Genomic DNA, 131,921 nt, shown 5'->3' with positions numbered 1-131,921 from the left:
TTGTCAATACGGTAGCTTTGCTAATGAATTTGAACACCATCCGTTTTAATCCACTGGATTTTAAAAATCAAAATGCTTTATAAAGTCTTAGTTAAGTAAATATATATTATTAAGAATCTTTAGCAGGTTATATACCTGTTGTCAGTTTATATAACCCAAGCAGCTAGTTGTCGGTTATATAAGCAAACTGACATCTAACCTGTCAAAAATTCTTTATATTTACATATTAATAAAACAGCATCTTTCTTTTTAACTGAAGATTGAAATCAAAATTACTTTGTAAATTTAAGCCCCTGTAAAACAGACAATATAAACAGCATGATGGTATTTGACATCAAAAAAGTGTGACTCGGGTCTGATAAAAAATGCTAGCTGTTTAGGCATGGAGACATAACATTGTTAGTGTACTTACAGAGAAAAAAAAAAGCATTATATAAGGACCATTGTTGAATATAATAAATATTTGTTAATATGATAATTATTTTTTATGTTTGTACATTTGAATGAGACAATCATTATTGTCACCTAAAGCTCAACAATTAATGAATGTCTAACATTCAACAATTAATGATTAAAAAAATAACTATATATAGAATCATTGGTAAAAAAGTAAAAACATAAAATAAAACATAAAAAAAAAAAAAAAAAAAAAAATTAAAAACTTAAAATAAAATATAAAGGGAGAGCACTATTCTAACCTATTTACTTATACTATTTTTGTCATTCACTTCTTTATTTAATTTATAGTGAATTTCTAGCTGGACTAATTTTCTATTAAACAAAAGCAAATCTAGCAGTTCTATTCATCCTCTAGCGCACTCCCTCTATACAAACCTTCACATTATCTCCTCCCTTTCATGCTAAAAATGTATTCCAAGTAAAATCATTAAATAAAACAAAAAAACACACTTTTAAATGTCCTTCAAATATATCTAACCTCGAACTGCACTTAATTTCTTAATTGTGAACTAATTTACCGAAATCTGACCTATTCCAAGAAAAAAAGTTAAAAATACACTCAAGTGTATATGATAATTAAAGTGGTATAATAAAACAAAGAAACTGTCCTAGTTTGTTGATTATTATACTATTAACATGTAACCAGATATGGTATATCTTTTTTTGCACTTTTATTGACAATAAAAAGTAAGTCATATGACTGCATATCATAGAGTAATGTTACATTGACACAAACAATTTTGGAAAAATAAACAAATTTAGTCAATTTGGAGCAACCATGGCCTCATAACTTCTATACTGTCTTGAGCATCATATGAGCCGCGTCACGACAAAACCAACATAATGCGTTTGCGACCAGCATGGATCCAGACCAGCCTGCGCGTCCGCGCAGTCTGATCAGGATCCATACTGTTCGCTATCAGTTTCTCTATTTGTATTAGAGTTTGTAAGCGAACAGCATGGTTCCTGATCAAACTGAGCGGATGCGCAGGCTGGTCTGGATCCATGCTGGACACAAACGCATTATGTTAGTTTTGTCATGATGTGGCTCATTATGGTTAACTGTTAAGTTGCTGAATTTGTGAAATGGACAAACTTATTTTAGGAGGCAATCCTGATGGGTTTTGAACAAACATTAAGTTTGATAACTGATAAAAACCAAAAACCATGTCAGTCACAATGTGGTTTGACTTTAACCTGTATAAATCTTCTTAATTTGCTCAGTAATTAAACCGCATCAGAATAAAATGATAAAGATAAAAAACACCATGAAAGAAACATGGAAATAACCTTTTTAAAATAATGTGTCAATAAAATTTTGATTACATCAGCAAAATGAACCATACACAAAATGCTTACAATAAGATAAAGAAACTATATAACTATTTGGATATAGCACTACTATGTAATATAAAGTTGGGACTAATTGGTGTGACACATATTTACACAGACATTACTAATTAAATAGATTCATATCAATATTCAGTTCAACTGTTCACAAAAAGCTAGGGTATAATTGTTGACAGGTTGTTTGTTTGTTTCATTTTACGCCTTTTTCCAACAGTATTTCAGTCATATAGGCGAGTAGTTTCCTAACCATCATTCCTGGAGAGATACACCAGTACTAGACTACCTTCCTCCGCGCTAAACTACCAAAGTATCTCCCGGGGATTGAACCCACGCCAGAGAGGTAACTGGATTAGAAGTCATCGACTCTAACCCCTCGACCACGGAGGCCGTACTTGTTGACAGGTAGTTGCTTAAAAAAAAAACAAAACAAAAAAAACTTCCCAACCCTAAATATCCAAACCTCAAAATTATCTTAATATTCCCTTAATTTTTAGTACAGGAACTTATATCATTGTGTAGGTATAATTTAAATTATTTGTTAAATTTCTCCTAATTTCCTCAGTGTAACCTGAATCCTATAAGTCAGTCATGTAACTGTTTCTTAAACTTCATGGATAATATTGTTTTATACTTATTGCTCCCACCCTCACTGAACAAATTATCAAACAATTTTCTAGAGCAAGAGCACTGCATGCAGTGTTAAGGGGGCAACCAATTTTGACAAAAATTCTAAATTAAAAACGGGCATAACTCCAAAAATATAGCTTTCAGAATTATGCCTCTTTTTCATATTCCAAGTTTCATGTTGATAACTTTAAAAAATGATTGAAAAATGGGCAATATTAAAGTTTTTTTTCACAATGATTTCAATGCAGTGAACATACATAAGCGCTTGACCTTTTTTTTGAAACAGACAAGGTAAAAAATGTATATAAAACTGTTTACATGTAATAGTAACTCTCCTGAAATCAGTGAGTATCTTATCAAAAGTAGTTGCAACGCCCTACCTAACCCCCTCCCCCTCGCCATCTGTATACTTAATGTAGTCCTTTATACTACTTAATATGGAAAATGTCAAAAACATATGATGTAAAATACCTATTCCAATTTTAGGGTAACTGTTCAATATTATATTAATATTTCTTAACAATTTGTAGAATTTCTGAATTCCACACATTCAAAAATCAAATATCTTATAAAAGAGTCAGTGCTTCCTGTAAGAGAACTGGAAAAAAAACATCTTCTAACAGAAAAAATTATTCCAATCTCTAAAATGTTTTCCTTTAATGCAGCTAAAATTTGAAAAAAAAGTTAAACAAAAGACTGAAAAAAAATACAACTGAGACACATAAAATAAAAGTAAAGATTTTTTTTTTAGTTTCAATCAACCATTACAGAGCAAACAAACATATATTTTCCATAGACCCCAAACTACCAAGTGACTAAATACATACTTTCTCTTCCTATAAATAAACATAATGAAATTGATAATTAAATAATACTTTTTTAAAATACCATAAATTAAAATCATTAATCAATTAAATAACAAAAAAAATCTAAAATTTTATTATGTTTCTTAAGAGAGAATACAATTTTCTGGGCTGATTTACTCTTTTAAAATGATGAATACAGGAAGAAATTTGGATGTGTTTTTTTTTCAAATTTAAATCAAAATTTTATTTAAAGTTTGAAATTTCATCCCTATGTTCCTGATGAATAAAATCAAAATACAGAAAAAAAGGGAAATTATTCTATATGTATGTTAAACATGAATCAGATATCATTAAATGAACTTCACTTTCTTAGTCTGGTGTAAGTCATTAAATTTTGGAAAATAAAACAATAAGTTCATGTAAATCTTAATATCATATCTATTATTCTATATAATGTCAAAAATATTGAAAATATATTAGATTAGTCCAAAAGAAAACAAATAAAGTTCCTTTTGAAAGCTTAATACTTACTTTGGTTTCACTTCTTTAGGTTTCTTTTCCCTCTTAGGCTTTTTCAATTTCATTAATATAAAGGCTGGATCTAAAGTTTTGCCCATGAATGGTGGGTTTGTAACATCATGCACCATTATAACATATTCACCTGAATTTTATATATATAATTTTATAACACACATATACATTATTTTAAACTGTGTCATGGTACTGAATTGTCTAATAGCTAGGAGATATTGTGTAAATGGCTGGGTAGTTCAGTCAGCACTGGTGCTGTACAGTGTTCAGAGGGTCCTCAAATATTTCAGTCCCAGTTAAGCTGCATTATATTTTTTCACTCTAGGACATTTTCTATGACCTTTGTGGCCAAGGGGAAGCATGATAACATATAGCTCCAAGTTGATTTATCATTGCTAGGAACTGCTTCACTGGAATATCACATCATTATAATATCACACACTGTCACACTTTACTGACACATCTGACTGACAAGTCCAAATACTAAAACTAAACCCATAATTCCAGGTGTAAACTTAGAAGCCTGCTTATTTCAATTTGTTTAATATTCATTGATATAACCTTGAGGAAATATGTATTACTTAAACAGGAATGTTTTTAAAGGACTATGACAATGTTATAAGGAGTAACTGTAACAAGTGTTCAGCTAATACTCACCGATCCTCGCGTACCTCTCATCATGTGATACACGGTTCAACCTCTTTGCCTCCACTGAAAACATCAATTAAAAAAGTATTGTCAAAATCTGAAACAGGAAGTTTAATATTTCAAGGAAAATCAGTATTCTCAATTGTGTCATCAAAGATATAATCTCTTCTAAATAGACTTTCTGACACCTAGGACACATTTTAAGATAATGCTCTTTTCAATTTTTACAGCAAAATTAGGTATCTTATAATTGTACCTTTAAAATGAAAATTTCAAAAATGCTTTATATAATAAAACTTTTAACATTTAATAACAATTGGTGCTAATTACTATATGGTGCTGTTACTCAATGACACCGAGTTATTAACAAAAGTTGTATAAAAATATTTCCCGTCTCCAAGACCACCAACATTTTTCTACAATCACCATGGAGATCTACCTTCAAATTAGTGACCTTAACCTTTAATAGATATACATTAAGGGCGTTTTTCGGAGTTTTCATGTAGACATATATGCATATATGTGATAAGTCAAAAACGAGAATAGTGACCCCAAATATTTTTTTTCACTTAAAATGGTTCTGTTATCATATTTCTAACAACATGCCAAGTTTAAAGAAATTCTATAGAACAGTTTTAATTTTGCCTAATATGTCTATGAACACTCCCAAAAACGTCCTTAATGTATTTCCAATTCTTTGAATACTTAAGAACAATAATACATTATATAAATAGTAAAGAATCACTTGAAATGTAAGTTATCAAGGTTGTGGCTGAATACCATAATTTTGACACATTAAAGGAAACATAAAATGTGCTGAAATAACAAAAGATTGTTCATCTGGGAAGCAAAATTCTTTGCCTATAAGTGCAAAGCGCTTATTGTATGCATTAATAAATAGGCAAATAAAATTTCTTTGAAATAATGTGACACAAGTTTTCAAATGAAAAAAAAAATAAGATATGAAATGAAAATATTAATGTTCTAAAACTCATATAACACATATGATATTATATTGGACAAGGTGTTATAAATTTCACATTTCCCGCTAATAACAAACCTTTTAAAAATATATAAAAATGTGTGCACTGAACAAAGTTACATTTTCACCCGTGTTAATGCAAATTGTACTTTTTTGTGCATTTACCAGTAAAATATATAATGAAAATTATTAAACAATAAAGTATTAAAATCATGACAATGATATACGAAACATAAGTTAGACATTTATTTTACTATAATTTACCCTCATAACTTTCAGTAGTTTCTGTTTCACTTTCTGAAAATTTAATATTAATAATATATCTCTATTCTTTGTAATTACGCATAAAGCTGTACAGATATCAGAATTGTTGATGTATGCATAACAACTGTTGTCTCTCTCTCTCTCTCTCTCTCTCTCTCTCTCTCTCTCTATATATATATATATATATATATATAATGTAAGATTTAAGTGAATACCTACAAATTAATAAACCATAACCTTATAACCCACCCGACATACATGTTTGGGTTGAATTTATTATTAACCCAAAAAAACAAACATTTAATTCTAATGGCCTGTGTCATGCGAATTACAAAACTAAACAAATATGTATTTTTAGAATATTGATCTACGAAACTTCACAATCATCGTATTCTCCAAGGTGTTTCCCCCCGGCATTGAAGTTTATCCACAAAAATTATTTTCAATATAAGTACAACAGATGAAAAATATTTAAGTCTGATGCAATTTAAAGCACCTTTATTTAAATAGAGGTTAAGTCAAGTTGACCTGAATTAACTTTATCTTTCAAAGGATTGACTGTTTTTATGGTGATTTAAAAAATATTTAGGATAGAAAATAAATCTGCTTAAAATAAAATAAAAAAAACTGCCCCACTCTTTTTTATAAATTGAACGTTACAGGTAAATTCTGATGGACATTTATAGAAATTTCCTTTGGCTATGTGATTTATTTATTGTTCATGCGATTCAAAGAAATTATGGCAAAATGTAAACTTATTTTGACTTTCACCTGTTTACTTACAATTATACCTTCGGATGGTCATTATGTCATTTTAAAAATATTCAGCAAAAATGCATTATAACTAACACTTTAACATCAAAATCACCTGCCTGTCGTGCAATTTTAAAATTCACTATGTTTAAAATTTATATGTATGTGATTTTAAATTCTTCCCAAGTGCAATTGACTCAAACACTTCAAAATTGTAAAACAAATTACATTGCCAAGTAAAAATCCCCAAAAACACTTCAATCATGTATGTCCAAAATTTGTGCAGTAAAACCTACTAGAACCTATCACTGAAAACCTGGATCTTCTTAAAGTATCTGAATAGTTAAATATATGTATTTACAATATATGACATAAAGTAACATTGCCAAATTAAATCTGAATTACTTCTACTTTTTTTTTCTATAAATTTAAACAGAAGGTAATATAATAATGGAATGTAACAGTGCAGGCTTGATTTGACTGGAGAGGATTTTACTAGACAATGATTAAATAAGGCATGTGACTTGTTTAGTAAAATCCTCGAGTTTCAGCCACTAAAATACCATTACAATGACAGTTACTGTTTTAATATAAACTGCCAACGAAATATAACTTCATATTGTACTGTAACGTCTTCATATTGTACTGTAACATTATTTCACATCAGCAAATTGTTCTTTTGAGGTCAGTAAGAAATTGTTTGGTTTCATTAATTACGACGATAAAAAGTTATATGCCGTTGATTGAACAATACCTGTATGATAATTAATGAGTAATTGCTCACCAGAGCTCGACTACTGAAGTGTTTATACACAATAGACACAGATATAAAATACTTTCATTGTTATCATCAGAAAATTCATTATTTATCATAATGTAACACATCAAACCTGCAATATCTAAAATAATTCAAGAAATTAAATAATGTGCCGTCAGTAAGGACAATGATTATTATACATGTAGGGAATGGACAAATTTTTGGTTGTGTAAATAATATGGGACAATGTTAAATTAATAACACGAAAAAATTATTTTGAAGGAATTCAGTTCCACATACATAATCCAACGACTGATTTACATAATGCATCTGTAAACAAGAGTGTTTAACAAAATCAATTATTGAGATAAAAAGGAAAATGTTAGAAAATTTTGAAAAGAAAAGTCAGTTGAATGTGACAAAATATGTAAATTACGTGAATAGTTATTCACTCGACGGTCAAGTAAAAAACTCCACAAATATTTGACATACTTATTCCAGCGATAGAGTAACGACTTTTCATGCGCATAGCATCTGAAAGAATGGTTTAACAAATTGATAACATATTAACTAAAAAAGACCCTGAACTTTTTATTCCGCGACTGAACATAAATTAGTTATAACATCTTCACTAATGAGCATGTGATAAAAAAACAAAACACATATTATTCCAAGAGGGCTTTCATTAAAATTTCACATCCACTTCTTTGTTTCACATAACTAAAAGAAGTTTAATTACCAAAAACTGGCAACAAAATACCCCTTAAAGCCAAACAACAGTTTTTAAATAATCTTTAAGCTATCTAAACTCCAATCTAATCATTTGGCTTTGGTGGTCAAGCACAACAATTTATTTTTCTTCCTAAACAAATTTAGAACATGAAAGTTAGAAAAAGCCCCCTCAGGCTAATGATATGTTTTAAATCAATGCTTCATAAATATAATTCTATAAAGTAAATGGCATGTTACTGTTAGTAAAATGAAATAAGGGAGAACTTATATGTATATACATGAATGACAGTTATAATTAAGTTATTCCTGATATATACATACATATATAACAGTATGTGGCATGCTATTAGTGTAGGATTTCTCAAAGTTTTTGTTGAACAAATTATTATTATTTTTTACTATTTTCTCCTACCGGAACTTTTCTTGCAATATCAGACGCTAAATTTTATTAACGTCAGATTCCCTATATGATCGTAAAGATGAACTATGAACTTGTCCCATTTTGTATTTAGAACTGTTTGCTTTGAATGTAATAGCTTAAAAGTTCCATTTTTGCTTTGAAACAAATTTACAGATTATGTTTAATAAATAAGAAAATAAGACAAAAAATTCAATTCAAAGTTTAAATATAAAATATTTTTGTATATGATGTCTTAGTCTAGTTTAAAAGATTTTTAACACAAACAACCTAGTTAACACAAAAAACACTATAGATAAAGAAAATCCAGAGTTGTATTACTTCCTTTATTGTTAAAGGGAGATAACATTTGTCTGCATGCTATAACAATAACATTTTAGTATTAACTCCCCTACCCATAAAATTCTGTTTAATTGGTCAGATACATTTAAAGTATTATATATACAATGAAAAGTCTCAGATAACGATGTAGGAAAATTCATAGAAGACATAAAAGTGTTCATTTAGTGATATAATTTCAAAATCTATGGATCAGATGATACTGATTTCAAATCTATGGATCAACTTTTCATTGTATCAATAAAAATATATCTGACCATTTTGTGGGACAGGATAAACTGATAAAAAAAGGAAATCTGATTCCTTAAATAAATCAACATACACATGCCAGCAACACTTTTTTTCCTGTAACCTATTGTTACATCTGAAATAATGTATACAAATATACATACAATATACAAATATATGAGCCGCGTCATGACAAAACCAACATAGTGGGTTTGCGACCAGCATGGATCCAGACCAGCCTGCGCATCCGCGCAGTCTGATCAGGATCCATGCTGTTCGCTTACAAACCCTATTACAAGTAGGGAAACTGATAGCGAACAGCATGGATCTTGATCAGACTGCGCGGATGCGCAGGCTGGTCTGGATCCATGCTGGTCGCAAACGCATTATGTTGGTTTTGTCAAGGCACGGCTCATATAATGACAAGTGGAAAATGATCTGAGAAATTATTAGGACAAAGTAAGCAAATATACAGACAATCAAGCATAAATAAGAATTTTGTGGTCATTTTTATATTAGTATATGACTGAAATGTTGTAGTATAAAAGTAATTTTAATGATAGATTATTGATCTTAATTAAAAATCTAGTTGATAAGGAAAGTTTGCACTTACAAGGTTTAATTTAGTTAAAACACTTACTGCAAAATCATTATTATTCGTGGGGCACTAATTTTTGTGGTTTTCGTGGGTTGGTCAATCCACGAATTTAAGATCCAACAAACTTTAATACTAACAAATAGGTCTTACAATGTTTTATTTCTAATCTCGTGTCTATATATAACAAACTTGCAGCCGATTATCGTGTTGCAAAGGTATATAGATAATCAGGTAAGATGCAGGTTTCATAAATAAGTAGTTTAGGGTTATAATATTTAACATAATATAATATTTAAGAAACTTGACAGAAACATTGATGAAATGTCTTCAAAATGCTTTCTAAAACTTCGGGGAAAAAATGTTGCTTCTGCATAAACACATAACGGGGACTATAAGAAAATAAAAATCAACGAATTTAAGAACCCACGAAAATGTCCTTTTTGACAAAAACCACGAAATTTCATGCCCTCGAATTTATGTGAATTCACAGTACCTTGCTTAATACCTTAAATGGACTTTGTCCATCTCTTAATCACAACAAAACTTTTCTTCAATTTTAGGGGACATTTCAAAACAAACACAGACTGAATAGTGAAACAGTGCACTGACCATGATCAGGCAACAAGGATGTGCCAGCTGGGTTGACACCGGTTGCATGGGCAGATTCAGTAGCTGGCAGCAAGTTAAAGATTAAACACATTAACTTGATTTTTAGCTTACAACTTATTTAAACCACCTCTCTCAATTCTGGTTCCTGGAACTAATCAGTGCTTAAGTGTCAGATCAGGACCATGTTTGTCTGTTTTGGTTTCAATCTGATTTTTTACACATTTTTTGGCATATCTCAGTGGTCAGAACTCCAAAAAGGCTTTCCTGGATATCTAACCATTAATAATTTAATACAAATTTCTTTGCAAGACCAACTACTGATTTCATATGATTTCTTGACCAGCCATAAGAGACAACGGCCATTAGACACAATGTCTGGGATCACTTGCCATAGAGAAATTTTCCTTGTCAGATCATGGACCCCTGAAGTACAAATTTGATGCTCTCCCTATTCATTTAAGCAGGTTATATTCAGGAACAAGGTAACAAGACCATGGCCTCAAATTATGATGAATGTATTACTTGAACAAAGTAACTAGCATTGATTCAAAATTGAAAATAAAGAACAAAATGTATTAATGTGAAAATAAAAACTCCCTGTAGATTAACTTAACATTATGATATGAAGCTTAAATAACCATCATACTACATTATGATGTGATGTTATTTGATTGTAACCTCACAATAAGCTTTTGTAAGTTATTATTAGCAGAGAAGAGCAGTATTAAGCTTATATTTAAAGCCCCTAATTTACTAAGTGGTGGTAAGTGATATCTTTTCAATAAGTGATGTGATATACCTGAAGTTTAGTTTAAGTTTACAGTAAAAAGTTTATTGTATTATGTTTCACTAAAGACAAATACTGATAGTCTGAGAATTATAAAGATATTTTAAATCTTATTAATATAGTTATTATGTGTTTATTTTAAGTAAGCATAATAACATCTAAAATAAATTAAAAATTGCATATTACTGGCATGCGAGCAGTTCCCGTACAAAAATCATAGTTACTTAAACATTATTTTTTATTACGATCACTCACCAAAATTTAAATGTTACACATCAATATTCGGCTCGTAACACAAATCATGGAAATTCCATCATGTTCTAAACATAGAATAACCCTTACTTATGAGGCCTCAAATGGGGTACCGAAATTATCCATTATTTTGTATGAAGAGAAGTAGTTCCCGTACATAAAATCTAACCCATTGTAATTATATAATTTTATTATATCGGACCTATTTTTCATTTACAATTGTTGAACAGACCATTATCTAAGAGATAAATGGATGTAATTCAGGAAATAGAGCGTAGACTAAACGCGGGTATCTATTATACCGGTACCATTACCCCAACGCATTCACATGCAATAGCATGCTTGTATGCATGATATTTTACGCATCAAAGCCATAAAATTATTTTATATAGTAATATTGGTCAAAATTCTGATAATTAAACAAGTTTTCATCACATTGCCTACTTATCTGTAAACAGGTGGTATTAGTGGAAAACCCTTTAACAAGCCTCACGTGTAAGTATTTTTGCGCATGCGCGCAAGGACGGAATCCCCCAGAGAAAACAAGGTCACGTTTTGACGACGCACAGGTGAAAGTGATTTAAAATGAGACTTTTTATACGTACTACCGAACTGACACTTAGATTTTGTCTTGTTTATGTATCTGCTTAATTTGAAATGAATTTTTGAAGAATGCAAGTAAAAATCAAGCGTTTAAATGAAAAATACGGGTACTGCTTCTGTACGGGAACTGCTCGCATGCCAGTACACATAAGTTGTGTGCAGAAATACATAAAATAAATATACTGAAAGTGCCTGTCTCACATGTAGTAGCAATTTTAAGAAGAAAAAAAATAGTACTCAAAACTATATTAATGAAGGGAAATAACTGTGATTTAATAAATTATTCTAATATAACAAACACCCCACTGCCAAAGGCATGCTTACAAATGTTAACAATTCTGTGAGAAAGACACTTTTTTAAACTAAATAAAAAAAAACACTACCTTGATCTGAAGTGAAATGTATAACGAAAACAAATGTTGAATTATTAATAAAAAAATAAATAAAATCAATGTTAAGTTTAAAAAAGGAAAATATGATATATGTTTGCTATAAATAACATCTGTCTTTTAAGTTTATTCATTAAGAAAATATAATTATAATTCACTGATTAGAGTAACAAGCCAACACTCAAGAATTTAGTGCTGGTGTGTATACAAGAAATGTTTATGTAATTTGGTATCAGTACTAACTGATTTCTTACAGACTTCTGCTGATTTGAACTAATTGAAGTCATGATTTGCCTTAGTTTTGCACAGGCAACCTTACCAAGGTTTGAGTTTTCAACATATCCCTGAGATTTAAAATCATGACCTTCCTTTGAATTTTTTAACTGTCAAAGGTTTGAAATTGTTGTCTGTCCAGGTTTAAACATGCAACCTACCCTGGTTTTAAATACTGATCTTTTCTGAGTTTCAACTCACAACATACCCAGACTTTAAACTGGTGACTATCTTATGGGTATAACTTTGGGACCTGCTAAAAGTTTGGACTTAAGTCCTGCAAATGGTTTGAAATCCGGACCTGTCCATGGTTTGAATGCATGCCTTGTCCAGTGTTTGAACTTTTGAAATGTCCTGAACTATTACTTTATCATTACCTCTTGAGTCTCAACTGTTGGCTTTAAGTATTTAAATAAATACTAGAAATGCAATTTCATTATTTTTTCTTTTAAAAATGAATGCGTTATTTAAAATGAACACATGTGCTTTACTAATGTAGAAAAAACAAAACAAATAATACAAATATAAAATTGGAAAGTAATGAAAACAGAAAAATTTACTTCAATGAAAACTTAACTGATAGTTAAACAATTAAATATGCAAGTAATGAACTGTGATCCCACCTTGTTTATTTTGACGAGCCCTAAGTTTCCTTTCCTCTTCATCAAGAGCAACAAAAGGCGGGAACCTGGGAGGGGCTTGAGCAAGCTGAATGTTTTTCCACTCACATTCACCCTTTTCTGAGCGTTTATTGGACACAGGTGGTGGTAATGGGCGTGAATCTTTCTCTAATAATGAGCTTTCAAGCATTGAAGCTGGAGTAACTGAAAAGAAAATTTGAAAAGTTTATCAAAAGAAAATATAAAATTCTATGTTAAGCATTCCTCTAAAAAGGTTAAAAATCTTAAATCTATATCTGACAATGATTTACAGCACATTACCCTTGAAAAAAGTTCCCTACATTACAAATGACATAGTTAAAGGCACATTATCCTTCAGAAATGAATAATGTTTTACTTCTTTAAAAAGAGCAAATATGAATTTTATAACAATTAAATAATGGTTTTAGAGCATGTAAGATACGTGTTACCTGAAGAAAGTAGCAATGAATGTAAAATAATGTGTCATAAAAGTAGCAAAATGTAAACAAAGAAGTATTTTGACTTCCACACAAAATAATAAATCACTATAATCTTATGCATTACCAAACAGCAAGAAAAGAAAAAGATTGTTCAGGTAATTGGTCTATGAGTAACTTTTTGAAAATGTCAAGATGCTTAAATTCAGCAGTCAACAGTATAAAGACTGGATCTATTTGATGGGAAAGACTCTAACAGATAACATAGGCAAGTCCTTATTCTTCTCTAATGAGTTTATACTGTTACAATGAGCACAGGCCTGATGTTAGACCAGACATGGGTGTTACAATAAGCACTGACCTGATGTAAGACTAGACATGGGTGTTACAATAAGCACTGACCTGATGTAAGACCAGAAATGGGTGAAACAATAAGCACTGACCTGATGTTAGACCAGACATAGGTGTTACAATGAGCACAGGCCTGATGTAAGACCAGACATGGGTGTTACAATAAGCACTGACCTGATGTAAGACCAGACATGGGTGTTACAATAAGCACTGACCTGATGTAAGACCAGACATGGGTGTTACAATAAGCACTGACCTGATGTAAGACCAGAAATGAGTGAAACAATAAGCACTGACCTGATGTTAGACCAGACACTGGTGAAACAATAAGTACTGACCTGATGTAAGACCAAACATGGGTGTTACAATAAGCACTGACCTGATGTAAGACCAGACATGAGTGTTACAAAAAGCACTGACCTGATGTAAGACCAGACATGGGTGTTTCTGGTATACTTGTTTGTCTCTCTAAGGCACTTTCTAATCTTTGTTCTGTCTGTGCGGTCTCTGACATGACACTTTCTTTACCAGTTTCTTCCTTGCCCTCCTCCAACTGTTCTGTTATAGCATTCTCACCATTTTCTTCAGCTTTAATCATGTAAATAATAAAAATCAATGAAATTTCTAATGAGTTTTTCCTCACAATATATTCTCCATACATATCTATTTTAACTTTTCATAAAAGATGCTTAATGAATCAATTAAGGGGCACCCTACAATGAATGTTTAATCAATCAGTTACAGACATGATTACTGACTTCATTGCATTAGTAAATTTTCTACATGTACATATATCTATTGATTTCCTTACCCAGTATATCAACATAATATACTGACTTAAAATCAATTACTTATAAATCAAGTCTATGAGTATAGTTCAAGAAAAAAAATTGATAATTCAAAAATGACACCTTGATAAAAATTGAGTTATTATGCAGTTTATTACAATCAGGAAACTGAACATATGATTATCAAAACTTGATATATTTTGAGCTATGACATAATTAATTGTAACAAAGGCAAAAGATTAATTGGGACTTCCTAAAATGTGATACTAATAAGCAGCTTTCAAATTATGCTTGTATGGAAGATATAAGGTCTCCAAATATCATGCAAAAGTGAGATCCAAAGTAAAATCAACAACATACCTTAATGAGGTACATGTATGTGGTTTGATTTTTTTTTACATCAAATCAAACAATAACAAGGATGTGAATTAAATTAAGGGGAAAATGTATGTGGTTTGATTTTTTTTTACATCAAATCAAACAATAACAAGGATGTGAATTAAATTAAGGGGATGGGAAAGTTAGATGGTGAAGGCTGGTAGTAAGAAATTATAAACATTCTGCTGTGAAAGGGAGTTATAAAATAACAGTGGTAACATAAATTGTATGTGATTGTTTGATTCACAACGGAACATACTTGCACTTATCAAGCTTAATGAACTATTCATACTGACAAGGGTTGGTCTACGAGAAATATTAAATTCTGAAAATAAATGTATAGCAGTATGCCACAGAGGTAATTAAATTATGTGTTATATCATATATACATTGTAATAAGCTTGGTATTATAACTCAAAGGATTCTCCTTATATTCCTCAATTAGATTTTATATCTACACTAAGAGGAGCAGGAAATAAAAAAAAAATATAAATAAATAATTGAAAATAAAATAAAAACTTATAATTTGCCATACTTATAAAAAAAGCTTAAAAGATCATATCAGTCTACACATATATGATAAAATACTAAAAAAAATCCTTTTCCAGTACAAAACAAGAGCTGTCCGTAAGACAGCGCGCTCGACTTTTTTATTGCTTGCCAATAAAAAAAGTTTTTGCAGTAAAAGGCAATACAAGAATCTCTGTATTTTTAAAGTGAACAATGGCCATGAGCATTAAGATATTTAGTGAAGAATTATTTTACTGAATTGTGTAACTTGTCCACCAATCAAATAGGCGAGATAAAATGTGAAATATGCATATACTACTGATTTTAATTTCAAGTACAAAAAGAGAAAAATAACTAGTTGTTTGATACCCTTGAATATTACAGCAATGTTTATATGACATAATTTATGGTAAAGTGAACAAGTGGATAGGAATGAATTTTTTTAGATTTTTTAAGTTTTTTAGTGCTTGCCTATAATACAAAACATTGACAGTTAAGGGCCATAATTCAAATAAAATCTTTGACAGAATTACCTTCTCCTGGACATGTTTGGGAATCATGATTGTAAACAAGTATTCCAACTTTCAAATTAATATCTCAAACAGTTCAGTCAAAAAGTGGACTGGTACTAAAAACTTAACCAAGATTCTAAGTCGATAAAAGGCCTTAATTTTTAAAACAAATCCTTGACAGAGTTACCTTCTCTTGCGTACAGATGGGGGTAATGATGTGAAATAGCATTAAAAGTTTCAAAGCAATATCTCAAAGGGTTAAGGCAATAAGTGGATTTTACCCATATTCAATGTATTTTCTAAGTCAAAAAGGGCATAATTCTGTCAAAAACCTTGACAGAGTTATGTCCTCTTGTCTGTTGATGAAGGTCGTGATGGTAAACAAGTATGGTCAGTTTCAAAGCAATACCTCCAATGGTTTTGAAATAAAGTGAGGTGGTACAAAAAACTTAACCAAGCTCAATACACTTTCTAAGTCAAAAAAGGGCCATAATTCTGTCAAAAACCTTGACAGAGTTATGTACTCTTGTCTGTAGATGGAGGTTATGATGGTGAACAAGTATGGTAAGTTTCAAAGCCATACTTGTAATACTTCTGAAATAAAGTGGGGTGGTACGAAAAACTTAACCAAGGTGTGACGCCAACGCTAACGCCGACGCCGACGCCGGGGCGAGTAGGATAGCTCCCCTTTTCATAGAAAAGTCGAGCTAAAAAGGAATAATAACCAAATAACCAGGATTTTCAAAATTGAATGTTTTCCAGTAATTGTTGAGGGACAACATGTTTGTCAAAGTAATAAAAAGAATATATACTGCCACCTACTTGTACGGAAAATAAAAAACATTGATGCAGTACATAACATTGTATATTTCATTTCTAGGATCAGAAAAACGAATCTTGGTTACACAAATAATTTTCTCACCTAATTTATTTACATCATCAATGACATCTTCATTCTCTTCCCTGAGTTCCTCGGGCTCATCTTCATCAGGTTCATCCTCCTCTATAATAAAATCTGTCAGTGGGTATTGTAGCACTTCGTAACTGAAATATAAAATATACATACATGAGATTTATATTCAAATCTGTTCCATTTATTATATGCATAAAATAAACAAATATTCTTAATTTATTAAGCATTCCTGAAGTTATCAAAACCACTTGCAGCCAGTAACACCTGCTTAAGAACTTTTGAAATATCTACAAAATTAATAAACAAGCCATACAAACACGAAAATTTACTACAACATTGTACAAAGAAATTGAACAAATGATCTAAAAGAACCAGATTTTTTTTTTAAATGAGACGGATCACAATTCCTACATGAAAAATTCTGTCATAAAACACTTATTCATTGTAAGTACATTTTAAAACCTGGTAGTATAAACTGGTAGTAAAATCTGATAGTAAAACCTGGTAGTATAACTTGGTAGTATAACCTGGTAGTAAAATCTGATAGTAAAACCGGGTAGTAAAACCTGGTAGTAAAACCTGTTGGTATGAACTGGTAGTAAAACCTGGTAGTAAAACCTGTTGGTATGAACTGGTAGTATAACCTGGTAGTATAACTTGGTGGTATGAGCTGTAGTACAAACTGGTAGTATAACTTGGTGGTATAACCTCATAGCAAAATCTGGTAACGTTACCTGGTAGTAAAACATGGTAGTTAAACCTGGCTGTATAACCTGATAGTAAAACTTACTATGGTGTAGTCATTGGCTTCTCCTCATATTCCTCTATTAGATCAAACAATGCTGTGCCTTTCTTTGCTTTGATATGTTTAAATCCTGCAGTGATGCGTAACTCTCTCCGACTGTCAACTATAATATATGTAAACTAAAATATATGGAACACCTCCTGATGATGCATTAATATCAAAGACACATGATGAAACACATTCCCTAGAAACTGACTTAAATATCAACTTTGTTTAGAAAAAACAGCACACATACCATAAAATTGATTATTTGAGATTGTGAATGTTCAAAATATTGGAAACGATACAAAAGTTTATTTTCAATATGATAAAGTGGGATTACTCTACATAATACTGATCATTCAGTCATTCCCCTCGTCCTACAAATGTACCTTGTCCCCAAAAACAAGTATACCAAGAATGACAGTTTTCAAAATTTTCTATCAGTTGTCAATTTTTACAAATATTCCCATTGAAAAAAAGGCATAATTCTTAAAATATTGTATTTTACAATTAGCAGATTGTCTTACAATGCACATAGTTTTATTCAGCATTACAAATTCTGTGTGAAAACCTTTGATAGTTTTCATATCGTTGTGCTAAATAATAAATTTTGACAAATATTTAATTTTTCAGAAGGGTACCACATGTCTAACAATTGTGTCTTGTTATAATAAGCAAGAAATCAAAGTTTCATGTTGATACTGTTAATAGTTTTGAAATCCCTCTCCTTAATGAAATTCAATAATTTTTGCCAAAAATTTTAAGTAAAGAAGGGGCATTACTGGAAAAATATAACTTTTAGAATAATGCCTACTGTCTTACAATTGAGCCTTATCATGATAAGAAAGTTATGCAAGAACAATGCTGATACCTTTAAGTGTTTGAGAAATAGTCTACATGAAAGTTTTTGCATGACAAAAATGGTGACTCAACAATTATAAAAGGTGACTTTTTCTTCAGAGCAGACAAGCTTATAATCTATTATCAACCAGAATCATAAATAAATATGCCCATACCTTTATATTAAGGGTGTATAAAATTGACAATCAGATTCTCAAAAATCAAATAATCAGATTGATCCTTGATATATTTTCAAACTTAAAAACATTTGCATTGAATTCTGAAGAACCAAATATTCAAAGATATCTCAAAGGGGCATACACAAAAAGTAATGACATATCATAAAATCTTTTCCTTTTTGTTTTTGTTACCTTCAACAACTTCTCCACTCTCTGTTACACATTTCACATGGATATCAAATGGTTGTCCGAGTATGATTTCTACCGGTTCTTTCCCAGTAGAATTTACAATGACTAGTTTTGTTGGTAAAACAGTTGGACTTCCATTGACCCAGCAGCCATTGTACACGAGGCCAGAGCAATGCCTCATAGTACCTTCACCATTAAAATTGTCATCTTCAAACTCGCCCTGTATAAAAACATATCTATACAAATAGTTATCTCTTCAATGGAAATACTTACTGTTCATTGTATAGTTTTATTATGCTATCATTTATGCATACATTATCACGTGCATATGAATTTCATGATACAACATCTGTAATTTCCAAATACTTTATGAGAACTTATCTGGAATACTTGTTTGTAAATTCAATAAATAACCTTATTTGCAATGTTAAGCATTGGCTTTATACTACAGAGGAAGCAGTTACAAGTCCATCAGATTATAAACATTTTCTTTTATAATTGCCTTATCTTTTTTTAAACACTTTATGTATTATTTCAGGCACAAGTGGGCATCTATATAGAACTACCTGCCTTAAGAAACCTAGCCAGCCTACATAGCTCAATTGGTAAGAGCGCGAGATTTTTAATCATGACATAGTGGGTTTGATTCCTTTTCTAATCAGTCTTTGGGATGAGACTTTAAATGGAGGTCCTGTGTATGAGTGCTTAAAACACATGACATGCTAAAGAACCAGAAGCTTCTGGTATTGGGACATCTTTCTGTATATTGCACTGTCCTCCAAAATATAAAATGACTAAAACTCTTCTTGAGGACTCGCCCATATGGGCAACCGATGGCAAGTATATATAAATTCAAATAGACACAAAAGAAGCCTAGCTGGATAAATATAAATTTAATGGTTTTAAAATTTCTAGATTTAACACTTAACCTGCTGGAACCAAAAGTGATCAGTGATTAGCAGCAGGACGAACCTGTACATCATGCAGTCTGACCAATCTCTATACTGTTGGCTGACCATACAACTTCAAATTTTCATTTTGTTATATATATCATTTCCAAAACGTGAATTTGGACAAGTCCATTTAACCCATTGCTTCATGAGCATTTTGTGAAAAATGGCTGTTTTCATTGAAAAGTCTCCCGTTACAAGTTCAAATTGCTATAATACTATAAAAACTGCTTCAACACTAATCAAACTTGGCACAAATGTTGACTGGACAATTGCCCTTGCAACAACATGCTCAGGCTTAAATTTTCTGTTACCATGGCAACGAGGGGACATCTCAAAATTGCCAAAAATCACTATTTTGCGTTGATTTTTTCCATCAAAATTGATTTCAAAGTGCTGCAACTTCTCAATGGATTGACATAGAGTCAAATGCTTTTCAGCGTTGGTTACACGTTACCTTATGATCAATCTGGGGTCATTTACAGCCTGTCACAAGTCCAAAATTTTCTTGGCGATGAGGGGGACTCCGCCCCCCTTCAAACCCCCCAAACAGAAGGGGGTACATCCCCCTTCTGGCAACCCCCTGATGTATCTTTTGGTTGGGGGGCCGCGCCGAAAAAGAGGTCACTTTTTTTAACAACATTTCTCAAACAAAAACAAGTGTTTGGGGCCTAAATAAGGCATTTTTTCATCATTTGAGACAACAAAAAAGGGGGGGGTGAAAAAGGCGTTAAAAGGCGTGTATATGAAGTAATGGGTTAACAGAAAATGATGAAAATACTTGAAATTACCCTAAATCGCGTTTTTTCATGTTTACACATGGCCTGTCATATAAATTTGAAGAAAAATTGATGTTTTGTAGATTTTTTTATTTTTTTCATTAACCCATTGCTTCATGAGCATTTTGTGAAAAATGGCTGTTTTCATTGAAAAGTCTCCCGTTACAAGTTCAAATTGCTATAATACTATAAAAACTGCTTCAACACTAATCAAACTTGGCACAAATGTTGACTGGACCATTGCCCTTGCAACAACATGCTCAGGCTTAAATTTTCTGTTACCATGGCAACGAGGGGACATCTCAAAATTGCCAAAAATCACTATTTTGCGTTGATTTTTTCCATCAAAATTGATTTCAAAGTGCTGCAACTTCTCAATGGATTGAGATAGAGTCAAACGCTTTTCAGCGTTGCTTACACGTTACCTTATGATCAATCTGGGGTCATTTACAGCCTCTCACAAGCCCAAAATTTTCTTGGCGATGAGGGGGACTCCGCCCCCCTTCAAACCCCCCAAACAGAAGGGGGCACATCCCCCTTCTGGCAACCCCCTGATGTATCTTTTGGTTGGGGGGCCGCGCCGAAAAAGAGGTCACTTTTTTTAACAACATTTCTCAAACAAAACCAAGTGTTTGGGGCCTAAATAAGGCATTTTTTCATCATTTGAGACAACAAAAAGGGGGGGGGTGAAAAAGGCGTTAAAAGGCGTGTATATGAAGTAATGGGTTAACAGAAAATGATGAAAATACTTGAAATTACCCTAAATCGCGTTTTTTCATGTTTAAACATGGCCTGTCATATAAATTTGATGAAAAATTGTTGTTTTGTAGATTTTTTTATTTTTTTCATTAACCCATTGCTTCATGAGCATTTTGTGAAAAATGGCTGTTTTCATTGAAAAGTCTCCCGTTACAAGTTCAAATTGCTATAATACTATAAAAACTGCTTCAACACTAATCAAACTTGGCACAAATGTTGACTGGACCATTGCCCTTGCAACAACATGCTCAGGCTTAAATTTCTGTTACCATGGCAACGAGGGGACATCTCAAAATTGCCAAAAATCACTATTTTGCGTTGATTTTTTCCATCAAAATTGATTTCAAAGTGCTGCAACTTCTCAATGGATTGAGATAGAGTCAAATGCTTTTCAGCGTTGCTTACACGTTACCTTATGATCAATCTGGGGTCATTTACAGCCTCTCACAAGCCCAAAATTTTCTTGGCGATGAGGGGGACTCCGCCCCCCTTCAAACCCCCCAAACAGAAGGGGGCACATCCCCCTTCTGGCAACCCCCTGATGTATCTTTTGGTTGGGGGGCCGCGCCGAAAAAGAGGTCACTTTTTTTAACAACATTTCTCAAACAAAACCAAGTGTTTGGGGCCTAAATAAGGCATTTTTTCATCATTTGAGACAACAAAAAAGGGGGGGGGGGGTGAAAAAGGCGTTAAAAGGCGTGTATATGAAGTAATGGGTTAAGGAATCCAGCAGATTAAATGGTTGAAGGACCTAATGTTTTATATAATATACCTCATAAACAGTTCCATCCACATATCTCATATCACCAACACCATGTCTCATGTCACTCTCCCAGTCACCTTCATACTTATCTCCCTTACTGAAAAAATATTAAAAAAACATATAGTCATTTATTAGTGAACAAATATTATTCACTGGGAAGAATGAATGTTATTTACCAACATATGAAACAAAAAGTAAAATAACTCTTAGTGTTAGCAAGCAGTGATTGTGTTACCTTGACCTATGTTTGGGCATTATATAAAATTCTTAAAACTCAACTGGACAGTTCTGACATCACAGAAATGATGAGAATTCATTACATAAATTCAGGATGGCCATAAAGTAAATAACTAATGAATAGATTAAATGTCAATATAACACCATTTTTCATTTTTGCCACATACAAATACAAGATTGAAATGTCTCTCTATTTTTGCTGAAAGATAATACCATTGTGTATAAAGCTCTTTAAAGAAGAATATTAAACTATCTTGCTTACCTTGTTGAAAAAATTTCATACTTATATTGTATAACTATATTTACTGAATGTCAAAACTTGATATCTATTTCTTTTCATTAAGAACACATCAGTTTTTTTCTCATTTCAAAGCATTACATTATCTCCTTTGTAGAGGAATATAATATCATATTTACCTCATGTAATAGAGAGCATATCACAAATAGTTAATAATAAGTGTCTTCATTATATATAAAAGGTAGACTGTATTGAAGAAATACTTATTAATTACTTCATTAAACTGACAAATGCCTCCTGTCACATGTTTATATTACCTATACACATGTCAAAATCCATAATGGATCACCACTAAGTCGCTCAATTATATTTTAATCATATTGCAAAAACTCTCATTTCAATAGCTCTAAGTGGGTATCAGAATTTTTTGTTGTTTCTAAAGGAAAACAAAATATTCAAAAGGACCTCACACCAAACAAAAAAAGAATTGCAGCAATCAAAGTCAATCTAAGTGCCAATAAATATCAAAAATAAACAAATGCCATTTTTCCACACTGAAATATGACATCAATTTACACTATTACACCTTCCCAGTGTTCCTGAATTCTTAGTATAAACAAGAAACTTAGTGCCAACTTTTTCACATGAATGATGCGTATAAGCTAAAAATTGTCTGTAAAATAAACATGTATATATGAGAGAACAATGCATACATAATAAGCAGAAAGAGATGTGACAAAGCAAAAGAATTTGGAAATATATCTTATATTAGAAAGTCTTAGATTGAAATATATTTTTTTCTTTCAATCAAACTATTTATATAGGTCTCTCATCAATATCACGTTAACTTTGTACACAGAATGTGAATAAAATAAAAACACTGTTCAAAGAATAGATTTTATTAAATATACTCAATTTATTTTATCACAAAAACTAATGAAAAAAAAATGGAAATGATACCAATTTTATTACCAGATTTTATTTGTTTTAGAAACATGAATTGTTATTTTTTCACTAGCTATTTGGAAAAGGGTACATGTATTATAAATATAATACAGCAGACACACAGTCTACTTACTTTATATAAAATTTATGAAAAGAGAGAATTTTTGCGAAAAACAATTACTTTATAAAGAAGTTTTTTTTTTAATTTAAGTCAATCTCTTTAAAGTCTTCAAGAAATGCATGAAAATAACAAAAACTGTGTCAGCCATTGGTTATAAAACTTTAGACTGAAAACCAGGGCTGCGTTTCATGGAGAGTCCTAAGTCTTAAGTTTGTCTTAAGTTAAAAAATTGTGACAATTTTGCGTTTCAAAGAAAGTCTTAAAAAAGGTCCTAACTTATGACTCCTAAAGTTATGACCAAAAACAGTCCTAAGTCTAGGAGTGTTTTAAAGGTATCTTAAGATTGTCCTAAGTCAAAACCACTCCAAAATCAAACAACTTTTTGTTGAATTTTGTTTTGAAAACTATCTAGAATGATAGATAATGGTCTAACTAAGAAAATAAATCCGAACACCAATATCTTTAATTCAGTTATTAACGCTGTACAAACGTTTAAAAGAGTTGTTTAAATGACGTCACAATGTAGCGCCAAATATCGCGTGCAAAACAAGACGCATCTATAAATTTTATATTCTAACACTCACGTGATTTTGTCACTATAGACAAAAGAAGGAAAAAAACTGGTGTTAAACTGACAATAAACACCGGTTAGGGACTACTTGTATATGCGCTGTTATGTTTTCACCCTCGATTGTATAGTTTACAAAGCATTTTAAAGCAACAATAAAAAGCATTTTTATTTATATTTTCAGTTCTTATAATGTTTTCTTTTCATACAATATCGAAATAATATCTCACATACACTAACGCCACATATTAGATCCTTATCAGTTAATAAATACTTTGACAGAACGGCGCCAATCCTTAAGCAGCGTAAATGACGTCATCCTAAGTAAACAACTCATTCATAAACAAGCTGACGTTATTTCATACATACAAGAATGATAAATGGGACACTGATGTATACACGATACGACGTAAGTTTTTATTGTTGAAAACTTGATAAAATAACGTGTTTTTTTTTTCTTATTATTTCTTTTGTTTGATAATTTCTATATCTTCGCAACAGTAGGGTGCGAAAATCGAATAGCGTAATACGAAAATCGGCACCGGAAGTTATTTCCGCTTGTAAAATAAGTTTAGTGATTTTCCTTATTTTATCGTGTTAGAATCGAAATAACATCAGCCGGAGAGGTGTATATCGGCTATTTAACACCGGTTTTGTCGTTTTGATGCGACAAAATTAACCACTCAGGCCTACGGCCTTCGTGGTCAATTCCTACGCATCAAAACTACAAACCGGTGTTAAATAGCCGATATACACCTCTCAGGCCGATGTTATTTCTTAAATAATATTACTGCGCGCTGTACAATTGCAGTTGCGTAGCAAGCAAGGGGGTTCGCTACCATTTTTTTACAATGAAATTAAATAAAACGGTTATATGGTATATATTTTCACTCAACATGATAAGAGGGCAATACATTACTTTTTATACTTGCTATAATCAATTACATAGTAAATCCAATCCGGGATTATGCGCGTGCCATTGTATTTTGTAACTTTTTTCAGGAGAGCGAATTGGTCATAAGTCTTAAGTTTAAGACAAAAGATAGGACAGTTACTTGAAACGGTCCTAAGTGCAAAAACTTTTTCTCCTAAAGTTGGTCATAAGTCCTAGGATTTAGGATTAACTTAGGACTCTCCATGAAACGCAGGCCAGTCTTATAATCAAACATCTGATTGGTTTATTCAGACAAATATGACATAAAATTGTCCAATAGCAGGACAGTATTTACAGACTTGTTCTCTGTGTTTTATTATAAGTCTCATAGCTCATACAAATATTACATAAGTACATTTTTGAAGACAAAAGCAGAAAATTTTTGCTAGAATGCCAAACTTTGCTACAACTTTAAAGGGGCATGCCTTCAAATTAAAGTGAAGTTTTAATGCTTATAAAACATTGAGCAACATTTTTATAATAATGAAATTTTAATACTATTGAGTGTCAAAGATAAAAGTATAAAAAATATATTCAAATATAAAAAACAACAAGATCTGGATTTTTATAATGTCAATCTTTTATGATTCGACTAGAGCTTTTGGGTTTATTTTTTGGTCAAAAGTTTTACTGAGATTTTGAGCATTTCTCATGTCTATTTTGAACACATCAAAATATTTCATTTTCACTCTTTTTATTTTCAAATATAACTTTTTTCCACATATTGTTCATTGGACATAAATCAGAAGGTGTGCCCCTTTAAAACAGTCACATCATGTAACAATACTAAAGTGCTACTATTTTCTACTGTTTATAGATCTATAACACAACACTGTTACCTTCGTAACGTCTTAAGGCTGCTTAAGCTACATGAAAAATATAAAGCATTTTTTCTACAAAATTAATTGGAGATTGAAATTGTGCCTTTATTACCTTCTTTATCTGCACTTGAATATTTAAGTGAAGAATTTAGACTTTTTTTATCATATGTGTATACATCACAATGTTTATTGTTTAATGCTTTTTAAATCAGTTGAACATCAATGACTTTAAAAGGCATTAGTTAGAGCAATATTTTGTTCAATGCTTGAAGTGCATGAAAGAGAAAACCTGCAAAACTATGAAAAGTTTGTTATATTTATTGTTGCAATTAATAAATTCAATTTCAGAAAATTAAATTTACTGACACATATACAGTATGATACTAGGACACATTTATCTAAGGTATAGAGTGGTCCAATCAATGCTCAGTGTATACAAATGCTTAGAGTATAGACATAATATATAGAAGAATATCTTACTATATAAAAGTATAGCACTTAAAAAAACAATTTACTTTTAGTTTATTATTTTTTCATCTAAAGTTTTATGGTTTGTTAAACTTAAGAAATAGTCATATGACATATATCATGTTCCTGGCAAGAATTTGCATACTCCCTATGTAGCTGTTGTACATTTTGATGTGTTATAATAGCAGAAAAGGTGACACAATGCTACAAAAAGATTTACTTTCATAAGGTATTAATCAATTATTGTTTTTTCATCACGTTTGTTAAGATTTTGTAAACTAGCATTGGTCTAACCACTCTATATCAGACTGTACCAGTATATAAATATATGAGCTGTGTCACAACAAAACCAACATAATGGGTTTGCCACCAGCATGGATCCAGGCCAGCCTGCGCATCCGCGCAGTCTGATCAGGATCCATGCTGTTTGCTTACTAACCCTATTACAAGTAGAGAAACTGATAGCGAACAGCATGGATTCTGATCAGACTGCGCGGATGCGCAGGCTGGCTGGATCCATGCTGGTCGCAAACGCACTATGTTGGATTTGTCGTGACACGGCTCACATATGACCACATACTGTAAATGAATACAAACCTTCTACAAGTATTCTATGGATATTATAATTATCTATGTTTATATAGCTATGTTATATGTACATCTAAAAGCCACATGGAATGAGTTCTACAATATAACAAGACTACACACGCCCAGCATTAGAGCCTGGTCAAAATCCTATAAGCCAGGGCTGCATCAAGGTGAACATAGCTTTAAAGCCTTATCTTTGAGGACTAAGCCAAATCTGAATGCAGAAAGCCATATGTTGATGGACTAAGCCAAATCTTGAAGGACTAAGCCAAACCTGAATGTATTTAGCAATATCTAGATGGATGGACAAAGCCAAATCTGCAAGTAATAAGCCTATTTTGGTGGACTAAGTCAAACCTGGATGTTTAAGCAATTATATTCTAGAAGGTCTAAGCCAAATAAAGGTGTATTAAGACATATCTAGATGGACTCAGACAAATGTATTTAGCAATAACTAAATGGATGGACTTAGCCAAATCTACATGTATTGAGACATATCTAGATGGAATAACATATCCTGATGGAATAATCAACATCTATATATTTTAAGCCATAACTATGATGGGCTAATCCTAACGATGTAATTTTATCTATATTTAGATGAACTGAGCCAAATATTGATGTATGAAACCAGATCTAGATGGACTATACCATATACACAAAGGTTGGCATGGCTGGATTAAGCCAGGCTATCATTTAAAGTACTAGCATGCAGGGAATGATATAAACATGATATCTTTGAATATTAAGAATTAATATAAATATATATAACAAAAAGAACCTACGGATATATCATCATTCCACGACCTTGTCTCTTGTTGTTACGATATGTTCCCTTGTATATACAGTTCTCTTTTGCTGACTTCATCATTCCAAATCCTTCAATGACAAAAATACCTCACAATATAAATGTAATCAGTAAATTGGAAAATATATGATACCAGCATAAAGTCATGAAATTGTATAAAGATATTTAGATAAAATGAAAACAAAAACAGATTACTTTCATACAAACCAGATCTGGTATATTTTTTTTCATCTCATTAAACATTATATCTCATCTTATAAAAATCATACAGATTTTCCCTATTTTAAAATTCATCCCATACTTACAAGAAACATGTTCCATTGTTGGCCCTTTTCACAAATTTATATGACACCCATTCAAACATATAAATAGTTTCATAACACCAAGGTATTTCCAGTTTAAATTTTTGTTAGTGAATCACAAGTCCTAATTGCTATGGATAATTTAAACACACTGGTTATGCACATTGAATAACATTTTACGAATGTGAAAATTTTTTCTTGAAGAGATCGAGAGTGAAACATTTCAGTTTTAAATTCTTTCTGAATAAGAGAAGAAGCATACAAGTTATCAGTTTCACTTACCGGTAATTAAATTCTCAAAAACAAATTATCAGATGCCACTAACCTTGCTGTTGATTTTTTTCCCATTGTCCCTCGTAAATGGAGCCATCGGGCCAAACCATACGACCTTTGCCATGAAGTTCTCCTTTTTTAAACTGGCCCTGGTACTTGCAACCTGTTGCTGCAAAGTATCGTGTGCCAAACCCTTCAATCTCACCATTTTGAAAAGTTCCCTCATAATAACTTCCATCTAAAAATACTAATTTTCCTGAACCTGAAAATAGAAATTTTACTACTTTATCTTCCTATCTCCTATGATATAAAGCCTTTCAAGCAGCACTATTGAGGTAACAGTATGTCAATATAACCTCTGTTGCCAACATACCAGTGTCCGAGGTTATGAAGACATATACTGTTAGCTCAAACTCAGATCTCAGTTATTTGATTGGTCAGAAACTGCCACAGAATTTCCACTGACCAATGAAAATCATGAGATTTTAGACAGAACTCCGAAAATAGTTTTATATCCTTGGGGCTTACTTTAAAATTGAGTGACAACGACACAATAATCAGCATTTGTTGAAATATACTGGACTTTCCTTTACAGGTTTCACCTTTACAAATTAAGCACAGAGTAATTTGCTTAAATATATTGAAGGACGCTTTATGAATGTATCTAAAACAGCATTAACACTCACTCACTGTAGCTCAATGAAAGCTTTTATAGTTACAGCTTGTATTATATGGTGTTTAACTTTTAATAACTACAGGTAAATGTAAACCTACCACTTTAAGATCATTCTACCAGAATGGTTGAATTTCCTATTCCACATTTACTTTTATCACATACCTATGCTGATTTTACAATTCTGTAAAAAACAGTATTACAGTATGGCCTTCCTTATATTGTAAAAAACCTACAAAGGTTTAAACCACCAACCCACACCCTCGCCCACCCTACACATTATATCAGATCTGAACAAGAGGGCCATGATGGCCCTGAGATCGCTCACCTGTATATAGGCCCCCCCCACAACCCCCCCCCCCAACATTGCAGGGCCAATTTAACCCAAGGGCTTTTATTTGCACAAACTTGGTAGACACCCATAAGAAGATGTTTCATGCTAAACATCTAAGCTCTAGCTCATTGGGCTTTTTAAAAGAAGATTTTTTTAAAGTTTTTACTATACACATATAGTTAAAAACAATGACACCCCTTTGGCCAGGCCAGTTTTGACCCCAGGGCTTTTATTTGAACAAACTTTGTAGACACTTACTAGAAGATGTTTCATGCTTAATATCTAAACTCTAGCTATTTGGGTTTTTTCAAAGAAGATTTTAAGTTTTTGCTATACACATATAAGGAAAATCAATGACCCCTGGGGCGGTGCCAATTTTGACCCCAGGGCTTTTATTTGAACAAACTTGGTAGACACCCATTAGAACATGTTTGATGCTAAATATCTTAGCCATAGCTCTTTGAGTTCTTTAAAAGAAGATTTTTTAAGTTTTTACTATATGCATATAGGGAAAATCAATGACCCCCGGGGCGGGGCCAATTTTGACCCCAGGGCTTTTATTTGAACAAACTTGGTAGACACTTATTAGAACATGTTTCATGCTAAATATCTTAGCTCTAACTCTTTTGGTTCTTTAAAAGAAGATTTTTTAAGTTTTTACTATATGCATATAGGGAAAATCAATGATCCCCCGGGGCGGGGCCAATTTTGACCCCAGGGCTTTTATTTGAACAAACTTGGTAGACACCCATTTGAACATGTTTCATGCTAAATATATTAGCTCTAGCTTTTTGGGTTCTTTAAAAGAAGATTTTTTAAGTTTTTACTATATGCATATAGGGAAAATCAATGACCCTCCGGGGCGGGGCCAATTTTGACCCCAGGGCTTTTATTTGAACAAACTTGGTAGACACCCATTAGAACATGTTTCATGCTAAATATCTTAGCTCTAGCTCTTTGGGTTCTTTAAAAGAAGATTTTTTAAGTTTTTACTATATGCATATAGGGAAAATCAATGACCCCCCGGGGCGGGGCCAATTTTGACCCCAGGGCTTTTATTTGAACAAACTTGGTAGACACTCACTAGAAGATGTTTCATGCCAAATATCTAAGCTCTAGCTCTTATGGTTTTTTAAAAGAAGATATTTAAAGTTTTTTCTTTCGGTTGCCATGGCAACCAGAGTTCTGCATGGAATTAAATTCTTTGAACAATTTTTAAAGGTGACCACCAAAGGAACATTCCTGTGAAGTTTGGATGAAATTGGCTTAGTGGTTTATGAGGAGATGTCATTTAAAGTAAAAGTTTACGGACGACGGACGGACGGACGCCGGACGGACGGACGGACGCCGGACGAAAAGCGATCACAAAAGCTCACCCTGTCACTTTGTGACAGGTGAGCTAATAATGATAAAGCCAGTGGCCTTCTTAGGAGAGCCATTGATACATGATAGGGTGTTACTGTTCCAGGTGAGTGGGACAGCTCTCCACATACTTCGTGAAGTCAAGCTAAATACAGCACTTTCAATTTAACTGTTTAACTAACCACACTTTCATAATAACTTTTTTGAAAGTCTTTTTCAAGTCAAAGAGCATTTTCTAATTATAAAGACAAACATTTATTATACTGTTGTAAAAACTGACAAAAAAGGAAAGAAAAGCAGAAAAAAAACAACAACAAGGGGAATTCAAAGCTTGAAGAACACACAAAATAATGAGCAAAAGAACAAGACATTACATTAGGTGTGTAAATTTGTACCTTATGTCATTATAATCTATGTTATGCAATATGCTTCTGGCTACTTATTTCTAAGAAATATCAGTTCAAAGTGGAAAACAAACATATAATCCATTAATTCATTTAAAGGTCAAATTCTTTAATCCATACATATTGACCGATATTAATAAAAAATTAACATTTAATCCCACAGATTAACTGATTTGGTTACATAAAATTTAAAAAATAGAATTAAATTGTCTAAGACCATTGTACTTTTACAACTTGTACTTTAACAATTTGTAATTTAACAACAAATAATGTCAGTTCATTAAACAAATCTTTTTAAAAAAAAAAATTCAGAGTAAAACAAGATTTTTTTTTACAATTTTTCAAATGATCAATGCAATAGGCAAATTTTAAGTGACTTTTCTTTCTTAAATTTAAGTTAAAATTTACCATGTTTTTTGCCATTTTTCCATTGTCCTTCATACTTGAAAAATCTGTTGTCATATTCATATGATCCTTCGCCTGAAATGATATTCATCATATATGTTATTGTAACACACTTCACACTATTACCCTATTAAACATTTGCACAACATAATTATGTACAACATAACAAGGAATGCTTACACATAATATACATACACATCAGACATGACACCAATACACCATTTGATGTCATAGAATTACATCTCTGCTCAATACATTTCAACATATTATTGACAGTTCTCTGTTAGAACAAGTTTGCTTCTTTAAAAAGAAGCATGCAAGAGGTCTTTTTGCAGCTGTTGAAGATTTGATAATTTCGAAAATATTTGGAGATATAAAAGACACCAGAGATTTTCCAAAACGGGCATAAAATATATTAATCAAACAATTTTAAGTCCCAGATTTACATTTATAATGTATATATCATTTGATTGGAATAAACAATATATACTGCTGCATGCCTCCAACTACAATATGGCAAGAAAATCAAACTTGAGAAATTTCAGTTCAAAAGTGAAAGTAGCAGCAAATTTTCGGTACACCGTTCACTCGGTCATATGAAAGTGCCATAATGTTCACTGTTCCTTATTTTCGGAGCATGAAATAGTAAAACGCTATTCATAAAACAAGTATCAATTTATACAGTTTAAAGGATTAAAAATGGTATGAACCAGTGCTCGTAGTGTTAAGTAACGTAAATGATATTTTCCGATTTTTCCTTTTACCGATTTGTTCACTTCGATGTTTATTTTTCGTTTAAGTTAAGTCGTATTTTGAGGCGGAGCATGCGCATAACATTTTTTGTAGACTGATTCTAATGTTGTAAGGCTTAAAATACGATGCATTAGCTTCAATTTGATACGCAAAAATGGATGCCACCAGCAATCAATTTCAACACTGTGGAGATGTCTGATGACCTCTCAAATAAAAATAAATAAATATTTTGTGTGTTGTTGTATAATTTTGCAAGCTTTAATTATCATTCAAATGCTTTGTTATTAATCACATTTGAACTAGAAAAATGCATTATTCTCATATTGTTATCTATTTTCTTATCAATGAACATTAATAAAATCTAAGTAGATCTACAGATCATGTTAAGAAAAAGCTGAATAAAAAAATAAATCTATAAAAGGACAATGATTTTTTGAACTTCAAAAATAAAATCTTATGTTAAACAAGAGGGCCATGATGGCCCTGAAGTCGCTCACCTGTATATAGGCCCACAGAGCAAGGCCAGTTTAAACCCAAGGGCTTTTATTTGAACAAAATTGGTAGACACCCATTAGAAGATGTTTCATGCTAAACATCTTAGGTCTAGCTCATTGAGTTTTAAAAAAAAGATTTTTTAAGTTTTTACTATACACATATAGTTAAAAGCAATGACATCCCTAGGGCGGGGCCAGTTTTGACCCCAGGGCTTTTATTTGAACAAACTTTGAAGACACTCACTAGAAGGTGTTTCATGCTTAATATCTAAACTCTAGCTATTTGTTTTTATTCAATGAAGATTTTTAAGTTTTTGCTATACACATATATAAGGAAAATTAATGTCCCCCGGGGCAGGGCCAATTTTGACCCTAGGGCTTTTATTTGAACAAACTTTGAAGACACTAACTGGAAGATGTTTCATGCTTAATATCTAAACTCTAGCTATTTGGTTTTTTCAAAGAAGATTTTTTTAAAAAGCTTTTGCAATACACATATAAGGAAAATCAATGACCCCCGGGACAGGGCCAATTTTAACCCCAGGGCTCTTATTTGAACAAATTTGGTAGACACCCATTAGAACATCTTTCATGCTAAGTATCTTAGCTCTAGCTCTTTGGGTTCTCTAAAAGAAGTTTTTTAAGTTTTTACTTTATGCATATAGGGAAAATCAATGACCCCCTGGGGCGGGGCCAATTTTGACCCCAGGGCTTTTATTTGAACAAACTTAATAGACACTCTGTGACAGGTGAGCTAAAAAACTAAAAAAAAACTTAATAAATAAAAATAATAAATACACCTTATCCACAACAAATTTCCCTTTCAATTAATTGTTGTAAGTCCTTTTTTATCCATGTTATTAAACAAGAGCTGTCACAGGAGACAGCGAAGCTCGACTAATAAAATACTGGACGCAGTAAGGAGGACAAAATACGAAAGAAAAATCAATTATGTATAATAATTATGTATTAAGTTATAGTAAAAAAATAACATTTGTTAACATAAATTCCAAGATCAAGGGGAATAATTCTTGAAATAGTCATGCTAGAGTTATGGACCTTGTTACACAACATTTGTGTAATGATAAGAAATATATATTTGAAGTTTGAAGTAGACACCTTAAAAAGTAAAGAAGTTATTATATTTCTTAAAGAAAATCCTAAGTTCAAAGAGAGAAAAATCTGTAAATATTGCTTCAAGAGTTATGAACATTGTCACATAAAATGTAATTGATGATAAGGAATAAGTATTTGAAGTTTGAGGTAGATACCTTTAAAAATAAAAAAGTTATAATAAAAAATAACATTTTTCTAGTAAAAAAATCTAAGTTTATGGGGAGATAATTCTTGCAATATTGGTGCTAGAGTTATGAACCTTGTAACATAAGATGTGGATGATGATAACGTAAATATATTTGAAGTATGAAGTTGATCCCTTTAGAAATAAATAAGTAACAGTAAAAAATAATATTTTTTATGGAAAATTCTAAGTTAAAAGGGAGATAAATCTGAAAATATTGGTGCTAGAGTTATGAACCTTGTCACATAGGATGGGGATGATGATAACGTAAATATATTTGAAGTATGAGGTTGATCCCTTAAGAAATAAAGAAGAAACAGTAAGAAATAGCATTTTTTGAGGAAAATTCTAAGTTCAAGGGGAGATAAATCTGAAAATATTGGTGCTAGAGTTATGAACCTTGTCACATAAGATGGGGATGATGATAAGGTACATATATTTGAAGTATGAGGTTGATCCCTTAAGAAATAAAGAAGTAACAGTAAAAAATAGTATTTTTTAAGGAAAATTCTAAGTTCAAGGGGAGATAAATCTAAAAATATTGGTGCTAGAGTTATGAACCTTGTCACATAAGATGTGGTTGATGATAAGGAACATATATTTGAAGTTTGAAGTTGATACCTTAAGAAATGACAAAGTTATAGTGAAAAATATTTTACTGCACCAAAACTTTAATCTAAAATCTGGACGCGGACGCGGACGCGGACGCGGACGCCGGGGCGAGTAGGACAGCTCTCCATATACTTCGTATAGTCGAGCTAAAAACAATACCTGTGTTATGCTATATATTAAACTACATTTCTCTTTAACAGAAAAGCAAAGAATGAAGAGTATTTGGGCACTAACAACAATACAGGCACACCTATATGCTACCTGAGGCAGTACAGATTATGTCATGCCTTCATGCACACTTTTCACCTTTTTAACCTGACCAGTCATATATTCAGGACACTCACTGAAATTTAATTATATCACCTGAATTCCTTGAAAATAACAATGCATTGTCCCAAATTCAAAACAGAATAAGACATTATACAACATCTGACATTATTTGATTTTGTTGTATACATTTACTACAGTCTGTAAGATAAGAAAAATATTTGTTCCACATCTGACATTATTTGATTTTGTTGTATACATTTACTACAGTCTGTAAGATAAGAAAAATATTTGTTCCATATAGTTCCAAGATTTAGTTACAAAATGTTGGTTTTTTTTTCTCATATATTACAGCATTTGTACTCAAACATTTTCAAAGATTTGTACAATTAAGTGAGTTTCTAAAGTTAGGAATACCATAAACAGATTCTGCAAATAACCTTCTTAACAAAAAAGTCAACAACAAAGCAAACTCCAATCCGAAATCAAGGGTGATCAGGTGTCCCCTCATGATAGCCAATTGCAAGTTAAAGCTTCTATGTAGCAGAAGACAAAAATATCATTAACAGGGCAAAACACGTTTTTTATTCGGCCATAACTCAGCTAAAAATCCTTCAACTCGACAACTCATGTAATGTGCACAAGTACTTGAGCAACCTATCAATCTTGAAATGTTTCATTGAAATTGCATAAGTAGTATAAGAGGAGTAGACAAAATTAAAATCATTAAAGAGCCATAATTCTGATAAAAATCATTGCACCAAAATAAGCTGATGATAGGCACAACAAGACTTAGAACTGATCATTCCTGTATAGTTTGGATAATTGATTGCACAAGTAGTTTCTGAGAAGTAGTCTGGACAAGATTCTGTGTATCTTGCAACACACAAGAACCATTGAACCGGAAAATGCCAATGATATGCACAAGTAGACTTGATACTGATCATTCTTGTAAAGTTTAGATGAAATTGCACTAGTAGTCCAGACAAGTTTTCTGACGGACAGCCAAACAGAGGACAGAGAAGTGATTCCTATATAAATGTCCCAACTGCTCTGTGGAGGCAACACAAAAAAATGACTTATCAAAAGAAAAAAAATTACATTGGTTTAAATTCATGTGTCAGATTCTTTGTAAGAGATGTATCTGTTACTATGTATACATAATCTTTCTCTGGGTGGTAATGAAAAAGCTCAAACCTCTCACCTTCATTAACAACACCAGCATTCTTTTTCATATCTTTCATACTCAATTCAGTATTTTCCCTTTTTGAAATATTACTTTTCTTCTCCCCTTTACTCCTGTCTGTTTTTAAACTTCCAATATCTGTTCCTTCTTTAACTTGTTTTACTTCATTTCCCTTTTTACTATTAACACTTTCAGATTCATTTCTCTCCACAATAGTGTCATGCTTTAACTTTTTCAGAAGTTTTTCCTCATTAATATTAGCAATAGTATTCCTTTTAACAATTCCAACTTTTGCTCTATTGGCTTCATTTCGTTCTGTTAAAATTCCTGCTTTTGAAATGGGATAATAATGAGGTTTAATTATTGGCTTGTCCAAGTCAATCTGTGACATTGTCTTTGATTTCTTTAACACTTTTCCCATCATTTTGCTTGTCTTTTCTATATTAAGCTATCTTCACAAAATCATGAAACTATTTTTATGTAATCCTTTAGAAAATAGGCAATGAAAACTGAAAATTAATTCAAATTTTCATTTTCTCTTAATTCACTATTAACAAAGCGGTAAAAGTCTAAACACAATAGTAAATTTTCAGGTGATCACTTTAGATGTAATTTAAATGGTGCATTGCATTTATCTACACAATGGTTTGTTGACAACGCTAATACACCCTCTTGAAATATAAGTCTTTGATTTAAAAGGCTATTGGAACAATTAAACTATTAATAAGGTCAGACTGATTGAACATAGAATACTCTATTCAAAACTCTATTGATTTTTCCAGTCCTTAAACGAAATACAATACATGCTTATAACAATCCACCTTGCTTTATTAGTTATGCCCTTGTTTGAACCAATCAAACTGTGTGATACATTATCAAACCAGTGTGACAACTAACTATTTACTGGGCCAGCTGTTCAAACTGTTGCACTTTATATTTAAAGGGACAATACTTAAGATGAATATAAAAAAGTTAAATATCATAAACAAGTAGGAAATTAACAAAAACATGTTTGTTAAACACAAATACCTCCAGCTCAGATTCTTGTCAGTAACAATTTTTCAAAAAATGTTTACCCATTCACTCAGTTATGACAGAAAAATTGCCAAATGATTGTAAACACAGTTATATAACTTAACAGAGTCATGGCATTTTGTAATTGTGAAAAATATCAGTTGGAAAGTCACTGCTATGACTTGTGATGAAGTTGAAAAATATTCAACTTTATTTGATATTTATAACCCAGTGACCCCAAAGTCCATCCAAACTTAAAGGGCCACCTTAGGTATGATCCTTGTAAATATGAGACATTGGTAAAAAATAATACTAAGCCTGTATAAACAAGAGCTGTCACAGGAGACAGCCAAGCTCGACTAATAAAATACTGGACGCAGTAAGGAGGACAAAACTATGAAAGAAAAATCAATAATGTATAACTATGTATTAAGTTATAGTAAAAAAATAACATTTGTTAAAATAAATTCCAAGATCAAGGGAAATAATTCTAGAAATTGTCATGCTAAAGTTATGAACCTTGTCACACAACATGTATGTAATGATAACAAGTATATATTTGAAGTTTGAAGTAGATACCTTAATAAATTAAAAAGTAACAAAGTTATAATATTTCTTAAAGAAAATCCTAAGTTCAAAGAGAAATAAATCTGTAAAAATTACTTCAAGAGTTATGAACATTGTCACATAAAAATATAATTGATTATAAGGAATAAAGTATTTGAAGTTTGAGGTAGATACCTTTAAAACTAAAAAAAGTTATAGTAAAAAATAACATTTTTCTAGTAAAAAAATCTAAGTTTGATGAGGAGATAATTCTTGCAATATTGGTGCTAGAGTTATGAACCATGTCACATAAGATGTGAATGATGATAAGGTACATTTATTTGAAGTATGAAGTTGATCCGTTTAGAAATAAATAAGTTACAGTAAAAAATAGTATTTTTTAAAGAAAATTCTAAGTTCAAGGGAGATAAATCTGAAAATATTGGTGCTAAAGTTATGAACCTTGTCACATAAGATGGGGATGATGATAAGGTACATATATTTGAAGTATGAGGTTGATCCCTTAAGAAATAAAGAAGTAACAGTAAAAATAGTATTTTTTAAGGAAAATTCTAAGTTCAAGGGGAGATAAAATCTAAAAAATATGTGTGCTAGAGTTATGAACTTGTCACATCAGATGGGGATGATGATAAGGCACATATATTTGAAGTATGAGGTTGATCCCTTAAGAAATAAAAAGTAACAGTAAAAAATAGTATTTTTTAAGGAAAATTCTAAGTTCAAGGGGAGATAAATCTGAAAATATTTGTGCTAGAGTTATGAACCTTGTCACATAAGATGTGGTTGATGATAAGGAACATATATTTGAAGTTTGAAGTTGATACCTTAAGAAATGACAAAGTTATAGTGAAAAATATTTTACTGCACCAAAACTTTAATCTAAAATCTGGACGCGGACGCGGACGCCGACGCCGGGGCGAGTAGGACAGCTCTCCATATACTTCGTATAGTCGAGCTAAAAAGTGCAAATAATCTATTGTTAGCACAAGTGACATTGACCTTGTGACTCCTAGCACTAGACCATCAAAAATATGTTCCTTCAAAATATGAAAAACATCTGTCTATAGATAAAGGCTGTATAAGCCAATGTGTAAAAATCTATTTTGGCACCCTTGACCTTGACCCCCTGACCCCTTACTCAAACCAAAGAAAGAAGGCCAAGCAAAATATATTCCCACAAATAGGAAACACATCTGTTTATAAATAAAAACTTATTAAACTTATCAAATATTGACAAAAGAGTAAAAATCAATTTTTAGCACAGGTGACCTTAATCAAATTGACCCCTAACTCAATCAAGAGGATGCAAGTTATCATTCAACCAAATATGAAAAACATCAGTCAAAAAAAATATGTAGAAATCTATTACTGGCACCCTTGACCTTGACCCACTAACCCCTAACTCCATCTAAGGGAAGAAGACCATGCAAGTTATAACTTATAATCCTACCAAATATATAAAACAAACATTAGTCCAAAAAATAAAAGCTGTATAAGCAAATGTGTGAAATCTATTTTTAGCATTGGTGACCTTGACACAATCGACATCTAACACCATCCAATTAAGGATGAATACCATGCAAATTATATTCCTACCAATTATAAAAAACATAAGTTCAAAAAATAACGGCTGTATAAGCAAATATATGAAATCTATTTTAGCACAAGTGACCTTGACATAACTGACCCCAAACTCCATCGAAAGGATGAATACCATGTAAGTTATATTCCTACCAAATATGAAATACATCTATCAATAAATAAAGGCTGTATGGGCAAAGCGTTAAAATCTTATTTTAGCACTGGTGACCTTGACAAACTGACACATACCAAAATCAAAAGGAAGAATACCATGCAAGCTATCTTCCAACCAAATATGAAATACATCTGTCAATAAATAAAGGCTGTATGGGCAAAAGCGTAAAATATATTTTAGCACTGGTGACCTTGACCCAACTGACCCCTAACTCTATCAAAAAGAAAAGACCTCAACTTCATGTTTCTACCAAATATAAAAGACATCTATCAATAGAATAAGGTTAATACACCTGTAAAAGTGTAAAAATCTATTTTGACATCGGTGACCTTGGCCTTGACTCAAATGACAACTGACCCCTACTTGAAGACCAAGGAAGAGGACCTCCCTTGACATGTTTGTATTAAACATGAAATACATCCTTGACATGTTTGTATTAAACATGAAATACATCAGATTAAAATAAAGGCTGTATGAGCACAAATGCTTAATTTTATTTTACACCAGTGATCTTGACCTTGACCCTAGAGACTTCTAACTCCACACAAAATTTGAGAACCATTTAAGGTATCCACTTACTACATAATTATGCAAGATATCATTAAATAAATGATGTCATTAGGAGATATTTAATTTTAGGTTAACTCTTTGTGGCGACAGAAGTGTATTTCTCTTGGGGTCTTTAATATGAAGGGGCATAATTGTAGAATCACAAAACACTAAATGCGCACAGAAGAAATTGTTTATGGAAGCCTGCTGCCAACATACCCATTCTAATATCCAGATTTTTCTATTAAAAAACCTGGTTAATAATTAATCAATAATGTTCATTGTAATAAATATAGACTGTCAAGAGTTACAAAATAAAATGGTTGTGTCAATAAATCTGACGTTTGAAGAGATTGTTTCTTTAGGAATAATCTGCCTCAACTACATAGAAGTAGCATCAGTTTTATATATAATGCCTGGGACATAATTTAAAGGTTAACAACACTTAATTTGAAGCAGTTTTAAGTTGGCATACAATTTTCAGCTGATCCATGTTTATAATTCAATATAGTTTCATCATAAAAATATACAGTCATTGATAAATTTGCTTAAAATGGTGTACGTTGTCACCACTTAAATACAAAAAGACTTAAATTAAAATCTTGCTCCAGTGGTTATTTACATGTACACTATTTACTACACTGTCAGGTCATCTTTTCTCTTGGTCAACTCATCCTGTGGTCAACTTGTCAAGTTTTTAGTCAACTCATCCTGACCAAGTCAATTTGTCATATTTTTTGTCAGCTCTTCACACTCAAATTTATAAATCAGGCAGAATAAAATGTTTTTAAATCCTTAAGTCCTGTAAGTTTATTTGATGTTATACAGGCATGGAGTCATGCAAAACTGTAGATGTAATGTAGTGTAATGTAATTCATTTTCCAAAGTAATTGCATGTAATGTGTGAAGCACACATTTTGCATTACATGTAATTGTAATACAATGCATCACAGTGGTCAAAATTCATGTAATGTATGCATAACATGTGCATTTAACTCTGCATTACAAATCAAAATCTCAAAGTATTTTTTTAAATCTCGATTGAAATTAAATCTCGCTCTCTAATGAGCTACAGGTTATGTATAAAGACTGAAAAGACTGCATGGCTGTGAACGCTGGTCTAACATTATACTGGTGGCAATGGTTTGTACTCTATACTGGTGGCAATGGTTAGTACTCTATACTGGCTGCAATGGTTAGTACTTTATACTGGTGGCAATGGTTAATACTCTATACTGGTTGCAATGGTATGTACTCTATACTGGCGGCAATGGTTAGTACTTTATACTGGTGGCAATGGTTAGTACTCTATACTGGTTGCAATGGTATGTACTCTATACTGGCGGCAATGGTTAGTACTTTATACTGGTGGCAATGGTTAATACTCTATACTGGCGCAATGGTTAGTACTCTTTACTGGTGGCAAAGGTTTGTACTCTATACTGGTGGCAATGGTTAGTACTTTACACTGGCGCAATGGTATGACTACTTTATACTGGTGGCAATGGTTAGTACTCTTTACTGGTGGCAAAGGTTAGTACACTATACTGGCGCAATGGTATGTACTCTATACTGGTGGCAATGGTTAGTACTCTATACTGGCGGCAATGGTTAATACTCTATACTGGCGCAATGGTATGTACTCTATACTGGTGGCAATGGTTAGTACTCTATACTGGCGCAATGGTTAGTACTTTATACTGGTGGCAAAGGTTAGTACTAATTACTGGTGGCAATGGTTAGTACTCTACACTGGTGGCAATGGTAATGTACTCTATACTGGTGGCAATGGTAAGTGGCAGTACTCTATACTGGCGCAATGGTATGTACTCTATACTGGTGGCAATGGCTAGTACACTATACTGGTGGCAATGGCTAGTCCACTATACTGGTGGCAATGGTTAGTACTCTATACTGGTGGCAATGGTTAGTACTCTATACTGGTGGCAATGGCTAGTACTCCATACTGGTGGCAATGGTTAGTACTCTATACTGGTGGCAATGGTTAGTAAACTATACTGGTGGCAATGGTTAGTACACTATACTGGTGGCAATGGTTAGTACTCTATACTGGTGGCAATGGCTAGTTTTCTATACTGGTGGCAATGGTTAGTACACTATACTGGTGGCAATGGTTAGTACACTATACTGGTGGCAAAGGTTAGTTTTCTTTACTGTTTGCAATGGTTAGTACTCTATACTGGTGGCAATGGCTAGATACTATACTGGTGGCAATGGTTAGTACTCTATACTGGTGGCAATGGCTAGTATTCTATACTGGTGGCAATGGTTAATACTCTATACTGGTGGCAATGGCTAGTATTCTATACTGGTTGCAATGGTAAGTACTCTATACTGGTGGCATTGGCTAGTATTCTATACTGGTTGCAATGGTTAATACTCTATACTGGTGGCAATGGTAAATACTCTATACTGGTGGCAATGGCTAGTATTCTATACTGGTTGCAATGGTTAGTACTCTATACTGGTGGCAATGGCTAGTATTCTATACTGGTTGCAATGGTTTATACTCTATACTGGTGGCAATGGTTAGTACTCTATACTGGTGGCAATGGCTAGTATTCTATACTGGTTGCAATGGTTTATACTCTATACTGGTGGCAATGGTTAGTACTCTATACTGGTGGCAATGGCTAGTATTCTATACTGGTTGCAATGGTTTATACTCTATACTGGTGGCAATGGTTAGTACTCTATACTGGTGGCAATGGCTAGTATTCTATACTGGTCACAATGTTAGTACTCTATACTGGTGGCAATGGCTAGTATTCTATACTGGTTGCAATGGTTTATACTCTATACTGGTTGCAATGGTTAGTTCTCTATACTAGTGGCAATGGCTAGTATTCTATACTGGTTGCAATGGTTTATACTCTATACTGGTGGCAATGGTTAGTACTCTTTACTGGTGGCAATGGCTAGTATTCCTAGTATTCTATACTGGTTGCAATGGTTAATACTCTATACTGGTGGCAATGGTTAATACTTTATACTGGTGGCAATGGCTAGTATTCTATACTGGTTGCAATGGTTTGTACTCTATACTGGTGGCAATGGCTAGTTTTCTATACTGGTGGCAATGGTTTATACTCTATACTGGTGGCAATGGTTAGTACTCTATACTGGTGGCAATGGCTAGTATTCTATACTGGTTGCAATGGTTTATACTCTATACTGGTGGCAATGGTTAGTACTCTATACTGGTGGCAATGGTTAATACTTTATACTGATGGCAATGGCTAGTATTCTATATACTGGTTGCAATGGTTAGTACTCTATACTGGTGGCAATGGCTAGTTTTCTATACTGGTGGCAATGGTTTATATACTCTATAACTGGTGGCAATGGTTAGTACTCTATACTGGTGGCAATGGCTAGTATTCTATACTGGTTGCAATGGTTTATACTCTATACTGGTGGCAATGGTTAGTACTCTATACTGGTGGCAATGGCTAGTATTCTATACTGGTGGCAATGGTTAATACTCTATACTGGTGGCAATGGCTAGTATTCTATACTGGTTGCAATGGTTAGTACTCTATACTGGTGGCATTGGCTAGTATTCTATACTGGTTGCAATGGTTAATACTCTATACTGGTGGCAATGGTTAATACTTTATACTGGTGGCAATGGCTAGTATTCTATACTGGTTGCAATGGTTAGTACTCTATACTGGTGGCAATGGCTAGTTTTCTATACTGGTGGCAATGGTTTATACTCTATACTGGTGGCAATGGTTAGTACTCTATACTGGTGGCAATGGCTAGTATTCTATACTGGTTGCAATGGTTTATACTCTATACTGGTGGCAATGGTTAGTACTCTATACTGGTGGCAATGGCTAGTTTTCTATACTGGTGGCAATGGTTTATACTCTATACTGGTCACAATGTTAGTACTCTATACTGGTGGCAATGGCTAGTATTCTATACTAGTTGCAATGGTTTATACTCTATACTGGTGGCAATGGTTAGTACTCTATACTGGTGGCAATGGCTAGTATTCTATACCACAATGTTAGTACTCTATACAGTAGGCAAAGGTTAGTGACTTTCTGCCTAGTGTGTTAAGTAAGTACTGTGTTAACTGCATTTCTTTACAGTTTGTCATACAAGCCATTTGAACATAAAGGAAAGTGTTAAGATACCTTGGAGTATGCTTTTGAGGCAATTGACACAGTGGATATCACTTGGTGAATCACCATCTGATCTTGTTCACGTGTGGCAAAGTCCAATTAAAAAGGTTCAATATATCATATATCATGATATTATTTCAATAAATATCAGTTGTAAATTCTTAACAGATTTAGCATAGCTTTAAAAAAGATAACAATATATAATCTATGCTAATCTATGTTTTGTATAATATTTGGTTGAGAAGTCTTGCTTTATAATTTGCACACAATTATCTGTAATAATTAAGCTGTTTTTATAACTAACAAACCAAGTTTCATAATAAATTGCATAATTATAATACAGTGGAGCCTTGCTAATCCGAACCCTTCTAATCCGGAATCCTTTCTTATCCGAACGAAGTGTCCGGTCCCGATTTTTTTCGTTCTATTTTCAATGGGAAAAAACCTCTCGGATCCGGAACCTGTCTACTCCGAATTCTGGACGATTTTTTCAATTTTTGTTCTTGTTTTACTATAAAATTTACCTCTCGGATCCGAACAGATTTGCCAAATGTCACACCTTCATTCAAAATAACAAAAAATCGCACATCTTGCAGGTGTAAACATACACCAAACTGTTATTTTGCTTGATTAATGGGTGAAACGTAGGCCTATTATCTGCGAAGGTGTGGAAATTACACATAGCTTGCTCTGATATCTTCAGTTAGACCACAGCTGTTTTCTCTCGGCCAATCAGAGAAGTTTAAAAGTGTTTGATATATCCCACACATCACAGTAAAGTGTTTGATATAACTATCATGTTTGTTTTCAACTGAAAGGAAAAACCAGTTATGTGCACGCTTTATGCGGGGAAAATTTTTATGTATATGGTAAAGTAAAAAGTGTAATGCCCCTTTTAAAATCAAAGAACAGAAGGCGCTGAATTTGTTTGGGTCTCAGAATGTCAGAAAGATGAAGGTTGTGAAATTATCAACCAGTTTGTTTTTGTATAGTGCCACCAATGCTTTCCAGCGTTTTAATTGTAGTAAATTGGCTATAAGACTAATTGCACACTGATATTCAATTCAATGTTAATTTAACTTAAACAATTTGAAAAAAAAGAGTTGCCTTAATTGGGACTTGAACTCCAGACCTCTCGCTTCCTAAGGGAGCGCGCAAACCCCTCGGTCACGGTGAAGTTATATATTAACGGCCTGAAGAAAACCATATTATTCTAAATTAGGGTTTGTAACCCTTATTATTTCGACGCTAACTGTTGTTTAACACAGATGTAAATAATCATGGAGCTTACTATAAGCATGTATATCTATAAAGAATTAAACAATATAGGAAATATTCGACCATCCGGGAACTATTTTGCTTGAAAATTAATGATCTCCCCTGAATTTTTCGGCGTTAGTGTACATATAAAGGGAATTAACCGCTTCAAAAAAACGGACTACTTTCGGCATTTGCAATTAACAGCATCAGGGTCTGAAATTTTGCTACCATTATTTGTTTGCTCTGACGACCCACACAAATAAAACACCTAACAGATAGCAATAGTCCTTTCACCAATTTATTTCGTCATTTCAATAGTTACTGTATTTGTAAATAAGAAAAAACAAGCAATAATAAAATGAAATGCGTTTATCAAAAACTACTTAAATCTATATATGTATTTTAATTTTACGACCCCTTTTGTGCTACTGTAATATTGTCAGGCACATATTTCAATAATCTCATCCTGAATTATGCCCGGCTCACTCCTAATAGCAGACATTGTAGATTTACATTCATTTACTGGTTTGGGAAGAGGGGATTTGGGGTAGGGGGTGGAGTTTCCGAAAGGTTACAGGGCTGCAGTTGCAACGCTATGGAAATGCTATGCTTTAAGGCTTCAAAGGGACGTTTGTTATACTTTTTAGTTCATGAATAAGGTAAAAAAAACGTCAATGCAGGATGTATATAAATAAACAAATCTATACGTCAAGTAAAATATTTTCAACTTCAGCCGGACAACCAATAAATATCCTGTCTCATAGAATTGTTTAAGCATTAGGGAAAACGTTTAATGAAAGTTACCTGCCCGTTTCTCCAACACGCCCACTTTTGATAAGCAGCCATCGCCCATGATTTCTGTCTAAGAGTATTTTTCGGAAGCAGTCTTGCTTCTTGACTTATTATTCAAGCGCTGTGTACGTTGCTGTCATTAAATCATTTAAATGAGGAATCAACAGAAATAACAACAAAATTTCCCAAGTTGCGAAATTGTAAAATAGATAAATACAGAATCACTAAAGACAGCCCAACACGGAAAAATTGAAAATGTTGCAGGCTCGGTTTGATTGAGCCTGTTCATGGACGGTACTGGAATGTGCAAGTTACCGTCCACGCCCCCTAGCACCGGCTTAAGCAGAATTCAACATTTAAACATGAAATAGTAAATTTTTGAATTTAGAAACATCCGCAGATGTAATGTCATCACATTCAGAAACGTTAAATTTTTCCCAATTTTCTTCTGAGTAGAAATTTATAATGGAATGTAAAATCTATCATTCATAAGATTGTGTATTTAGTGACTATATTCATGAAATAACATGAATTATGCCGTTTTCTCGTGCATTTTATTGCCTACAATAAGGCCAAATAGATAGAATAAGAAATATTTGGATATCCCTATGTAATAGTCGGAGAAGAAATCGTTGACGCATGTTTAATCTTCACCTTAAACAGAGAAAACTACCTGTGGTCTAAGTCAGATAGATCGCTCGAACCAGTTGGATGTGAGATTTATCAACTCGCTTCGCTCGTTGATACATCTCACATCCAACTGGTACTCATGATCTATCCTATACTAATTACTTAATTGATTGTTTTTTGTCACCTTCAATAAATATTTTGATATAATGCAATAGAAATATCTTTTAATCCTTTGTAATGGATTTAATGACACGTGATTAAGTAATGAAAATTAATGGAAACTGTCAGTGAATTCGGATAATCGCTGAATCGGATAAGAGTAAACAACAATTGACAAATGATGGTACGAATATTTTATCATGTCTCAGCCTCCTGTTTAACATCGTAGGTTAACTTACCCTTGAGGAAATAATATTTTTGCTTATTTATTTATTTTTATTTCTTTATTTTTGTATTTACATGTATTAAAATGTACGATAAGAGATTGCAAAAATAAAATATTTAAATTGCAATTTCAAATGCATTCCCGTTTTCTTTCCTTAAACTATTTTGCAAATAACATGAAAAAAACATGTAAATAAAACCTTCTAATCCGGAACCCTTTCTAATCCGGAAACCTTTCTAATCCGAACTTTTCTTCTGGTCTGGACGAGTTCGGATTAGACAGGTTCCACTGTACATAAATCCAATTTCTTCTATTTAGATGTTTGTGTTTTGTGTTTTGCATTAGTGCTACAACATATCAGCCTAAGTATGTGTAAATAGATTGCATTGAGGCAATACGTTAAGAGGTCTATAATTACAGAAAAATAAATAATTTCTAATAATAATAGATCTATTATAATCATAATATAATTATAACTATGCTATTTGCTAGATTACATTCATTAATCTCTTTTAAACTTAAACTGAAAACTCTAATTTAAAAAAAACATATTCTTCCTTGACTGAATTGATAAAATTGTTAATGATATTTTATGGTATAATAATGATGTACCAATCAAATGAAACACAATTTCTGCTCTGTTCATTGAACATGTACATGTAGTGGTATGTATTCTTAAAGAGGCTTGAAAGGGAGGGAGATGGGAGGGATAGAGACAGTTTGACAGGTATCTTGTCCATGAAAGTTGTTGAGTTTAATTTAGAATGATTGTAGTACATTTTAAGTGCAAACAGACCATTGAAACAAAGTTTAAAATCCTTGTACTGTCAACAACATGATTATCACATGTTAGATTAAGTTTAATTTTCAGATTACAGATTACAAAGACTAATCCTTTTTAACCCTAATTGAACTATTTATGCAATGCTAATGCTTATTTGTTTTCACATGAAAAAGTCTTTTATTAGGATCAAGAGTGTGTATATACAATTTTTGCATTAATAAGGCAATTATAAATAAAACCATACAATTTTCATAAACTTTTTCACCAATTGTTTATAAAAATACTGGTACAAAAAGTGCACAGCAACTAATTGTTCTCTTGGTGGAGATACTGTATTATCTAACATACAGGCACAGACTGCATTAGGTTCTGACCAAAAAAACAAAACATAAAAACTCGAATCTTGTTTAATTATTCATTGTTATTTAGTCAAATTATTTGTAGTATCTGCTGGGAACCGAGAACTCAGAAAACATTTACACAGTGTATGTTTTATATGTTTATTCACTACGAGCGACTACTGTAATTAATTAATGGTATTTAAGAGGCTGATACAGAGTTGCTATGTAACATGATACATATATCTACATCATCATATATTGTATGGATACTACAGTTGACGAGTCATTTAGTCAAAATAATATTTTTCTGTAACTCTATTTTCAAATAAAAAAATTACTGTTTTCTATAAAAAATTTAAAAACCTTAAATATAAAATGGGGCAAATCATCACTAAAGTGCGGCAAATCATCATTGGGGCAAATCATTATAATACCATGCATGGGCCTGGCACCCATAGATTCCATCTTAAATGATTCTACATTGGTGACATGCTTTTTGTAGTCAAAAATAAACTAATAACACATTTGTATTTTTTTCATCAAAAGTATTAAATTTACATCAACAGTTATTCATTTTTTTCTTTGACTTGCTATAATCTTACAGGCTAAAAGAAACAGAAACAGGACATAATCACATTGCTTTTAGGGTGCACCCAAACCAAAATGCATGCCTGCGACAAGCTTGCCGCAAGCTTGTCACAAGCTTGCCGCAAGCTTACAGCTTAAATACAAGGTTGCTGCATGCTTGCAACAAGCTTGCGCAAGCTTGCGATGACTTTTGAAATATATTGCAAGCTTGTTTAAAATTCATGCAAGCTTGCAAACATTTGATGTAAGCTTGCAATGCCGCAAGCTTGCAATTAGTAGACACTTAGAAAATTTTTGTACAAATCTACACTTAGAAATTTCTTGTTAAAGTAATTGAAACACTTAGAAATTTTTTGTCAAAAGTGTACACATTAAAAAAAAATTTCCAAAAATGATAGTATCAGTGATAATTAACTAGTTTAAACTAGATTACCACGCTAAAGTTTATTATTAGTTATTAGTTATTTTATATATTCAGCTCAGTATTGTAAATTTACGAAGAAAATATAAAATCATCATCTATTTTAATGCAAGCTACTGTAAATGATTTGAAATTTGACACTTTATACATTTCATGTAGTTGGAAAAGGGTATCTCAGAAAAAATGTCTATGCAAAAGAAGTAAATGAATTGATTGTTAAATACATATTATTATTTCAATAAATCTACATGAAGTTATGTACAATGAAATAATATCCATTTAATTACAGGCTTTAAGTTTAACTATAAATTAATTAAAGTCTGTGATTCAATCATTCAGACACTATAATAATCAAGATGGGATTGCATTGCTTGCCATTTTTAAATTCTAAGAATTCATGTTTTTGGATAACAATAAATAAATAAATAAATAAACAAAACAAAAACAGTGCATGAAATAATCTCATATATATTCTATATTAAATTAATCAATATATATTGCTTTTATTTAGGAAAATAAATACTACATCCACTGAGATTTTACGCTACACACATCAGAGCCTTGATAAAATTCATTGACCATCTGTGCATGACTAATTTACTCCTTGGTCATTCCGACAGATCAGGCTGTTCCATTTGATTATTTTGGGGGGAGATAACATTATAAATTTCATATGCAGAATGTGTCTAGAAGGACATTGCAATCTTTTTGTACAAAAATTTGTAATGATTTTTAAAATCTATATATCTATTAGCTATTTGATATTTTCTTTTACGCTCAAAGAATGAAAGTTAAAATGATGAGTAGATTAACCCTGCTTTACATAATGATAGACCTGTCCAGTTTTACAGTAACTGTTGTAAAATTTGAATTCTAAGATATCTGGGTCAGCAAAGAGAGCAGAGGATGTACTTGATATTTTAGCAGTTTTGGAGATACAGTCAGGACTCAATACATCGGAATCCATTATACTGACAAATTCAAATAACGACAGTGAATTGGTGGGAACCAAAATTTTTCAACGTTATTATAATCCTTTATAACGGAAAATTCGTATTCCGACTCCGACACAATAAAATTGGAAACCAAACGTGTTATTTTCTATACAATCAGTACCCGTTAAACTGACACCTTGTCAGTCAAGAGCGCATATCATTGAGCCGTGAGCAAAAGCCGCAAGTTGTTAAAACAGGTATTGTAGCTTGGTCAGTGGATTGTTACACCTTATTACAATACCAAAATGTTGTTGTCAGCTAAATTTTGTTACACTTGCCAACTTGTGACTTTTTTATTAAAATAATGGCAGAACCTCCAGCTAAGCGTCAACGGACTAATTTAACTTTTGAACAAAAAAACGAAATCATTTCATATAAAGAAAGTAAAAAGGATGTTAAACAAAGTGATATTAGTGTTCATTTTCAAATGTATAGAACATTAAAATAGGGAGATCGACAGTGAGTGACATTTTAAAAAACAAAGAGACAATAACTAACTTTCCAAAATCAAAACGTGTACGTCATCGAGGTATAATGTACATACTGTTCAGATACCGGTGAATAAGCGTATCATTACATGATGAATGATGAAATTCAATATACTGACAAATTCGATATACTGACATATCCTTAGGGAACCAACAGTGTCGTTGTAATGAGTCCTGACTGTATTGTTTTTAACATTTAAAGTGTTTAAGTATTGGTATGATTACAATCAGAATCACCTGGGACAATGAGATATACAACAGAATCAGGTATTTATAAACCATAAGTTACATTAATGCAGAAACAGGTTATATATCGAATTATTAACATTTGTAACAAGAGATCAAGGTTGTTTTTATATTTTCAACTTCATGCATTTGTTTTTCTGATAATTCTTTTTAATCTATACATGTATAATCTGTAAAATATAAATTATTCAATGATTTCTTTTTAATGATTGTTTATATTGTTTAAATGGCATGTTAGTAGATCTTTTTCATTTCCTGCAAATTAAACAAATTAAATCAATTTGATTAAATAGGACTAAATGGTACAATCAGTAGTTAAGTTGTACAGCTGAACAGGGTCAATCATAATCATTTGTTATTTTACATGTATGTGTTGTGTTTTCAATGGAACAATCTAAAATTACATTATACATAAATAATTTGCAGGCTGGGACATAAGTGCTGACTGTGAGAAATAGCGGCAGTGTTTAATAATGATGTGCAGTATTAATCCTGAAAAGGTATATTATTAAATCTCAATACTTTTCTATTCCACATCTTTTCTTGAAAAAATACATACTGGGTAATAAATATTGTCACAAATTTACTTAATTCTCATACAGAGAAATTCTTAAACATTTGTGCACATTGAAATAAGATATACTGCATTGCTTTAGTATTTTTTGAAAATGCATAAGCATAGTTAATATTTAATAGTTAATACTGTTGAAACATTAGATTCGATGTTATTAAAAGATATGTAATATAACTGCATTTATGCAATAAAACATAGTTCATTACTGCATCTGTATTTAATTAATTATGAATTTTATCTTTAAAGGTCAGCACAACCATAAGAAGTTCTAGGAAACACTGGCAGAGGACTAGAAATTGACACCGATAAAAGAAATAGTAATTTAAATAATCAGAAACATATTTAAGATTGAATAGTTTGTCACTGACAGACTAAGAGCAAAATAATTGCTTAAAACAAAGTGTTGGATTCTAAGAAAACAAGAACCTACCAAAACCTGCAGCTAGAAAAACAAGAGCTGTCACAGGAGACAGCGAAGCTCGACTAATAAAATACTGGACGCAGTAAGGAGGACAAAACTATGAAAGAAAAATCAATTATGTATAATTATGTATTAAGTTATAGTAAAAAAATAACATTTGTTAACATTAATTCCAACATTAATTTCAACTTAAGCTTGCAGCAAGCTTGTGACAAGCTTGCAATGTTAGCTTGCGATTTTGGTTTGGGCAATGCCTGCTAGTCATACATGTATTTGATAATGATTGATACTGACTGAGCAGTATCATTATTGTACCGTTGATGTAGAAGCACTGAGCTGTGTTTGCCGACATATAAAACTACTTTCATGTTTGCATACATCTTAACTTTGGACTAAAGTCTTAAAATAAGGGAAATAAGAATAAGCAGATTAAATCTAACAGCTAGACTTTAGAATCTGTTAGGAGCTATTTTTAACATGATTTTACCCAGTATTATTTCTCCAATATTTATGTTTCTCTACAAAATCACCGAGTTAGTGTTATTGGTTAGGGTAAGAGGGTTATGATTTAAAAACTTGAATTTTTCTGCGGACAGAGTCTAAAAGTGCTCCAATCTTGCAAACCCTGTAACTATACTGGCATGCGAGCAGTTCCCGTACAGAAGCAGTACCCGTATTTTTCGTTTAAACGCTTGATTTTTACTTGCATTCTTCAAAAATTGATCTCAAATTAAGCAGATGCATAAACGTGTCAAAATCTAAGTGTCAGTTCAGCAGTACTTTATAAAAAATTTCATTGTAAATCACTTTCACGTGTACGTTGTCAAAACAAGACCTTGTTTACTTTGGAGGATTCCATCCTTGCCAAATGCGCAAAAATACTTACATGTGAGACCTGTTAAAGAGTTTTCCACTAATACCACCTGTGTACAAATATGTACAGGCAATGCGATGAAAACTCATTGTTTAATTATCAGAATTTTGACCTATATTACTGTATTAAATAATTTTATGACTTTAATGCGTAAAATAAGATGCATACAAGCACGCAATTGCGTGTGAATGCGTTAGGGTAAAGGTACCGGATAATAAATACCAGCGTTTAGTCTACACTCTAGTTCCTGAATTACATCTATTTACCTCTGGGAAAATGGTCAGTTCAACAATTATAAATGAAAAATAGGTCTGATATAACAACATTGAATGATTATACGGGGAAGTCATAGTTCGGGCCCAGAAAGCGGGCCCGGGCTTTGGCTTGCCCGGCTATAGACTACACGTGTATATTTAAAAGAAAATTCAAATAAAAAACAATTGAAAAATATATAGAATTCTATACCTATCAATGAAATTTTCAGTGTCAGTTCTAGTTAGGCGCCGCCATTTACAATGGAACTCAATGATAAAAGGCGGTGTATTCCGATAACGGAACAAATCTCAACTTTTCAGATTAATAATAATCGTCGAGTGTTCCGAGTGAAAACGGAAGTGGGTACATATAATACCGAATGACACAGGTCTTTAAAACGGAAAAATGAAAGGATTTTTTTACCGACTTTCCCGTTCATAAGCTTTGCCTAATTTCATATTAGTGGGTTATATTTTATGAACGGGAACTACTTCTCTCCATACAAAATTATGGAAAATTTCACTACCCCATATCATATGAGGCCTGATAACTAAGGGTTATTCAATGTTTAGAACATATAATGGAATTTCCATGATTTGTGTGACGAGCCAAATATTGATGTGTAACACTCAATTTTTTGGTGAGTGGCCGTAATAAAAATTCTTTTTTAAGTTACTACAACTTTTGTACGGGAACTGCTCGCATGCCAGTAAGGCTAATTTTTACTTAAGTACTAAAATCTACATTTAACACTGTTTAAGCCTAATCTTTAATCTTGGCAATCTATGTACTTCAAATGTAAAAAGTTCACTGTTATATAAGAAAAGTATCATTTTAAAAATATATAGATTATTACGATTATACCAATGGCAATGGTTTTTGAACCAGGAAATGTATCGACTGCCAACTTATCATGACGAGTTATGTCTGATTTTTATTTAAGTTTATGCTATCATTTTTATAAAAATTATAGAAATAATCTATATGCAATCTTTCATTATTGATTTTCAAAACAAGAGATTTTCTTTAACAATTTTACCTTGTCTTAAACATTTATGCTTTTCTCCAACATAAGATTCCTTTCTTCTTCCAACCATCGACTGAACCACCGCAGCAGCCATGTTGTTTATAATGACAACGATAGACTGGTTTCCGAGTGGACTTTTATAGTCTGGTTCCCAATATCAATTGTAAACAAAGTACAAAAAGGGCAGGTAAGCCAATGCTTTCACGAAATCTTAAGATTAGATAAGATAATCTTCATAGTCGGTTGCAAAAACATACCTATAAACATAAGCTATATAAGCTATTTTCCGACATAACAGACTATCCTTTAACAATACAAACAAACAATCTGTATAAAAGAAAAATATATAAAAGTATTAAGATGATCATGCAATGTACATTTGTGATCAGGTTTTGAATAAAAAGGCAAAAAGCCAAATAATACGATAAAATATATAAATAAATAAATAAATAAATAAAGATCTAGATACCTTATTTTAAAAAGAAAATGAAATTTTCAGTTAAAAAAAACACAAGAATTAAGATCAACAAGGCAAAGACACTTGGGGTGTGGAGCTCAAAACGCCTTTAAAATCCAAATAAAATGCATATTTGTCATTCCCAGCACATATACTGATCATATATATCAAAAAACTTAATATAAGCCGTTTTGAAAAAAATCATATTTCAACATCTACAATCTATTATTATAGACGTTGAAATATAATATTTTTTTTCTGTGCTGGAATTGACAAATATGCATTTTATTTGGATTTTAAAGGCGTTTTGAGCTCCACACCCCAAGTGTCTGTGGCAACGTTCACAGGACGCGGCCACCGACACACTCAAGTAGGGCACCCAGAAGGCACCAAGCAAAAACCTGGAGTGGACATAAGGGTGAAAGGAGTGGGACATGTAATGTGAAATAATATACACTAAAACGGGCCCATAAGGGAATTCAAGGGATAAGGGCTGTAAGGGTGAAAAGGTGGGGGTGGGAATAGTTTAGAATAACATTATGTTTGCGTGCTGTGGCATGCGGTCCCCATACATTGATAAATGTGCGAATGTTGTAAATATTCATGACTAGTTAGCCATTTGGCAAGTTTGCAACCAATTTCCTCGCTTGAACCAATTTTGCAACCACTTCACGTCCTGCCCCTTGTTACAGTGCGCCAAAGTTTGTCTGCCAATGAAATCGCTCACTCTATTTTGTTTAAATTTTGCCGAAGTATTTTCCGTATAGTGCTGTATGTATTAAATTTATACGTTAAATGGGCCGAGAAATGGTAGGGAATTTGGCCAGAAACATTACCTGTCATCTTTTAATATCCATATCATATTTGAATAAATATTATATTAATAACAAAATTTAAAATCAATTCAGAAAATATCAATTTTATATAGCAGTTGTTTATTTTGCATACACTTTCCATAGCGACATAGGAATTATATAACTGCTTTACAAATACCTACATGTATGTACATTTGAGGTTGCAACACAATTTTTGTTTCTATCTTAACTTTATTCAACTTTCTTCATAAGAATATAAAGTATTGACTAATTTCCTTGCTTTTATGATAAAATTTCTGGCATTAAAAGGGTCAAATGTAGTGCGCTACTTAAATGTTATATTATGTGTAGTTATGTGGCAGAGTGGTGTCATTTTTAGATCACAAGGGAATTAGCACAACAACACACCCTCTTGCTTAGTTCGCCAAAGTTTGTCTGCCAATGAAATCGATCTATTTTGTTTAAATGCCGAAATATTTACCATACAGTGCTGTAACACAACTGTGTATGTGTTAAATGAGCCGATTTAACCCATTACGCGATATACACGCCTTTTAACGCCTTTTTACCCCCCCCCTTTTTTCGCTGTCTCAAATGGTGAAAAAATGCCTTATTTAGGCCCCAACACTTGTTTTTGTTTGAGAAATGTTGTTTAAAAAAGTGACCACTTTTTCGGCGCGCCCCAAACCAAAAGATACACCAGGGGGTTGCCAGAAGGGGGATGTGCCCCCTTCTGTTTTTTTTTGGGGGGGGGGGGGTTGAAGGGGGCGGCCGCCCCCTCATCGTCAAGAAAATTTTGGACTTGTGAGAGGCTGAAAATGACCCCAGATCGATCATAAGGTAACGTGTAATCAACGCTGAAAAGCATTTGACTCTATCTCAATCCATTTGAGAAGTTGCAGCACTTTGAAATCAATTTTGATGGAAAAAATCAATGCAAAATAGTGACTTTTGGCAATTTTGAGATGTCCTCTCGTTGCCATGGTAACAGGAAATTGAAGCCTGAGCATGTTGATGCAAAGGAATTGGCCCAGTCAACACTTGTGCCAAGTTTGATAAGTATTGAAGCAGTTTTTATAGTTTTATAGCAATTTGAACTTGTAATGGGAGACTTTTCAATGAAATCAGCCATTTTTCATAAAATGCTCATGAAGTAATGGGTTAATGGACTCCGCCAATTACATAATGTACTCAGTTTGAATAGGCGAGGCTAACTGTAAGTCGGTTATAGGTTATATGCAGAGTTTAAAGAAACTTATTTTCTCGCTTCACTTCGTTCGCTCGAAAATTTATATCTTAAAACTCTGTATATAACCTATAACCTATACTTAAAGGGTAAAATCTCTACAGAAGAGCTTTACATAGTAGATACACATTCAATAGAGAAAATAGGAATCCCTTAAGAAAGTCAAAAACGGCAAAATTGAAAATGTTTTAGGCTCGGTTTGATTGAGCCTGTTCTTGGACGCTACTGTAAAGCGCAAACTACCGCCCCAAGCCCTCTAGCACCGGCTATAGCAGGATTCAACATTTAAACAGGAAAATGGTGAAATTTTGAATTTAGAAACATCCGCAGATGTGTTCATACGGCAGTCATCATGGAACCTTAAATGTGACATTCCATGAAAAGCGGGGTACGTGTGATCCCCAATAAAAGGAAGCGTTTGCCCTAAACAATGGGCGGAACCAAACAAAATGGAATTTTGAAAGGGGATCAGATGTTATGAAACCTGCATATCACAAATGGTTATGCTAAGATCAAGATCTAAACAATGCCATCTAAGGACTCAGTATCCTTATACAGGACTATCGATGATACATGTATTTTGCTAGACTTGTCAAATGCTGTGTTTTCAAAATTAGGTGTAATGGTTATAGGTCTATTTAACTTACAGAAAGGTCATCTTACTTGACAACTTTTAACAGTTGTTTTGCACGATACAGATTCCTTATACTCCAATATGGTATAAAGAATGTAGATGATGCATTTTGTGCAAAAATGGAACAGTGTCTTGAAAATTTGCCAGGAGATTGTTGTTTATAGCAAAGGTAGGGCAGGGCATGACGAAAATCTTTACAGACTCTTGAGAAATGTCAACTGACAGGTATCAAGTTCAATCCCGAATAAAAAGAAATAGGGAAAACTAGTAACCTATCTTTGGCAACTTAATTGCTGATCAAGGTTTTGACACTGGTTCTTGTTGCTGGGTCGTGTGGGGTTGCGTTCATTGTACACCGCCTTTCCTTGCTGATCTTGTTAATCATATCTTAAAAATAAATCATGCAAATGTCAAGGAATAAGGAAATTACTCTTCAAGTCGACTCGTCGAAATATGGTCTTACTGCAGTACTCGTGCGAGAAGGTAAAATCGAAGTCACTTACCCCTATCAAGGTCAATTATGCCCAAATTACTAAGTCATTGTACGCTACCCCTTTTCTGTTGTCAAAATTCCACCAGTTCACTTACAGTTAACATGTAACATGTCAAAATAAAACAGTAAAAATAGCAGAAAAATTACCATGACCCAAAATCATACGAAGTTTGTATATCACATCGCCACAAAAGAATAGCCTGGCTGATCCCTTGCCGCAGAATTGTTTTTAAATCACTGTTGATTTTGAAATTAAATCAAAATTACGACTGTCAAATTTTATAAAATATTTCCGCAATTTATGATAGTGGTATCCCTATTTTAGAAGCTTGCTGGTAATGAAAATATTCCGCTCGTTGAAATCCTTTACGTTGCTACAAGCTCTACCGAATCTAATGAACTGAGAAACATAAACCCCGTAAGATGTTGCATGGGGTACGTTTCCATCTAAATGTGGATAATTAACTATACACAAGTCATAGTCATCTCTTTTATCATAGATTTTCGTGTGAATAGAATTTTTGTTGACAGTAATATGAAAATACAAGAATGATGTGCTCAAATTTTAAGAGTTCGTTTAATATTAAGTAGTAGTTCCTGGGGATAAATGTCAGACACCATTTGATCAAAATAAGAATTATCTAAATAAAAAATATCATCAAAGTATCTAAAAGTATTATTAAATGCTTCTATAACATCTTGTTGTATATCTTCAGAGAGACTCAAGATAAAGTCTCTTTCATAGCAGTACAAAAACAAATCGGTGACAAGGGGTGCACAATTAGTACCCATAGAAATTCCTTTGATCTGTTTAAATAGGGTTTACCAAACCTGATACAATTGTTGTCTAAAAGAAAAGAGAGTGCTCTACAAACTTCATCACAGGTCTACGTAGTATAATGCTTAACAATACCGTTAGTAAAAAAAGGCTTTGTTAGAATTACATGCAAGAAAGGTACCTTTTTCCGTGCAAAAGTTTCTGAATTAGGGATATTAGTTAATCATTGATTATATTTTGTGGTTTATATAAACCTCTCCAAGCAATATGAAAAAAAAGTTTTAACTAAACATCTCTTCGACTGCAACGGCACGGAAAGAAGTACCACCGGCAGATACATTGTCTTGGAAATTCTTACCAAACACATGGCAGGAAATTGCCGAATCGGCTAATTTACAAGCATATGTACACACAATTACTTCGTACTTACCAGTTAGTAACCGAATCATGGAACAAATAAGGTTAGCAACCAAACCTGATCCGCAAAAGCAAATTCAAAAGATCAGATTGCCCCCACATATTCTGCAATTTTGCAATAAACGGTGTTATCTTATAGAATACTAAAATTCTAGTTCTAACAGAGCTCAAACCACTCATGCTTGACATCATTCATCTAGGTGTTGAAAAATGCCTAAATGTAGATCGAAATGTACTATTTTGGCCAAACATGGCCACAGAAATAAAGAAAAAGTTCTGACATGCCCTATTTGTATAGAGCATCGGTTTTCAAATCCAAAGGAACCCTTAAGACAAAATAAAATACCCGATAGGCCATGGTAATTTTGTGCTACAGATCTCTTTGGAATAACGCAGACTATGTGTTATTAGTTTATATTTACAGCAAGTACTTTGAAGTCAGTCAAACCTCAAGTACTAAATGTAGTACAGTCATTAAAAAATTGAAAAGCTAAATAGAATATTATTGTTATATTCAGATAATGGTCCATGATACAGCACAGAAAGCTCCTTACATTTCTCAAAATTGTATGACTAAGTCGTTTGACAGACTTTTTTCATGTAACTTCATCCCAAGGTCATTCATCAGACAATGGTCTGGCAGAAATCACTGTTGAAACTTTCAAAAATCTATTTACACAGTCAGAACAAGCAGGGCAAGATCCTTATATTGCAATGCTGTAAAATCTACAGCTATTATGAGCAGACAGTTGCGATCATTATTCCAACGTAACTTTTGTAGTGAAGTATAATTACACCTATCGATATTATAGTTCACCGAATAAAAATCTGTTCAGAAGATCTATTGTGGATAGCCTAAAATGCACATGCGGACTGAGAGAAACCTAGCATGAAATACATTTTGAATTATCTACCCTTTTGGAATAAAATTTGATGACAAAATATATGCATGCCAAGTTTGAAGTGAACAGCTTTTATGGTTCCTGAGAAAATGGACCTTAACGAAAAGGTTAACAAAAGCAAAGTCTACACCGACGAGAGGGTCATGGCAATAGCTTCACTGTAGTAAAGCAGAGAATTGCAGGCCAGTCTCCCTCACAGCGATATCATACAATGCACGTGAACATATTGTCACAAGCTCCAGCACGATAATGAGCATGATACACTTTGATACCAAGCATGATTCTGAAAACGCACAACCTGCAAGATTCAACTCATCCAGACTGTCTAGGATATTGCACGCAACACTAACACTGCTGGTCAGACTGATGTCATACTTTTAGTACCACATCAACGCCTGTTAACAAAACTACACTTATATTAAATTCTTAACAAACTACTTACATTGAAGGACGGAATCAAAGAGAGTTCCTGGACCACAGCGAGTCCGAGGAAGCACCCGTATATTTGAGAGTTCCCCAGAGTTGTGTCCTTGGACCTCATTTATTTCTCCTCGTCATTAATGACCTACATGAATATGCATCAACAGAGTCAACCACTAGGATGTTTGACGACTTGAATCTCTACCTTAGTATTAAGACGAACAAAGGTGCTAGAACAATTCAGTAAAATGAAATTTGGAAAAAAAGGTGATCCAGGGTCAGATCATTTCTTCACAGAAATATCCAACAGTGCCCCAGGAAGACCAAAGAACTCTGCTGCATTGCCCTGGAAAAGCCTCTCGCGAAATACTTCTATGTCATCTGGGACCCTTTACCGACGCAAATATCTAGAAACTGGATGTGGTACAACGTCAGCACATGAACAGACAAAGGTGACCTTCCCTAATTCTGAAAACTTTTGCACGGAAAAAAGTTACTTTTCTTGCATGTAATTCTAACAAAGCTTTTTTAACTAACTGTATTGTAAAACATTATACTATGTGGACCTATGACGAAGTTAGTAGATCACTCTCTTGAAACGTGTTTGTAATGTCAACTTCATTGGTTCTTGTTGCTGGGTCGTGTGGGGGTTGCGTTCATTGAACGCCGCCTTTCCTTGTTGATCTTGTTTATCATATTTCATACTTTATGGGTGTAAATATCTCATTGAGAAAGAGAGCAGTGCACAGTTCACTCGAAGGTAGATCAAAGTGAGAAGGAATACAGTTTACAAGAATGACAGATTATTGGGGTTATTGCTTTTTGATTCTTTGCATGCTAAATTTGCATTTTTGGCCCAGGCTTTCACTCATAGTAAAGCGTTAGGCCCTGATCAGTTATCACCTTGATATATAACTAAAAACACTCGACTGTCAGATTGCTGTTTTTTTCTCACTTAAATCTTTAAAGCGTCAAAACATCATGAACATACTGGTATCGTTCAAAATGACTGGAAAACAGCCATTGCTGTACCTGTATGTAAACACTAAAACAGGCCTTTATGTAAAGCTAGTAATTATCGCCCTGTCTCTTTTACATTTATTACATAAAAAATGATAGAACAAGTATTGGTTTCAAAAATGATGAAGCACCTTGAGAAGAAAAACTTCTTGGCTTAGTTTCAACATGGTTTCGTGCAAAACAGCTGACAATCCTAATTGCTATCATTCACACAAGATGTACCTCTAGTAAACAAGATGACTTTCTAGTAATCTTGTTTGATCTTAAGTTAAAGTATTTGTTGAGGTTCACCACAAACGTCCTCTATAAACTCATGAAACTTGATAGTTTCAAACATGCTTTATGCTGGATTCAGTCCTTTCTTGAAAACCAATCACAAACGGTAGAAGGTCGGATCTCATCTTCATTTAGCTTTATTTCATGTAAGGTATTAATTATGTTCAATAGAGCCTGGACAAAGCAATGTTTTTCTGTATGTCTGTTTGTAAGAAACAAATCTAAGACAATATACTTTCGTTTAATTGTAGAAGCTTTAATAACTTTTAGGTTATTTGAACAGTTGATAAATATAATCTTATGCATACATTAAAGTCTTGCGTGCATGATCAGTACCGTGTGAACATATCTGCGATTTTTTCTAAATTCAAAAAATTCACCATTACATTTTTACTGAATTAAGTTGCTGAGCACCAGGGTGCTTTGAGACAATGTGATGTTGATTCATCCAATAGGTACCATAAACAGCACTAGAAGGTCAAGGAAATAACACAATTTTCAACCTCAGATTTCAAAAGTTTGTCAATCTATGGGAGGGGACACCCCTCTTCCCACACTGATTACATACATTTATTCTTCTTTCCAGTTTTATCAATTAAACATGCGCACGAAAGAAAAGAGTAGTGTACACAACATATAAGAAAGAAGTACATTTCCATCTATATTATTTTTGTTACATTAACAAATGTTGGCAACATCTTCAAACACGCACACTTTACGTAAATGGCGCATTGTTTTCCTTGCCACCCACATGTAACCCGCCCCTCCACATCTTACCGTTTTGTATCCGCCCCTTCTGCATACATTGATGCTGAAAATTTTAAGCAACTTTCCACTATTAAAAGTTATACATCTACAGTTCTTTGTTTGTAGAAAAACATTTTAGCTAAACATTTACTAAAAGTAAAAAAAAAAAATAAATTAAAAAAAAAAGCGGACGAAAAGGGCAATGGATTAGACCCTTAATGTATGTATATTTTAGAAGTAAAATTTATATAAAATACACTAAAGAAAACGGAAAGAACCTTATATATACTCCTGGTTTAGACCCCGGGGTCTATTCCAGGTTATAGCCAAACAGTAGTTCTACTGAATCCGTTTTGCGTGTCTATTTCCGTGAAAAAGAATCACTTTTCGCATGTTATAAACTCCCGTGCAAAAAAAAATGTCGGAAACTACAGAAGTTGAAAAAGGAATGTCTATTTTCTTGGATGTAAGATATAAATCATGCATACATATTTATGTTAACATTTATAAGTGTTTTCTTTATCTGCATACTGTCAAGAGTTTGCTACACGAAGGGTGTAATATTTTTGTGTATTACTAATATTCGGATATTGAAAATTTCGGATACTGGTGCTTCATATTTCCGTGTTAGCCATATTTCCAAGGTATTCGGCATAAACAACTTTATGTGCCTCCTAGACTTCATGCTCCTGCCAGGGGTTTTACTTTCACTTTCATGTTACCAAAATACACCTGGCAAAACTTCTTATTTTATGCAGATGAAGAGCTAAATAAATGATTGAACCGTTTTTAGTTTTCATACCTTTTTATGACATTTGTCCTTGTTAAAAAAACACTGAAATATTTGATATATGCCATTGATTAAGTCCCACTTGCAGATGAGGTTAGGTGCAGATGTACGTACTAAAAAATAAAGGTTAACTTACAGTCTATGAGAAAGTCATTTTTTTTTCAGGCCAAAAGGACCGGCAGCCTTACTTAGGTTTATTTCCAGCCCGTATAATTTTTCTCAGGCCCAGACATTTCAAGCATTATGTTAATTGTTATTGGAGAGGTCATCAGACATCTCCAATGAGTTGAGAATGATTGCTGGTGGCATCCATTTTGCGTATCAAATTGAAACTAATGCATCACATTTTAAGCCTTAACTCATTAGAACCAGTCTACCAAAATTGTTATGTGCATGCTCCACTTCAAAATATGACTTAATTTAAATGAAAAATTAACATTGAAGTGAACAAATTGGTACAAGGAAAAAGCGGAAAATATCATTTATGTTACTTAACACTACGAGCAATTGTTATTCTGTTTTTAATCCTTTAAACTGTACGAATCGATTATTGTTTTCTGAATAGCGTTTTTTTTTTATTTTATGTTCCGAAAAATAGTAACAGTGGACATTATAACTACAATATCAACATGCACTGTTATATAAACTGAGTACTGAAATTTTGCTTCTCCTTTAACTTTTGAACCGGTATGACTAAATTACTCAACAGAGATATTTTGGCGCAGATGGATCAAATTTTGCTCAAGTTTGATTTTCTTGAAATATTTTAGTTAAGGCATGCAGCTATATTCCAATCAAATGATATATATATTTTTTTTATTTGTAAATCTGGGACTTAAAATTGTTTTATTAACATACTTTATGCCATTTTGGAAAATCTCTATGCAGAGGAAAAGTTTCCATATACTTTCCAAAACGTTAATTATACCCCCACAAACGAAGTTTAGGGGGGGTATATAGGAGTCAGCTTGTTGGTCGGTCGGTCCACATCATGGTTTACGGACGATAACTAGAGTTTGGAATGAGGTATTGTAATCAAACTTGGTATATAGCAACCTTATGTGGAAACTCTGGTTGGTATAGCATTTGGATCCCCTGGGGTCAAGGTCACCGTTACTAAAAATAGAAAAATGGTTTCCGGACAATAACTTGAGTTAGGAATGAGATATTGTAATCAAACTTGGTGTATAGCAAGCTTATATGAAGACCTGGGTTGTTATTGCATTTGGACCCCCTGGGGTCAAGGTCAAGGTCACTGTTACTAAAAATAGAAAAATAGTTTGTGGACAATATCTTTAGTTAGGAATGAGATATTGTAATCAAACTTGGTGTATAGCAAGCTTATATGAAGACCTGGGTTGGTATTGCATTTGGATCTAGGTCAAGGTCACCATTACTAAAAATTGAAAAATGGTTTCTGGACAATAACTAGAGTTCGGAATGAGATATTGTTATCAAACTTTGCATATAGCAAGCTTATATGAAGACCCGGGTTGGTATTGCATTTGAACCCCCTGGGGTCAAGGTCACCGTTACTAAAAATAGAAAAATGGCTTCCGGACAATAACTTGAGTTAGGAATGAGATATTGTAATCGAATTTGGTGTATAGGAAGCTTATATTAAGACCTGATTTTTTATTGCATTTGGACCCCCTAGGGTCAAGGTCACTGTTACAGTGTTACTTAAAATAGAAAAATGGTTTCCGGACAATAACTAGAGTTAGGAATGAGATATTGTAATCAAACTTTGTTAAAAGCAAGCTTATTTGGAGACCACAGTTGGGATTACAATTAATTGAAATATGTCTTTGTACACAGTTGATAGTTTGTGTTCAAATTTTCCTTCAGACTACTTATTTTTCAAAAAGTCAAAGTTGCTGGTGGGGGTATTAATCACCTTCAGTGATAGGTCTAGTTGAAAATTTGATTATTGAAATTTACAAGAATTTTTTTTATACTACTTTTAATATATATCATTTATTTTAATGTTAATTTGATAACATAACTTAATTGTTCCTTTTGTAGAAAAATATCCCTGATGCGCCAAGAAAATGTCCATTTCTCTGGCATATAATCTTTCAAAACGTTAAAAAAATGAAGAGTAAAACAAACTTTCATTATGATACTATATTCAATACTGTATATATAATAAATTCTACTTTGTTAAATAATTGTAATGTATAAACATTAATTGTGCCTTTTATGCAAAAATATCTCGAAATATTTTCGAATTAAACAAATCTTTCACAGCTGCAAAAAGACCTCTTGCATGCTTCTTTTTAAAGAAGCAAACTTGTAATAACTTGGCTAAATGTAAAAATGATCGTCTTTCTTTAAATTAGTGTGACCATCAATGTAGAGAAAAAGACAGTGCTGACCTATTGCAATAACTTGTCTTAGTTGAGAAATTCCTGGGACTTCTCTAAAATGATATTCTGGAACATTGCAAATATGGTATTAAAGTAAAAACTAAGTAACAATCTCAAGAACCGATAAGTTAAAAATTTCAAGTAGTTTGGTTTTTAATCTAGGATGTTGGTTGATTTATTTTTGATATACAGTACATGAGAAAACTTTTTTTTATATTTCAGGTGTTCAGGAGAGCAGACAAGAAAGGTGTGTACATTCGCCAATCAAAATGTATTCATATCACTTAAGTACAAAATATGACTTGGTTTAGTTTTAAGTTTGACTTTTCGAAAGAACAGGGAGAGCTTTGGTACTCATTCTGGTGTTGGCTTCAGTGTTATACTTCGTTTTAGTTTTTGTGTGCAAGTACTGAAGAGAATGGGTTGAAACTTTGCACACTTATTTGAGACCCAATAACTCTAACCTGAATTTTGACAGAATTATGACCCTTTTTGAACTCATAAAATTCTATATAATCCAGACTCTTGTCTTACTATCAAGGACTGTGAATATTGAGCATGCTATCCTACTGACAGCTGTTGTTATACCACGTGTTTAGATTATACTTTAAATGGATTGTGGCAAATTATCTATATAGCTTAACTAAACTGTTTAGGTATAATCACTTTAAATCCCCATCTTCACTGATTTAGAGAAGGCATTTAGTGTTGCTGTCACATTACACACTGTCTGTCTATAGAAATAACTTAACAGTGGGGACATCAGTGTCCTATAGACACATTTCTAGATAAGAAAAATACTCCTAAATTGAAATAAGTAATTTGAATGCACATGGAAGTGATTTTCTGAAAATCATTGATCACTATAGAATGAGTTGGTCACTGTAGAAAATTGTATTGTGATCTTGACAAATGTTCAGATGTCTTGAATGATGATACATGCATACACTTATGTCATTTATGGTTGGCTCATGTCTGTAACTTATGAATAAGATAAATTGGATGTATTTTAGATGATGGGAAGATATCATGGGAGGAGTTTGTTGCATTCTTTGCTGACGGAGTGATGAGTAAAGAAGAGTTGAGGAAACTTTTTGAAGAGATAGACACCCATAAGACCAAGTAAGTCCTGGAACTTATAAGACCTAGTAAGACCTTGTTCTTATAAAATGAAGTAAGTCCTGGAACTTATAAATCAAGTAAGTTTTGGCACTTGTAAGACCAAGGAAGTTCTGGCACTTATGAGACAAAACAAGTCTTTGAACTTCAAGATAGTCCTAATTCTTATAAGACCAAGTAACACGTAATGTATGGAACTAATAGGATTGAGGAATTGTTGGCAGATATAAGACCAAGTAATTGCTTGTATCTGTAAGAACAAGTAAGTCATGGCATTTATAAGACCAAGCAAATCCTTGCACTTGGAAGACCAAGTAAGTTGTGGCACTTATAAGACCAAACACATCCTGGTATTTATATGACCAGGTAAGTTCCTTGTACTTGTGAGATACTAGGTAAAGTAATTTCTAACATTCACAAGTAAAGTCAGCATCATACATTTTTTTAAGACTGGAATAATTTTCTTGCTCTAAAGTAGGTTCTGTTTAATAGAAATGCTAAAGAAACACTGCATAATACTGCTGATAAGATTTAAATAAATAGTAAATTATTCTTGCTTGTGTTGAGAATTTTAGAGGTTGGAAGTGTGAATGATTGCTTGTAAAAGGATAGTTGTTGCGCATTGTGAAGTATGTTTACTTTGATGTAAATAAAATTGCATATGCTTTTAATTAGTTATATTAGATGTAGGACATTTTGTATTTTGGCGTTTTACTTTATGCTACAACTTACATGTTATATCAGTTCCATTCCAATAAAGAAAACATTGTCAATTCTTTCAAGTTAAATTTTTCAAAGCACTTTTTATATCAGTGGTTATTTTTCGTATTTTACAGCTACATAGATCCAAAGGAATTGTGTGACTATTTCTCAAAACATCTTGGACAATTTAAAGAAATCCTAAGTCTCGTAGAAGATCTGAACACCAAAGTGAGCAATATGCTCTTGTCCACATCAAAGACATATCCGGAGAAGAGCCGCTCTGACCAGTTTATATCAAGGTTTCTGATGGGCCTAGTTATGGACCAAGTTTGTGCTCTACAAAGACCATTAGACTCTGCAACAGAGGCACTTGATGAGCAGGCCAAGAATGAAAGGTTTGTTATATTGTATACATGTATTGTAAGTGATTTTAGTCAAGGATCGAAGATTATTTCTCTTTGAAACAGCAGATAAAAGCTTTTATTAAAATCATGACATATAAAGTAGATCTTATTCTACTTTAGCTTTCCACATTTAAATGATCAACCTCTAAAGAATCAGAGCAACACCCTTTAGAAGACCAAGATTTTTGTCTGTTTTTGTGAGGCATTGTTCTAAGAGGTAAAGTATATTGTGAGGTCTTACTTTTGGAAATATGTTGTTTTAGAGGGGTCATTGCTCTATAAAGGGTCACATTACAGAGGTTTCACAGTAATATAAAATTAGAAAAAAATATTCAATATTTAAGAAACTGTATGTTATAAGAATACAGGACATAAAAATGCACAGATAGCTAAATTTGATAGGCATGATATGATCATAGAAGCTGTTTCTGGTACAAAATGCTTCTAGACTGTATCTTGGAAACTTGATTATATCTGAATATTGCAATAAAACGTTACAAAACACCCATAACAGTTTATTTAAAAAGGTCAAAAGATAATAGATACTATTTATAATACCTTTCTTTATGTTTACATGTAGATTTTAATTAGCAATATAAATTTTGAAGACTGTATGAGCAGATTTATGCTGTTTCATGCAGTGATTTTATTCAATTTGCAAGTACATGATGTATTCATGTAACTGTATATGCTCTTAATATAGTAACATTTAACATAATATTATGTACTATGTACTTCAGAACTGACATTGTACCAGTGCAGGTAGAAGATGTAAGAGAGAAATCTAAGGAACAATCTATAGTCCCAGGTCGTGTTGTTAGACGAGCAAAGAGACAGACTAGTTCACAGAATAGTTACGAAGGTATTCTCATTTGAAATGATACTTCCCTTGTAGACCTATTTGTAGATGAGATATATTTTATTTGAAAATCTACTTGATAGTAAATCAAGAAGAGGTACCCTTATAGTTAAGATAGGTTATTATGAATGTTGAATGTTTTGTTTTATATATGTTAGAAAGTTTATTTTAGTTTCTGCCACACATATTATCAGGTCAAAAGTTCACTGGTACCTAAAGTAGCAAAACATGATATTAGTCATTAAATCAAAGTACTTTGACCTAAGAACTTCAAAATTTGTATGTAGGTGCACCTTGATAAGTCAGCCCTTGCATTTTGGGTCAAAGGTCAAAATCTTCTATCCAGCACTGAGAAAGGTTGTGTTTGCAGCTTCTCCAACAGCTTTTGTTTTAAATATACATCTACAGTAATACCTGTACAGTGTCTATTCTAGGTCGCGCGATTGCGCAATTCACGCTAGTATTTCACAGATCGCGCACAATTCATAATCATGTGCGTGAAAATCGCGCATCTATAAAAAAGTTAATAAAATCGTAAAACTTCCATCCCTCATTATATTTGGTTGTTTTGTTTACATTTACACCGGAAACCAAAGGGAGTTAACTGTAAGCTAATTATAATAATTTAGTACCGTATGGTACTGGTTACTTGAGTTGACAGAAATTAACGGAATGTTCCGTACCGACCGGAACTAGTGTGCTATGTCTGACTGACCGGAACTAGTGTGCTATGTCTGACAGTTGGGCGCCATTTTAGTGTAGTAAATAATCAAGAAAAATGAGGCAATTCCTAGCTTGGCTACGATCTAGACGTGAAAGATAGGTCGATTGTTTGTATTGTCATACCCTTTATAATCAATTGCGACAGTTCTATAATAATCTGTTTTCATTTAAAAATTAAGGGGGGACAACTTCTGCTGTCTTAAATAAATATTTTCGTTTTAATTATTTCGTCGATTGAAAGTCTCAGTGTAAACTTAATGCAGACGATTTAATATTAGCAGTTTATATTGGCACCCCTTGATTTTGAAAATCGCCCCCTTTTTTGAAATAGAGGGGGGAAAATCACCCCTATTTTTGAATTCCTAGAATAGACACTGCCTGTAACTTTACTTCCTTACTGGTAAAAGAACCAAATATGCCAAATGTTTCAAACTAAGCTACCAGGTTAAAAAATCTTAACTTATAAATTTCACTCATTGTGTGAGGAGTGACAGTGTGTTAAAGTCACCTATCTTAGTCATTATCTTATACAAGTCTGCTTATTCAAACAAGAACATTACCAACTGTTATCATTCCGGCACAAGTGTTAAATCCTAAATATACGTCAAAACTGAATTCTACTGTCAAAAAGGCAATGCTTTTAGTTTGACTATTCAAAGAATATGGAGAGCTATTGTACTCACCCAGACGTCTGCATCACACTTTAGTTAAGTTTTTTTGCATGCAAGTTGGTACCTCAAAAACTACTGAATGAGGTTGAAACTTCACACACTTGTTCTCTTGTGATTATCTGACAAAGCTCTGATTTTCTTATTTGCATATTTATCTCCCTTTTTCACCTGAAAATTTTGGCTAAGTTTTTGCCTGGAAGTTGGTATCTCCAAAACTAATGAAGGGAATGGATTGAATCTTCACAATAGTCATGCTTGATAATTTGAGCAGAAAAATGCTTTCATCACATTTGAATCCTTAAACTGGAATTCTTAGATGACCAACTTTGTATGAATGACCAAGTGACATTAAATAATGCCAAATAATATTTTAAAATGTCATTGTATTTTTAATGAATCTCCTTTTGCTGAACACAGCTCATTTTTTGTGGACTTTGTATCATAATAATGCTCTGAGGTACATATGTGTAATAATAAGGAGCCTCCATTGAGTGATTTGTATCATTCTGCAGGGTATATCAATTCAATAAATTTGCTTGTTTTATTATTGTGTGTGTTTGTGTTTATGTAAATTATTTATTCATTTGATTTTTTCACTCACTAGAGGAAGGTAAGCTGTTATCACCATTTCCACATATAGCTCAGTGGTGGAGTGTTTTAGTATTTAGTATTAACTAATTAGTTGACTTTTCTCTTACAGTTTCTTCCTATTTATTACAATCCTTTAATTTTCTCACCTACACTTTACCTAACAATATAATATGTAATCTTTTCTAACAGAATAACATATATTTTTTGAAATAAGATAATTTATTTGATTTCCATTAGAGAGAAGAAGTTGAGTTTTTCTCCCTGAAAAACTTTTTGGTTAAAAAATACTTCATCTATTTTATTTTTATTTTCAATTCTGTGTCAGCTTGACATTATCAAATAATTATTTGATAATCAGTTCTTGTATGTTTTGTACATGTATATATTTTTTCGAGAACATTGGAGTTAAATGATTCTTTGAATGCCCACATGATACTGCAACCCAAGCATATTGGTTGAGCATTTGTCAGTATTGCTTTCCTTGTATAACTACATAATACTTCTGTCACATCATGATCAATGTGTCTAATGGTATATTCATGTTTTTTGACTGATATCTTATACCTTTGGTACATGTATCTTAGTGCATTTGCACTTTACATAGAATCTCTACCATTTGTAGGTTTTAGGTTGATGTGTTGAAGTCATTGAGGCTAGTTTCTTCATAGTTTTGGCAATGTTTATTAACCTTTGTTAAAGCAGTATTGTGTAGCATCATGTGTTGTTATAACTGGTTTAATCGTTTATCTTGCCTATACAAACTTGTCTTGAATGGCTTTATTGAAAGAAAATTCACTGCTTTGACTTTCACCAGTTTTCACACTTATAAACTGATTTATATTTTGCATGTATTTTGATGTTTTTTTAGTAAAATCTTTCATTATTGCTCAAATTTCATCCTGTTTTATCTTGCTCTTCATATATATTTTTTTGTGTGGAAACTATTCATTTATACAATAAGACGGTACTGTGTATCCGTCAGTTAATTTTGGTTTTGATTTTTTTGGACAAATATTTTAAACATGTCTTCCTTTTTTTTCTTTGAGTGTGTAATCATGATTTCAAATTTATACCACAACTTGCATTTATAATCTGATATCTTGAATTTAATGTTATTTTTCTTATTTAATTTGTATAATATATAGTTGAAAGATTCAATGTTAGTTATACATCAGATTAAAATCTAAGTAATAGAAAGAGCATCGAAACACGAGGCTATCTGATTTGTACGAGGGGGCGTAGCCTCCAAGTATAAATCTGATTGCCGAGTGTTTTGATGTTCTTTCTCTTTTGTATCATAGTCAAAAATAAAAACACGTTCCCTGATGTCACAATATGAAACCCCAGAAAAAAGTAACCAATGAAGAGCATCTGAATATGATATTTCTTTCGCTATCCCTTTCTCTGTCGTCACAATAATATGTAAACCCCAGACAAAATGAACCAATCAATGGGCATGCTCTGGAGTGCGGGTAGCTAATACCTGCAATCAAGTTAACGCAATGTGCATGTATATGTATACGATTTAACTCTGACACATTTTCAACAGAAAGGTCCCCAAACTGTGATACAATAAGCCTTATGTAAAAATAATAAAAACAAAATAAAATCTAGAAGTATCCTTTAATTATTATCATATTTTACATTTATAAATTTAACAAGGTGCAAGTCTTAGATAAATGTGATCAATGAACTGTATGAGTTTTGATAAAAAAAACAACATTGGAATAAAATATGACAATAAAAATAAATTTAACATCTGTTAAAATTGTTGGAATAAGATACGACAGTTTCTGACTTTTCTCTAATTCCAGAGTTTTCTTACCTACCCGTATATAATTGCTAACCTAACTGTACTTATATATGCACATTATAAATAGCAATTAATTAATACATATACATCTAACTGTGCACGAACAAGGAACTCCCTAATACTTTATACTTAATTCTAATAATTTCTGCATGTAAGAACAACACATCTCAATTGTTTTCATACTTATTACAATATGGTTGATGTATATAATTATTATGAAGCTTTGCATTTTTACTCTGCATTAACTTTTGACTTGGCTTTAAGTTTTGTGATGAGAAGTGAAGCTTTTGAAACATTGTAGTTCAACTATAATCTATAGTTAATGGTAACATAAAATACTTGTTGTATTAGAATTCTGCCTATTTGATGTAATTTCGGAGCATATAATTTTGTCACATGATATTTTTCATCATTATTTTTTTTTTTTTATACATTTAAAGGACAGCAGGCCCTCGGTAGCACCCAGGCTGCTCTAAACTCCCAGGTGGATAGACTGAGCTCACTCCTTGACAGGCTAGAGAAAAGGGTATGATCATTTATAGTTAATAACAGGTACAGAAGCATATTTTGATAGGATCTTACAAATATTTTCATTTCATATAGACTTAAATGGAAAAAGTCCAGAAAATGATACAAATCAAGTTAGTAGTGAGTTGTGTAACATCCCTGTGACAGGTTTAATGTAAATGTGTGTGGCATGACAATACACGTAAATCTATTGCCATGACAACACACATAAAATTCTCCTTGAAAACAAGCTTATAAATACATGGCTGTTACAACAGTATATTTCCTTATATGTTGTGTTTATAGAATTATTTAATCCTGACAGATAGTAACAGTCCTAGTAAATGCCAACTTTTTAGCTCAGTAGGGAGAGCAACAGATATTTTAATCCGGGGTCACTGGTTCAATCCTTTGGAGAGGTGAAAAGTTTGACAACTGATCATCTAAAGGTCATTGTGTCTCACTGCTGATTCAGAAAACATATCATGGAATAAGTAGTCAGTCACTTGCTTAGAAATTGAAAGTTACTGGTTAGGTATCCAGGAAAGACCATTAGATGGGACAGCCACATAGATGTGACCAAAATTATGTTGAAATCAGAGTAAAAACCAGAGTAGCAAACTAGCATGTCTGATTTCAAACAAGATTATTTATTATGAAGTTGTTACTGAATTAACTTTATATAAAACATATCCAAACTTTTATTTTATAGAATATTTTTTATTATGTAATAAATGTTAAAAAAGACTTGATTGTCAGATTGAAAGTTTTGTAGATTTTAGTGATATATATATATTGTGACATATGTTTCCAGGTAAATTTTGATGGTATTGTAGATGAAGAAGTGGATGTAACGGAAGATAAGAAGGTGATATATAAATTAAACTATCAAACTATATTACTCTTAAAAACCCAGCCTCTATGCACTGCCTAAAGTGAGAATAAAATTAATACAACTTTAGACAAGATAGAATGATATTTCTTTTCTTTTATTAATAAAAGTAATGGTGATATCTAAATAAAAATTCTTAATAATGTTTATAGCAATTTACTACTAAGTTATCTTATTATTTTTATATTAATTTTTAGCTCACCTGTCACAAAGTGACAGGGTGAGCTTTTGTGATCGCTTTTCGTCCGGCGTCCGTCCGTCGTCCGTCCATCCGTCCGTCCGTCCGTAAACTTTTACTTTAAATGACATCTCCTTATAAACCACTAAGCCAATTTCATCCAAACTTCACAGGAATGTTTCTTTGGTGGTCACCTTTAAAAATTGTTCAAAGAATTTAATTCCATGCAAAACTCTGGTTGCCATGGCAACCGAAAGAAAAAACTTTAAATATCTTCTTTTAAAAAACCATAAGAGCTAGAGCTTAGATATTTGGCATGAAACATCTTCTAGTGAGTGTCTACCAAGTTTGTTCAAATAAAAGCCCTGGGGTCAAAATTGGTCCCGCCCCGGGGGGTCATTGATTATCCCTATATGCATATAGTAAAAACTTAAAAAATCTTCTTTTAAAGAACCCAAAGAGCTAGAGCTAAGATATTTAGCATGAAACATGTTCTAATTGGTGTCTACCAAGTTTGTTCAAATAAAAGCCCTGGGGTCAAAATTGGCCCCGCCCCGGGGGTCATTGATTTTCCCTATATGCATATAGTAAAAACTTAAAAAACTTCTTTTAAAGAACTCAAAGAGCTAGAGCTTAGATATTTGGCATGAAACATCTTTTAGTGAGTGTCTACCAAGTTTGTTCAAATAAAAGCCCTTTGGTCAAAATTGGCCCCGCCCCGGGGGTCATTGATTTTCCCTATATGCATATAGTAAAAACTTAAAAAATCTTCTTTTAAAGAACTAATAGAGCTAGAGCTAAGATATTTAGCATGAAACATGTTCTAATGGGTGTCTACCAAGTTTCTTCAAATAAAAGCCTTGGGGTGAAAATTGGCCCCGCCCCGGGGGTCATTGATTTTCCCTATATGCATATAGTAAAAACTTAAAAATCTTCTTTTAAAGGACTCAAACAGCTAGAGCTTAGATATTTGGCATGAAACATCTTCTAGTGTGTGTCTACCAAGTTTGTTCAAATAAAAGCCCTGGGGTCAAAATTGGCCCCGCCCCGGGGTGTCATTGATTTTCCCTATATGCATATAGTAAAAACTTGAAAAATCTTCTTTTAAAGAACCCAAAGAGCTAGATCTAAGATATTTAGCATGAAACATCTTCTAATGGGTGTCTACCAAGTTTGTTCAAATAAAAGCCCTGGGGTGAAAATTGGCCCCGCCCCGGGGGGTCATTGATTTTCCCTATATGCATATAGTAAAAACTTAAAAAATCTTCTTTTAAAGAACTCAAAGATCTATGGCTAAGATATTGAGCATCAAACATGTTCTAATAGGTGTCTACCAAGTTTGTTCAAATACAAGCCCAGGGGTGAAAATTGGCCCCGCCCCGGGGGTCATTGATTTTCTTTATATGTGTTTAGCAAAAACTTTATATCTTCTTTGAAAAAACCCAAATAGCTAGAGTTTAGATATTAAGCATGAAACATCTTCTAGTAAGTGTCTACAAAGTTTGTTCAAATAAAAGCCCTGGGGTCAAAACTGGCCCGGCCCCAAGGGTGTCATTGTTTTTAACTATATGTGTATAGTAAAAACTAAAAAAAATCTTCTTTTAAAAAGCCCAATGAGCTAGAACTTAAATGTTTAGCATGAAACATCTTCTTATGGGTGTCTACCAAGTTTGTGCAAATAAAAGCCCTTGGGTTAAATTGGCTCTGCAACGTTGGGGGAGTGGGGGTTGGGGGGGGGGGGCCTATATACAGGTGAGCGACCTCAGGGCCATCATGGCCCTCTTGTTATTATTATTAGTAATTGAGAAAACTATTATGAATTATATACATTGTAGTACAGTGGTTTTGTTTTGGTTAAAAACTTAAAATATACATGTATATGTCAAAATTGGGAAAGGGGGGGGGGGGATGCAACCCTCTCTGCATGAAGTATGTATTTTTCCCTGACTTTAGTCATAATTGTTTTTTTTTTAATTTTAATGAAACCATTCTAAGATACAGAGGATATTGAATGAGTGTAAGTTCAATCCTGAATTTAATGCATGAGTTGAATAAAATTATATTATGCGAGCCTCTGGCGAGCATAATATTATTTAATTCAACGAGTGCAATAAATTCAGTAATGAACTTACACAAATTAAATATACTATTTATCACATACCCAAAATAAAGACCGTTTAAAGTGAAATAAGAGTCATTTTTCATTGACCCGCCAATAGTATAACGCTAACATTTGGAGCTTCTTTACACTATGTTTGTATAATGCTAATGACGTCACGTCAAAGTATATGCACGGCCGTATACCATTTTCACGTAGTCGCAAAATCGGCACGGGTGTGTGATAAACTATTTTATTGTATTATGTATTATATTTATGCAATAAAATATCATTGAATAGGAATAAAATGTAGTAAAAGCTTACATTATAATTGCAAAATAAAGTAGAAAGATACAACTTTGATATGCTGGCACATTTCTTTCCCCTCTGTAGGGCCCCGGACCACCTTTATGAAAAAAACAATTCTAGTATTACTGAATTCCAAGCTCACTATTAGTCCTTTTATTCTAAAAGAATAAGGGGTATAGAAATATATATTGTATTCAGATTGAATGACAAGGGACAAGGGGATTGCATGGCATGTTAAGAGATGAGATTCAGACACTGTAGTTTATATAGCCTTCAGTGTTTAGTGTTCATACAAGTTGTATTCTAGTATTTTGTATTTTCTTAGGTGATTCTGTATCAACTAGACATGGCAATAAAATCTGGACAGGAACAGTCCTTCAAGACAAGCATGAGGGATTACATAGAGGCAACCAATGCTGCTCCTGGATGCTTGAAGTAAGTTTTTATAAATACATGATAGTAAATATATCTTAGTCTAGATATATAACATGTACCTTTACAAAATCACCATTCTATCCAGGTGAAAATAATGACTTAAACCAAGTATTTGCTTTGCATGCTTACACCTTCCTGTAACCATAACATAAGCCAAACTTGCTTAGATAAACTTTGCCCTTAAAATTCAGAAAACCCTATAAATGATGTGTCACAGGCGTTTTAACAAGGTCTTTTGGTTTTTAAGGTCATTTTAATTATATTTCATATGTGAGAAGAGATTGAGGGAACAATTATATATACATGTTGTGATACAGCATGATTATTCACACATTAATTACTATAATGTTAATTATTATGTTGATATTACAGTGTGACTGTAAGAAGCTTCAAGGACTCGAACAAGTTCACCATGTATGAGGTGTGGACTAGTGATGATAACCAGACAAAGTAAGTTTACTGAAACATTATCTTTTATCATACTGTAACCTGTTGAAAATAGAGGATATTGAATGAGTGTAGGTTAAATACTAAATTTATTGAACGAGTTGAATAAAATCATATTATGCGAGCCTCTGGCGAGCATAATATTGTTTTATTCAACGAGTTCAATGAATTTAGTATTGAATCTACACAAATGTAATATACTATTTATCACATATATAAAATAAGAACAGTAAACTGTTATCAAGAGTCATTTTTCTTTGACGCGCCTATAGTGTAACGCTAACATTAGCGCGCTTTAACGCTATGTTTATAGCGCAAATGACGTGACGTCAAAGTGTTATTACACTAGTGTAATATCGTCTAGTGTAATATCGCTTTTATTAAATGGCTTTATTACACTCCTGCGCCGCGGTTTATGTGATAAAACATTTTATTTCATGCTTTTCATCATTGATGTTTTTTTTGACAAGCTTTGTTTACCTGTAAACATATGCTCTCATAAAATAAATTTTAGTTATTTTTTGACCTTTAAAAAATTAATCTTTAAAGATAAGGAGTTCAGTTAATGCCTTGTGATGCATGTTTTGACAGCAGGAAAGGTGTTTGGTGTTTGAAAAGTTAAATCTCCAGGCAGGTGCAAATATTTTACTAGTTAATGGCAATATGCCTAATGTCCTTAAATGCTGATGTTTGAGTTGTTTTGTTGGAGAAAATAACTGTTACATTTGGAATAACACTCTAGAACTTTGTAGAGAATCAACAGGCACTTACTTTTTTAAAACCCAAAATGAATGCATACATGTATCCTTCACATTACCTGTTTTTTGTTACAGACATGCGGGTTCATCTGCTGGCCAAGCTTTCAAGAAGAGTTTGACTGACAATACTGACAACCCTGGTCAGCCAAGATCTGTGGCAATACCTGCCTCATGGTGGAGCCGGGACCAGTAAAACAGCTACATCATACAATGTTATAGAGCAAGAATTTGGGAACCAGTCTCAAACTGCAGTCAACCATTTTTTAAATAAAAATATTTTTCAACAAATCAGATTTTCGAATATGAGACTGGTAGATCTACCCAAATTTTAGTTTTAGAAATTTTCATTGTTAAAGAAATCAAATGGAATTGCAAAGGAAAACCATTTGTTAATATTCCTGTACTTTGTCTTTTGTTTTTGTTCACTATACATGATATATCTCCATGTCAATTATTGTATTAAAAATGATATTACATAAAAAAATATGATAAATTTTATCACCCACCAGTTATTGTTGTCTTATTTACATGATAGTAGAGCATATATAGGTAATAGATCTATTTGTCTGGTGTAATAGGTATATCTTGTTGTATACTAACAATGTAAGTAGAATGGTTGTTGAAATTTAATTTAAAGATGATTCTGGTTTTTTTTTCAAGAAAGGTTTTTTTTTCTTTCATACAAGAAAGGTTTTTTTTCTTTCATATGGTATACATAACAATGTTTATCACATACATGTACTTGCCAATTTTGCAATTTATTAGACTGTTTTTTTGACCCGATGTTGTTTACGTTGTACAAGCAAAATGTAATAGAATATTACATTTGTGTAGGTTCATCACTGAATTTATTGAACTGGTTCAAAAAAATAATATGAGCCGTGTCATGACAAAACCAACATAGTGGGTTTGCGACCAGCATGGATCCATGCTGTTGGCTATCAGTTTCTCTACTTGTAATAGAGTCGGTAAGCTAACAGCATGGATTCTGATCAGACTGCGTGGATGCGCAGGCTGGTCTGGATCCATGCTGGTCGCAAACGCATTATGTTAGTTTTGTCGTGATGCGGCTCATATGCTCACCAGTGGCATGCATAATAAAATTTTTATTCAACTTGTTCATTAAATTAATTATTGAACCTACACTCATTCAATATCCTCTATTACTGAGATGTTTTTGTTAATCAAAACATGGTGGACCAAATTATAGTTTGTAGGTCAGGGATTTTGTCTACAACTGATGTGATTAAATATATAAATTTATCATAATATATCTACGTAATAAAAAAAAATCTATTTAATGTGGCATTTTTCCTTTTAAATCTATTAAAATATGACGTATTTATACAAAACATGAATATTTAAAGTTGTCTATTGACCATGTTTACTATATATGTTAGCAATTATTAGTTATAAATATTTGTATTTATAATGTTAAGTTTATTTACTGCAGTCTTTATATACAAAAATGTATTTTACTTTTCTACCCTTTTTTTACAAGACAAAATCATTGCAAATGTATATATTTTTTTACAGTTAGAATCTTAAAACATTACTACGTGCAATTTTGAAAATTATAAATTTCTTTTTTTCAGATTTTTTTTTCTATATATGTGTTTTCATGCATTTAAAGTAGCATTTTATTTTAGAATTAGCTCATTGATCAAAAGTCTCAGAACATGATTTTATTTACAAATCATACAGTGTATAAATTACACATAGTTTTGTGAGTAACATTAAAATATTATCGCAAGGAAAACAGTATTTTTACGAGGGATGATATTTTTGTTGTTATAAACCTATGTGTTATTTATTTTATTACCTGAAATAGATACCTCGTTGGGACACTGTTTCTATAGGTGTATATTTTTTCAGATTTTTACTATGAAAAAGGACTGTTACTTTTGTAACAGTAAATTTTTAGTCACATGGTACTCTACACTTAAATAAAAAGTAAAAATAACTTCAGTTGGCCTATGGGAAATTAACACTACAAAAATAGTGAGGGGTAGTAATTAAAAATGATTGTACACCAAGGTAAAGAACTCATGCTAAGGTTATTTCTAACTTTCTCAGTATCTCACAAACAAACAGATTATTTTACATTTAATAACAAGAAATTTTTTTGTAATTAAAACTTTAGTTATTTTGATATGAATTTTTGAACAAATAAATTTCTAAGTATCACTCTAATTTTATTGAAGAAAACAAAGTCATGTCCAAGAAGCAAATATTTTTAAGATACATGCTTGTTTTGTTTAACTTTTATACTCGCATAGAAATAAAATTGAACAAGAATTCACTATATATTTGTATACGTTTTTTGTTTTATTTAGGCCTATCTGTATGTTTGTTTTATGATTACCATATATATACACATTGTTGTCAGTTATTTATGTAGCAGATTCAATAAAATATTCTCCTCTAGCAACTGTGTGGTGATATTATTTCTCTGTCTCTATCCGACATGTCAGTCTATTTGTAAGTTTTAAATATACTGTTCATATGTCACGGCCATAATGGAGATTTATTATGATCCCTGAGAGCTTGTATATAATTTGGTCTGTCTGTCCTGCACAGAAATATTATATCCACCTGTTCTGTAGGCTCAAGAGACTTTAAGGTAAACTCGGCACTGTGCAGTTTGCTGGAGGAAACCCACACTGTCGGTCAGACTCGCATATTGCCCTTTTTCCATATTTCAACAGTGTATCATTTTAGCTCATCTTTTTCAAAGAAAAAAATAACATTGACCATTATTATTTAGATTTATATGTACAAAATGGTGGGTGGGGGCTATATATGTATCACTTTGTCCCATTTTTGGAAAATCGGTAGAGATATTAACTTGAACCTTGGCACATCAAAGCAATATCATGATGCAACTGTCTGTCTCAAGTGGCTATAGCATAGTTATTTATGAATGAATTATCCACGTATGTTGACACAGCAATCCTTGAGGATAGACTTTTAGGTTGGTCAGATTTACATTGATGTTGAGTCATAAATGACCTTGACTTTCAAGGTCAAGTTATTGATTTCTTTACGTGCTGAAACTGACTCAGGGACAAGTAGAGTAAGTGAACATGAAATTTCCATGCAATATTACAATGGAACTGTGCGTTTTATGTTTGATAACCATGAAAGATAGTTTGTTATAATTTAATCCCTTTTTATCAGAACTGGCTTCAGATATTTTTGCACGAGGGGAACGAGAGTTTTTCCTCCACTAGTAAAGCTGGAAAGGCGCCATGTGACCTTTACATTGTTGAAGTGACGTATATATAAAAAATAATTCTTTGTCACTTAATACAGTTTTTATAAACCGCCGGGATGTATTGATATGGCGTTGTCCGTTCGTCTGTCTGTAGACAATTGGTCTTCGCATGTAGTAAGTACATGTATGTTAAATCTGCAAGCAACTTATTAGAGTAACGTCCCCGTATTAAAGCAATTTTAAAGTGACATTTGTTTCAGCATACTAACTTGTTTATTTTTATATCTGGCATGCACATATGTTATCTCAAAACATTAGTTATGTTCATATTTAATTGCAATCAACTCATTATTGGAAGAGTTATGCCCCTTTTCAGCAAATTGTCGGTGAAATTAATACTTTCCACAGAATAACTTAAAAAAGATTTCTCTTATTAAAATGTGTTTATATTTTACATGCAAGTATGTATTATCAAAACACTTGTCAAGTTTAAATTTGCTCTGCAGTCAACTAATTGTATTAAATTGATTTCTGTTAATCAAAATGAAATCAAATCATTATGTTCAATTATCTTTTACTTATATGCTAACTTGTTACCTAGAAAATAACTAGAATGTAATATTTTCTTATACATTTGATAGAAAGGTTATCATCTGAGTCATTTACAACAACAGGTTTGCTATCTTTCTTTAAGACAAATTTTTGTCCACGATACTTCATTGTAATTTTGCCGTCGGGTGTGTATTTCCCGCCGTATCGGAGCTCTTGTTGTTTAGGGTATATGATTAAATAGTATACCATGTTCATGTAGCTTCAGTACACAAAAGGCTTGCATGATATAATTAACAATAAATCCAGTTTTGAACCTACACTCATTCAATATTCTCTGTGGAATTACATGTAACCAAAAGAAAAAAACAGTATGTATATCTTTTCTTAGTTACTCCCACATTTGACATTTAAAACAGCCTGTACATATTCTAGAATAAAACGTACGTGTAGTTAATGTTTAAATTATTTTTGTATATAGCTTAATAAATGAGCAATCGAAACAACGCGAAATGATTGGCGTAGGAATATGTAGACTTACTAGCGTTATGAAAATGACGTCCCCTTACTCACTGTTAGTAATATTATATACATAGCAAGCGATCTGAAACTTATTTCATTGAGAATACATTTAAAATAGAAATAATAATAATGATAATAATAATTATTACTAATACAATACTTAACCATTTTAATAATAGAAATAATAGAAAGTGGAACAATTTTGACGGAAAACCTCATCATGTTTTGCGTATTTTTTTTATTGTTGACGTCAACGACGTCATTTCCTGTATACATAACATTGTGTAAGATAAGCAGATAAATATGTGATTTATAAATCAAACCAGAGGTTGTTTGAAATGTGGAAATTGTTTGAGCGTAGTTTTTTTATGAAATAAATAACCTGATATTTAGAAAAAAGTAATATAAGGGCAAATGTGCACGTTATCAGGAATAGCGGAGTCGACGTACAGAATGTGTTACAGGGGTGAGGTACCCTCAGAGCCCTATATCATACAAACAGGACAGCAAGGGCGAAGAGTGGAATCTAGAGTGCAAAACAGGTAACATCTATTCTTAAATATGATGATGCTTTTATCTGCAGCATGAGAGTTATTGTTGCCTTGGTTAAAACCCTATGGTTTCATTATTAATGTAACGTACAGTTATATTATAATTCAAAGATGAGGCAGGCATGTTAATCGAAAGTAGATCTATAAATGCCCGTCTACATTTTTTTGTAACGTTCCAATATGAGAATATTTGTTTCATGCACATATAATTTTTAGAATTTCTCAAACTAAATTCAAACATTGATTAAATATGTCAAATAAGGACGCTGACATTGTCTCTCAAACACTTCCAGAGAAACAAAACATTTTAGAGAGAAACAATTATATAACAACCAAATAAACAAACGGTGGTGTTGTCGTTATGCATGTTTTATTTTAATACATAATAACTTATTATCTAGGCAAAGAGAAAATGAATTAGTTAGAGTGAAAAGAGTAAGCCAGACTGTTCCGCGACCCCCAGAAGCACCTTTGCCCGTCAAACCACGTCCTGTTTCAGCGACCAAACCATGCAAGGTTTGTATACAAGTGTACCAATCAAATGTAATACAATAAAATGTGTGTGTGTTGTTTTTTTCTGTATAAAAAGGGAAAAAAGATAATTAAAAATAGATGTATTTGTCTTCAAACTTGAACACAACAATCTTTTAGGATATACCTTCAAGTTCATTAGACATTGACCTTCTCTCATATATGATCCTGACCTTGAAGGTCAAATCATTGAAATTTTCATTTTTTTTGCTGTTACTGGCTATATCTTTTGAATATACATGAATATTGTATGTAAACAGAATAAACTGTTCAGGAACAAAATATTCCGCTGATATTTTTAGAAGGCTGGGTCATGATTTCACACTTGCCCTATTCGTTTTCAATAAAATTTACCAACAAATTTCTTTCATGCTATAAGTATTCTGTAATAATTTCAATTATAATATTTATAAACTATATTTTCACAATTTACAGACAGCAAATATGTAACTTAATTTATACACTTTAATAAGCTTATACGAATAGAGGATAAAATGATTACTGTTTCAGTCAGTGTGTGAGTTTCATATGCTGAATTAAAATGGGACAATCTCAATGAAAATAAAAGTGCATGTCTTTATTAATGAATAGTTCGGCATAATTTCTATGTTACAGGTGATAGATACAAAATTTGGACCAATGGATATGCAAACAATAGAAACACTTCACAAAAAGTATAGATACACCTCGATTGCGCAGAAGTCTGGTGCCGAATGTGATAGACACCTTCCAAAGGTAAAAAATGTTTCAGTTTGTGTGTGCGCGCGCGTGCGTGCGTGCTCCTGGGGCGCATGTGGATGTGTTGATTGGGTGGGTGAGTGGGATTTGTAAGTGGTATGCTATAGCGATTATCGTGTCATCACACTAATATAATGTGGTTATCTATCTTATCATATGAAACATTTTTATATGCCCGAGAGTATTTTGGGCATATTATGTTATACCCCCTTGCGTCCGCCCGTCTGTCTGTCCGTCTGTTAGCAATTTGGTTTCCGGAGCATAACTTAAGTTCCATTTGGCCCACAATATTCAAACTTCATAGGATGATTGTCAATATTGGGTAGAAGACCCCTATTGATTTTGGAGTCACAAGGTCAAAGGTCAAGGTCATTATTACCTTAAAACTGAAAACAGTTTCCGGAGTATAACTTAAGTTCCATTTGGCCCACAATATTCAAACTTCATAGGATAATTGTCAATATTGGGTAGAATACCCCTATCGATTTTGGGGTCACAAGGTCAAAGGTCAAGGTCACTATTACCTTAATACTGAAAAGAGTTTCCGGAGCATAACTTAAGTTCCATTTGGCCCACAATATTCAAACTTCATAGGATGATTGTCCATATTGGGTTGAAGACCCCTTTTGATTTTGAGGTCACAAGGTCAAAGGTCAAGGTCACTATTACCTTAAAACTGAAAACAGTTTCCGGAACATAACTTAAGTTCCATTTGGCCCACAATATTCAAACTTCATAGGATGAGTGTGCATATTGGGTGAAAGAACCCTATTGATTTTGAGGTCACAAGGTCAAAGGTCAAGGTCACTATTACCTTAAAACTGAAAACATTTTCTGAAGCATAACTTAAGTTCCATTTGGCCCACAATATTAAAACTTCATAGGATGATTGTCCATATTGGATAGAAGACCCCTATTGATTTTTTGTTTTTTAGGATGATTGTCCATATTGGGTAGAGGACCCATATTGATTTTTGGGTCACATGGTCAAAGGTCAAGGTCACTTTTACCTTAAAACTGAAAACAGTTTCCGCTCAATAACTTAAGTATTAATCAACCTACAGCTGTAAAATTTTATAGGATGAACAGCTAATTCCCATGTCTTACGAATGCTTCATCCTTACTAAAGAAAAAACACTTTCGGGCATATAATACTCCGCCTAGCGGTGCTCTTGTTCCAAGTTGTAACTGCTATTTAACACACATGAATAATGTTGTACGTAAACAGAATAAAATGTTCCGGAAAACAAAATGTTATGCTGTTATTTTAAGTAGGATTTTAACCGATTAGCAACATGTATGCGCCATTCACTTTTATGGCAATATACTTCCAGTTTTCTTTGGAAGTATTCGTTTTTAAAATTCAAACACTATTTTGCCGCAGATATATATAAATTTATACACTTTAAATAAAGTTAAACTTAGAGCAATAAACATATTCTGCAACATAAATATTGATCAAATAAAAATTACCGTATGTATAGCACACACTGACACACACAATACAATATGCATGTATATTTGGAAGAAAAATTTTTTTTATGGTTTAAAGCCCGATCCCCCAACCTCCCTGGAACCAAAGGCCGACATGGTCAGACTGCAAGCAAAGAGATACGAACCTAGGTCTGAGGAATGGCAAGATGCCGTGTTGTGGGACAGACTTCAGTCAAGACTTCCAACAAACCGACCCAAGAGTCCACAAAGGGAAAGAATATTGAGCATACGGTAATTGTGCGATTTTATTGTAGTTATTTGAACAAACGAGTAAAAGAAGTGTTTAATTAAGGTATATTTTCTATCACTCATCGACTTTATATTGCGATGCTTCAGACATACACCCGTGTACAATGAAAGCCCATCGATCTGATTAAAATCCCCTCCTAATGAACGCTATGCTAATGAATCTGACAATCACCGATAGGAGGTCACCTCGTGTCTTTTTCACTCAGCCAATCAGGGACCGCTATATATCGCGTTCTTGAGTAAACTCTTTAGTAAGATTGGTGACCAGGCGAACACACTAGTGTGTTAAAGATCGGTTGAAGCAGATACCGCGGTGGCGTGATCGGTTTGTTTAGGAATCTACCATGAATAAATCCTTTGCTATAATGTTTGACCTTTTTACCCCCACTCTAGGCGGGGGAGGGGGTGGGGGCATTTAGATTCGGCCTTGTCCGTCCATGTACATGCGTGCGTGTATGTGCGCTCCATGTTGTGTCACATGTAGCTCTAAACTGTGCTTATGCTAGAGTCATCAAACTTTACAGGTCGAACGGCGCCGACGGCTCAGAGGCGAGTTGGTGCGTCGCCCGGGCTGTTCATTTATTCAGTATTTGTAGATAATTGCCCTTTCCTGAGTAAAATTTGCAATTTTCAACATGTGTCCTGTGTCAAAAGTATTTGACCTAGAGTCATTAGACTTTACAAGAATGTTGGTCAGCAAGTGTAGCTATGCCTTTGGGGTTTTGCTTATTTTCTTTTAAGCATTCTTTAGGATATAACATTAAGATAGTAGAATTTACTTTATTTGCCTGTCTGTCATACTGTCCTGCTGTTCGTCAGTAGAAGAACAAAACATGTGAAATGTTGGGGCATTAGTATCTTATGGAAATACATTTCTCTTTTTTTATTTTCCAGACAACTACCAAATTGTTTGGACGAAGGGCGACAAAACCGGATAATGAATCTTGTGAAAACTGACGGGCTGGCTAACGTATTGTAAGTACTATATGATAAAAAAAACCCCAAAATAGATCAGTTAAAATACACGTGAGTTTACGTTTGATCGATATCACACGTTTAATGCAACATATTGAGACTCATTTGACTTAATCGTGATTTCTTGAATGAATGAATGAATGAATGAATGAATGAATGAATGAATGAATGAATGTCATATGTAAATAGTTGTTGGACAAATACTTTTGAATAAAACAAAATTTAATCTTAAACGGGATTTGACTTCTAAATACATACTAACATTATGATTTACTTTATCAAATTCATAAGAGCAGCTGTATTTTCAGTGTAAGGAAATGCCCCGGATATGCTGGTTACAATCCCCTATGTCCACCAGAAACAGAGTTAAACGATAAGAAAAATACCCTGGGATCTTCAACCACCGCCATGTCAGTGTATTACAGGTAAAATATCAATTCAGTAAAAAGTATTTTACCAAAGATTTTTTTTCTAACTACATCTTTTTTTTTAATTTAAAATTTGTTTGTATGTAAAGTTAATTATTTTGTTGAAGACGTTTAGATACATTTGTGCATATGATTAATTGAAAGGATTCTACATTGTATTCAAAAATGCAAAATGAAAGTGTTTTTACATAAATGACCCAAAGTATTACGACATAAGAAAAGAAACCGAGAAAGTGTATTTATAATATAGACAACGTTCATGTCCGCTCACCAATTTCCGGGAGTTTCTGAAAGTAATGAAAGCCGTATATCTCGATGGATAAAACACTTTAATATTAATGATTAGAAATAAACCTTATTAGTTAATATAACAACAGGATACATATTCCAAACAACCTAAATTAAACAGTAATTGACATATACAAAGTTCTTGAACTCCCTGTTTTTATATATATATAATATTTCTAGACAATTTCCTGACACTGTGTATCAGAATCCGAAGTTCGCAAGACGAGGCGTCTTTTCAAAGACGATTACCCTTACTTACCCATATAACCCGTTCAACAAGATCGGCCTGGAGATCAGCCCAGGGAAAAAAGGCCTTTATTCATCAGATGAGCCTTTCTTGGGACTAGTTGGTTTAAATTTGAAAGTTTGAACAAATAAATTATATATTTTACCTCTGTATTTTTGTTACTATTTTTGCTTATTTAAACACAATAAGCTTATTTCAACTTTATCAAATCAATGTGATAATCGTTGAAACGTACAAAGGATTATTTCAGATTGTACATATTATTCCTGTCTAGTTTTGAAAAAAAACACATGTTACTTACGAGTTTCAAAAGATCGATTGCAGATTGTACTATTGTGATGACTTCATGCCGTCTGCAATCATTTCGTGGATACGACAACAGTTGAATCAAACCAAACAGAACTTAATCAATCATGCCTTGTTGAATGCAACGAGCTTATGTTTGAGGTAAAGAAATAGACAGATTTAGCATATTCTACACGGTAGCAGTTTCAAATTTTGAGCATTTTTAAACCAAACGTTCAAAGATGTAACAAAAGGAGATCTTCAACCTAATCTTGTCATTGTTTCCAGAGATATAGCTTCGCAAACTGTGTTCTTACGTCTGTAAACTCGTACTGTAAACATATAAGAATCTTACACTGGCTGCCGGTACAGACCGGAATAACTAGCTCGAGGGTGACTGTTTACGGCGGTAACGAGGCTCTGCCGAGATTCCGCTAAACAGTTACCCGGTGTTTGATTCTTTTTCTTGCATATAAAGTATCAATTATTTTCAGAACAGAACTACGAAAACTAATATTCTCATTACGCACCTTTTTCTTATAGTAGCGTATGAACGTACAACTTCATTCATAACAGTTAAGTGACGTTAAGAACGCAATTCATTCATAAAAGGCGCGCAGCAATGACGTCATTTTAAAGCACGCGAATTGTCTTACATGGGGTTGTAAGACAGGGTTTTCTAGCACCGGTGTAAACGGTAGATAATCCTTTCTTGCATCTTAGACATGAATAAACGGTAGATAATCCTGTCTGAGATGCAAGAAAGGAATTTCTTGCATCTCAGACAGGATTATCTACCGTTTACACCGGTGCTAGAAAACCCCATGTAAGACAAGTCGCGTGCTCTTAATGACGTCAATGACGCGCGACTTTTATGAATGACGTCATTTTTCCGTTATGAATGATGTTCATACGCTACTATAAGAAAAAAGTGCGTAATGAGAATATCAGTTTTCATAATTTCTGTTCCTAAAACAATTGACATGTAATATGCAAGAAAAAGAATCAAACACCGGCTGTCGGTACAGACGGGAATATCTAGCTCTCGGGTAACTGTTTAGCGGAAAACTCGGCAGAGAGCTGTAAACTCGTTACCGCTGTAAACAGTTTACCCTCGAGCTAGATATTCCGGTCTGTACCGGCAGCCGGTGTAAGATTCTTATAATCTACCGTTTACACCGGTGCTAGAAAACTCTGTCTTACACCCACCATGTAAGACAAGTCGCGTACGTGCTTTAAATGACGTCATTGACGCGCGACTTTTATGAATGAATCGCGTTCTTAGGATGACGTCATTTTTCCGTTATGAATGAAGTTGTATGTTCATACGCTACTATAAGAAAAAAGTGCGTAATGAGAATATCAGTTTTCATAATTGCTGTTCCAAAAGAAATTGACATGTAATATGCAAGAAAAAGAATCAAACACCGGCTGTCGGTACAGACGGGAATATCTAGCTCTCGGGAAACTGTTTAGCGGAAACTCGGCAGAGCCTCGTTACCGCTGTAAACAGTTACCCTCGAGCTAGATATTCCGGTCTGTACCGGCAGCCGGTGTAAGATTCTTATAGTATGATATGCAAGAATTACAGAGATCTCACTTGCCAAAGCAGATGATAAAAGTTGCTGTCCATCTGGTCTAAATGCTACTGCAAGCTAGCGTAAATCTAAGTACATGTAGTATGTTCAGAGAAAATTCGATAATTATCGTAATATATACAACTCAATCACTATTTCTTTAATATCTTTTTAATTGTAAACCAAAGTGACTTTTTTAACATGTATATTTTTCTAATCGCATATGCCTGACCTATACGGAAGAGATGTACTTGGCTTGATATCCACGGGAAAACAGATACCCATAAAGAGTGCGCCATCGGCATGTACCCGTTATCTGTGCACGGTATTAATGTCTACTTCAAAGCTAGGATTGATAAAGGCTTACTTGCGGATAATACGGCATCTTGAGGCCGAAGCGAAGAGATGAACAGGGGGATAGGGATGCTTGCGCCTAGGCGATCCCAACGCCATGTGACAGATGCCCTCGGGGTGTCTCAGAGCACTGTTGCAAGGATGTGGGAACGGTCTCGAACTCACGAAAATGTCAGGCATAAGCATGGCGGTGGTAGTGGAGGATCACAACTCGGAGCAATGGCCGTTTTATTGCCGTCGAAGCGCGACGTCAGCGTTTTGTTTCGGCCACTGCCCTGCAAAATGACTTGCAGAATGCCACTGGTGCAAGAATTTCTACGCAGACAATAAGAAATCTTTATAGATTAAATATGAACTAGATAAAATTGGACTTGAAAGAGCATGTTTATGTTTTTTTTAGAATAAATTTATTGTTATTTTCGCAAGATAAGGGCATTTTACTGTTGATCAAAATATTAATCTTGATCCTAAAATTGAGCATTATTTTCTTAATTTGTTTTCTTATTCGTTGATTTAATCCCAAAATAGGTTTGTTTCTTTGCAAATCGTCATATTCAGATGCCCGTTCATTGGTTCCTTTTTTTACTAGCGGTTTCATATTGTGAACAACAGGAGAGCACCATCAGTATTTATGTTCATGGATCTTCAGAATATAAAGAGAAAGAAAGAACATCAACACAACATCGGCAACTCTGCCTTAACTACTCTCAGACGTCACCCCCTCGTACAAATCAAGATAGCCCTCGTGTTGCGATGCTTTCTATACACAAATAGAACTATATCTCCCGTCTGACGATAACCCGAAATTGTGCTTAGCAAATCAAAGCAATTGCTTTTTTTTCTAACTACCTTGACATAAGCTATCGTTTAATTCTACCCAAAATATCAGCTCAATTTAAGTTTTCTTTATAAAACTTAAATGTATAATCATTTGCTCCGATGCTTTTTCATTAGTGTACACGGAGCCAGGCGGCGCTTCAGACAATAAATGCATCAGAATCATGGAAAAGTAATTCCTAAAGTATCTTGGCACCGAATTGAACTAACTTGATGTAATATTACTTCATGTGCAGGCACAAAATAATATACTCTTGATGCAGATTCCAGCCGTATACATAAAGACATAAGTTGATGAGCTGAAGGATACAATACATACTGTTAAAAAACCAATCAACTCAAAGATGTAAAAGAGTCATTTCTTCAAGTTTCTAGCCTAGAAGAAATGAACAAACTTGTCAACACCATTATATCTACAAACCAACAACAGGTTTAGAGAATCTCGTGTGGCAGATGGTGGTACATCACTATATTAACCTTGACTCCTGACTTTATCCTGCCATGGTACTTCAGACGCAAGTCGCTGTATAAAGACTATTTACATCTAAATAGAAAGGTGGAAAACTGTTTGAACAACCACGAGGAAGGCTATAAACTATGTCCTAGGCATATCTACGATGCCATCTGATGACCATAGCAGTAACAAATGGGACAACAAAGTCCTATTTTCATGAAAAGGGAGGTTTACAGGGCAGGAAGAGACGAGAACCTGGTCTACATGCCAGTCATCACAACATAAGTTTTTCAACATCAACCTTCTGCTGAGAAATCAGAATTTCTTCCGTCATTGGCCGAACGGTTTTACGCGCGTTGTTAAAATATTGCATGTTTTTTGTGGAAAGTAATTCATTTTAATATGGAGAAACAAATGCTTAATTATTGACTAAATGAAATTGTAATGACAATACTTGTAAACCCTATATGACTCCAATAAGAATATAACTCTTGAGATACTACACACATAAGGCGTATATCTTGAACCATACTACATCCTATAACATTCACTATATGTACCCAAATTTGGAACACATACCGCGAACTCCAAAACTTATAATTCAAACAAAAGATTATAACCTCTGTTAATGTGAAAACGTTTCTGCGCTAAATGTAAATCTCTAGACAGATGAACTTACAGTTGGACCAATTTTACACTTTCTGTCCCTCGCCGCAGGCGAACAAAAAGACAGGCCTCGCATCCAATGGAACACGTGTTAATTATACTTGATAGAGAGACCTGGATTAATCTTGTACACTAATCTGATTTAGAACGAGTATTTCTATGAACCATTCTGGCAGTTGAACTTTAAACACAGCCCTAAATAAATCGGTTCATTTAGTATGATAGTATGATAGCAGCACGCATCTTCTAAAATTGAGTGAGCTTGATAATTGTGCTACTATTATCCTGTAGAGTGTCACTATTTAGGGAAAATGATGATTGTCTATTGGGCGGATCTTCAAGACTATAGATATTTGAAAGCATGACTAAACTTGTTCCTAACATCTTGCAGATGATTGGTTAAATCCTAATTTGCAGTCGGTACACATTTTCTCAGCTTGGTTGACATCTCTCCTCTACCCAGAGTAACTTCAAGCTCTGTACATTGGACAAGATCATCGAAGTTTCACAAAATGGCGCTACAAAAATATCAGTCCGATGTTTTCTTGTCATACCTCTCTTACTTCCATTTAGTGACCACTTCCATTTGTAACCTTACCTACGGCAACCATTTCAATATCCAGGTGCGTAAATGTCCCCGAACTGCCATAAACAAAATAGCACCTTCCCGTCTCTTAAACCACTTTGCCTTATGAAAATCCGTATTTTTAACCGAATTGTCAGCAGCAACCCTCAGGTCAGACAAGTAGCATCTGTAGCGAAAATAAAGACATTAAACTCTATACGAAATTTGTCTCACTGCAATAAATTCGCTCTGTCCTTGAAAAAGCATGCACGACACCAGAATAACACGAGTAAGTAAGGCCACATCACCGAACTCAAACTGGAATTATAAATCAACATCCTCGATGCTATTAAAACAAACCACCACATTTTCATAGGGGATTACTGACAATATAATTACAAGCATATGGAAACACAAACGTCTTAAGTCTCTCATATCATGATTCAACCTAAGCGAACCAATATTGATAATGATAGACCACCAAAATAAAAACCAAGCACAACCCAAGAATTATGGTACTGGTTGTCTAAATGAATTATCTTGAGTTACAAATCCAAGGTCTCAAACCACATTTCTACTTCGATGATTATAGCCAGAACCCTGGTTAAATCCTGACCCTTTAATCACCTGCAAATTTATTCAACAGACCAATTTGGGAATCTCCACCCAGCTCCCATCATGCCCATTATTGATCAGACTGGTTATGAAAATCCTGGCTTGTTGAACTAAAACGTGCATCTAAACTTCAGCATAACCCAACCATCCCTTTCAAAATACCTAAAATATAGAGCTACTCTTATGTGTTGAACCAATTAAAATCGATTGATATTTACAAGTCATGTGGGTAAGATGGGCTCAGTGCAAGGTTTCTAAAGTTATCGGCTCATATTATTGCTCCCATACTTAGTCCACTCATATTCAAATAACAGTATTCTAAACAATACATTTCCTAAATCATTCAAAAAATGCAAAAGTCATTCTAACATAAAAAGGGTTCTAACAAGTGATAAAAGAAACTATAGGCCACATTTCCATACTTCCCTTGATATCATTATTCTTGAACGTCATGTCAGTTCACAATTTAAAGGCAATACCTTGAGAAAAATCAACTTCTTTACCAACGTCAGTCTGGATTCAGTGTCAAATCATTCATGTCAAACAGCATTGATTAGAATTATTGATGATTGGATTACAGCTATTGACAAAAAATGAAATAGTTGGTTCAATTTTCCTTGATCTCTCTAAAGCTTTTGACTATGTGGATCACTCTATTATTATTGAAAAGCTTTAGAATGTATAACCTAGACCCTTCATCAGTTGCTTGGTTTTCCTCCTATTACGATTTCAGAACCCAACAAAACTTACATATTCGGTTTATATTCAGAGTCAAGTTCAGTAACTACTGGAGTTCCTCAGGGCTCATTGCTAGGTCCCTATACTGTTTTTAATTTATATCAATTGACCTGCCTTTGTCTATGGAAAAAACAGAAACTGATATTTTTGCTGATGACACCACCCTTTCAACCTCTGATGTATCCCTAAACAGAGTAGTTGAATCTCTTACTCATGATCTTTAAGATGCCAACAAATGGTGTGATTTGAATCGCATGTCATCTATCAATGTTAACAAAACTAAGGTCATGTATATTTCCTCAAAACACAAGCAAAATTATATTCATGAAAGTAATCCTTGTATTTTATATAAAACAGAGTATATAATCAGTTCAATAAAAACAAACACTTTTCTTAAGCTTTCGACGTTTAGTCTTCTTCAGAAAAAATTGACGTTTTTTTTTGTTTTAGCAAATTTTTTGTAGCTATGAAGAAAAATTATTGGGTATTACAATTAATAACACCTTGTCTTGGCAAAGCCATATTGAAAATGTTCTTAAAAAGTGTAACTCATTGTTACATTTATTATCACGTATAAAATTATTCATATCTATACCTGTACGTAAAATGTTTTACAATGCATATATTTTACCACATCTTGATTATTGTTGCATAATTTACGGTAACTGCTAACGTCTTTTCTAGAAGAATAAACTCATTAAGTTCCAAAAGAGAGCTGCAAGCACTAATTCTAGACAAAGATTATGACACTCCATTGCTGACAACTTTTTTCTGAACTCCGCTGGATTACCTTTTCACAGAGGGTTGTTTTCAAAAAGCTATTATGATGTTTAAAAATAATGAATAATCAGGCGCCTTCCTATTTATTGAAATAATTTTCATTTTTATCGTCAGATGTTCATACTCGCATTTTGCGGTTCATCATTCTGATTTTCAACTTTATACCCCTAGACCAAATAATGAACAATTTCGTAAGTCTTTTGCTTATTCTGGATCTTGTATTTGAACGGCCTTCCCTGATTATTATTAGTCTGCTACATCTGTTAACCATTTTAAAACCTCTCTATACTTATGTTTTATCACACATTGAAGTATACAAATTTGATTAATCTCCTGTATGTTTTACATTATGTATTTTTATAGTTTGAATATGTTAAATGTCATATTGTTCCTTGTTTGAGGGGCCTCTTGAAGATTGATATGTTTGTTCAAATGAGTTTCTCTCGTTAAATAAAGTCTTTATTATTATTATTATACTTATTATTGTAAAATGATAATTAGTCCCTACGGGTTTAACCGGAGGGGACTTTAGGTTTACCCTCCGTCCGTCCGTCTGTCTGTCCGTCCGTCCGTCCACAAAAACTGGATCGCAAAAAAACGCAAAAAGTAACTGAAAATATTTTTATGAAACTTGATATATGGATAGATGCAGTATGGAGATTATGCACGTCTTTTTCTTTTCTTCCTATGTTGAAAATTCTGGTTGCTATGGCAACAAATAGTCTGAAAATATGGCAAATTTAACACATAAACTGGATCCAGTGATAACTCAAAAAGTACTGAAAATATTTTTTTATGAAACTTGAAATATGGGTGGATGGGCAGTCTGGAGATGATGCACATCTTTTTATTTTCTTCCTATGTTGAAAATTCTGGTTGCTATGGCAACAAATAGCCTGAATTTCAAAAAATTTCTGATTTAAAATTTTCAGCTTTTTCACTACAAGTTCTTTAGTTCTTAAGGTGTTTACTTCAAACTTTAAATATAATTTTCTGGTCATCAACCACATCATATTGTGACAAGGTTTACAACTCACGCACAAAAATTATCAGGTATTCCTCCCTTGAACTTAGATAATTTTTATGGACAAAAAGGGAGGAAGAACAAATCAAAAACACTCCGGAAATTTGGTTAATACTCGGGGGGGGGGGGGGGGATTACATAGAATATATAAGCCGTGGTAACCTGACCGATGTTTGCAAATAAGCAATGTTTTTTACTTTGAATAAGTAACTCAGAAGAGAGCAATCGCAAAACACGAGGCTATCCTGAATTTGTACGAGGGGCGTAGCCCCCCCCCCCCCCCCCCAGTAATAAAATCAGATTCGCCGGGAGTGTTTTGAAAAAAAATGGGTTCTTTCCTCTTTTTGGGTGTCATAGTCAAAAATTAAAAAACCACGTTTCCCTCCTTGATGTCAGCAATATGAAAACCCCAGAAAAAAGGAACCAATGAACGAGCATCTGAAAATGATATTACTATCGTTTTCCCTTTCCCCGTCGTCACAATATGTAAACCCCAGACAAAATGAACCAATGAATGGGCATGTTCTGCAGTGCGGGTAACTTATACCTGCATTCCAGTAAACCCACTGTGCATGTATATGTATACGATTTAACTCTGACACATTTTCAACAGAAAGGTCCCCAAACTATGATACAAGTATCGTTTAATTCTAGCAAAATACGATCAATTAAAGTATTATAAAAAATAAAATTACTTTCATTTGATCCCGATGTTTTCTTAGTGAACACGGAGCCAGGCGCTCAGACAATGAACGTGTCACTGGAAAGTAATTCTGAGTGAGGCACTTCACCGCTTGACTAATTTATTATTGTAATATGCTGTTAGAAATTTTATGACTTAATTTCTCCTGGAATGATCTATATACAGTCTACATAAAGAAACATAATAGAAAACGAAACAAAAAACATATGTTTGGTCAATATTTAATTTTTATTTATTTTTACGATAGGTACATTATTTATCTATATTTAATGTTGATCAATTTGGATAGGAGATAAAAACAAGCTTCAAAATAAAGAAAACTAATGAAAGACTGTTACTGTATATAATTAAAATCGGTTAACATACCAGTAAAAGTAGAATATAATTTTTTTAACAGTCAAGCATTAAATGTAGTGTATTTGGTATTGAGTTTGTACACAAATGAAATGATGACGGCATGTATTTCGAACTCTACAAATCCAATCTAACTCCAAAGAGCCAATGATGTATATTTTTGCCATATAAAACGCTAATTGGTTCAATATCTGTACATGGTTTTGTTTAATATAACTTTCCCACTTTTTTGGCAGTAGATAGTCGTTATATATACACTGACCAACAGCAGGCACTGTGCATGGCATCCAAATACAGTTCTAAAACCTATCAAGGCAAGAAATCATGCTGAAACTTTCAATAACTTCATTATATATGTTAAAACTTTCAATAACTTCATTATATATGTTGACAATAACTGCATTGTATATGTTGAAACTTTCAATAACTTCATTATACATGTTGACAATAACTTCTTTATATATGTTGACAATAACTGCATTGTGTATGTTGAAACTTTCATTAACTTCATTATATTATGTTGAAAATTTTAGTAACTTCATTATATATTCGTCATACCAGATACATTGCTTTTAGAGCAAAAATATGGTCTATTAACAAAAATAATCACAAAAAGCCGGTATGAAAGTTTAAAATATTTTACAAATCATTACACTTCACAAAAAAAACAGAGAGAAAATTTATACAGGCAATATGGACACCAATATAAAAACTAATGTACTCCAACTGCAGTAATACTCTGTTACCTTTTTAGTTACAAATAATGAGCTGGCTCCTTAATTAACATAATAAAAAGTTTAAGTACACAAATTCTGTATGCATTGTAAGAAAATCCTCCCATCTTTTCGAATATATAAATGCTGTACAAAATATTTATTGCTTAAACAATATTTGCAGGAGTGTTTTTGATGCACAGTCAACCATGCAAACCATTATCCTTAAAAGTTTATAGGCTTTTATACAGTCAAGACTTTAATTACTTCATATAGTTTTGGCAGAGATATGTACAGATCTACAGTGGTTTACACATGTAAGTTTTGTAAAGTGTATAATGTTAAAAATGTCTGCTATTTGACACAAAGCATTCTACAAACTTTCACTAAAACAAATAGCAATTTCTCAACTTTGGTGAGTAGGCGATGTAAATGTAAAATGTACTGTGATAGATAATAGGAGTTAATTAGCGTTGATTTGTATTTAAAGCATACAGTTTGTACAATAATAAATAATTCTATAAACCGATATGATCTATAAACTCAAAATGGAAATGTGAAAATTAATACAATATCTAAACAAAACGTATTAATACACTTATTAACTAAAGAGTAAAATTTTTGATTTTTTGAAGAAGAGTAAAGACTGAAACAAAACCCATAAAATTTCATACCCTGCACAGCAAAAAACTTATGACAGTCTTTCATTTTTAATCTCAGCAAAAAGATACTGTTTTATACTGCTTGTACAAAATCAGGAAATTTATTAAGTTGAACCATGTTCATTAAAAGTAACAAAGATTTTTTTTAACAAACAAAAAATTACTGAGGCTCCATTAACTTGGGGATTTCAATGAGAAAAAAATGATTAAGTGACATTGATTACAACATGCAAATATATAACAACTTCGTTGCTCATTAAACAGAAGAAAGCAAACTGAAAACAAAGCCACACAAAATCTCAAAATACAGACCTGCATTTTGAGGGTTGACCGCAAAACTGTAGTAACTTGTATGAAATAAAGACTTACAACATGCAAAGATAAACTTTCATATTCATACTCTTAAACCATTGGAAGAACATGGGTCCTTTGTCATTAACACTGGGAAAATGAGTTCCTTATTTTGGATGAATGTCAAATAGGCACAACATGTTTGGTATGAAAAATGTATAATTACCCCTAAAATATCATTGTACAGATTCTTTATTATTTCATTTAAAGTAAAGACAAAATAAAATGTTTACACAATAAAAAAAATGTACATTTCAAGCATGTTTAATGATTGATTTATATTTGTACTCAGAAGACAACATTGTAAAATACCCACACTTAAGATAGCCAATAATAGATATTAGCCAATCAAATGCCAGAAATACTTTTGTAGGATACATCCCTTTGTCTTGATCATATCTCTTCTTTCAACTAAATTTTTACAATATTTTTTCATAATCAAAAACTCGAGTTCACTCGTAATTCTGTTGAAATTGATTATATGTCACTCCGTTGACATAAACATGTATTACTAACATGATAAAAAGTTTTGAGCAGGAATAATTGATGAAGTCCACTATCACTTTATAAACAAGAGCTGTCGGTAGGACAGCAACGCTCGACTATTCTTCGTGCTTGATAGTAAAAAAAATGCCTGATACAGTTACCTCCTCCTGTTTACAGGTTGGGGTCATGATGGTGAACAAGTGTGCAAAGTTTCAAAGCCATATATCAATGGACTTTGAAAATATTTGAACTATTACAAAAACTTTAACGTAAATTCTAAGTCGAAAAAGGGGCATAATTCTGTCAAAATGCTTAATAGAGTTACCTCCTCCTGTCTACAGGTTGGAGTCATGATGGTGAACAAGTGTGCAAAGTTTCAAAGCCATATGTCAATGGACTTTGAAAATATTTGAACTATTACAAAAACTTTAACGTAAATTCTAAGTCGAAAAAGGGGCATAATTCTGTCAAAATGCTTGATAGAGTTACCTCCTCCTGTCTACAGGTTGGGGTCATGATGGTGAACAAGTGTGCAAAGTTTCAAAGCCACATGTCAATGGACTTTGAAAATATATTGAACTATTACAAAAACTTTAACGTAAATTCTAAGTCGAAAAAGGGGCATAATTCTGTCAAAATGCTTGATAGAGTTACCTCCTCCTGTCTACAGGTTGGGGTCATGATGGTGAACAAGTGTGCAAAGTTTCAAAGCCATATGTCAATGGACTTTGAAAATATTTGAACTATTACAAAAACCTTAACGTAAATTCTAAGTCGAAAAAGGGGCATAATTCTGTCAAAATGCTTGATAGAGTTACCTCCTCCTGTCTACAGGTTGGGGTCATGATGGTGAACAAGTGTGCAAAGTTTCAAAGCCATATATCAATGGACTTTGAAAATATTTGAACTATTACAAAAACTTTAACGTAAATTCTAAGTTGAAAAAGGGGCATAATTCTGTCAAAATGCTTAATAGAGTTACCTCCTCCTGTCTACAGGTTGGAGTCATGATGGTGAACAAGTGTGCAAAGTTTCAAAGCCATATGTCTATGGACTTTGAAAATATTTGAACTATTACAAAAACTTAAACGTAAATTCTAAGTCGAAAAAGGGGCATAATCCTGTCATAATGCTTGATAGAGTTACCTCCTCCTGTCTACAGGTTGGGGTCATAATGGTGAACAAGTGTGCAAAGTTTCAAAGCCATATGTCAATGGACTTTGAAAATATTTGAACTATTACAAAAACTTTAACATAAGTGGTTACGCCGACGCTCGGGTGACTGCAATAGCTCTACTTATTCTTATCGAATAGTCGAGCTAAAAATAAAACACAAAGTGTTCCATATAAAGTTGCCTACAGAACACAAGTAATGCTCAACACAGCCCCCTCAGTATGTAAGTAAATGAAATAAATTTTCATTTTCAAATGCACCTGGCAATTAGCTAATAGAACTGAGCTACATTGTAAACGTTTAAATTTGTTCATAACACTTTGTGCAGCATTTAGGCTTCATTTCACTTTCATCTACTCTTTCAATGTTTTTTTTAACTTTAAAGTAATTAACTAAATGTCCAGTTACTATTTTGTTTCTTCCAGTAAATGTAGTTCTCTTACAATTTTACATTTCATTTATTGCAACTCCCAACACATCTGCAAAATCTTGGGAAGTTATCAACTGTGAATTCTACACTTCCATTATAAGCATTTGTATGGTTGAAATTACTTTGTTATTTCTCGGTTCTGTACATTTAATGTTTCCTTAGAAATAACTTCAGTCATATCAAGAACGTAGCATTTAAATAACACGTCATTTCCAAGTCGAAATCTAATGTAAGAAACATAACTCACTGATCAATTTACTAGCGTTTACATTTCAATGTTTTCTCGTTATAAAAAAAAATATCGAGGACTCATGGTAGAGGAAGTATCAGTTAGAAGATGGTATTTAAATACATCAAGCTGCGTCATGTCACTCTCCGCCTCTGTGTGACACTTTACAACAGACCTTATCATGTATACCTTTATCTACAATAAAATTGCTAAAATAATAGTTTGATCATTGATGCGCGCATTGTACACGTTGACCGCCCGGCATTCCATCATCATCGTCGTCGTCATCATCATGGTATGCTTCCCGTCGGCCGGCCCCACCGGCTGACCGAGTGTCATCGTATTCCATAAGGTTCACTTCTTCAACATGTTCACCCTCAGGCATTGTAAATTTTGGTCTGGCTGGTAAAATCTTCTCCAATTTCTGTAACATACAAATCATTTTGTTAAATTGTATCTTTGATGGTAAGTGTAAATTCAGTGTTACAAACATTATAAACTACATCATATTTTAATACATTTGTTGGGTATTATGTACACAGCATAAATATGGTAACTTTATACAGCAAAACATTCCTTTATTTACATGTTGGAATTGTGGGAAGCATCTCTGCGTTTCATTAATTATAATTAATTATTCATAAATTATTCTCCTACTACAGATGACAATAATAAAGATTTACTTTTTTTTCATATACAAAACCAGCATAACTTTACTGAACTCACCTTTAATTGTTGGTTTGTTGCGAAATTTTGTGGGGGAAATGTCACATCAAATTTGACTAATAAATCCCCTTTCTCAAATGGATTCCTGTAATGTGGAAAGCCTTCCCCTTTTACAACCTTGATTGTTCCTAAAAAAAATGCAGATAATGTTTACAACTCAAAAAATCATATATTTTAGGAAAAAAATATTTTTGTTTTGTAACTTTGATTTTTTTATATATATATATAACATAAAACTTGAGAGAAATCACCAGTCCAATTATGAAGGAAAGAAAGCATAATTGTTATTACCACTGTAGAAACAATATAAAACATAAGTAATTATCAAAGTTCTGATATCAGTTTCAAAGCATGGTATTTATTATTACCAATAACTGTAAGTGTTATGACCATATTTTGTTCTAGAACATATTATTACCTACTATATAAATGTATGTAATATTGAACCATGTATCCCACACATGCCAACAACTTCCATGTATAATTCTTGCATAGAATGATGTTTTGTCTAATATTAAATTTTATCGGCATAATTATTCATTGCATTACAAACCTTTCATAATAGACCCATTCACTTTAATAAAATGTATAAATAAATGTTCTGTTATTTTGGTATGTGCGTGCATTTGGGTTTGTTTACCCTCACCACCAGAAAGAGACCATATGGTTATAGCACTAAGAAACATACATGGAAGACTAAACTAATGTATTTAAGGTAGGAAAATCTAACCTGGTTCTATCACAGTGCCTGGCGGATGTTTTATAATCAGTTCTCTACCATCTAGATGTTTTACAGTAAACTCAAACCCACATAAAGCCTCTGTAAGACTTAGTTTATGTGGTATAAACAAATTATCACTGTCTCTAGAAAACACTTCATGTTCTTTCTGTTGTAAAACTATAATAACATCTCCGGGCTCTAAATCAGGCTGAAAATATCAAATGTAATACAACTTTTACACGTAAATTTAAGACCAATACCCTAATGTAATAAATCTGGATTGTCATAAACTTCAAACAGCTGAATTGACAGGACATGTATGTGTATGAAAAAAGCAAACATCAATGATACCACATGTACATGTTATAGTGCTTTTTTATACAAACTTAACAATTATTTTTATTGTAGTTTGACTGCCTTATTCACAAAGAATATTTTATCATTTATGTATTTTGACTGCCTTATTCACAAAGAATATTTTATCAAACAAAGAGATTATCCTTTTTTCTAATCTGCATTATACATATAAACCTGTTCATACATGAAATGTCATTAATAATTTGTTAATACTTGTATTTTTCATTCTATTGACAGATAACTTTAAAACTATTCATTACATTAATAATTTTATTTATCACTATGTATACATTTTTTGTTGGTTGTTAAGATGAAATACTTGGCTACATGTCCAGATTAAAAGATCAGTGTGCTGTTATATAGCACCATTTTGTTAAAAAAACAAAAACCTGCCATGATCTTATAAACAAGACATTTCTATGTTGTATCTATCATATACCGTTACTTACCAACTGATCTCCTTCTCCTCTAAATGGAATCTTCTGACCATCTTTCATACCTTTATCAACATGAACCTCGAGTATTTTAGACTCACTATTTACTTTCTTCCCTTTACATTCTTTACATTTGTCTTTGTCACTGATAGCTTCACCTTTAAAACATTAAATACAATTACATATCAACAATTTTGTTCATTCATACAAGCAGAAAAATCCACATACTTCTGATGTAAGCTTTACTTGGGAACCCCTCTCCCTTAAACACATCTGAATCTTTCACTTTTTGTGTAAAAGAAACCCAAAAAATTTGGAACTATTTCAAATACAGAATATTGATCATTCACTTTACAAATCCAAATCTGTAATTATCATGACCCTGCTTGTTATAAATAAACAAAGACTTTCACATATTCGTTTTGATACATTATCACAGTTATTTCACAAAAACTCTAAGCCAAATTCACATTTTAAAGAAAAAGTACTCTTTCTCAATCTTAAAGCAATTGTATTTTCACAAATGTTGGGGAAATGAAATATGAAACTTAAAGATCACCTTCTCCATGACATTCTGGACAAACAGACTGCATTTGCTGCACCATGCCGGGACCCAGTTGTCTTAAAGTAACTTTTACTCCTCGTCCATTACAGACACGACACCTTACTGTTGCTCCTGCTTTACCCCCTAACCTGAAATTAAAACAAAATGTGCCATTGCGATTTAAAAAAAAAATTAAAATTGAAGTCCTAATCAGTGTTTCACTGAACCATAGATAAAGGCCCATTAAGCCTAAACATGCTATTATTCTATTATTTCTATTTCTCAAAAGGCTTTTTACTTATGATTTCCTGCTAAAGTTTTCAAAAAAGATATTCATTGACCATATATCTAAACTATCTTTTGCTTCATTTGCATGTTGGCATTTAGTACAGTGATAGTAATTCAATACTTTGTATGGAAGTCAAAATACAACTTTGATGCAATGAAACACATATTATCCAATTGTATAGAATGGAAAATGTATTCATTTCCGAGGTATAATGTGCCTTTAATACAGATTTATTTATGAAAGCTAAGTACCTGCTGATTCCTGCCAACAAAGCTTTGATGTATCACAGAAGCTCTTTGTTAAAATACTTTGAATATCTAAATTACAATATTTTTCTTCAACTTAAAACCAAGATTTGTGTTAATACATCCATTTAACAAAATTCTAATAGACTAACAGCAGTCTTTTCACAAAAAAAAAGTTAAGACTTTCTGTAAAGATATCATTGAAGAAATAATTGTACTAACCCGCTGCATTTTTTACAAATTATAGTTTTGCTAAGCTGAAGTTTAGATGTCTTCCCATTGTAGAGGTCCTCTAATGAAACCCTGTTAAATATTAGAATAACAGTTTTACTTAATTATAATATAAATTAAAGCACATCTATGCCTTCTTGCTAAGTACTTAAATTGAAATCATGGCCTGGCCTAGACCTAAAAGTTCAGGCACTCTGCATTATAACAATAAAATCAAACTAACAATCTACAGACTTCATCAAAATAAACAAAATAAGTAGACATAATTTAGTTTTTCAGCAAATATCATAATTTATCTTATAAAACAAGCCCTTATTTGCATTTTGTATCATAATAATAATTTCTCTGAGTTACCTAAGTGGGTGGTAAGTGTCTTCACCACGCCTCCTGCCTCTTCTGCTACCGCCCATTCCTCCCATTCCACCAAACCCAAAGGGACCTGCTCCCATACCACCACCCATCCCACCAAATATACCCCCAAACAAATCTCCAAACAGGTCAGCCCCTCCAAACCCTGAAATAGGAAGATTATTCTGTAACTTTAACAAAAATACAATGCAAGACTATTTTCCAACAAGAATTTGCATATCAAAGTGAGATGTACTGAAATTTTCTTGCTAATAATACAGGTCTATAATGCTTATGTAAATGAAAACTGGCTTCTCAACAAAAATTGATACCGACCTTGCCAGCACTCTTAAACTACAGAAACAAACATACTACATGTATTTTATGTGACCAGCAAAACAATACTGTTACAAAATTTGTGATTTGTGTGTTTCTTTACATTTAACAATACAGGGCTCGAGCTAGTGGGTGATTCGGGCGAAATAGTCGCCGAATTCCGTCTGACTTCGCCGACATCCTACATGAAAGCGAAGATGAAGTCGCCCGATTTTATTGATCCATTATTGAAAATTACCAACAATAACAATAACTGTGAATAACATGTTGTGTGTGTTTGCTTTTTTTACCCTCGCCGCCGGAAAAAGGGACTGTCATGCATCTCAATCAACGCGAAATGTCATTAGTCCGTTTGTTTACCAACATGTCATAAAAGTCTAATTAACAGACACTCGAGGAACAATTAGACTCCGCCCACGGTGAGATTACCGATACGTGCGAGAAACCAATCGTAATTCACGTTTTAATCGAGGCGACATTATTAAACAAATCATTACATCGCTAACATACAACTACCCGTAACAATTATTTATGATGGACGCGTATCAAACGTCAATGAAATTTTCACTATCGAATGATTGTCAGAATTAAGAGGACCGCTCGACATATAACTGTAACGGTTATATTTAAATGAAGGTTATGATAACCTTTTTTGTCGACGAGTTAAATTTAATAAAACTGTCGGCGTATTACACTGTATTTATTACAAATGAAGTTAAATTAAAGATCGTTTCTTTCGTTATCTACTTTCATTTTCTTTACAACACAAGTGAATATGAATAGTAAATCAGAAGGGAATAACTGTAAATCCACCCATGATATGATCCATGATAGGAATCAACTATGGCTTTTTTATCTTCATTTAATGCAATGGTTGCATTACATGATACTCATTCTTATTACTTGTTTCAAACTACTTTTAAATTAAAATTGAATATTCTGTTGTAACACAAATCCAATTCATTTAATAAGATATGTACAGTGAGTCAACATAATTGCGATAACATACAACAAACATCGATAAATGAATCTCCTCACTTCTCCCTAAAGTCTCCCCACTTCTCCCTAAAGCAGCTGGAGGGAGAAGTGACTTCTCCCTAAATTTTGAACCTAGCTTGAGCCCTGCAATATGTAATGATAGATAAAATTTTACTTGCCTCCACCTCCACCCCCTTCTTTGAGACCCTGTAGTCCAAACCGATCATATGTTTCTCTTTTCTCTGCATTTGACAATACTTCATATGCAAAACTAATTTCTTTGAACTAAAAATATGAAATATACTGTAAAAATATTTTCCTATGCAGCAGTAATGTTTGTAAACTAAAAGACATATAAAAGATTGTGTCACAAAAAATAGTTAAAATATATAAGATGTAAAAATAAATTATTAGTGCTGATTTTCCAGTCTCTATCATTCCTCAGAAGAAACATCACAAGCTGCCCACAAGACATCAAGGCCCAGGCCTACAAGACCCTTGTTAGACCAATCCTGGAGTATGCAGGCACAGTCTGGGACCCACACACAGCCACCAACATCAACCAGCTTGAAGCTGTCCAAAGGCGAGCTGCCCGATTTGTAAAAGGCGACTACAAAACTACCAGCAGCACCACTGCAATGATGACAGACCTAGGCTGGCCAACTCTACAGCATCGCCGCTCCAATGCCAAGCTAGTGATGGTCTACAGGATCACGCACAACCTCATAGCCATCCCAGCTGCACAGTACTTCCACCCCCTGACACAATATAAATACTTACTACACTTCTCAATCAATTGTCAAACATAAAACAAATAATTATGCTTATAAATCTAGTCACCTGAAGTACAAGTTTGTTAAAATATAATTATACATGTAGCAAATTTTATATCAAATTTAATTTACCTTTTCCTCTGATTCTGGATTCTTATCTGGGTGGAATTCTTTTGCTAACTTGTAATAGGCCTGAAATTAAGAAATTGTCTGAATCACAAAAGGTTCAGGACTAAGCGATTGTCATGGATGATGGGGGTGGTCAGGTGGTTAAGTGCCTTCTATTGGTAGGTTGTCTGGGGCCTCTGACCAAGGGGAATTCGGATTCATTAATACTACTTATATATCTATGTGTGTCTGTTTGGTGTAAAAATGACTTCCATATCCTTAAGTTGGGGTTTGGGTGTGGTGTGGAGTATTTTCTGTAATGGACTATTTATTTTTAAAAAATCTTTTTAATGAAACCATACAAATATGGTAAATTTGGGACTGAAAACCGTACTAGAATTATTCAAACATGCAATATCACAAATAACAAAAAGTTTCTAATTCAAAGTCATGTCAAATTTCATCATCTTAGTTTCATAAGTGAAATTTCGTCTTTTGTACCAAAAATAGATCGCGAAAAATGACATCCTGATCCGTGACCTTCCCATAAATCCAATTATCAGGCGATCTCCCCCATTTTATATTAATTATCAGAGTAAAAACACATTATTGTGTATAGGAGTTTGGTTGTAAAGTGGTACCTTCTTTATTTCTCCATCAGAGGCCTGTTTTTTAACACCAAGAACATCGTATAATTTTGTGTCAACCATGGTTATCCCGTCACGCCGTTGCAGCAAATATTCATGACGTCATTGTGTGCCACCTGTCTCGACATGAACGACAACTCTTGTGGTTGAACATCACTAAATAATTATTGGAGAGGAAAACTCAAACTCCTCAATGGTTGATATTTTAATATTGAACGCGCTGATATGATATGTAACTTATGTTCACTTATGTGTTTTTAAACTAGGCCTATTTTATCTCTTATCATCTTCTTTCACTATTAACATTTTAACCACAACTAGAATACATTTTCAGTCTCACATTCCTAGAATGTTTATATAAAGCATGGACTTTTCTTTTTTTTTTTGCTTTTCTTTTCACCGATATGAACTTAATTCCTGCCTATAACACTCGTAAGAGGGGTTGGCAGTATCCAGAGATAAATAGATAAAAATTGTCTTGGAGACGAATTTCATTATCTTTTTGAATGCACACATTGTTCTAATTAATGATAGAAAGAAATATATTCAAACACCAAAGCTCTCAGAAGTCAGGGTACATGTATTTCAAATAGACAGACCCTGCATAAGTTAAAAAAAACTTATAAATTGTAAAAATAAAATAAACTTATTACACTTGCTTCATTTTGTAAGCTTTTATTACAATTAAAATGTTAAATACTTTGTATGTAACTCATTCTCCAAAGTTAGCCCTTCAGCATCTATTCATTTTCAAAATATCAGATTTTATTAATGAAATTCCTTACTGCTTTATCCATGTTACTTGGTTCCAATGTTGAGTTTTATTTTGTAAAGCTGGAATAGGGATTTTCTCAGTTCATTTTTGCTGCTGTTAATAAAATTTAAAGAATTGTCAATCAAAGGTAAGTGTATCATTCTTGTATACCATAAATCGTACAAATATATTTACTTTATGCAAGTATATATATTGCACTTAGTTGCATTGTTGAACAAATATCTATGCTATTGAGTAAACATGTACATTTATGTATTTTTGTACTTATTTGATTGTATTGCAGTTTGTTTACCTGAACCACTTGTGCACCATTTTGAACTTAGTAAAAGCATTTTCAGCACTCATTTATAATAGGTCGTGCAAAAATCAGGTTGTGCAAAAAGTCGGGCAGATTGGTTTCCGCAAGTGGGTCTCCCGCCAGTTTACTTTCGCACACAACCAGCTGCATGCGTAAATAAAAGATTATATCAGCTGGGTATTTTCTATTTGTCGGGAGTTCTTTGAGTTTATTGAGGTAAAAGATGTTGCTGTTGAGTTGAGTTGCTGTAGTTTAATTAAGTGTTTAATTTGATTTTAGACTGATGACAGAATAAAATTATGATGCATAATTTTAGTTCAGTTTATTTTATTATCATGTTTACACTTTGACTTCTTATTTATTATACAAGCAAAGAGTTCTAAATGATAGATATTTTCAGCAAAAACATGTTTAGACAGATTTCTGTTAAAAAAAAAAAAAACAAAAACAAAAAAAACAGAGTAATTTCGTAACAATATCACCAAGGACTATTAAATGACCGATTGACCCATTTACAGAAATTTGGTGCTCCTTTAATTTCGGAACGTTACGCCGATTATTCCTAATTTGAGCTCATTCGGAGACTTACAGAAATAGCCGATAGGTTCACAGATGCAATTTGACTAATCAGAAGTTCTTGCTTTCCCGCCATTTGAACAATTAAACAAATCTAAAGACCTCTCGCATGCTTTGTTATAAAGAAGCAAACTTGTTAATTATATGGCCGAGCAAAGCACATTAGAGCTTGGATTTCTGTCTAGCAGTTGGAAGCAGAAGTCAAATTTCTAAATGAATCTAAGCGTAAATTGAGTCACGCTGAATACAAGTGCGACAGTATTTAGTGCGCCAATGAAAGTATTTTTATTATTATACGAGTATATGTATATATGTCCACAGAGACAAACAGTAGATAATGCAATATACTATTCATTTTACAATTATTACAAATTATACATGATTTACTTTGAACATTTATATAATTGATTGCAAATTAAATGTATAGATATGTCAATATTTCTAATTGAAAAGCAACTAAAGGAGTGGTCATTTACTAAAAAATTAGTTAGTCATAAAAGTCAAACCTATAAATATCTAAAATGTATACTTGATGTGTAGGCTAAGCTTAATGAGGGTACATGAATATATAAATAGATAAAACCTTGATACAAGTAGGTCTCTATTTCTTTTTGCAAGGTCAAGGCACAAAATACAGCTTTCGCAGTAGAGTACGTAACCCGTACATGTCATACCGAGTTCTACAAATATTCTTTCGATGCGTGCACGACTAAGGGGAAGAAAGAGAAGATATCTGTAGTCTATGTTTAAGTGTCCATTAGCGCTTTCGCATAAAAAGCAGCTTTCTCTGTCAAGTACAGACACCATGGAAGACATGTCATCAGTCATGTCCCTAAATTGTTAATTTTGAAGATCAAAGTGTTGAAAATTTACCTACAAACAATTTCCAAGGAGTATTATCCAAAGATATAATTTTTGAGCAAACATGAGGTCACTGTTTGTTCCAAGCAAAGGGTCTACCTTTCAAGCCGTCTCTCTATGTCCAGGACTGACGCATCCTAGCTAGCACACATTCCACGTCATCGCTGTCTACTTTTTTTATTTATCTCCATACTACTTAAAGGTGATTAAACAGTATTCAAGTAAGAAATACTGAAACGACCCGACTAGAAAAATACCAAATTGGAAGAAACTCAAAGTACCCATAACATGCACTCACAACAATAATGCAGTGCTGACCGATCATCATGCAATGTCGAAATTTTAACATCTTTAATTAGATGTAACAAGTCCAATTAATTATATGTGACAAGAATCATGAGTTAACCATCCTATTGATATCACGAAATATATATTTCACGATACAGTACAGTATTCAGTAATACCCCAAAATCTGAGCCGAAGTGTATGTGGTCCGAAGTATTTTTATATAGTGTCATATGTCCTTCATTATGAGTGAATCTCACAACACAAAATATTAACGGCGAAACTACAACAACAACAACAACATCCAAATTTTTAAAAAAGTCGATTTCTTTATTTTGTTTAAAAATGGCAGATTATGATGATGATGATGATAACATGTGGAATGCTACTGGTGACGATGGAATTGCAGAAGGGGTAAATTATTCTCTTCAATGTAAAGTTTGTTAATTATTGACAAAAACAGGGTTCCCTCTGGCTCTGCAAGTCCTAGGGAGACATGCTATCTTTGTTAAGATATGCTAGAAGTTGTATATCATTGTGATCAAAGGTGCTAGTGGCATTGATTTGACCTAAAATGTGTTTACCTTGACCTTGTTATTTATGCAATAAAATATCTACTAAAAAAAATAAAAAAATTCACTGTTATTATAGACAAGGTATGTAACATCGGAGTACGAAAAAGTATGGGTATGTTCTGTGTCAAAATTTTTCACCGGGTGACAATATCGTGGAAATTTCGCATGGAATCAATGGCTTTATGCAATATATATTTTTCTATCAAAACTGACTATGAACAGATCCTTATTTACACGTAAATTACCACAGTAAAGTTCGAAAATCAGAAATCACCCAGGTCCGAAAGATGGCACCGTCATGACATGTACATTGTAGCCTGGTATTTACGCTTGAAATACATCAACAAAGAGATCAAACGGGTCGAACACACATGCAAACAACTGGATTTTACATACATTTTAATAGTTTTATGCTCCACGAGTTGAACTTATGTGCCTGTATTCTAAGAAACTAAGAAAAATTCTACATGTAGATAAGTTTTTAGAAGGTGATTAATACTGGAATTATTTTCCGGCTTCTGTTTCACATAAATTGACATAAAGCTGCACACTTTTGGCAGGACACAGTATTATAGCTGGTGGTGTTGTACACCGTCACAGTATTATAGCTAGTGGTGTTGTACACCGTCACAGTATTATAGCTGGTGGTGTTGTACACAGTATTATAGCAGGTAGTGTTGTACACAGTATTATAGCTGGTAGTGTTGTACACAGTATTATAGCTGTCAGTGTTGTACACAGTATTACAGCTGGTGGTGTTGTACACAGTATTACAGCTGGTAGTGTTGTACACAGTATTATAGCTGGTAGTGTAGTACACAGTATTGTAGCTGGTAGTGTTGTACACAGTATTATAGCTGGTAGTGTTGTACACAGTATTTTTGCTGTTAGTGTTGTACACAGTATTATAGCTGGTAGTGTTGTACACAGTATTATAGCTGGTGGTGTTGTACACAGTATTATAGCTGGTGGTGTTGTACACAGTTTTGTAGCTGGTAGTGTTATACACAGTATTATAGCTGGTAGTGTTGTACACAGTATTATAGCTGGCAGTGTTGTACACAGTATTATAGCTGGTGGTGTTGTACACAGTATTATAGCTGGTAGTATTGTACACAGTATTATAGCTGGTAGTATTGTACACAGTATAATAGCTGGTAGTGTTGTAACACAGTATTATAGTTGGCAGTGTTGTACACAGTATTATAGCTGGTAGTATTGTACACAGTATTATAGCTGGTAGTGTTGTACACAGTATTATAGCTGGCAGTGTTGTACACAGTATTATAGCTGGTGGTGTTGTACACAGTTTTTGTAGCTGGTAGTGTTGTACACAGTATTATAGCTGGTAGTGTTGTACACAGTATTATAGCTGGCAGTGTTGTACACAGTATTATAGCTGGTGGTGTTGTACACAGTATTATAGCTGGTAGTATTGTACACAGTATTATAGCTGGTAGTATTGTACACAGTATAATAGCTGGTAGTGTTGTACACAGTATTATGACTGGTGGTATTGTACACAGTATTATAGCTGGTAGTATTGTACATAGTATTATAGCTGGTAGTATTGTACACAGTATTATTGCTGGGAGTATTGTACACAGTATTATAGCTGGTAGTGTTGTACACAGTATTATAGCTGGCAGTGTTGTACACAGTATTATAGCTGGTGGTGTTGTACACAGTATTGTAGCTGGCAGTGTTGTACACAGTATTATGACTGGTAGTGTTGTACACAGTATTATAGCTGGTAATATTGTACACAGTATTATAGCTGGTAGTGTTGTACACAGTATCAAAGCTGGTAGTGTTGTTCACAGTATTATAGCTGGCAGTGTTGTACACAGTATTAAAGCTGGTAGTGTTGTACACAGTATTTAAGCTGGTAGTGTTGTACACAGTTGTATAGTTTTGTAGTTAAATCTCCGGATCACAGCAGTCAGAGCCACATTAAATTACATGTAATCAGAGCACAGTGCTCTGGATTAGAGAGTTAATTATTATATAACATAAAAAACAGACTATTGGGGACTTAAAAAATATTTAGTTTGGAAAGGAGTCTGGATTATGGAGTGTTGGATTATGGAGTGTTTGCTGTATTTCCTCTTGTGTGTGGGAGTTTCAAACTATTTTGTCGCAGTTAATGGAAGGGGTCCTTCTTATAAATTTTAGGGGGGAAAAACACAGTATTTTTGCAAAATAGAAAGGAAAGACTAAATGTGAATTGAATTTTAGGGGGTAATTGCATAATTTTTAAAAGATTTCTCCTGAATGGAAGCAGCTCTTACACAGCCCCTACTAGAAGGAAAAAAGCTCTGGAGTTTATATCTTTGTAGTTTTTACTAGATACTTTATACCATCACAATATCAATCCTATAACAGATGTTTTAATGTTAATTGGCATCCTTTTATTTGTCATTCTTGTATGGAGATGTGAAGCTCAGTTAACAAAAAACTTCCAGTAAAACTATGTTTTAACATTTTGTCTTGAAATAACTTTGATGAATAACTTGTAGAGTCCAGAGCATGATGATGAAGAGATGGGAGATGATGCTGTACAGATGGAATGTCTGGAAACATTTGCTACAAAAGATTTTATAATGGAACCTGGTGTGTTTTCAATGCTCAAACAGTAAGTAACTTACCAAATCAAAGGAATAAAAAAAATTGGATAGAAATTTTTTTCAAATGTTTATATTTGAAACACTTTATTAATGATTTGCTCTTCATTCATTCATGAGTATTTACTGTAAGAAGACAATACATAGATATTCTTTCATCTATTCTTTTACATTATACATAATATGATTTTTCATCCAGTTCATTGAAAATTGCTGTCTTTCTGTATTAATTTTTATTAATTTTATGATATACTTGTATATTGAGGCAATGTTACAATTGCTATGTATTCATTTAGATTTATTATCATTATTTTGGCTGACTAGTACATTATGTAAATATAAAATGATATTCTGATGATAATCTGATGATAATTTCTAGGTTTCTACAAGCTGGTGGATCACCTGAGCGTGTTGTAGAGTTGCTGTCAGACAATTATCATGGTGTAGCACAGACTGTTAATTTATTAGCTGAATGGATGATACAGGTTGGTGTGGACATAAATGAGGTACAGGAGATGGTGGAAAGTCATCTTAAAGAAGTTATTGTGCGGACGTTTGATCCAAAGAAAGCAGATTCTATTTTCTCTGATGAGGGAGAGGTAATTATGATATAAGTTCAGCAATATAGGAAGATAGTCTATTGATTCTATTGATTTATTTTAAAAACATTCATCAAGTTATTTTCTTCATTTGAACATAATCTGTTATGTTTTTTCTTGTTCGAAATATTACAACCAGTCTCTGAATTTGATCTTTACATTTCATTCTGTATAGTATATTCTACAAAAAGGAGTTAAAAAGCATTTTTTTGTATGTTTTTAGTTTTGAGAAATCCAAGACTTTGATTTCTGTTCATCTACTGTTTTCATTCTTGGTTAATGTTGCTTTGATATTTCATACCGATATAAGATTAGGCCAATCTATATACATGTGATTTTGTTATAGACTCCAAGTTGGTTAGCAGAGATGATAGAGTTTCCTACAATGGCGACAGTTGTTCTACAGGTTAGCCGAGGAGTATCCAGACTGCCTTATGTTAAACTTTACCATTAAGGTACCTTTTTACCTGTTTTTACCTCATTTATAAAAAATGGCTGCTGTCCAATATAAAGAAATATTATCATAAACTAAGGTCATATGTTATGAGATGTACGTGACAAGAAAGTGCTCTGCTTCTATAGCTTTTCTGATTGATTCCATATACCTTAAAATTGCAAATTCAACTTGATTGTGCTGTACATGCTTTTCTGAAAAGATATTGTTGGCAATGGTATCATGTTTATTATTCCATGTCATGACGATGATCAATGTTTTTATACCCCCACAAACGAAGTTTAGGGGGGTATATAGGAGTCAGCTTGTCGGTCGGTCCGTCGGTCCACATCATGGTTTCCGGACGATAACTAGAGTTTGGAATGAGGTATTGTAATCAAACTTGGTATATAGCAACCTTATGTGGAAACTCCGGTTGGTATTGCATTTGGACCCCCTGGGGTCAAGGTCAAGGTCACCGTTACTAAAAGTAGAAAAATGGTTTCCGGACAATAACTAGAGTTAGGAATGAGATACTGTAATCAAACTTGGTGTATAGCAAGCTTATATGAAGACCTGGGTTGGTATTGCATTTGGACCCCCTCGGACGTTTCCGGACAATAACTTGACTTAGGAATGAGATACTGTAATCTAATTTGGTGTAAAGGAAGCTTATATGAAGACCTGGGTTGGTATTGCATTTGGACCCCCTGGGGTCAAGGTCACCGTTACTAAAAATAGAAAAATGGTTTCCGGACAATAACTTGACTTAGGAATGAGATACTGTAATCTAATTTGGTGTAAAGGAAGCTTATATGAAGACCTGGGTTGGTATTGCATTTGGACCCCCTAGGGTCAAGGTCACCATTACAGTGTTACTAAAAATAGAAAAATTGTTTCTGTACAATAACTAGAGTTAGGAATGAGATATTGTTATCAAACTTGGTGTATAGCAAGCTTATCTGAAGACTTTGGTTGGTTTTGCATTTGGGCCCCCTGGGGTCAAGGTCAAGGTCACTGTTACGCAAAATAGAAAAATGGTTTGCGGACAATAACTTGACTTAGGAATGAGATATTGTAATCTTATTTGGTGTATAGGAAGCTTATATGAAGACCTGGGTTGGTATTGCATTTGGACCCCCTCGGGTCAAGGTCACCGTTACAGTGTTACTAAAAATAGAAAAATGGTTTCCGGACAATAACGAGAGTTAGGAATGAGATATTGTAATCAAACTTGGTGTATAGCAAGCTTATTTCGAGACCCCAGTTGTGATTACAATTAATTGAAATATTTCTTTGTACACAGTTGATAGTTTGTGTTCAAATTTTTCTTCAGACTACTTTTTTTCAAAAAGTCAAAGTTGCTGGTGGGGGTATTAATCACCTTCAGTGATAGGTCTAGTTTGTTTTTTTTGTCACGTTTCACACGATGCTAGTATAGAACATGCTTATAGTGGTTGAATGATATTTTGAACAATGCTTGAACAATGCAATCATACAATAATTTTGATATAATAATGATCATAATGCTTGATATAATTGTGCTGTCTGCTACAGAGTATTCCGGTTTTCTTGCTGAACGATTTTTGTCGAGTCATGGTCCTTGAAAAATAATGGCCTGTTAACTACTTTTTTGTCTCCTGGCACAGCTACAACATTATACAAAATAGTTGTGACATATAAGAAATAAAATGTCCAATCACCCCTCGATCATCAAGTAGTTAATGTGTGTTCCTATAATTTACTTTTGTTTTCTCGTCAAAAGTATACACTGTCATTTCTTAAAAATATATCAAACTGGTCGCCTGATTGTCTGTTAGCCTATATCTTTTGTAGGGGCATATTATTTCAGTTTATTTGGCTTTAGTATAAGTGCATATAAAAATGCATCAACCAGTGTTTTTCACTTATCTATTGTATTTTCCTAGTGTTTTTCCATATAGATGTATATTTTCAGCTTATATCGGATGCTGGGTTCCAGGGAGAGATTACATCAGTTTCTACAGCGTGCCACCAGATTGAGGTCTTCTCAAGAGTTCTTCGTACCTCTATATCTTCTTTTCTAGAAGGTGGTGTCGAAGTAATGGAGAAAAATTTACCTGAATTTACTGTAAGTATTCTGAATACAGTTCTTATTTTCTTTAATGTGTTATATTGATGTGTAGATATCCGAAATTGCTTTACTATATATGAGCCGTGTCACGACAAAACCAACATAATGGGTTTCTCTACTTGTAATAGGGTTTGTAAGCGAACAGCATGGATCCTGAGCAGACTGCGCGGATGCCCCGGCTGGTTCGGATCCATGCTGGTCGCAAACCCATTATGTTGGTTTTGTCGTGACACGTATATGTATTAATTGTCCAAGTATTAAAACTGTATATTAAGATTGTGGGATTTTAATATTAATGTGCTCTATTGTGAGAGTAAGCAATTGTGATGGATGTATTTTTAGCTCACCTGTCACAAAGTGACAGGGTGAGCTTTTGTGATCGCTTTTCGTCCGGCGTCCGTCCGTCGTCCGTCCGTCCGTCGTCCGTCCGTAAACTTTTGCTTTAAATGACATCTCCTCATAAACCACTGAGCCAATTTCATCCAAACTTCACAGGAATGTTCCTTTGGTGGTCACCTTTAAAAATTGTTCAAAGAATTTAATTCCATGCAGAACTCTGGTTGCCATGGCAACCGAAAGAAAAATCTTTAAATATCTTCTTTTAAACAACCCCAAGAGCTAGAGCTTAGATATTTGGCATGAAACATCTTCTAGTGAGTGTCTACCAAGTTTGATCAAATAAAAGCCCTGGGGTCAAAATTGGCCCCGCCCCAGGGGGTCATTGATTTTCCCTATATGCATATAGTAAAAACTTAAAAAATCTTCTTTTAAAGAACCCAAAGAGCTACAGCTAAGATATTTGGCATGAAACATCTTCTAGTGAGTGTCTACCAAGTTTGTTCAAATAAAAGCCCTTGGGTCAAAATTGGCCCCGCCCGAGGGGGTCATTGATTTTCCCTATATGCATATATAGTAAAAACTTAAAAAATCTTCTTTTAAAGAACTCAAAGAGCTAGAGCTAAGATATTTAGCATGAAACATGTTCTAATGGGTGTCTGCCAAGTATGTTCAAATAAAAGCCCTGGGGTCAAAACTGGCCCCGCCCGGGTGGGGGGGGGGTCATTGATTTTCCTTATATGTGTATAGCAAAATCTTCTTTGAAAAAACCCAAATAGCTAGAGTTTAGATATTAAGCATGAAACATCTTTAAGTAAATATCTACAAAGTTTGTTCAAATAAAAGCCCGGGGGTCAAAACTGGCCCTGCCCCAGGGGTGTCATTGTTTTTAACTATATGTGTATAGTAAAAACTTTAAAAATCTTCTTTTAAAAAACCCAATGAGCTAGAAATTAGATGTTTAGCATGAAACATCTTCTTATGGGTGTCTACCAAGTCTGTTCAAATAAACAAATAAAAGCCCTTGGGTAAAAATTGGCCCGGGGCTGGGGGGGGCCTATATACAGGTGAGCGACCTCAGGGCCATCATGACCTTCTTGTTGTGACAAATTGCCACTCTTGTTTAGAATCATGAAATATAGTTGTAATATATAGAGTTTATGTTACAGAAAATGGTATGTCACGGTGAACATACATACCTATATAGTCAGGTGATGATGACAATATTAGCACAGGAACAAAAGGGAGGATCTAATATCAGGAGGATATGTCAGGAGCTACAGAAATGTGCCAATAATAGGTAGATTATTGTTATTCTGAATATCTAGATATATATATACTTATATATATATATATATATATACATGTAATAAATTTTATTGAATGTTTCTTGATGAATATAGATAGATTACAAACAAAAGTCTGACAACTTTTAAGAAATGGACTAGGACCCAATCTTGGGAATAGAATTTTACTGAATTATTCTTGCATGGCTTGTTAAACTATCAAACACTGCGACTGGTGATTTTTTTTTACATATCTTCAACCCCATTAATGTAGGTCACTGACCAAGACCCAAACTCTTGTATAGATTTTTACTGAAATATTCCACTTTGTAAATAAGGCAAATTTCTGTATAGCTTGTTTTACTGCCAAACATTGTATACACATGCAGTATAGTACATTGTATATATCTAAGCCAACTGTCCATGTGACAGCTTTTGGTTCCTAAATCTTCTTGCACCACTGAAGGAAGAGAGTTTTGTATTTTCTTCAGATCTGCCAGACCAGTAAAGTAGTGAGTGCAGCTAAACTGATACAAAATAGAGAAATATATTGATCCAATGTTTTAACTTGGAATCACTTTTAATTTTCTTGATAAAAATAAAGAAAAAAATACTTCTTATTTGGTGATATTGAACTTATTGTATTTTCTCTCGTCTTATATATATATTTTCTGATATTAGAGGATTGGATGTGACACCTATCACACTTGCATTGAGTGGCGCAGCAGCATACCCCAGAGCATGTCAGGCACTTTCTTCAATGTTGTCAAAGAAGGCCCTGAATCCTGCAGATATAACTATAGTAAGTTTGTAGATTAAAAAATCTGCAAGTTGATTTATAGTTTCTTGTGATGCAGGGAATGTTAGTTTACCATAATGATTTGAATGTCACCCTATATGTTGTAATGCACTTTAAGCTTTATTTCTGAAATTACTTGGTACAAATGTGTAGCATGATGAGACTTTGTGTTCAAAGTCAATGTCACATTTACAGGTCAAAAGTCAGCAGTCAGAAAATCTTGTCTGATCCACAACTCTGTCATGCATTAAGGGATTTTAGAGTTATGTGGCAAAGCTGTTAAGCATAATAAGTCTGTGTTATCATAGCAATTATGATAATCAATGCCTTGTTACATATGTACTATTATGCACCTATTGAACTTTTTTATTTTATCCAGTTTTATATTCCAATGCAGACTAAACTGATAAATTTGTGATCTGTCACTTTAAAATTATGAGTGAACATAAAACACTTATCAACAGCCATCTGTCCTGTTACATCAAAGTGTCTTTATTAATATTATTTGGCGTCTTGACATACATGTATATGGTGGCAACATTCACGTCTTTCAGACACATTTTTTGTCTTCATTATTTTAGTAGATATTTTCATTTTACATGGGTACATATAAAAATAGTTACAAAGGTGCAAGAAAGCTACTCCAAACTTGTATGACTTGGGACCTTTTGCTGAGGACAAGAAGATAAACTTGCTCCCAGGCAAATGGCATTTTTAGCTCGACTTTTCTATGAAAAGGGGAGCTATCCTACTCGCCCCGGCGTCGGCGTCGGCGTCACACCTTGGTTAAGTTTTTCGTACCACCCCACTTTATTTCAGAAGTATTACAAGTATGGCTTTGAAACTTACCATACTTGTTCACCATCATAACCTCCATCTACAGACAAGAGTACATAACTCTGTCAAGGTTTTTGACAGAATTATGGCCCTTTTTTGACTTAGAAAGTGTATTGAGCTTGGTTAAGTTTTTTGTACCACCTCACTTTATTTCAAAAACCATTGGAGGTATTGCTTTGAAACTGACCATACTTGTTTACCATCACGACCTTCATCAACAGACAAGAGGACATAACTCTGTCAAGGTTTTTGACAGAATTATGCCCCTTTTTGACTTAGAAAATACATTGAATATGGGTAAAATCCACTTATTGCCTTAACCCTTTGAGATATTGCTTTGAAACTTTTAATGCTATTTCACATCATTACCCCCATCTGTACGCAAGAGAAGGTAACTCTGTCAAGGATTTGTTTTAAAAATTAAGGCCTTTTATCGACTTAGAATCTTGGTTAAGTTTTTAGTACCAGTCCACTTTTTGACTGAACTGTTTGAGATATTAATTTGAAAGTTGGAATACTTGTTTACAATCATGATTCCCAAACATGTCCAGGAGAAGGTAATTCTGTCAAAGATTTTATTTGAATTATGGCCCTTAACTGTCAATGTTTTGTATTATAGGCAAGCACTAAAAAACTTAAAAAATCTAAAAAAATTCATTCCTATCCACTTGTTCACTTTACCATAAATTATGTCATATAAACATTGCTGTAATATTCAAGGGTATCAAACAACTAGTTTTTTTTTCTTTCTTACCAGCCCTCTTTTGACTTAAACATTTCAAACTTTGCTGCAGTGTTCAAGGGTATCACACAATTCAGTAAAATAATTCTTCACTAAATATCTTAATGCTCATGGCCATTGTTCACTTTAAAAATACAGAGATTCTTGTATTGCCTTTTACTGCAAAAACTTTTTTTATTGGCAAGCAATAAAAAAGTCGAGCGCGCTGTCTTACGGACAGCTCTTGTTTTGCACACCACTGAGTTTATCTGGGGTAATTTGTAGAGGGTATTGTGTTACTGAATTCAAACTATGCACCCCTGATAGATAGGAGTTTAATTCCTGATTATGTACAAATTTTAAGCATTTGAGCACCTTATAAAGGTCAATTGTTCTGTCCTGGAAGAGAGAGCGATAAATCTTAATGAATAATGATATACGATGCTGAAATTTGACATAAGAAATTATTGTTTATATTGTCAATACAAAATAAATATGTTTTGACTTCACACAAAGTGGATGTATTTTATGTTTAAAATTCTACACACTATAGGTGGTCACAATATGAATATATAGTGTCATTAAAAAATTGGCAGTTTTTAAGACAGGACCAATTTTATTTGTTCTGTTGAAAACTCAACTACAAATATATAATTTAATAATTTATTAATTCTTTTATTCAAATTAGACATATTCAGTAAGAATTTCATAGATTTCAATAAATTTATGGGAGTAAATTATTCTACTCAAGGATACCCATAACATAGTGTTTCTCCATTGTCAAAGTTGCATGATAGCAATACCTGTATGATGTGATGTAAACAAATAAAAAAAAAGCATATATACAAGTATACATTGTTTATTTCAGTTGTATAAGATGTACTCTGACAACCAGTATCCTCCACCTCCAGTTGATCTTATCCGAGTCCCAGCTTTTCTAGGTATATTCTTAATGATATAACACAATGTATCTTACCAGAGTCCCAGCTTTTCTAGGTATATTCTTAATGGTATAACATAATGTATCTTATCAGAGTCCCAGCTTTTCTAGGTATATTCTCAATGTTATTACATAATGTATCTTATCCGAGTCCCAGCTTTTCTAGGTATATTCTCAATGATATAACATAATGTATCTTATCCGAGTCCCAGCTTTTCTAGGTATATTCTCAATGTTCTATTATAATGTATCTTATCCGAGTCCCAGCTTTTCTAGGTATATTCTCAATGTTATATTATAATGTATCTTATACGAGTCCCAACTTTTCTAGGTAATATTCTCAATGTTCTATTATAATGTATCTTATCCGAGTCCCAACTTTTCTAGGTAATATTCTCAATGTTATATTATAATGTATCTTATCCGAGTCCCAACTTTTCTAAGTAATATTCTCAATGTTATATTATAATGTATCTTATACGAGTCCCAACTTTTCTAAGTAATTTCTCAATGTTATATTATAATGTATCTTATCCGAGTCCCAACTTTTCTAAGTAATATTCTCAATGTTATATTATAATGTATCTTATCCGAGTCCCCAGCTTTTCTAGGTAATATTCTCAATGTTATATTATAATGTATCTTATCCGAGTCCAACTTTTCTAGGTAATATTCTCAATGTTATATTATAATGTATCTTATCCGAGTCCCAGCTTTTCTAGGTAATATTATCTCAATTGTTATATTATAATGTATCTTATCCGAGTCCCAACTTTTCTAGGTAATATTCTCAATGTTATATTATAATGTATCTTATCCGAGTCCCAGCTTTTCTAGGTAATATTCTCAATGTTATATTATAATGTATCTTATCCGAGTCCCAACTTTTCTAAGTAATATTCTCAATGTTATATTATAATGTATCTTATCCGAGTCCCAGCTTTTCTAGGTATATTCTCAATGTTATAACATAATGTACCTTATCCGAGTCCCAGCTTTTCTATGTATATTCTCAATGTTATAACATAATGTACCTTATCCGAGTCCCAGCTTTTCTATGTATATTCTCAATGTTATAACATAATGTATCTTATCGAGTCCCAGCTTTTCTAGGTATATTCTCAATGTTATTACATAATGTACCTTATCCGAGTCCCAGCTTTTCTAGGTATATTCTCAATGTTATAACATAATGTACCTTATCCGAGTCCCAGCTTTTCTAGGTATATTCTCAATGTTATAACATAATGTACTTATCCGAGTCCCAGCTTTTCTAGGTATATTCTCAATGTTATAACATAATGTATCTTATCCGAGTCCCAGCTTTTCTAGGTATATTCTCAATGTTATAACATAATGTACCTTATCCGAGTCCCAGCTTTTCTAGGTATATTCTCAATGTTATAACATAATGTATCTTATCCGAGTCCCAGCTTTTCTAGGTATATTCTCAATGTTATAACATAATGTACCTTATCCGAGTCCCAGCTTTTCTAGGTATATTCTCAATGTTATTACATAATGTACCTTATCCGAGTCCCAGCTTTTCTAGGTATATTCTCAATGTTATAACATAATGTACCTTATCCGAGTCCCAGCTTTTCTAGGTATATTCTCAATGTTATAACATAATGTACCTTATCCGAGTCCCAGCTTTTCTAGGTATATTCTCAATGATATAACATAATGTATCTTATCCGAGTCCCAGCTTTTCTAGGTATATTCTCAATGTTATAACATAATGTACCTTATCCGAGTCCCAGCTTTTCTAGGTATATTCTCAATGTTATAACATAATGTACCTTATCCGAGTCCCAGCTTTTCTAGGTATATTCTCAATGTTATAACATAATGTATCTTATCAGAGTCCCAGCTTTTCTAGGTATATTCATAAATCTAATGCTCTTTAAATTTACATATATGACATTATAGTGTTCTTTGTTATAATTTGATGTATAGGTAACTTCTGTAAAGCTATAAGACTTTGATATTATGTTTTAATGTTCTGTAAACCATTGTTATTAAAACTATACTATTAATCAACAATTCTAATAATCTTGTTCAACTTCATTCATTAAAGATTGGTTTTAAAGAGTGTTTTGATGTGGTTTTCTGTTTCTGCCTGTCAGATCTGTTGATAGAATCTCTGTTCAAGATGAATCAAAGATTGAATCAGGAACATAAGAACAAGTATATATACTTACTGTCCTATGCTGCTAGTGTAACAGAAGCTTATAAAAAGGTAATTTATATAACCCAAGCTTTTCATTTGTAGTGATGACATTTTCCCTGCACATTATTATGAAAATTTCATGTATAACAATTTATCAAACTTTACTTTTTATTAAAATGGAAGTTTTCTCCTTGCATTCAAACTTCTGTCTTCTCAATATTTGTAGGTAAGAAAAAATTCTCAGCATTGGAATTTATAAATTATGAAACTGTTATGAAGCCTGTCCTCAACATTGAAGTTTATGTAGATTTTCGTTTTTAATCATTGATGGTTTTTGAAATATGCTTTATGTGTATAAAAATCCTAATCAGTTTTAAGAATTGTAAAGTCAAAAAAGAGGAAAAGTATATAATAAAGAGAAAATTTAAGTATTTTCTTTTAATACAGGATTTTCATCTTGTAATATGAAAATTACCATATTTCACTAATGGTTACAGCCACTTGTGAAATATTTATTTTCATACCACTCGATGAAAATAAATCTTGTATTTATAGAAAATACTTGAATACCCTCTATTTATTTAGATTTTTTGATTTCAACATTTACTTTATTTTCTTCCTGTTACATGTAGTTCACCACTGAGGAATCAAAATGTTTATGTTAAGAGATTTACAGGCACTCACTATTCAGAAACTACTTTCTGGTTATGGTGGAAATGTGTTGAAAATTGATGCAAAATGCTGGAACATTTTGAAACAGATTCTTCCTTAATTTTGACTATTCATATTCTGTGTCTGTATATAAGAATATTTGTGGTATCTAAATATTGTATTTACCATCTATTACTTATAGGGTGTGAGGAAGCATATTGAAAGGAAGGAGTTGAAACCTACAACAAAGCATTAAGAGAAAGTACAAGCTTTGTGTGCATTAAAAAAAAAATGCTTTCAGAAACTTTTAGTAGATGTATCAACTACTCTTCCAATGTATAAAGTAGGTATCTAATAATATAGTAAAGGGAGTAACCGGGAAAAAATTTCAGGTTTAAAAACAAGCATGTCCTGTAATAATTTAAAAAATTGGGGGCTATTGAATGGAAATTTTTCAATTTTACAGTGGCACTGTTTTTCCAGGAGATTTAAGTTTGGTTCTATAATTATCCTTACCATTGGTGATTCAATACTGACATTCATTAGGAAATTTGTGTAGAAAAATACGGTTACTTTGTACTGATGCAGACTCATAACCACTGGTAAAATGCTATGGAATAATATAATTTTTAAAAACGATACCAATTAAAAAAATGAACTGGATCATATTTAAGAACAAGATAAAAATTTTGGATAATCTTCCCTATAAAGCACATGATTACTGCTATAATTTTACTGAAAGTCATTATCAAAGATCCTGCTAGCACTAAAAATCAAATCTTTGTGTATAACATACTGAGAAATATATAGAAATATATATGAGCCGCGTCACGACAAACCAACATAATGCGTTTGCGACCAGCATGGATCCAGACCAGCCTGCGCATCCCCGCAGTCTGATCAGGATCCATGCTGTTCGCTATTCAGTTTCTCTACTTGTAATTGAGAGTTGGTAAGCGAACAGCATGGATCCTGATCAGACTGTGTGAATGCGCAGGCTGGTCTGGATCCATGCTGGTCGCAAACGCATTATGTTGGTTTTGTCATGATGCGGCTCATATATTGATCCTCAACTTAACCTGTTTATTTTTTGTTCAGTTTCCAGTTGATTGCAATAGGAGTGTTAGCATGGGTAGATGAGATTTTATCCGACAAGAGTTATTTCAAACTGAACACTGATCATACCCCCCCTACACCTTGTTGCTGGTAGATGAAATCGTCACCAATCATATATTGTTACATCAAAAAGCTTTAGATCTTCTCATCAGATTGTTTGAATCTAACTTTGATGAGCTCGATGTACTTGTACAAGTAAGTACTGTAAACATTTTGGTTTAAAATTTGTACTTGTACAAGTAAGTACTGTAAACATTTTGGTGTAAAATTTGTACTTGTACAAGTAAGTACTGTAAACAATTGGGTGTAAAATTTGTCTAAAATAAGATGCCCACATAGTAAGTAAGTTGAGACAGCTGACTTACATAACCCTTTGTCATGGTTTAGTTTCTTTTACAATATAGGGAGCACATTCTTCTAAGAAAATGAATATAATTATATTTGGTAGATTTTATTTTCTATGTTCCTTCTTTTTGCCTGGAATGATTGTCAGGAGAGCATGGTGTCTAATGATTAATTTTGAACGTTCTGTGTGAACCATATAGTGGTGTAGCAAATAAAATTTCAATCAAATATTTTTGTTAATAATTTCAAGTAAAGGTTATTGGTAATTGTTTATTGTATTGTTTTGTAATTTTTGGTTGAAGAAAATGACATTTCAGGTATTGATTAATTAATAAGCACTGTTAATACATTAGTAACTTGTTAAAACCTCAGTTTATGATATATGACTTTTACATTTTAGTTTGGAAATTCATGAATTCATGAAAATGAAAGTCCCTAGGTCTGTAATTCAACATTAATATTGTATTGTTTCTGTTTAATCAGCTTGAGTTGAAGAAAACAGTATTGGATCGTTATGGTTGCATGTATTTAGTCATGGCTGTGTTATACAGTAGTTTAACTATATAAGAGGATGTCCCATAACAAACAAGACACAGACATATCTCTCATTAGACATTTTGTCTCTGAGGTTTGTATATTTGCTGTTTTACATTGAAGACAAAACCCCCACATACAAAAAAACCCTACCCTTTTCAAAAGGACCACAACATAGATTTTAAAAGAGTGTGGGTAAAACCCCGATCCACTCTAATAAAAGTAAAGTTTTGGGGGTTTTTTATTCCACTCTATAGAATTCATTTGTGGTGTTTTGTTCACTCTATAAAAACTTTGAGGTGTGGGGGTTTTGACTTGTAAGGTTTTGTCCTACATTTGTTTTACATTTATGTAGAACAGGATACAGGAAATCTAACTATAATATGTGATATGTTAAAGTAAAATGTTAAAATTATAGTTAGTACTAGTGGCCAAACATTACATGGCTTTAGAAAGGAACACGTCTTTTATGACTAGGAACGTTTTGTTAAAGGCAATAAAGAATAAGAATTTTTTTTGTTAGCTTTGGAAATCGGCATCTATCTTGTTATTCCTAGTTATTGTTGAAGCATATCAAGTAAGCTGCTATGTACCAAGATCAACAACAACTGCAAAAGTTATTTATATCTTTAGTGTCAATAGTTCCATCCCTGGTAGTCAAAATATTTTAACCTACGGGATTTTTAGATAATTTTTGACATGGTCAAAATCCCAAAGGGCGTAGCTCTGATCGCGTTGATATTTCGACTACATCCCTGGAAGAGCACATTGTACCATATGACCTATATATTGTGTGACCATGAATAGAAAATGATGTTTAGTTTATACAGAGGGTATTTTAGTTTGATTTAGTAAGAAGCTACATGCTTATAAACACAGTCTCAAATTTGTTCCTGTAACCAACCAGTGCTGAACAATGAGTGCAAAGTTTCTTTCTTAAGGATACAGTTGCTTTCCCTTGACATGGTTTAAAAACCCACATAGCTAGAGATTCCGAGATTGCTAGTCTAGATTACTAAGCTAGAGATTCTGAGATTGCTAGTCTAGATTACTAAAGCTAGAGATTCCGAGATTGCTAGTCTAGATTACTAAGCTAGAGATTCCATGATTGCTAGTCTAGATTACTAAGCTAGAGATTCATGATTGCTAGTCTAGATTACTAAGCTAGAGATTCCGAGATTGCTAGTCTAGATTAACTAAGCTAGAGATTCCGAGGATTGCTAGTCTAGATTACTAGACGTGTTAATCAGTTGGTCATGCCGCTACTCATTTAAAATGATGTTTACTTGAGGAAGAAAGTTTTTTTCCTCAGTTATACTGAGCATCAGCTGTGAGTAAATGCCTTGTCTTCACACATTGCTGTAAATAATTAAAAAAAAAGGAATTGGTTAAGATTGGAATTTTTTTATTCAGAGACAAGTTAAGAAAGAGGTGTTGTGTTAATAAACTTGACTATTTTTGAAGAATATACTATAGACAAACAGTTGCTTAATCTGAGAATAAATGCATGCATGTATTAATTCTTTTAGGAATAAAATTTGTAATTCTTTTATGTTTATCAAATGCTATTATCAAATGCTATCCTATTGTGCTATATGCACATGTTACAGGTATTAGATGTGATAGCTCCACCATATACACAAGATTTTGTGAATCTATTTTTACCACTGATAGAGAATGAAGGTATTACAGGAACCCTACGATCAGAGGATGGTAATGATCCTGTCTCCGAGTTTATATTGTAAGTGCTAGTAACCTTCCTTATAATTGGAAGGCTTAAGTTAATTTTAGTAAAAAAATTAATGAAAGAAAATTGAATAAGAAAAATTGATTTCTTGCCAAATCAATAATCCAACTGAAGGTTCAGATATCACCAGAGATAGAGCTTTGTTTTTCTTTGATTTTATGGCGCACCAACACAATTCAGGTCATAAGGCGTGGAAACAGAAAAGATGATTTTGGCTAACCTTGTGTGTTGCAAGTAACACTCACCTGCTGGAGCCAAGAGATGTATTAATCCAGTAATTCAGACCCATTTAGTTCCCTCTAACAATCACACAGGGATAATGGGTAGCTGCAATTCTGATGCCTCAACCCTTAAAGGCAACCCTTCTTTCATTTGAATTTCAGAATTTAAAATTTTTATTAGGACAGATAAATAATAAAATACTGTCGCTTTAAATTGGTTTTTTTTAGTAATAGTGTATGATTTGGTAATAAGTTAATTTCCACTTCATTGTCAATGATTTTAAATTTTGTGGTGTATTTATAATTCTTCCATATCTAACAATGTTGTTTTTCCCCCCAGGTCATTGTAAGGCTAACTACAGTACCACCTGAAGTGTTCACCAACTTGGCTAGTAATGGCTAACTCCAGAATGAAGTCTTCAAAGATAATAGAACAATAACCTTGTATTGTGATGCTTTACATTGTTTTGAACGATAATGGTGTAAATGGTATAAAAAAACTGTTTCACAGTAACATCAAGGACAGCTAAGGAAAAACTGTCTTAAGTAAAAAACAGACTGTTTTAAGGAAACATCAACTTGTATATCAGTGGACAGCAAAAAAAAAATGAGGATTTCATGGAATTATTTTGATGGATGTTTACATATTGTGCTGGACACAATAAAGACTATTTTGTGTTTATAGATACAGATCTCTGTGGGTGTTAACATATATTAGGTTACAAGAGATTAGTGTTACCAGTTTGTCTGTATCACAGCCTCAAATCATCAACTTTGAGTCTATCAGGGGCCACAATCATGTTTTCTCAACAGTTTCAGGATGTACACTTTATTAGTTGAGCTAGTAGCTTTTGTTACACTTCCTGTTTCACATTTATTAATATTTTAATAATTTAGATCTTTAATTGCATGAAAAGGAACACGAGAGGTGAATGGTCCGGCAACTTGCAATTGCATAGGTAATAGAAAGAGCACCGAAACGCGAGGTTATCTGATTTGTACGAGGGGGCATAGCCCCCCGAGTATTAATCAGATTACCGAGTGTTTTGGTGTTCTTTCTCTTTTGTATCATAGTCAAACATAAAAACATGTTCCCTGTTGTTACAATATGAAACCCCGGCAAAAATGAACCAATGAACGAGCATCTAAATATGACATTTCTGTCGATTTCACTTTCACTACCGTCACAATATGTAAACCCCAGCAAAAATGAGCCAATCAATGGGCATGCTCTGGAGTGCGGGTAACTAATACCAGCACTCCAGTTAACGCACTGTGCATGTATATGTATACCATTTAACCCTGACACATTTTCAACAGAAAGGTCTCCAAACTATGATACAAATTAATGATATACCATGCATTTGCTGACCTACCCTTATGCCAGAAAACTATTTTAAGTCCAGCAGTGTTTTCTTTTCTTTTCAAAGCAAAACAGGTGGTTAAATTTGAAAAAGATTTTATTTTTAATGCATTGTCATAGAACATGATTTTATGGAATTCTATATTGTGGAACGAAACACTGAAGATAGGGAACCAATGTTTGGTTAATTGACTGTTACTTAACAACTCATAAAACAGTTAAATCTTAGTTCTCACCTGATGCAAACAGAAATATAGAACCAGCTTTATAGTAAGATAATGGCTGTGGTATAGAGTTAATATTGTTATACTTATGTACAACAATCTGGAACAAAAGTGTTGTCTTTTTCAGGAACAGGAAAAATGGGAGATATTTTCTTAAATATTTACTTTGCAACACGCTCGATTCTACATTTGTACTATGATAAAGTAAATGTTGAACTAAATAATAAAACAGAATACTGAATGAAAGAACTTTGTTTTATTTTATTTTTTAATTATTTTTTTTCAACAAATAAAATACATGTATAAGACATTTCAAATAGCAATTAAAATTAATAAAAAAACCAAAACTAATGTTTATCTTTCAAATGCTAGAATATTACACCCAACTGAAATGTATTTACAGAAAAGACAGTTTGTCTTTTTAGCAGAGTAACGCAACATCTCATTAATAATCAATATACGAGACGCGTCACGACAAAACCAACATAGTGCGTTTGCGACCAGCATAGATTCAGACCAGCCTGCGCATCCGCGCAGTCTAATCAGGATCATGCTGTTCCCTATCAGTTTCTCTACTTGTAATAGGGTTTGGTCGCAAACGCACTATGTTGGTTTTGTCATGACGCAGCTCAAATATACTTTTTATGAATAAAATTTCTCGCCCACGCAGATGAGAATTTACCATATTTAAAATAAACAAAACAGAAAAAAGCAACACCTAACAAACTTTAACATAAGTATAAAAACATCATACACTTTGTAAGGACATTGGCCTACCAATATCCATCTGTCGGACTTGCTTGGGAAACTTTCACTCTCCACAGAATTAAACTGCCATTGGGTAAACATTTACTCCTGGGTGAAATGATGCTATGAAGTGTAAATCTCACGCACACAAGAAAATCAGCAGTGACCTTTATACAACTCAAACCTATGAACTGAAATGATCCCAACTGCAATTATGTTCACTTATATCTAGACATCAATTAGGAAAATGATGCACTATGCACTCGTAAAATAATTTATGCTTTAAATAAATGTATATATACACAACCATTTTATATGGTAACAGTAATATGCTATAATTACGGTAAGTTTGAGGGATGTACATTTTGTGAATTACCTGTATAGCAAAACAGTACAAATCACAAATTCTTTAATGCCAGGGCAGCACATACCTTTGTAAATAACATTATTTTGACATTTTTTGCTGTGGACTTGTCGAGAATTTGTAGCTTTAGGGACATAAAGATAAGATTTTAAATTGAGCAGCTTAAAGACTGCACAGATAATCAGACTGGCCTAAATCTTCTTGTAGCCAAACTTACACCATCAAGTTTAAGAGGGTAGAATTGAGAGAAAAATGAGAAATGCCAGATGAGAATACACAGCAATGCATCTGTAATTATGAAACATTACAAATGTTAAAGTCATAAAAGTGAGGCAATTCATAATAAAAGTGAAAACAGTTAGTTAGTTTCAAGTTAGTTATATATTAACTTATTAAGTTGTTATTTTCTTTGAGAATAAACATTATAATGTGAAGGGGGTAATAAAAACTTTCATGTTGACAAAATTAAAACAAAAAGTTAGAATATATCAAAAAAACTTATCTTTTCCCTATTTACTTTTACAATTCTTAATTTGACATTTTCAATCAGTGCCATGAAGCACAACTTTATCTTCTCACTACCATTT

General features: G+C 33.0%; 4 protein-coding genes and 1 pseudogene across 4 annotated transcripts; 3 read left to right on the top strand and 2 right to left on the bottom strand.

The window, feature by feature from the left end:
• Window positions 1-3,773: 3,773 nt before the first annotated feature.
• On the bottom strand, window positions 3,774-36,930 carry LOC132739142 (MORN repeat-containing protein 1-like; the record flags this gene model as incomplete). The annotated part of the gene is given in 15 exon segments (XM_060726795.1): window positions 3,774-3,903; window positions 4,431-4,484; window positions 8,989-9,030; window positions 13,029-13,229; window positions 14,255-14,422; window positions 15,260-15,325; window positions 16,945-17,066; window positions 17,726-17,843; window positions 18,934-19,150; window positions 22,191-22,278; window positions 26,064-26,090; window positions 27,887-27,980; window positions 28,537-28,746; window positions 31,666-31,737; window positions 36,293-36,930. Coding segments are annotated over 15 exon segments (2,015 nt in total), but the record flags the coding sequence as incomplete, so codon positions are not given.
• Window positions 36,931-62,934: 26,004 nt separating this feature from the next.
• LOC132739141 (N-terminal EF-hand calcium-binding protein 1-like) lies at window positions 62,935-80,695 on the top strand. The gene is made up of 10 exons (XM_060726794.1): window positions 62,935-63,069; window positions 65,985-66,009; window positions 66,776-66,884; window positions 67,718-67,978; window positions 68,728-68,849; window positions 73,085-73,170; window positions 73,966-74,019; window positions 76,954-77,063; window positions 77,436-77,513; window positions 78,344-80,695. Exons 1-10 carry the CDS (start codon window positions 63,022-63,024, stop codon window positions 78,459-78,461), a joined length of 1,011 nt encoding a protein of 336 aa, XP_060582777.1. The 5' UTR covers window positions 62,935-63,021; the 3' UTR covers window positions 78,462-80,695.
• A 2,124-nt stretch (window positions 80,696-82,819) lies between these two features.
• On the top strand, window positions 82,820-88,201 carry LOC132739137 (uncharacterized). Its single transcript, XM_060726792.1, has 7 exons — window positions 82,820-83,098; window positions 83,509-83,623; window positions 84,254-84,373; window positions 85,929-86,101; window positions 87,014-87,094; window positions 87,403-87,519; window positions 87,991-88,201. The coding sequence occupies exons 1-7, from the start codon at window positions 82,971-82,973 to the stop codon at window positions 88,178-88,180; spliced, it is 924 nt and encodes a 307-aa protein (XP_060582775.1). The 5' UTR covers window positions 82,820-82,970; the 3' UTR covers window positions 88,181-88,201.
• Window positions 88,202-96,860: 8,659 nt separating this feature from the next.
• On the bottom strand, window positions 96,861-107,940 carry LOC132739139 (dnaJ homolog subfamily A member 2-like). Its single transcript, XM_060726793.1, has 10 exons — window positions 107,786-107,940; window positions 107,169-107,228; window positions 106,443-106,548; window positions 104,956-105,115; window positions 104,593-104,673; window positions 103,852-103,985; window positions 103,308-103,450; window positions 102,511-102,709; window positions 101,781-101,908; window positions 96,861-101,478 (listed from the first exon to the last, which is right to left on the bottom strand). The coding sequence occupies exons 1-10, from the start codon at window positions 107,852-107,854 to the stop codon at window positions 101,281-101,283; spliced, it is 1,278 nt and encodes a 425-aa protein (XP_060582776.1). The 5' UTR covers window positions 107,855-107,940; the 3' UTR covers window positions 96,861-101,280.
• Window positions 107,941-110,840: 2,900 nt separating this feature from the next.
• LOC132739138 (negative elongation factor D-like) lies at window positions 110,841-124,929 on the top strand (annotated as a pseudogene).
• The last annotated feature ends 6,992 nt before the right edge of the window (window positions 124,930-131,921 follow it).

This window comes from Ruditapes philippinarum, unplaced genomic scaffold (genome assembly GCF_026571515.1).
Source record: "Ruditapes philippinarum isolate M1 unplaced genomic scaffold, ASM2657151v2 ctg1496_1_1_1_1, whole genome shotgun sequence".
NCBI lineage: Eukaryota > Metazoa > Mollusca > Bivalvia > Venerida > Veneridae > Ruditapes > Ruditapes philippinarum.
The sequence above is the reverse complement of the archived record's forward strand: the minus strand, read 5'-3'. Positions and strand labels throughout refer to the sequence as shown.

Coding starts and splice junctions, on each gene's coding strand:
- LOC132739137 (XM_060726792.1), top strand. CDS start 82,971: ATGTGCACGTTATCAGGAATAGCGGAGTCGACGTACAGAATGTGTTAC. Junction 83,099..83,508: donor GAATCTAGAGTGCAAAACAG/GTAACATCTATT, acceptor CTTATTATCTAG/GCAAAGAGAAAATGAATTAG. Junction 87,520..87,990: donor GCCATGTCAGTGTATTACAG/GTAAAATATCAA, acceptor TAATATTTCTAG/ACAATTTCCTGACACTGTGT.
- LOC132739141 (XM_060726794.1), top strand. CDS start 63,022: ATGTCGGAAACTACAGAAGTTGAAAAAGGAATGTCTATTTTCTTGGAT. Junction 67,979..68,727: donor GAGCAGGCCAAGAATGAAAG/GTTTGTTATATT, acceptor TATGTACTTCAG/AACTGACATTGTACCAGTGC. Junction 77,064..77,435: donor GCTGCTCCTGGATGCTTGAA/GTAAGTTTTTAT, acceptor TTGATATTACAG/TGTGACTGTAAGAAGCTTCA.
- LOC132739139 (XM_060726793.1), bottom strand. CDS start 107,854: ATGGTTGACACAAAATTATACGATGTTCTTGGTGTTAAAAAACAGGCC. Junction 107,229..107,785: donor CTGATGGAGAAATAAAGAAG/GTACCACTTTAC, acceptor TCTTAATTTCAG/GCCTATTACAAGTTAGCAAA. Junction 104,674..104,955: donor GACACTTACCACCCACTTAG/GTAACTCAGAGA, acceptor AATATTTAACAG/GGTTTCATTAGAGGACCTCT.